General features: G+C 30.8%; 16 protein-coding genes across 24 annotated transcripts; 9 read left to right on the top strand and 7 right to left on the bottom strand.

Annotated features, from left to right (window-relative positions):
• The first annotated feature begins 16,113 nt into the window (after nt 1–16,113).
• LOC114167081 (signal transducer, putative (DUF3550/UPF0682)) lies at nt 16,114–26,958 on the top strand. Of its 2 annotated transcripts, none has more exons than XM_028052013.2 (11): nt 16,114–16,416; nt 19,452–19,839; nt 20,246–20,452; nt 20,602–20,823; nt 21,613–21,679; nt 21,795–21,857; nt 23,344–23,435; nt 25,173–25,349; nt 25,468–25,604; nt 26,269–26,539; nt 26,684–26,958. In XM_028052013.2, exons 1-10 carry the CDS (start codon nt 16,265–16,267, stop codon nt 26,501–26,503), a joined length of 1,740 nt encoding a protein of 579 aa, XP_027907814.2. In that variant the 5' UTR covers nt 16,114–16,264; the 3' UTR covers nt 26,504–26,539; nt 26,684–26,958. The 2 variants fall into 2 exon arrangements, 1 of the variants encoding a protein (XP_027907814.2); XR_003600103.2 differs by having other exon boundaries at nt 16,115–16,416; nt 26,269–26,601.
• A 1,379-nt stretch (nt 26,959–28,337) lies between these two features.
• ERS (glutamate tRNA synthetase) lies at nt 28,338–34,866 on the bottom strand. Its single transcript, XM_028052248.2, has 13 exons — nt 34,596–34,866; nt 34,384–34,502; nt 33,193–33,314; nt 32,333–32,512; nt 31,616–31,734; nt 31,483–31,531; nt 30,972–31,073; nt 30,709–30,811; nt 30,517–30,580; nt 29,814–29,928; nt 29,580–29,680; nt 29,210–29,366; nt 28,338–28,827 (listed from the first exon to the last, which is right to left on the bottom strand). Exons 1-13 carry the CDS (start codon nt 34,817–34,819, stop codon nt 28,603–28,605), a joined length of 1,680 nt encoding a protein of 559 aa, XP_027908049.2. The 5' UTR covers nt 34,820–34,866; the 3' UTR covers nt 28,338–28,602.
• A 3,333-nt stretch (nt 34,867–38,199) lies between these two features.
• LOC114166247 (uncharacterized) lies at nt 38,200–41,153 on the bottom strand. Its single transcript, XM_028050958.2, has 5 exons — nt 40,903–41,153; nt 40,769–40,818; nt 39,825–39,930; nt 39,680–39,738; nt 38,200–38,483 (listed from the first exon to the last, which is right to left on the bottom strand). The coding sequence occupies exons 1-5, from the start codon at nt 40,996–40,998 to the stop codon at nt 38,432–38,434; spliced, it is 363 nt and encodes a 120-aa protein (XP_027906759.2). The 5' UTR covers nt 40,999–41,153; the 3' UTR covers nt 38,200–38,431.
• A 4,850-nt stretch (nt 41,154–46,003) lies between these two features.
• On the top strand, nt 46,004–46,840 carry LOC114166942 (uncharacterized). The gene has a single exon (XM_085668135.1). It carries the CDS (start codon nt 46,004–46,006, stop codon nt 46,838–46,840), a length of 837 nt encoding a protein of 278 aa, XP_085524261.1.
• A 326-nt stretch (nt 46,841–47,166) lies between these two features.
• On the top strand, nt 47,167–47,732 carry LOC146881997 (uncharacterized). Its single transcript, XM_085667560.1, has one exon. The coding sequence runs from the start codon at nt 47,220–47,222 to the stop codon at nt 47,730–47,732; it is 513 nt and encodes a 170-aa protein (XP_085523686.1). The 5' UTR covers nt 47,167–47,219.
• Nucleotides 47,733–48,245: 513 nt separating this feature from the next.
• LOC114165111 (Calcium-binding EF hand family protein) lies at nt 48,246–52,318 on the bottom strand. The gene is made up of 4 exons (XM_028049777.2): nt 52,151–52,318; nt 50,737–50,863; nt 50,556–50,628; nt 48,246–49,116 (listed from the first exon to the last, which is right to left on the bottom strand). The coding sequence occupies exons 1-4, from the start codon at nt 52,176–52,178 to the stop codon at nt 48,844–48,846; spliced, it is 501 nt and encodes a 166-aa protein (XP_027905578.1). The 5' UTR covers nt 52,179–52,318; the 3' UTR covers nt 48,246–48,843.
• A 3,857-nt stretch (nt 52,319–56,175) lies between these two features.
• On the bottom strand, nt 56,176–60,588 carry LOC114167513 (uncharacterized). Of its 2 annotated transcripts, XM_028052613.2 has the most exons (4): nt 59,919–60,588; nt 57,974–58,100; nt 57,796–57,868; nt 56,176–56,668 (listed from the first exon to the last, which is right to left on the bottom strand). In XM_028052613.2, exons 1-4 carry the CDS (start codon nt 59,965–59,967, stop codon nt 56,396–56,398), a joined length of 522 nt encoding a protein of 173 aa, XP_027908414.1. In that variant the 5' UTR covers nt 59,968–60,588; the 3' UTR covers nt 56,176–56,395. The 2 variants fall into 2 exon arrangements, with proteins under 2 accessions (XP_027908414.1, XP_027908413.2); XM_028052612.2 differs by having other exon boundaries at nt 57,974–60,588.
• Nucleotides 60,589–61,341: 753 nt separating this feature from the next.
• On the bottom strand, nt 61,342–64,366 carry LOC114166230 (NADPH-dependent oxidoreductase 2-alkenal reductase-like). Its single transcript, XM_028050935.2, has 5 exons — nt 64,076–64,366; nt 63,204–63,381; nt 62,827–62,993; nt 62,040–62,122; nt 61,342–61,945 (listed from the first exon to the last, which is right to left on the bottom strand). Exons 1-5 carry the CDS (start codon nt 64,295–64,297, stop codon nt 61,567–61,569), a joined length of 1,029 nt encoding a protein of 342 aa, XP_027906736.1. The 5' UTR covers nt 64,298–64,366; the 3' UTR covers nt 61,342–61,566.
• A 1,185-nt stretch (nt 64,367–65,551) lies between these two features.
• Nucleotides 65,552–67,822, bottom strand: LOC114167481 (2-alkenal reductase (NADP(+)-dependent)-like). Its single transcript, XM_028052571.2, has 5 exons — nt 67,389–67,822; nt 67,086–67,263; nt 66,725–66,891; nt 66,234–66,316; nt 65,552–66,105 (listed from the first exon to the last, which is right to left on the bottom strand). Exons 1-5 carry the CDS (start codon nt 67,614–67,616, stop codon nt 65,727–65,729), a joined length of 1,035 nt encoding a protein of 344 aa, XP_027908372.1. The 5' UTR covers nt 67,617–67,822; the 3' UTR covers nt 65,552–65,726.
• A 5,151-nt stretch (nt 67,823–72,973) lies between these two features.
• Nucleotides 72,974–75,677, top strand: LOC114165985 (2-alkenal reductase (NADP(+)-dependent)-like). The gene is made up of 5 exons (XM_028050631.2): nt 72,974–73,324; nt 73,705–73,882; nt 74,445–74,611; nt 74,971–75,053; nt 75,182–75,677. Exons 1-5 carry the CDS (start codon nt 73,103–73,105, stop codon nt 75,558–75,560), a joined length of 1,029 nt encoding a protein of 342 aa, XP_027906432.1. The 5' UTR covers nt 72,974–73,102; the 3' UTR covers nt 75,561–75,677.
• Nucleotides 75,678–77,658: 1,981 nt separating this feature from the next.
• LOC114166550 (2-alkenal reductase (NADP(+)-dependent)-like) lies at nt 77,659–79,930 on the bottom strand. Its single transcript, XM_028051298.2, has 5 exons — nt 79,535–79,930; nt 79,195–79,372; nt 78,837–79,003; nt 78,289–78,371; nt 77,659–78,160 (listed from the first exon to the last, which is right to left on the bottom strand). Exons 1-5 carry the CDS (start codon nt 79,760–79,762, stop codon nt 77,782–77,784), a joined length of 1,035 nt encoding a protein of 344 aa, XP_027907099.1. The 5' UTR covers nt 79,763–79,930; the 3' UTR covers nt 77,659–77,781.
• Nucleotides 79,931–87,867: 7,937 nt separating this feature from the next.
• On the top strand, nt 87,868–91,146 carry LOC114166613 (2-alkenal reductase (NADP(+)-dependent)-like). The gene is made up of 5 exons (XM_028051364.2): nt 87,868–88,222; nt 89,489–89,666; nt 89,863–90,029; nt 90,454–90,536; nt 90,631–91,146. The coding sequence occupies exons 1-5, from the start codon at nt 87,926–87,928 to the stop codon at nt 91,007–91,009; spliced, it is 1,104 nt and encodes a 367-aa protein (XP_027907165.1). The 5' UTR covers nt 87,868–87,925; the 3' UTR covers nt 91,010–91,146.
• Nucleotides 91,147–95,765: 4,619 nt separating this feature from the next.
• Nucleotides 95,766–99,483, top strand: LOC114166385 (2-alkenal reductase (NADP(+)-dependent)-like). Its single transcript, XM_028051103.2, has 5 exons — nt 95,766–96,079; nt 97,673–97,850; nt 98,264–98,430; nt 98,730–98,812; nt 98,941–99,483. The coding sequence occupies exons 1-5, from the start codon at nt 95,855–95,857 to the stop codon at nt 99,317–99,319; spliced, it is 1,032 nt and encodes a 343-aa protein (XP_027906904.1). The 5' UTR covers nt 95,766–95,854; the 3' UTR covers nt 99,320–99,483.
• Nucleotides 99,484–101,654: 2,171 nt separating this feature from the next.
• On the top strand, nt 101,655–109,078 carry LOC114167413 (2-alkenal reductase (NADP(+)-dependent)-like). 2 transcript variants are annotated; one of them, XM_028052500.2, is made up of 5 exons: nt 101,655–101,937; nt 107,517–107,693; nt 107,882–108,048; nt 108,365–108,447; nt 108,570–109,078. In XM_028052500.2, the coding sequence occupies exons 1-5, from the start codon at nt 101,709–101,711 to the stop codon at nt 108,946–108,948; spliced, it is 1,035 nt and encodes a 344-aa protein (XP_027908301.1). In that variant the 5' UTR covers nt 101,655–101,708; the 3' UTR covers nt 108,949–109,078. The 2 variants fall into 2 exon arrangements, with proteins under 2 accessions (XP_027908301.1, XP_085523353.1); XM_085667227.1 differs by having other exon boundaries at nt 101,667–101,908; nt 107,494–107,693.
• Nucleotides 109,079–126,096: 17,018 nt separating this feature from the next.
• LOC114166389 (Ribosomal L18p/L5e family protein) lies at nt 126,097–129,529 on the top strand. Of its 6 annotated transcripts, none has more exons than XM_028051108.2 (4): nt 126,097–126,404; nt 128,080–128,236; nt 128,562–128,971; nt 129,317–129,529. In XM_028051108.2, exon 3 carries the CDS (start codon nt 128,572–128,574, stop codon nt 128,959–128,961), a length of 390 nt encoding a protein of 129 aa, XP_027906909.1. In that variant the 5' UTR covers nt 126,097–126,404; nt 128,080–128,236; nt 128,562–128,571; the 3' UTR covers nt 128,962–128,971; nt 129,317–129,529. The 6 variants fall into 6 exon arrangements, with proteins under 6 accessions (XP_027906909.1, XP_027906910.1, XP_085524035.1 ...); XM_028051109.2 differs by having other exon boundaries at nt 126,098–126,404; nt 129,332–129,529; XM_085667909.1 differs by lacking the exon at nt 129,317–129,529 and adding an exon at nt 126,533–126,729 and having other exon boundaries at nt 126,100–126,404; nt 128,562–129,170.
• A 2,735-nt stretch (nt 129,530–132,264) lies between these two features.
• Nucleotides 132,265–136,968, top strand: LOC114167610 (protein NUCLEAR FUSION DEFECTIVE 4-like). Its single transcript, XM_028052716.2, has 3 exons — nt 132,265–132,758; nt 135,384–136,267; nt 136,409–136,968. Exons 1-3 carry the CDS (start codon nt 132,441–132,443, stop codon nt 136,884–136,886), a joined length of 1,680 nt encoding a protein of 559 aa, XP_027908517.1. The 5' UTR covers nt 132,265–132,440; the 3' UTR covers nt 136,887–136,968.
• Nucleotides 136,969–143,658: the final 6,690 nt, after the last annotated feature.

Below are 143,658 nucleotides of genomic sequence, written 5' to 3'. Positions count from 1 at the left end.
GAAGGAAAAAAGCTTAAAGCATATCGATGCTTATTCCTTGAACCAAAAAATAGGAGGATCCTTTGAGTCACAAAAAGGGGCAACATCGAACCAGGAGATCGATTTCGTGGCTGAGGTAGAAACTCTTGTACATATAATTGAGTTACTTGAAATTGAGAGATATATTGCTATCAATAAATGGGAAACATTGGTGCACACAACAATAATCCCTTGTCAACAAAGGAAAGTAAGCTAGTGCCTAAGATGCTATTGGATAGAGTGTTGGTCATTAATATTTTTTGGTCTTAACACCCAGCCAAGCTCCATGAAAGGCATAAACCTTGAAGCATGTCAATGTTTATTCCTTTAACCCAAAAACAAGAGGGTCTTTTGAGTCACAAAAGTGGACAACAATGAACCAAGAGACCATTCTTCGTGGCTAAGGTAGAAGCTCTTATACAGACAGTTGATTTACTTGGAACTAAGAGGTATAATGCTATCAATAAATGGGAAACATTGATGCACACAACAATTTCAACATTAAGGTTTTCTGGAACAGAGTGTTGGTCGTTGATGTTTTTTGGTCTTAACACTCAACAAAACTGCATGGAAGGGATGAAGCTTGAAGCATATCGATGCTTAATCCTTGAACCCAAAAATAGGAGGGTCCTTCAAGTCACAAAAGTGGGCAACATCGAACCAGGAGACCGATTTTTGTGACTGAGGTAGAAGCTCTTGTACACATAATTGAGTTACTTGAAATTGGGAGGTATATTGTTATAATTAAATGGGAAACATTTGTGCAGATAACAACAATCCCTCATCAACAAAGAAAAGGCAGTGTCTCAGATGTTCTTGGACAGAGTGTTGGTCATTGATGTTTTTCTGTCTTAACACTCAGGCAAACTACATGGAATGCATAAAGCTTGAAGCATCTCGATGCTTATTCCTTCAACACAAATACAAGAGGGTCCTTCGAGTCACAAAAGTGGACAATATCGAACCAGGAGACCATTTTTTGTAGCTAAGGTAGAAGCTTTTGTACACATAGTTGATTTACTTGGAATTGAGAGGTATAATGCTATCAATAAATGGAAAACATTGGTGCACACAACAAAAATCTCTCCTCAACAAAGGAAAGGAAAGGCAGTGCTTCAGATGCTCTTGGACAGAGTGTTAGTCGTTGATGCTTTTTTGTCTCAGCACCCAACCAAGCTACGTGGAAGACATAAATCTAGAAGCATCTCAATGCTTATTCCTTGAACCCAAAATTAAGAGGGCACTTCGAGTCACTAAAGTGGACGACATCGAACCAGGAGATCGATTTTCGTTGCTCAGATAGAAGCTCTTGTACACATAATTAAGTTATTTGGAACTTGGAGGTATAATGCTATCAATAAATGGGAAACATTGGTGCACACAACAACAGTCCTTCATCAATAAAAGAAAGGAAAGTCAGTGCCTTAGATGCTCTTGGACAGAGTGTTTGTCGTTGATGTTTTTTGGTCTTAACACCTATAGCCAAGCTGAATGGAAGGCATAAAGCTTGAATTTTACCGACGTATTTTTCTTTCCATAAATGAAATTTGTTTTACCGACGGATTTTTCTGTTAGTAATTAAAATTTGAAAATTCTTCGATAATTCAAATTTATCGACTAAAACATATCTGTCGGTAAAGTTTCGTCAATAATTTCATTTTTTTTAAGTGAAAGTGACAAACAAAATACAATGAAGTATAGAAATATTACTCTCAAGTAATAACATAGCAAATACAAGTTTCTCATGTTTCTGAAACATGGTAAAAAATAAATATAGACAAATGAAATTCTCAAAGGCCAAAAACATACAATTTGTTATGAATTAAAATAGACAAAGTGAGAGAGTAATTCACATAATACAAATGCTTCCTTCATATGAGGAAAAACCAATATTAATGATTATCCATTCAATATTAGAACCAATACACAGGATTCAATAATGGTTGTCTACATGCTCAACAACCCAAACAACTCTATGAATGTCTAATATCAATGTGTGTGTTGAAAAACCTAATTTTCTCATAACACATCTTAACAACAACAAAAAGAGAATATATGAAAGAGATACAGTAGGCACATTAGCAGAGCATAACAGTCAGGACATTTCTTAGGCTTCAACAAAGTTAGGTGAGGTTTCACTTACTCCAGGTGGAATGCAAGTGTATTTAGATCATTAAATAATTATAGAGAAGAAAGTTATTTTTATCAATTAACTAGACAATCTAGGTAGGATAGCATTTAGTACCCTTCAAATTTAAATAGCCCGAAACTGAAATACAATATTCTTGCCTGAAAATTTTGTGCAGCAAGAGGATCATTTGGATTTTTGTCTAGATTCACCTGCCTTGCCTTGCTTGCTCATCGGGTATTTAACAAAAGGTATAAATAACACAATCAAAACACTCGATTTTGTTTTAAGTTTTGGTAATAGAAGACAACCACTAAAGCAATATGAAGTTATATTCAGATTTTCAAAGTAAGATTATTGTTGGATATACAAGTATTTCAACTTCATCATATCTAAGTTTAGCTAGCATTAGTTATTTTCACCAATTAACTAGACAATCTAGGTAGGATGGCATTCACTGCCCTTCAAATACAATTATAGTCTAAATACATAAACTATGCACTTTAATAAAATATAAATATTGAGAATAACATGATTGGACTGATTGAATCCATTTTATGATTGTAATGCTACAACAATTTTGCTTAATTGCAATTTGATGTGCACATGATACACCATCAATGGCAACTCTAAGCAATCTGAGTCAGATCGCAACTCTACGTAGTCTGAGTTTGTACGACAACACCATGAAACCATATGTAGGAACAATCGTTCACGCAATTGAGAACTCTATATTGAAAGGTACGATACTAATAATAATATCAGTTTTCTCATAAATAAATACATTGCAAAACTGGCTTGCTCATTTTATTTATTAAAACAATTAGGGGCTTGCTCATAACAACCATTGTCAAAACAAAAAACATTTAGGTAAGACTAGACTATTAGTGTGTGTGTGTGTGTGTGTGTGATAACTAGTTAAAATATGTATGGTGACATTGAAAATCCTATAGTAACTAATGAGAGGTGATATGTGTACATAACAATACATATTTTAACACTCGTATATATTTCAAGAATGCATATTTTGATAAGGGTCCACATCATCATCATCATCACTGCTTCAAACTAGGAGATCATTCTCCATTAATGACCTAGAAGAACTTGTTTACATAGTTGAGAATCTTGGAACTCGGAGGTACGATATTATCAATTGTTTACATGTGGGATACATTGAAAAATTGGTTTGTTGATAATGTTTATGCCATTTGTAGGTAATATGATGTGAAATTAAAAACTTTTGAGGATGCATACCATTTGTCTTTCGTAGACCTAAAGATATGTTATTTTTTTGTTCCATCTACATAACATTTTTGCTCAATTGACATTTGGTGTGCACAGGATAAATGAGAAACATTGGTGGACACAACAATAATCCCTCATCAACAAAGAAAAGGAAAGTCAGTGCCTCAGATGCTCTTGGATAGAGTGTTGGTCGTTGATGTTTATTGGTCTTAACACCCAGCCAAGCTACATGGAAAGCATAAAGTTTGAAGCATCTCTATGTTTATTCCTTCAACCCAAAAACAAGAGGGTCCTTCGAGTCACAAAAGTGGACAACATCGAACCAGGAGACCAATTTTCGTGGTTGAGGTAAAAGCTCTTGTACACATCATTGAGTTACTTGGAACTTGGAGGTATAATACTATCAATAAATGACAGAATATTAGTGCACACAGCTAGTATTCTAGATGCTCATGGACAAAGTCTTGGTCATTGATGATTTTTAGTCTCAGTACCCAGCTATGCTGCATGAAAGGCATCAAGCTTGAAGAATCTCGATTTTATTCCTTCAACCCCAAACGGTCCATCGAGTCACAAAAGTGAACAACATCGAACTAGGAGACCATTCTTCGTGGCTAAGGTAGAAGTTCTTGTACACACACTTGATTTTCTTGAAACTTAAAGGTATAATGCTATCAAAAAATGGAAAATATTGGTGCACACAATAATAATCCCTCCTCAACAAAGGAAAGGAAAGTCAGTGCTTCATATGCTCTTGGACAGAGTGTAGGTCGTTAATGTTTTTTGGTCTCGCACCTAGCCAATCTACATGGAAGACATAAAGCTTGAAGTATCTCAATACTTATTCCTTGAAGCCAATAATAGTAAGGTCTTTCGAGTCACAAAAATGGGCAATATCAAACTAGAAGACCGATTTTTGTAACTGAAGTAAATGTTCTTGCATTACAAAAAAAATTGAAATTACCGACAGATATATTTTTGTCGATAAATTTGAATTTCCAAAGGATTCTCAAATTTTACTTACCGACGAAAAAATCTGTTAGTAACACATATTTCATTTATTGATGGGAAAATTCGTTGGTAAAATTCGTCTATAATTTAATTTTTTTTATCGACAAATTTACCGATGAATTTTTCCGTCGCTAAAAGAAACGAGAAATTTTCTGCCCAAATTTGAATTATGGACGAATTTTTGCATCGAAAAATGCGTCGATAATTCAAATTTTTTTACCGACAAATTTATCGACAGAAAAATCCATCGATAAAAGAAGCGAGAAATTTCCTGCCCAATTTTGAATTACTAACATATTTTTTTGTCGGTATTTTCATAAGTCAAAATCCATCGGTAAAATCTGTCGATAATTTAATTTTTTTATCGATGAATTTACCGATGAATTTTTCCATCGATAAAAGGAGCCGAAATTTTCCCATCCAAACCTCACCTTATAAGAAGATGAGAAGAAGAAGAAATGAAGAAAAAGAAGTAGAAGAAAAAGAAGAGAAGGAGAAGAAGGAGAAAGAGAAGAAAAGAAGAAAAAGAAGAAGCAAGAAAAGGTGGAGAAGAGGAAGAAGGAGAATAAGAAGAAAAAAGAGGAAGAAGAAGATAACTGCGGTGGTGGTGGCAACCACGGCGATGACGACAACCACAGAAAAAAACGAAAAAGGAAATTGAAAGATAGAGGAAGAAGAAAATGAATAGTGCAACAATTTTACCGACAAATTTTTTGGTAATTACCGACGAATTTTTCAGTCGATAATTACTGATGGATTTTACGACAGATTTTTTAGTTGGTAATTACCGATAAATTTTTCCGTCGGTATTTATCGTCAGAACATGATTTCCGTTGATAAAATTTTATCGACAAGCATTTCACTGACGAATTTTTTACCTTCGATAATCCGTTGGTAATGTTGATTTAGCGACGAATTTTGACTACCAACGAATTTTGACTGTCGATAATATCAGTTTTTCTTGTAATGTTTTTCACATAATTGAGTTACTTGAAACTTGGAGGTATAATGTTATCAATAAATGGAAAACATTGGTCCACACAACAACAATCCCTCCTCAACAAAAGAAAAGAAAGTTAGTGCTTCAGATGTCTCAGGATAGAGTATTGATTGTTGATGATTTTTTGTCTCAAAACCTAGCCAAGCTGCATGAAAGGCATAAAGCTTGAATCATCTCGATGCTTATTTCTTCAACCCAAAAACAAGAAGGTCCTTCGAGTCACAAAAGTTGTCAACATTGAACCTGGAGACCATTCTTCATAGCTAAGGTAGAAGCTCTTATACACAGAATTGATTTACTTGAAACTAAGAGGTGTAATGCTATTAATAAATGGGAAATATTGGTACACACAACAACAATTCCTCCTCAACAAAGGAAAGGAAAGTTAGTGCTTTAAATGGTCTTGAACAGAGTGTTGGTCGTTGATGTTTTTTTGTCTCAGCACCCATGTGGAAGGCATAAAGCTTGAAGCATTTCGATGCTTATTCCTGCAACCCAAAAATAAGAGGGTCCTTTGAGTCACAAAAGTGGATAGCATCGAATCAAGAGACCATTTTTTGTGGTTGAGGTAGAAGCTCTTGTACACGTAATTAAGTTACTTGGAATTGGAAGATATAATGTTATCAATAAATGGGAAACATTGGTACACAAAACAACAATCTCTCCTCAACAAAGGAAAGGAAAGTCGGTGTTTTAGATACTCTTGGACAGAACGTTGGTTGTTGATGGATTTTGGTCTCATCACCCACTCAAACTGTATGGAAGGCATAAAGCTTGAAGCATCTCGATGCTTATTTCTTCAACCTAAAAACAAGAAGGTCCTTCGAGTCACAAAAATGGGTAGCATCGAATTAGGAGACCATTCTTCGTGGATAAGGTAGAAACTCTTGTACACAAAATTAAGTTACTTGAAACTGGGAGGTATAATGTTATCAATAAATTAAAAATATTGGTGCACACAACAACAATGCCTCCTCAACAAAGGAAAAGAAAGCTAGTGCCTCAGATGCTCTTGGATAGAGTGTTGGTCGTTAATGTTTTTTAGTCTCAGAACTTAACCAAACATGGAAGGCATAAATCTTGAAGCATCTTGATGCTTGTTCCTTCAACCCAAAAATTAAAGGGTCATTCAAGTAACAAAAATGGGCAACATCGATCCAGGAGACCAATTTTTGTGGTTGAGGTAGAAGCTCTTGTACACGAAATTGAGTTACTTGGAATTAGGAGGTATAATGCTATCAATAAATGGGAAACATTGGTGCACACAACAACAATCCCTCCTTAACAAAGAAAAGGAAAGCTAGTGTTTTAGATACTCTTGGACAGAACGTTGGTCGTTGATGGTCTTTGGTCTCAACACCCACTCAAGCTGTATGAAAGGCATAAAGCTTGAAGCATCTCGATGCTTATTCCTTCAACTCAAAAATAAGAGGGTTCTTCGAGTCACAAAAGTGGGCAACATCGAACTAGGAGATCATTCTTCGTGGCTAAGGTAGAAACTCTAGTACACACAGTTGAGTTATTTGGAATTGGGAGGTATAATGATATAAATAAATTGGAAACATTGGTGCACACAACAATAATGCCTCTTCAACAAAGGAAAAGAAAGCTAGTGCCTCAGATGCTCTTGGATAAAGTGTTGGTCGTTAATGTTTTTTGGTCTCAGTACCCAACCAAACTACATGGAAGGCATAAAGCTTGAAGCATCTCAATGCTTATTCCTTCAACCTAAAAATGAGAGGGTCCTTCGAGTCATAAAAGTGGGCAACATCGAACCAAGAGACCATTTTTCGTGGCTGAGATAGAAGCTCTTGTACACACAATTGAGTTACTTGGATCTTGGAGGTATAATGCTATCAATAAATGGGAAACATTGGCGCACACAACAACAATCCCTCCTCAACAAAGGAAAGGAAAGCCAATACCATAGATGCTCTTGGACAGAGTGTTAGTTGTTGATGTTTTTTGGTCTCAACACTCAGCCAAGTTGCGTGGAAGGCATAAAGCTTGAAGCATCTCAATTCTTATTCCTTCAACCCAAAAACAAGAAGGTCTTTCGAGTCAAAAAAATGGGCAACATCGAACCAGGAGACCATTCTTCGTGGTTGAGGTAGAAGCTCTTATACACACAGTTGAGTTACTTGGAACTAGGAGGTATAATGCTATCAATAATATAACCTTACCTGTATGTGAATACATTACAAAGCTGACTTTTTGATAATGTTGATACCATCATGCAAGTGGTGTGAGGTTAAGCTACGAGGAAGTAAACTATTATCTTCAATCGTGATCATAATCGTAGTTCATAGTTAAGTATAAATACATAGCAATTTCTAAGACAAATACTTCATTATCATTATCAACAACATTTTACGTGGACAAGGAACTATTTTATCATCTTTCTTTAAAATTATTAGGTGTTGGGTAAACACAAAGTCTTCCTCTCACTATTGAGCTACCTCACTTGCAAAGCGGACATTGTCTATAAATGTGGTTATAAATGATGTTGAATCTGATGAGATATAATATTTTCTAGATACATGCAGAAACATATTCATAAAATACAGTGAATATGATGGGATCATAATACAGATAAAGGTTAGAACATGTTGATGGCCAATCAAGTAATTGTCCAAAGTTCTCCCTAATTGATAAGAACTACATTTTATCACATTCAAGTAACTTTATATATAAAGGTATGGGTCTGACAATCAAGTTAAGACTTCATTAATTCTCGAGAAAGTAAAATATTATTTTAAGTCGTCATCATAATCGCAGTTAGTATTCAAGATTATTTTGCATGGTTAATTATAAATACAAAGCAATTTCTAATACAAATACTTCACTATCATTATTCAGAATTATTTTGTTATGACCTTTATTTGTATCATGATCTCATCATATTCACTGAATCTTTATATCTCACCGGATTCAACATCATTTATAACTACTTCTATAGATGATGCATGCGTTGTAGGTGAGGTAGCTCAAGAGTGAAAGGAAGACTTTGTGTTTATCCTACACCTAATAGTTTTGAGGAAAGATGATAAAATAGTTCTTTGTCCACGTAAAATATTGTTGATAATGATAGTGAAGTACTTGTCATAAAAATTGTTTTATATTTATAATTAACTATGAACTGCAATTATGATCACAACTGAAGATAATAGTTTACTTTCTTGAGGATTAAATGAAGTTTTAACTTGATCTTCTTAACATTTGATTCTTAACCTATGAAAATGCACAAGGATATTTATTAAAATTGAGATTTTTGCTTATTTGGTTCAAACTTAAATAGACTAATATATGAAAGTTAGATGGAGGTGTTATTATGTTTGATACATGTATTGACGACATGAAGGTTATCTGATACTATTTGTTAAGCAGTGGTTTAATGCTGTAATGATTTATGATATAGACATTAAAATAAACATTTTTTCATTTGGATACTTTTTGATTTGGATACTTTTTGATAGCATATATTTTATGTGCTAACTTGGAGTGCTTTAAACTTATGAACATCGTGTTATGTAATCAAACTTTTTTTATTAATAGAACCTTTAGTTATCAGGGCTATTGTGAGTTTGGGTGGACTTTGGGTTGATCATCAATCTTATATCTCATAGACAAAGAATTTTCAACTACCAACACAATATATAAGCCCATATGTATTGGTGTACATAACAAAAACTGTCAAGGGTTCTATAATTGCAAAATCTCATCCAAAATCCCCTAGTTCAATGACACTACAAAAAAAATTGAAATTACCGACAAAATTTTACCGACGGATATATTTTTGTCGATAAATTTGAATTACCGATAAATTTTACCGACGAATTCTTAAATTTTAATTTTCGACAAAAAAATTCGTCGATAATTCAAATTTTTTTACCGAAAAATTTACCGACGAATTTTTTCGTCGGTAAAAGAAGCGGGAAATTTCTCACCCAAATTTGAATTACCAACGAATTTACCTACGAAAAAATCCGTTGGTAAAAGAAGCAAAAAATTTCTCGTCCAAATTTGAATTACCGACGAATTTTTTCGTCGGTAAAAGAAGCGGAAAAATCTCACCTTATAAGAAGAAGAAGAAGAAGAAGAAGAAGAAGAAGAAGAAGAAGAAGAACAAAAAATGACCACGAACAAAAAATGAAAAAAAAAATTAAAAAAGGGAGGAGGAAGAAGATGAACAGTGCAACAAATTTACCGACGGATTTGTTGGTAATTACCGACGAATTTTTTGGTCGATAATTATCAACGGATTTTTCGATCGATAATTATCGACGGATTTTTTCATCGGTAATTATCGGCAGATTTACCAACGAATTTTTTCGTCGATAATTATCGTCATATTTACCGACGAATTTTTTTGTCGATAATTACCGATGGAATATGATTTCTGTCGGTAAAATTTTATCGACAAACATTTTACTGATGGATTTTTTACCATCGATAATCCGTCGATAATATTGATTTAGTGATGGATTTTGACCGTTACCGACGAATTTTTGCCGTCGGTAATATCGATTTTTCTTGTAGTGTGAAGTCGAACAACTTCAAGTCTACACATAGAAATAAGAGTTTAACTAACACAATATCTAAACTCGTGACTAATACATAAAAAGATATCATAATTATGAATAAGGTAATCAATTGGAAGATTATGATGTTATAGATTGTTTATTATATCATAATGTATCATTGCTTCTAGTTTATTTATTTATTTTTTAATGTGTTGTTGCTTTAAATTGTTTATTTATTTATCATGATATTTATTTTCTTTGGCAGATAAATATGCTAGTAGAGCTCTGCTAAACTTCAATGCCAAGAAAATGGTTAATCCTACCCAAATCAGTCATAGAAAATTGCAACATCATAAAATGTTTAAACTTATCACATATAATTCTATCATTAACAGTGAATATTAAGTCATCCACATAAAGATTGGCCATTAGGATTTTACTACCATGTGTTTAGTCAACAATGTGTGTTCATTAGAACACTTTTCAAACTGCTCTTGTGCAAAGTGGGCTTCAATCTTATTATATCAGGCCCATGGTGCTTACTTAAGGCCATATAATGTCTTCTTTAGCAATTAAACCTTCTCTTCTTCTTCCTTTTTCACAAAGTCCTCTGGTTGTTGGACATATATAGATCTTTCTTAAGCTCCCCATGTAGAAAGGCATTCTTCATATCCAGTTGAAACACTTCCTAGTTGTATTGAGCGATTGTGGCCAATATTACTCGAATCGTGTCAAGTTGAGCCACTGGCGCAAAAACTTCAGTAATCCCATGCCATTGTGCATATCCTTTAGCTACAAGTCTTGCTTTGTATTTCTCCACTTGTCCCTTTGCATCAAGTTTTGTCTTAAACACCCATTTAACTCCAATTGGTGTGACTCCATGCGGTAACATAGTAATTTCCCATGTGTAATTCCTTTCTGTTGCCTTTATTTCACTTGACATTGCCTTTGTCCAATGTTTACTCATCACAACTTCTTTAAAGGTGACTATACCACTATTTGCCATCATTAGCATTACATTTGAGCAATCTTCTTCAGAAAGGCCAAATAGTTTTCTAACCATCTTGGTGGTTTCCATGCTCGTGCACCCCTCCTTGGATAAATATCAATGGAATGTCCTTTGCATTGGCCTTTGTCTTATCCTCCCCTCCATTCCTATCAGGTATTTTTTCATCAACTAGAGCAATTTCTCTGGTCGTATCACCTACATTGTCATTGTGTAGTTCTTGTTGTTGTGTCTTTGATTCCAATTGACTCCAATTCCAATTTTCATATTACTCAAACACCATATCTCTACTAATAATGATTGATTTGAAAATTGGATCATACAATTTCAAAGCCTTTGATTTGTCATTGATGCCTAGGAAAATGAAGCTTTGCTTTTGTCATATAGTTTAGTCTTCTTATAATCTAGTACATGTGCATATGCTAGGACCCCAAATTTTTTTAAGAAACTCCACCACACGTTTCTCACCACTCCAAGCCTTCACTAGAGTATTGCTTTCTACTGCTGGAGTTGGACTTCAATTTTGAATATGCACACACCACTTCACAGCATCTTGCCAAAACATTTTGAGAACATGTTTACCATGTAATACGCTCGAACAATATTCATAATAGTTTTGTTCTTTCTCTCAGCCACACCATTTTATTGTGGAATATATGAGGTGGTCAGTTGTATATGTATTCCTTCTGATTGACAAAAATCATCAAATTCCTTTGACAAAAATTCTCTTCCTTTATTTGTTCTTAAATAGGATAGGCATGTACATATCTCCTTCTCAACGCGAGCTTTAAAAATTTTAAACATATTAAGTTCTTTTTGATTTTTCACATAAAAAATACACTCAGGTCTTACGAGTAAAATCATCAATGAAACTCAAAAAGTATCTCTTACCATTGTGTGAGGCTAGCTGGATAAGACCACCAATGTTTGAATGAACCAACTGAAGTTGTCTAGATGCTCTCCATGTGCTTTTTTTGGCAAAGCAATTTCTAGTTTGTTTTTCGGTTAGACACATGACATGTTTTCACGGGAAACTTCAATTTTGGTAGTCCAACAACCATCTCTTTAGAGGCCAACATATTCAATGCTTTGTATTTGAGATGTCCAAACCTGCAATGCCATAAGTAAACTTCCTTTTCTGAGATTGTTTTTGTTTGCAAGCACACTAGTTGTTTTGATTCTTAGGAGGTTGTCATATGGAACATCTTGTTTCCACTCATGTTAGTTTGAATAATCAATCCTCTTGTCCAGTGAAATACTTTTCATGTACCGTTTACAATCAGAATGGTCAAACCCTTATCTTGTAATTGTCCTATGCTAAGTAAATTATTCTTAAGCTTTGAAATATAGTATACGTCAATCAAGACCTGAGAAATGATACTAATTTACATTTTGATACTTCCTTTAGCTACCATTTTCATGTGAATATATTTCCAAGGTTCACAATTCTTCTAAGCTCTTCCTCCAAACTCAAAAACCACAATTTATTTGCCAGTCATGTGGTTACTGCAACAAGGATCTAAATATCATTTATCTTCCACATGCATTAATGAAATCCTACATAGTTTGCCTTCTTGTCCCAATTTGGGCACTCATACTTGAAGTGCCCTAATTTATGACACTTGAAACACTTAATAGTAGATTGTCTACCTCCTCTCCTTTTGCCAAAGTTCCCTCTGAATGCACCACGACCTCTTCCTCTTTGAGGGTGATCTTCATGATTGTTTATGCTAGAAACTTCTTCATGTGTTGTTGTCAACACCTGCTCCTCTTTGTGTATTCCCTACATTCATTGCTCATGCAAAATGAAGACTCCCATACAATTCATCAATAAACAAGATGTTGATATCATTTGATTCTTCTATAGCACATACTACATAATTGAACTTTAGAGCCAACGGGCATAGGATTTTATTCACCACGATGCTTTGCTCCATTATCTCTCCATTTGATCTCATTTTATTCACCACATTCTTACCAAGAAAGCTATCTACCTTTTCTCCATCTTTCATAATGAGTAATTCAAATTCTCTTCATAGTGCCTAGAGTTGTGCACGTTTGAACCTTGTAGAGACCTGATATTTTTGTTTCATAGAGGTCCAAATTGCTTTGGATATGCCTTTTTCATGTATAGTCTCTAGAATTTCTCTATCGATAGATTGAAAGAAGAAATTCTTAACTCTCAAATCTTTAAGTTTAGCCTCCTCAATAGTTTCTTTTGGGCCTCACCACCAGGACTTGTACTAAGTACAAGTGTGGGTATACCATCCTCCACCAAACTCCAAAGCTCCTTATTTCGAAGGAAATTTTCTATTGTCATTGACAAAAAATCGTAATGCCAATCAAACTTAGGGATGGAAGGTTGTACGAATTCAGGGATTATCATCTTGAGTTACTCACGAGAAAATTCCTCTCACTAAAAAACTGATGACACACTTCTCTTACTAGATTACTAGGCCCCTTGCGGATCCCTAATACCAACTGTAAAAATTAGGTGTATAGAGATTCTAGAACGTAAAAGAAGAATTAAAAATGTTTACTCATATTCGTTAGGAAAGAATATGTGGCTACATAAAGCCATAACAACATACTAAAAACTAAAAAAAATATCTCATTTACATGCTTAGATATGATATCTAAAATCATGAAACTAGTTGACTAATTCTCCCTAAATAATAGGATAAAAAACAAAACAAAATAAATGAAAATAAAACAATATAAGATTATGTTTTACCTATTTTTTTTTTCGTAATAAATATAATTTGTCTATCTTAAGTAAAGTGTAGTTTTTATTTATTATGAGTATGGTCTAATCCCATGTTTTATTTTCATTTTCTTTATTAATTTTAATAAAATTAAATGTGATGATACAAAATTAAATAATTAATAAACTTTGAAATATTAATATAATTGAAATGTAAAAAGTTATAATGATGTTAAAAATCGTTTATTTTTATTTAGTGCGATTATAATACATTTGTTTAAAAAAAAGTTCTAAAAAAATCTGCGATCGATAAAAAATTGTTATTTAATTAAATTCGAATTTTTTTATTGATTGATTAATAAGGTCTAAACCGGATGAGTTGATAAACTTATAGATCTGTACTTTATAAAATTATATTTTAAAAAATTTAAAGTAATTATAATTTTTTAATATATATATATATATATATATATTAAACTATTATATTTAATATTTAAAAGTAAATTTAGTAATATAACTTAAATTATAAAAATATGTATTAAAGATATTTATTTTGGTATTTATTTTGTCAAATATTCTTTATCTCAATTTGGTCCTTGTTTTTTTTAAATGATCCAATCTAATCATTGCTGTTAGTTTGACCAAACGACGTTAAAGTCAACACCAAATGTCAATTTGTGGTTTTTTTATTTTTTTTTACACATGCATTTCACTCATTGGTGAACTACTCAAGGACATAGGAGAGCCACCACTCCCCAAAATTTTTTGAAAATTATTTTTTTTATATATATATATATATTTTTTAAATTATAATTATATATTATTTATATTAAGTTTATGTTATGAAAAATTATAATAAAAGATAAAATAAAAAGTTTAATGGAGATATTAATTTATAAAAGACATTACAGTTTTTTGTTCTGGTTATAAGAACTTTTTAGCATGTAAATTATCAAGAAGTGTGTGAGAAAAAATAAATACAAAGAGATAAATAGAGGTTAGGGAATACATAGATTGAGATTGAAGTATAATTCTCAGATGATCTCTCACATATCAAGGTTAGTATCTTATTATGATTTATATATGTTAAATTTATTATTCTTTTTAGAATGTTTCTTCCAGATTAAGTATATTCCAAATTAGTATAAACCCTAATTATGATTTTATGATTTTTTTTATGAAATTTGTATGAACCTTAATTATAATTTTTCCCAAAATTATTATAACCCTTAATTATGAAATTTAAGGATTTTATGTTTTTTGCTACCTATAGTCAATTTTTTAAAAGTTTTAAATTTATACAGTGTTGCTTAAATAATTAAAGTTGTATGAGTTTTGTTATGTTTTGCATTATGATAATTGTAAATTGTGAATATAAATTTTATCTTTCTTTTAAACAGGTAGGAGGTGATAAATTTATATTAGAAAGATTATGATAAAAAGTAAAAGAATTGATTCTTTTTTGGAGAGAGAAAGGTTTGTGATAAAGATGAAAAAAAATGCATGGACATTAACTAAACTTAAGAAATTTCATGAGCATCCAAAATTCAAGACAATGAAAAACAAATCTCTAAAGTTCCTAGAGTTACATATAATGAATTTAAAAATTTATTAAAACGCGATCCGAGAAAAACATCCTTAAATTTGACAATACACAACAAATCAAATTGATGAGGTACGAATGACTTATCAAAATGGTATTCATGGTTTGGTATCATGATATTAATCACGAATGATAGTGATATTTTTTTGAATTCTACTATAATGTGTACTTGTTTTAAGTAGAGGAAATGAAAAAAAAAATAAAAAGTTTTTTTTCTAATTAAAAAGAATTATATGCAACATTTAATTTGGCGTCCCTACATTTTTTGTCTAAGTTCCGCCACAGATTTTACTATTATGTCATGTGTTAACATGATTCAATTTAGTCCTATATATATGTTTTTAGTTTTATTTTAGTCCCAAATTTTGTAAAAGATAAAGAAATATTGTCCTCCTTAAATTGAAACTTAATATACTTCTTATTGTACAAATCTTATGATGATATTCTTACAAAAATTGACATTTTCATTTTTATTAAATATTTGTAAAAATATTTAATAAAAATGTTAATTTTAATAAAAATATTTTTATAAGATTTGTACAATCGAATCAATTAAGTCTTAATTTAAAGATAAATAATATTATTCTATTTTTTACAAAAATTAAAATTAAATTAAAATTAAAAATAAATATAGAAACCAAATTAAATAAGATGGTCATATGACACAAATATGAAGGGACATGTTTAAAAATAACCAAATCGGATTGTAATATTGAATTATTCTTACAAAGTCAAGAACTAAGAGACAAAAAATTAGAAAACCAATTTAAAATTACTCGACAAATAAACTTATCAAGACAAAAAAGTAATTTAACGGATAAAGAAAATAAAGAAAGAAAAGAAAAGTAAAAAGTAAAGAAACGTTGAGAAAAAAGCCAAAAGCTGAATGTGGGAACAATCATCACTGAGCGAAGAAGTTTGTTTGTGTAGTTCTTTCTTTCAGACGTGTGTGTGCGCGCGTTAGCGTTGTCATCACAATCCATCGATTAGTGTGGCAAATCCAAACGGCGTCGTCGTCGGCGGAAGATGTCTACGCAGCAGCAGCAAATGCAGAACAGTGGCGGCGGCGGCAGCGGCAGCATGGGTATCCCAGCGAGCGAGGTTTTCTGGACTCTCGCCGATAAAGCCGACAAAAAGTTCTCCAAAATCAGAGACATTCCTTTTTACCAGCGCAGCAGGTTCCATTCGTTACTACACTCGTTCGTTTGCTACTTTAAGTTCATCTTGAGATTGGTGTGTTTTGATCTAGGACTAGCTTTTGCGTGTTTTTTAGGTTTTAGGTCGAATGCTTTGTTTCTTGCTTTATTATTTATTTGTTTGTAACGGGGAGGTTTTCGGTTTTAAATTTTGCGGTTCTGTCACAATTCTTGAAATTGAGAGAAATTGCCGGCAAATGTTGCCGGTGCAGTTAAATTGGGCCTAGAAAACCTTATTTGGTGGTGTGCCTGAAATTGTGGTTGCGTCTGTTTCTCGAAAACCTTTCACGCATAGAAACAAGAGAAGGAAAGAATTGGGTTAAGTTAATGTGATGAGGAGGAGTTATTTGGTTATTTACTTAAGAAACGAGCCTTGAAGCTAAGGTATTTGAGTAGGACCTGTCGTGCATGCCTTCTTCCGCAGTGGGGAGTAAGGATTTCATTATGATGTTGAGTTCGTTGGGAGTTGACCTTGATATTTGGTATGTTTTAATTTAGGGCTAATTGTTTCATTTTATTTTATTGTTTATTTATTTGTCACATGTAAGGTTTTATATTGTGATTGTGGTTTATTTGTGATTTTTAACCTGGCGGGAAATTGCCTACAAATGTTGCTGATGCAGTTAGAGTGGCCCCAAAAACCTTGATCTTGCTGCCAAAGTCGCGGTTCTAAACTGTATTTTAAAACCGCGGTTGCAATGGGTCCAAAGTCCTTAAAGTTGTAGCCAAAATAACTTTTGCGGAGTGTCTTTTGAAATCTCAATCTGATAGAAACAAGAGAGAGAATGGATGAAAGAATTGGGTAAAGTTAGTGTGGTAAGGAGGTGTTATTTGATGATTTGTAAAGATCTTGGGAATTCCAGATTGACTAGAGATATGGTGAGTGCAAACGGTTGCAAGGTTTTGTAGGTTGAGTTAGACTTGAATCCACTTTATAAGAGAGGTGAACCTTGGGGCTAAGATATGTTAAGATTTATTGCGCACACTGTCTTGGAAGTATGGTTTTCATTGTGAGGATGAGTGATTGGGAGCGAACCTTGAGATTAGTATGTTTTAATTTGCAACACACTTTTGTGGGTGTGATTCTAGTTTTATGGGTGGATTGTTTCATTGTATTATTTGTTTATTTGTCACAAGTAAGGTTTTAAATTCTGGTTGTGGTTTCATTGTGATTCTTATTATTGTGTGAAATTTCCGGTAAATGTTGTTGATGCAGTTGCATTGTGTCCGAACAACCTCTGTGGTAAGGCTAAAATTGTGGTTGCAGACTGTTTTCTAAAACCTCACAACTGATGGGAAACAAGGGAAAGAGAGGGTGAAAGGAAAAATTAATAGTTATTTGATGATATTTTTGAGAGGTAGGCCTTGAAGCTAAGACAAACTAAAGACATTTGAGGATTTATCGTGCATGCTATATTGGAGAGTGAAGATTTCGTTTAGATCATGAGTTCATTGGGAGTTGACATTATCACTTTAATGGTGTGGTTTGTAAATGTAATTGAAAGTAATGTGATTTTTTCTGCACTATGGAATGAAAACCAGAAATAGGTTTTTATGTCGTGTCCCTAGATTGAGGAATAATATTCACAGGACTTAGATATAGTTTCATGAGCGCTTTTGGTGTTGTTCTTTGTTAGTATAGAGAGATAGAAACTATTTCTGCAGAGAATACATAGTAGCTCTGTATATAGAGCAATGTACAAAGTGATGAGATCTGATATAGATCTAACTGAATGACAGACAAGTAACTGACGGAATGACAGTTGGATCATTAAACAGTAACAGAATACAGTTCACTGATTGTATTAGAGATATGATTTGATTGCACTAAATACGTAGATATGATAGATTTAATAGGGAAATATCTTACAAAATATTTTCCATTATTAGATATTGATTTTGTTCATTATTATTGTATGATTGTATCTCTTCTTCAGTATAAATAAGAATACTCGTGTGTACCCAACACACAAAATTCATTGTATTCCTTTTTGGTTTCTCTCTTCTTAACATGGTGCTCGAGCAAGTACTAAAGCAGTACTATCCTCTGTCACCTGTTTTGTCACTAATCCTTTCTTCAAGAAGCAAAATTGTTTAATGAAATGTGTGGAAGTTCTATCCAATTATTGTTCATGAGCCCATTTGGAATTGAGCCTTAAACTTATTGTTTCCTGTACTGAAATTTTGAAAGCAATATTGAAATGTTGTTGACCTCCAAATGCTATATTTTTTGTGTGATTTGGACTCAGGTATGACTGTTGATACATTTATTTTTGACTGAATATGATACTTGTACATAGTTTTATAAGGAGTTCAGTGTACAAACACTTGTGGAAGAATTGGGTTGGGTTTCTCTTTTGTTCTGTATTACTTAACAGTTAGTCCTTACATTGGTGGTCAGAAATAAGAATTTCATGATTTTGGTTAATCAATTGGGAATTAACAATGATATGGTTTATAATTAACTTTTGGCTAATTAAAAATTTTGGTCTCCTTTAATTTCTGCTCGATGATTTTTGTTCCCCTAGTCCTTTTTTTATTATAATTTTGTTTCCGATATTTTAGAAAGCCAGCAATTTTGATATAATCCTTAATTCTGCATACATTTTATTTTTGTTTATTTTGATTCAATTGAACTCTAGTCCTAGCATATGCATTTAAGGTAATCAAGTAATTATTTATTTAATTAAAAATTAAGAAAATGAAATAAACCTATGTAAAACTGAAGATTGCATCAAAGTTGCAGATTTCTAATATACGGGAACTAAAATAAAACATATATATATATATATATATATATATATATATATATATATATATATATATATATATATATATATATATATATATATATATATATGGGCCTAAAATCGTGAATCAGGAAGTAAAGTAGGATTAAAATTGTAATTTAGGCTTAATTTTTATATGTTTAAAGTGCACAAATATATTGAGAGGTTACCTCTGCGTTTTGCTTGATATCTGAAGGCAAAATTTCTAATCATGTGGCTTTGTTGTAGGCATGATACATACTTTTACAAGGTGTTCAAGGTTTACACACAGCTATGGAAGTTTCAGCAAGAGAATCGGCAGAAGCTAGTTGAAGCTGGGCTTAGGAGATGGGAAATTGGTGAGATTGCATCTCGCATTGGGCAACTGTATTTTGGGCAGTACATGCAAACAAGTGATGCAAATTATCTGTCAGAGTCATATATATTCTATGAGGCCATATTGACTCGGGAGTATTTTAAGGAGGGAATGTTTCAGGATGTGAATATTGCAAACAAACAATTGAGGTTTCTTGCTAGATTCATAATGGTGTGTTTGGTTTTGAATCGGAGGGAAATGGTACAGCAATTGGTTAATCAGCTTAAAGTATTAGTTGATGAATGCAAGAGAGCATTCCAGGTTTGTCCGTGTTAATTTTCTCATGTATAGTTCATTGAAATATAATTTCATTCCCATTATATTTGAACCGTTGTATTTAAGCAATCTGATTTTTATTTTATTTTTCGCAAATGAAGTAAAGGTGTTGCATGTTCTGAATAGTTGGGTTCCATCCCGCATGCTAGTGGTTGTTTAGTGCCTGCTACTATGCATTGAATTTGTTCTTTGAATATAGCCTTAGATATCTATTTACATTTATATCATGGAGGTAGATCATTTACTGCATATTTCTTACAGATTAACTATACTAGACTGCTAATGGGAGTGTTCCATGCAAAACATGATGTTGTCCTGTACCCAGAATATGCTTTGATAGATTGATATTTGCAGATGTATTGGAAGTGACCTTCAAACAATTTGGTTACAGGAAAGTGACTTTAAAGAATGGAAGCTGGTGGTTCAAGAAATAGTCAGATTTTTAAAAGCTGACACTGCTTTTATGAATCTCAGGCCCTTAAGATATAGTCTAGTTTTGGATCCTCATCCTGATACCTTGCCACATGTTCCTGCAGCCATTACAAAGCGACATTTGAAACTACGAGATGCTGTATTAAGTAGCTTCCATCAAAATGAGGTTGGTATCCGTGATTCTTTTGGTTCATTTGTAATGAATAACAATTTGTTGAAAATGATAAAATCACAAGGTAGTTTTCTACTGCTACTATAATATTCTGCAAAATTTTATGATCTTTCATGTTGTTTTCAACTATCATTTCTGAACAGGTAAAGTATTCAGAGCTCACGATGGACACTTTTAGGATGCTTCAATGTCTGGAGTGGGAACCTAGTGGCTTATTTTACCAGTCCAGTGGTTCAAAACTTGGTCAGAATGGGGCTACTGGGACTAGTCGCATTAGTTACATCCAAGACATTGCTGACCCTACTTTACCAGCAAATCCACGGAAAGCTGTATTATACCGTCCTGCACTGACACATTTTATAGCTGTAAGTATGAATATAAGCCATTCTTGCCACAAGTTCAGGGGTTTGATATAAAAGATAGAGTAGAGAATACTTTATCAATGTATAACATCTATCGAAGGAGGCAAGGTGCTATTTGGTTGCAGACCATTGTTCCTTGTTGATATAAGGCCATTGGAAACTCTCCATCTTACATGTTACACATTAAACAAATTACATCTTCATTGAGATTTCCCGACTCTGCTTATTAAGTGATTGGTAATAATAGCAAATCTTTATATTCTCTCTGCATATTAAAAGTGCAATTCCCTTGAAACGGTTTTGCAAACTTAGGTCCCAGACAAATTATATGATCTAACTGGACCATGATTTTTCATCCTAAATGCTGGAAGTCCAAAAATGCTTGTAATATTAGTAGCTTATTACTCATAAAACTGCTTTTCTGTTGGACGAATAGTCTAATAGTTGTAAATTACACTTTCATTTGCATTAGAAATTCTTCTTTGTCCTTGATATGGGCTTCCCAAGCTTGTGAAATTGAATAATTGATGAAGTCATCTCATAGCTACACTATTATAGCAGCTAATTGAGGAACTTACTAGGGTCGATGGCTGGAATTATCCTGGGGGGATCAGGGTATCAGATCATCTGTTCTGGGTAAAAATGTGATAGATTTGGACCTCTGCTTCTTTGTAATTATCTGCAAGTAATTTAATAAGGGTTCACATTTAGCATTAGAATGACCACTTCTTACAATATTGTTTATTTTTTTGGATTTCCAGATATGATTTGGGTTTTCCTTTTCATGGTTAGGTTCTTGCCACAATATGTGAGGAGCTTCCTTCTGATGGTATTCTCCTTGTGTATTTGTCAGCTTCAGGTTAGACTGTCAACTATGAATATAAGAATATAAATTTATAGGGTTGTCATACTTCTTATGTCAACTAAATTCCTTTAGGTAAAGATGAACTCTGTCTTTTCAACATCAAATGCAGGATATTGTAGTTCTCCTCAGAATGAATCTGGTTGCATACACCTTGGTTGTCATGGAGAGAGAGGTATAACTTCTGTGTACTTCCATTCTTGTATTGCCTTATATGTATAATGTCAAGGAACAATAAATAACCATCCTTGCACCCTTTGTTACACAAATTTACCTCATGCAATTGAAGGTGGCTTCAGTTGTGGTGTTCATAACATGTTCTAGCCAATAATATGCTCATTCTCATATTCTAGAAGACAATGGGAGTGGGATATCATTACAATGAATGACACTGAGCAATTTCTCTAACGGATAAACCAGTTAAAGGGGAAATGAAATGAAGTCAACTCAGTGCAGAATATAAAGTGATAGAATCAGTAGGCTGTGCATAAGTTGCAGCATTTCCGTTCTTTCCCATTAACTGTTGTTTTTCGCTTGTAATTCCTTCTTTCACAATCTTCTTTCCGTAATCACAAAATATCTTCTTTTTGCTTTGACAAATGTGCAGTGTTTCCATCCTATTCCTCCTAGTATTACTAACAGAGCTTGAGGATGCATTGCTTTAGTTTTTGGTGCTTGACAATGTCCTGTAAGTGAAAAATAATTGGGAACAAGGTTTTTTAAGCAAACCTGAGAACGATTAATTGGTTATGAAATTCTAAAAAGAGAGAACTGTAAAAAAAACTATAGCACCAAATAGAAAATAATATTCATAAAAAGGAGAGATAAAAACATGAAATGAAGAACTGTAAAGACAGAGCATGAACTAGATGAAGAATGTTTGGAAAGAGGAGGGAAAATTACAAAATGGAAGGAACAAGAATGAAAAAACATTGATTTTGTGGTTCACCAAAAAGATCACTGGAAATGGTTTTAGAGCTAAGGTTGCTACCACAGCACTGGAAGCGAAGGAGGCCTTTGGGTTGTTTTGAAATTGGCCAACCATAAGTCCTGATCCTTTTTTTTCAGTAAAATTATATTTCTGACATGGGTGCTACTATCCTCCATGTGATAGCGATCAGTGTGTTGGAAATGCAGAAGACACTATTTCTCTGCAAATTGCAGATTATACACATTACATGGACAGGGTTGAAACCAAGTAGGTAGTGGTTGAATCCATATCAATTGTATTCTTAATAACTAATAGAAATTGTAAATATTCCATGTCTGTGCCTGCCACATTATGGAATGTGTTATTCAAAACTATCAATAGTCCCCTAGCTAACTGCATAAGCTTTTAGCATAATTGGTTCGTGACATATTTTGTACAGATGCTTTCTGTGGGTCCATTTTTAAAACCATATGCATAGAGTGAGAAGTATTCGTGAAAATCAGCTCCTTTCATAAATAGCCTTAAGTCATTATCAATTTTTTCGAAAATAGGTCCAAGCAAATTGATTAGAAGAGATTAATTATGATCTTGGGTATACATTGAAAAAATTCTTGTAATATCTCAATGAGTCTGTAGCCCATAAATTTGCATAAAGATGATAATTCCAGTGTTCATGTCACATGATTTTTTTGTTGGAATTGCAGAATACTTTAACCCAGTCCTTTTTCAGGATCAAACTGCATATATCCTTCTGACTTTCTACCATTTACTAGAAGACCACTTCTTTTAGTCATTGATAATGACAACAGCAACGCGTTTAAGGCAAGCCTCAGATACTCTATATATTTATCGAATCAAATTTGTTTCAAATAAGTTTTTGTATCTAATACTTGTATCTATAGTATTTATATATGCTAACTTTACCTAATAATTAGGGGGAAGGTATAGGTTTTGCATGCAATGGCCGCGGAGGATTCTTGTTAGAATCTATAGGGTTAGAGTTACTGCCTTTGGTACTCATGTTAGAGTTGATAGATAATTTAGAAAAAGGTTTTTGTATTCTGGAAAAATGAATTCTCAGTTACAAACAATGAATGATCAGGTATTTATATAGTTGTACAGACGATGCATCTATAAATACTAACCCCTGTCAGTTACTAACTCAGTTAGTTACATGTACAGCTGTCAAATAACTAATGGAAAACGACAGTTTACTTGGTATTACAAAAGTTATGTACGAACTGCTACAGAGTAATCCTAACCCAAAGATATCTGTAGATAAAATATGCAATGGATATCAAATTGGTATCTTTTAATTATTCAATTGTCGATGACGTGGGTATGATAAGTATCATGGTATTTATCTCTCAAATATTTGTTATTCATTGTTAATGATTTTTATTTTAATATTGTTGTAATCATCAAAGTCAAATTATTGGTGTGGAAAATATTAATAATTAAATAATTGTTTATTTTTTATTTTATAGGTTTATGTTTTTATTTAAACCTATAGAATTAAATTGTTTTTAAAGAGATTAATTTTATTACAATTTATATTTTGTGGTGCAACTTATCTGAATTTTCTTACAAAGACTAATTTTATTTGAACTTATATTTTGTAATGCACTTTTATTTGAACTATATTTAAAATCAATTTTTAATATTTTAATGAATAATTTTAATATCTTATTTAAAATTTTAAAACAATATCGACTATTGTGGCTATTTGTGGGTGTAAATAATCTGTGGGTACCCGGTTGGTAACAATATAATTATTTTTTCAGAAGAAAGCTGGTAACAGGTAGTTATTATATATGAACGCAAATACCTAGTGTCGTCCCTAAATGGTATTCGAAATTATCCTGGGGCTTGGTTTGGCTACTTCGGCCCTTCTGAAACCTTCAGCATGGTCCATAGGAAAGCCAATGGTTCTGTTATTTTTTGTCCTTGTGAATCTCCCGATACTTTATTTGAGAATGGCATTGCCAGCAAACTTAAAAATGAAACGATTTTCCCAAGTGATTATTTACAATTTAGCAATAGTATACTGTTATGATTAGTTTAGGGTTTCTAATAAGGTATGGAACTGCTTGAGTCCCACATTGGTAGCATGGAATTCTAGTGCAGTGTTTCTAATAATAAGGCTTTGGGCTCTCCAGCTATTATAGCTAGGTTTTATCGTGTGGTTCTATCAGGGTTCTAATCACATACCAATTACACAACGAACAAATACAACTTGCGTTTACATGAACAAATAATTGTTTATCTTGCATCCATAATCTTTGGTATAGTGGTCTTGCTATATGCTATACCACTATACTTGCATTTTTAGTGCTGGCAATTTGTGCCGCAACCTGGTATTGACAAGCACATGTATACCTATGTGATTATTTCATTGCTACGATTGATACAATTGGGTATTTCAAGTTAGTTTTAGGAATTGTGTAATGGAAAAATATTCATTAGTCTGGAAGAGGTCATTGATACAATTTTCCTTCTTTGCATGCTGTGATTAGATTACTCTGTGGCATTTTAAAAGTAATTCATCAAAATATGCAGGTCATAGCAGACGCAGAAAAGGGAGAGACAGTTGCAATGCTCCTTTCACCAAGCTGTTCTCCTGCTGTGTCTGACTGCTCACATCATCCAAATGGGAGCCTATTCACCATGTTTCTTACAGCTCCGCTGCAAGCTTTCTGTCTTCTGATTGGACTTTCAGACACTGATATTGATGTGGTCTGTAATTAGTGCCCTCTTCCTTCATGCTAGCAAGTTCCATTTTTAAGAAAAAAGTATTTTTTCATTCGCTGGAAGTGGAAAGTTAATATGCTCAGCAACTTAAATTTGACTATAGGACACATTCAACAAAGCTGAAACGATACTCACAACTTCACTAAATACCTGGGGGCTAGCATTGGCAATATCAGACACACTTAATCCTGTTTGGGGGCAGGTTTTAGGTGATCCCTTCATTAGGAGGCTTATTTTGAGGTAAAACTTGTCTTGATTCCTGCTCTGATATGTATTATTATTATATTATCTGCCATATAGTTCTCTCGCTTCGTTGTTCCAAACTGTACTACCATGCCATATGTGGCACATTGTGACTTTTATTTTCTTGTGTTTCTGTTGGTATTTGTTAATTCTTTTTGTTTTGTTGATGATTTATCACGATTTTGAAGATTTTGGAGACCATTGTTATTAAACACATTCAATACATCATCATCAATGTTGTTAAACATTTGACTTTGATTTAATGTGCTGCATGCTTCATTGAAGAATGTTTTAGGTTCCTTCTATTTTGTGAGAGCACAGTACACTACTCAACAGTTTTTAAATCACTTGAATTACCTTTTCAAATTATCCAAACTCAATCTTGGGCTGCCATATTTTTTGGTTGTAACAATGGATAACTCGAAGTTAGTCTGACTCTGCCCGTGTACGCAAATTCTGTTGTTTGCGCAGGAAGACTTATAAATATTCTCAACTAAAATCATTAGATCTTAACTGATACACAAAGTTTCTGTTGTAAATATCTTGATCGTTGACTTACTTTTACATCATGAGGCTATTAAATCATTTTTATTCACGTGAATTGTGTTTTTAAGTTTGCAACTCTTATGTTCTTATGCCAAGATTGCTTCACTTTGTTCAGATTCATGTTTTGTCATGAAGTGTTGACCCTATATGCACCAGTTTACAAAGAGAACAAATTCCTTCCGACATGTGTCCCTGCTCTTCCGATGCCTGCCATGCCTCCAACTTACTCGTATGAGAGTGTAATTCTGAATATAGCCAGCATGTTTGGTGCAACTAAGCATTTCATCTTCTCAGAGGATGTTTATCAACCTGAAAATTTAGAAGTCGACATGAATCAGTTGACTCTATGAAGATAATTAAAAGCATTATCTCGGAGGCATTAAAATGTATACAGATTGTTTGTATAGCAACTAAAAACATGAATTCTGTCAATATTTTTACTTTTCTGGTAGGTTTCCTAGAATTTAAGTTGTTCAGCCTTTGGTATCAACATGGTTTTTATTATTAACCTAATTTCTTTTGGATCTTAGGTTGTGCCTTTGACAAGAGAATGTCTAACGTGGATTCAAGCTCATGTTCATTACATGGCAAGTTGCATACTCCTGAAGAATGGAATTGAACAAAGGAAGAAAGTTTGATATAGGGATCGGTATTGTTGTGAAGAAACCTTGTATTTTTTTTTTCACTACAACCAATGTCATGATGCTTTAATGTTTTTCTACTCAAATTCTTCGTTAATGTTCTTCTACTCAAATTCTTCTTTAATGTTTTTCTCAATGAATAGAGAATGTTTGCGTTGGTATCACGGCTTTTCCTGTGTCTTAATCAAACAGAAGAATACATTGCTATGAAACAGCTATAGAACCTAGAGAATGCACCATAAATTTTTGTAGCTATAGAAACTACTTACTAAAATATTTAGTAATTTGCATGAGCACCATCCTAATTAATTAGTAAGTTCTCTCAAGTTATATTGTTTTGACTACGCTTGTTAACTCTGCATAATATTAAGCAACAAACAAGTATGAAAACTAATGTATTAACAAGAATCCAATCCTGCTTTCTATCTAGTTGATGTATCATTTTAAATTATCTTATTTTACTTTCGTCTTATAAAAAATGCAAAAGACTAAAAGATTACAAGTCTTGTAATTGTTTATATTATATTTTATTATGAGTGAAATTACTAAAGATTTCTATAGTTGTTGAATGCTAAGTTTTACAGCTCTCTCTTACCAAAGATTTATAATAGTATATGATCAATGACTTATTTTATTAATTATTTTCTAATGCAAGAAATGTTCATCTAAACTATTAACACAAAGTGTTTTAACTTTTGCATATTGTAGTAGTTGGGAATACCTGTCGATGGATTTTTGCTATTTTGTTTTTATGATGTAATTTTAGTTTCTTATTTATATAAAATTTTATTTGACATGAAACATGTAATGTGTTATTTGATCCAAAATTTAGTTTTTTTTTTTTATTTGATTTAGGACATGTACTATTATTATTCAAATTATATCTTAAAAGTAAACATTAATAATACATGATTTTTTTTATAATATATCTCTTTTATTATAAAATATTTAATAATTTTACCACAAAAATAGACCTAAACCAAACTGTAAAATAAAATTAAATCAAACAGATATATACATTTAACTTTAACATTTTACTGAGGTGAATGATATTTGTTTGTTTCTTTTGCCCTAACATGGGAGAGCATATTTTAACAGTTAGATCAATGATTTTAAAATAAATGAAAAATATATTTTTTGTTTATCTTATTTTATTTGGTCTCTTTCTGAATTTGCCTCTTCCTATATCACAACCTCCATACTTACCTCTGAACATCAATCACAAAGCACCACAAAATCCACCACCATGAAACTACAAGTAGCCACAAAACCAGTGAAACCACTTCTAAAATCTCTGCTTATTCAGTTCTTCACAAAACTTGATGGTGGTTTGAGCTAAAAAAGGAAACTTTACCCCCCATAATCATGCATTAAAAGTTACACATTCATTATTGTTGATAATGCATTGCGCAAGATAGAATAATACAAAAAAAGATCTAGTTACAACGTGGGAGATATCAAATGGGTTGTGGGAGAGAAAAGTCAAGACAAACAGTGATGTCATCATACAAAGTGAATAATTTTGAGGCATAATCATAGCAGCTGAGACTAAACATGCATTTGAGCTCCTCAATCATTACTCATAGTTCAAAAAATAAATACATCATTCCAAAATATCCATGTATCCAGGAAATACATCTAGGAACATAGCAACAAACTTCTATATAAAAAAATGAAACTCATTATTAAGCCTGAACAAGATCCCTCGGGAAAACTACAAAAAACAGATTTCTGTACTCAAATTTGCATGAAACAGAAGTGTAAAACAGCATGGCTTTATTTGATAGACCTTGATAGTGAAATCTCAGTTAGACAGAAGCAGCAGTTTCTTTGACAGGTTGATCCTTGGACAATGTTTCCCAGTTGATTTGCCTAAGCATTTTGAATCTTTCATCCAATGTCACAAAGCCAGCTTCAGGAGCCACTACATCACTAGTTCCAGCTTTATAGAGCAATACAACACTTGCCCCCATGTCAGGTCCATGAAGTTTTCCAGTCAACAGAACTCTGAGAGGCATGAAGAGCGATTTTCCCTTTAACATGAAAGTGCAAATGTTTAGTTTGATGAACAAACTCTTTAACATGAAAAGTACAACTGGCTTTAAACACATTTGACCAAAATTAGAGGCTAAAAGAACACTTTTTTTCCAAAATCCTTCATCAATAGATTGCAAGTGGTGTTTAAGACGTTTAAGATAGAGTTATAAGGTGGTTTAGTAGTAAAGCCGGAAGGGGGTGGTTCAATTCTCCCCACTAACACGTGGGAGTTAAAAGGTTGGTTTGATGGATTTGGAAGGAAGGGCGGAAGAGATTGTATTTTCAATTCCCTCCATTAACAAAATACTAACAATTAACATTTGTCAATGAAAAAAAAAGAAAAAGAGAGTGGTGTTTAAGACTGTCCATTCAGCTCACCTTACGCTTAAGCGATTTACCGAAGCCTTTCACCCATGATTTCCAGCCGTCATGGCCGTCTTCAAGTGCTGCCACCAGATCACCACTATCATAGGCTGCCAAGAGGCTAGCAGCAAACTCAGAAAGATTATCTTGCAAGAGAGGTTCTGCATCATCGCTGCCACCAACATGTAGAGAGTTGTAACCATATAAGTAATGCAAATACCACAGCCATTGCATAGTAACACTTATTTATCTACAGATATAATGCACATTTGTATAACCAGCACAACTAGTTGTGACCCTCAGACTTGCAAAGCTAAATCCACAAGTTGTTCATTTTATAAGGTCAATTGAAAAATTCCTCTTAGAAGAATATGAGTATTATCACCTCTGTAAAGTAGAATGCAAAGGATAAGAAAGCAAGTTAGTAAGGGCCTTGTCTGCATCATTTATCAAGTCAATGCCATCCTTAAGTAGTTGAACTGCTTCCTGTTATTCAACCATTGTTGCAAGATGGGACAAAACCATATTAAAGAAAAAATCACTATGCTTCAGAAAATGAAGCTAAGCTGATTGTATTTATAAGGAGTCTGAATCAAGAAAGCATGCAATTAGATCTCACATCAATAAAAGGCCCAGCTGATACTGTGAGTATGCCAGATGTCTTCCAGTACTCTGCAATAAGTTTGGTCAACTCCTCTGACGGACGTCCTCTTAAATGTTGACCATTCATCCACCTAAATTGAAGGCAAAAAGGATATTACAGGGACATTAATTGTAATACTTGTTTACTTTTATCAACAATGCCTGAGAACAGCCACTTATAGAACCTAATATTACAATTTGAATAAATAAACTCATTGTACATACAATCATAAAATGCAACATTTACTTTGAAAGAGAAATGAGAACTTGGATTCTCTGTTGGGATTTTGGAGTTATCCCTTCAAAATACACTGATTTTAATATATCAAAAAAGTTTTTAATATATTTCAAAATATCAAAATCAGTGTATTTTGAATGTACAGCACCAAAATCACAGCAAGGAATTTGGACTTGAGAAGTGTCAGTTATGTAGTAACAATAAAAGAGTGTTGAAGAAAGTGTGTCATAGAATATGCTGCTAGCACTCCTCATCCTAGACTTGATGAACGAAAAGCAATAATTTTCCATTCAGAACAAAACCTGCCTGTATTTAGTAATGGTAAGAAATTTAGTAATTGAAAGAAATTTGACCCATTTGAGCTCAAAATGCAGGAGATAGGCTAGCTGTGGAAATAATACACCGATTATGCTTACAAAGTAGGCAGAAAACAAGAAATTACCTTAACTTCGTTGAGTCAAAGATAGCACCACTTTTATTAACACGTTCAATAGTGAATTTTTCAACTGTTTACACAAGAAATACGTTATTATGAAAATTGCCAAGCAAATTTCCTGTTCAGAAAACAAAATAGTACAAGATATGAAATATTATGATAGTATTCTCAAAAAGTAGAGTAACAAAAATCACTAACCAAGTTGACCAAGTGTATAAAACTCATTTTCAGTCCCATCTCCCCAGCCTAATAATGCTAGGTAATTCACCATTGCTTCCGGTAGGTATCCCATCTCCCGGAACTGTGAATGAGCAGTTATTAGAGTTTGAAATTACATAGTAAAATTATGAAGGAAACTTTCTGGGAACTTACATAGTAAAATTATGAAGGAAAGAGAATCAAGTGAGACCTCATAAATCACAACACAATTTCAAGATGGATAAATGATAAATCAACCTCACCTGACCCACTGATGTTGCTCCATGTCGTTTTGATAATTTGCTCCGATCAGGAGCTAAAATCAAGGAAACATGTGCAAACAAAGGCATGGGAAATCCTAGTGCCTGTAAACAAATTCATGTGCAGATGTCAAACAAACCTGAATTAGTAACCTAGATTAATGCATGACTTAGGAAAAAATATTAAAAATAAGAATTACAAATGAATGAGGAAAATTAAGTAAATTCTCGACGAATTGTTTAAGCCCACATTGACATCCCAATTGATAATATATGAATCACTTAAAAAATACAAGTTAAATTTTATCAGTGATACCATGCATTCTGATCTACACATGTTCTGACGATAGGCCAAATAATACCAAGTTCAATCAATATTTTAAGTAAATTCAAATTTAATTTTGGTGTTGGCTTGAATTGAGAAACAAACAATTATAGACACATTGAATTTTAAGGAAAAACTGAGGTTGTAAAAGGGGATATATATATATATACTACATGGTTTGTATTTTACCTTATATATTAATGCCTGCCTTAGAGTGTTTGGTAAATGCTCCTCTGCCCTGAATTCAAAATATTTAACAGAATAAATCAGCTAAAAACAAAATCTTAAAAATTCTGATTAACTAAGAAATTATAGTCACTACCTGATAACATGGGAAATTGCCATGGTAGCATCATCTACCGTTACACAGAAGTTATAAACAGGCTGGCCATTACTCCTCATTATCACAAAATCTCCAAGTGTATCCAAGTTCCAACTAACCTTCAAGATACTACCAAAGGTAAGTTAATAGCCAGTAAATGTTATTTTGAAAGAAATCTCATGCATCATTTTCCATATTTTTTTAAATGACTTGCACAACTCAAATGTGTGAAAAAAAAAACACAAAGGCGAAAATACACTTTCTCTGACAATTAGCCAATTTTAATTTATTCCCAATGACAAAACATTTTCCAATTTCATCCCTAACTTCACTGAAATGCATACAGTCCTTAGATATCCCCTGTAAAGTGATCACATGGCATAATCAGGTTATGCCTGTAAGTGATCTATGAATCATGTCACAACTGAAAAAATATAACCCTCTAGGCTAAAGGCTTTTATGTCAATAAAATTAAGAATCTAACAGAATCTTTTATGCACAAATATCAAAATTGGTAAATTTTTCTGGAACAAAAAAAATTTAAACCAGAGAAAAAAAATGCTAAATTATAGGGGATCACTGATACAAAATTATAGGATAAGATAAAATACTTCAAAGATATCAGTTGATTCTTGTATATTCAAAGAAATGAAGGAATTTATTTTTATCGCTCACGAGAAAATGAAGAAAAATCTGAAAATTATGGAAAGAACTCACTTCGCCTCGAATTAGGTCATTAATTTTTAAACTTCCTTTAGGGACTCGAAACCGGTATGTATAAGGAGTCCCTTTTGCCAGCTCTTCTTCAACTTCCTCATCTCTTGCGCTGGCCCATTTACCTGTGTAGACTGGTGGCAGATTCTTTAGTTTAGCATCCTCCTTCATCTTCTCCAGTTCCTGTTAAATAAACAAAAGGCAAAAATAAGAGGTAACCTTAGCATTTATGATCAAAGATATAAAAGCACCAAAACTAGTTCGGTAAAAATGACCAAATTCCAATGGCCCAACCTCATAATCTTGTACTTCATTTTAAGTGGTATACATCCCAAAATAAGAAACCTTTCTGAAAGCAGCTCTCAATAAACTGACCAAAAATTGAAGCTGAGGAAGCTTTTATGTCAGGTCAAATCTTTAAAAAAAGGATTTCGTGCAATGAAGGGAAAATAGTCTAATGGGACAAAATTTGAAGCACATGGGCAAAAATGGCACAGGAAAATGCTTATTTCCTATCTTAAGTGTGTGCTTCATATTAGCTTATTTCAGGAAAATGTTTTTTTTTTTTTGCAGCTTCATAAGTTTCCATTTTGGGGAGCTATTTCTCATAATTTTGGAACATTTCTTCAAGCTTTAAAAAGACAATTCTACAGAAAAAAGCTAATAAATTGTTTGGAAAAATTTACACAATAATCATTATTTTAAACAATTTTTAATTTAAAAATACTCCCTCTTTCATAATACACAGACACAACCATAGTGAACTACTAAAACCCTCCCAAATACATGCAAACATGCTAAATCATCAAAGGTTACAAGAGTCCAGAGCATTACATTCACATTAAGCAAGTTCCAAAACATACCTCATTAGAACAGAAGCAGCGATAAACATGACCAGATTGGTGTAGGTTCTGTGCATATTGTTTGTATAAAGAATTCCTCTCAGACTGCCTGTAAGGACCATAATCCCCTCCAACACCAGGCCCTAGCAAATTCACCATAACACACAAATATACACGCTTAACCATCAACAAATATATCACCAAAGCAAAACCATTACAACTGCTCAAGGAAAAGGATTAATGAACACCCTAATGTTATTCAGTAATGATGCCCTGAACACCATATCATTCAAACACGGCATTTCTCTCTATCTCTCTCTTCCTATCACATCAACTTACCCACCATACTTAAATTTCTCTTTCTTCTCTCTGTCTCTCCGTGTCAAATGTCAAATAGGTTTAAGGAGACCGCAAATCATCTTTGATGTAGGTATAGTAGATTATGTGACAAGAAGAACGACATAAAAAGGGTGTCAAATATCCTTGGTCTACAAGGTAAAAGATTAGTGGATGCCCAATGTTTTGTGACACCAAGAGGGAAAAAAAAGTCATAGAAAAGAGAGAAATATAGATATAATGAATTTCCTGAATCATCATCAACACTTGTTGTTTCTCTCTAACTCTTTCTTCTTATAATATAATAAACCTGTCAGACCTACTCCTCTCTTTTTCTCCTTCTAGGTGTTAAATAGAGTGTTGTTATCCATATATAATTGATGATGATATAAAGAGATAGACAAATAAGGGGTGCCAAATGGAACAAATCACTCTTCAATGCACAATCACCAACTAACCTTCCTCCCAATCAAGTCCAAGCCGTTATGCTTATCATTTCACTAGACATCCTGTTATTTATTCACATACTAATTAATTATAGTGTTGCAAATTTAGCAGCAAGATAGACTTTTTACCAAAATAATGCACCCCAAAGTCAGAAGGCTCCACATTGTTCACACACTAAGCCTTACATATGCAAAAGAGATTGTTTCTAGATTTGAACTCACAACAAACAAGTCACCAAGATCACACCTTTACCGTTGCCCCAGGGCTTACCCTCAAGAAAAGCTTTTTATACTTCAACTATATATCTACGATGTCATTCAGTGATTCAATTGTCTTGTCTATTTTAAATCTCCATTTCCTTAAAAGTGTATGTAATACAGAGGTAATCAAATATCATAATCATTGTTGAATGCACACTCACTCGCTCACCTTCATCCCAATCAAGTCCAAGCCAAGAGAGATCTTTGAGCATGGCCTCCTCAGACTCCCTTGTGGACCTCTCCAAGTCAGTGTCCTCAATTCTGAGCACAAATTTCCCACCTTTGGACCTGAAACCGCAACCCCAACACACCACAGAGCATAAAACTCAAAACCAACGAAGACCCACTATTTAAATTGAATTTTTATGATGAAAAATGGACCTGGCGAACAAGTAGTTGAAGAGGGCCGTTCGAGCACCGCCGACATGGAGGTTTCCGGTTGGAGACGGAGCGAAACGGACGCGAACGGGTGGCTGCTCAGAGAGAGCAGAGACTGAGAAACGGCGTCGTTTGAAGAATAGGAAGGTGCGAGGAGCGTGAGAACGGTGGAAAATGGGAGGAGCAACGAGCTTGGACCATGGCGTGCCACCACTCAACAACGCCATTCCTGTCTTTTTTTTTTTTTTTCTGTGTTGTGTTTCACACTGGATAATGGTTTTGCTTCTTATTTATGTTTTTGTTGTTTGAGAGAGAGGAAAATAAAATAAAAATTGATAACAATCTATAACAATTAATAAACATAATATCTATAATTTATAACTATTAATAGAAGTAGATTTTTTTTTACTAACGACTTCGTAATAGATCCATTTTTACTATCGAATTTAATTTTACTAACGAAAACATACGAGAGACATGTTTGCATTTTCTTAATTTGAGTTAAAGTTAATAAAAAATATATAATTAATTTTTAAAATAATTATTAAATATTAAATAAAAAAAATAAAATATAAAAATAAAAAGATTATTAAAATAATAGTTAAAAAGAATAATTAAAAATAAAACTGAAAGATATAGATACAAATGAGAATATTTTTTTATATATTACTAATGAAAATACGATGTTATTGTATGTGTTTGTATTTTTTAATTTTTATAAAAATTTAAATTAAAATTAATTAAAAATAATATTTAATTAATTTTTAAAATATTTATTAAATATAAAATTAGAAAAATAAAATATGTACGAAAATTGTTTTACAATAATTATTAAAAACAAAAAAATTTAAAATAATAATTAAAGATAAATTATTGAAAAAATAATTAATTTTTAAAATAATTAAATATGTAAACACAAAAAAAAGTAATATTTTGTATATTATTATAGATTACAGTAAACTATTTTTAAAATAATAAATTTTTAAAAATTATAAATAAAAAATTATATTAAATATGCAGCGTATATACCTTATGAATAAAAAATAATTCATGATGCCACTAATTATTAAAGATTATATAGATAAAATAATTTACTAATTTCCATTTGTCATTTAATATGTGCCCTTAATTATGATTGGTCCTTTTCTTGAGGAGAATATCTTAGCAGTAACCGCATAATATCTCAGTTTCCTAATTTTATTATCGGATTTGCTTTCGATCTTTCTTTTCTTAAAGTAAAAATAGGGTCAGTATTATTCTTAATTAAGAAGGAAGAATTTTTTCATATATTTTATTCATGTGCAAAATAAAAATTATGTAAAATGATATTAGATATTAAAACTATATTTAATTTAAAAATATTATTTTAACTCCAATAACTCCATTTTAAAGTTATAGTTTTTACACTTCAAATAAAACTATCATTGGTGTCAAAATTCTCCTTCAAATAATTGATGCTACTAATTATCAAAAGTTTAAAGTTCAAACATTTTCTCCAACATCACATACTATACATACTTTTTCCTTTATTTGTTTTATGCTGAAACAACTCTGCAGATTTTATTTATCTATAGATTTTGTTTTTGTTACAAGAGGGTCTAATAATAAGTTAAGAACCTTAGTTACAATAAATCACTACAATATTTAAGGTAAAATTGCAATTATCTTATTTATTCTTCTTCTTCTTCTTTTCTTCACGTTTCTAATCACACACATTTCATCTAGTTTTCAGATAAATATACATATTTTTAATAAATGATAATCGTTTTTCATATTTTTAATAAAAATTGTATCGTCTTCCCTATGTTATTAATAGAGTAAGAATTATATGTTTTATTTATATTAAACTCATATGAAAACATAATAATAAGTTAATATTGTGTTGTTTGTTTGAGGGTTGTTGTGTAAAATAAGACAGAAAGTAGGTGTTTTGAACTTTATTACATGTGTGTAAAGTAGGGTCAAGACAACTCACATAGAATGTCTTATAAGGAAAACAAATTTCTTGTTCTTTTATCTATAAAATAAAAAAAAGTCTCCAAAAAGAAGAATTAGTTTATGTCTTCCAGTTGAAGTATACCTTTAAAAGAAGCAAAGCAACATACTTTCCAAGGACAGAACATATTTGAATACTCTAATGTGCAAACTCTCTTATTAAATTAAATAATTGTCTTTTCATGTACACTAAACAATTCGTATAAGTTCTTGAAATGCAGACTTAATTAATATACAAATGTACGAAATTTTAAGAGTCGAGTCATATTACAGTATGAATTAATAGGAGTCATATAATTACAACGTAAAATATTGTAAAATATTATAAGTGTTAAATTTTTTAAAAATTATAAAATTATAAAAAATATAAGATATATGATAGATATAAAAAACATATTACAAAGACAAACTTGTTATTTTATTCTTATATTTTCTTTCTCTAACTATTTATACACTATCTCTCTCTATATATATACATATATATATATATATATATATAATGTAATAAAATATAAAATTAAACGATTTTACATAATTTTTTCTTAAAATAAAATTATAAAATTATAAAATTATTGATTGGAGATTTTTTTTTTCAAATGCAGATTTAATTGAGCTGCAAGTACGGACTTAAACCGGATGCTTACAGTACCTAAAATTGCATATGCAAATGATCGGCTATTACTTTCTACACCCTCACAATTACTAACTACACCTCCTCAACTCCTCCACTCTCCATAGGAAGAAGAAGATAAAGAGAGGAAGAATGATGCAGGGGAAGAAGATAGAAAATGCAGAAGAAAAAAAAAAAAAAAAAAAAAAAACTGATTTTGAAAAACTCTTTCTAGAACACATTTCATGTACGGGTGAAAAAAACTCATTCTGAAGGACATTCATTATATGCGTTCTGAAAAGTTTGTTTTGAAAATCCTATTTTGGAAAGCTTATTCTAGAATGCATTTCGAAAGTTCTGTTTTGAAAATCTTATTCTTGAAATTCCGAAATATTGGTTCCAAAAAGTTTCCAGAACATATAATCCAGAAGTCACTTTTCCGAAGGTAAATGTTGATTTAGAAAATTCTGTGGGTAGACAAAAAAACTGTGGGGTGCAGGAAGCAAGAGTCTAAAAGATGTTAAAAATGATATATTGATAAATGGTATCAAAAGGAGAAACCAACAACAATATAATCTTATTTGTATACCAAGGGAATCCAAATGGACAACCAGATTCACACAGAACAACAATGTTTGGAGCTTAAAGATTCATTCATACCTTGACACTATCTTGTTTACACTTTGTTAATAATTATATTCAAACTATACCAACATGATTTCAATCTGATTAACAATACAATGTTTTTATGCTCAATAGAAAAAAAACATTTTGATCATGATCACTAAGTTCAGAGGGTAATTTTGTTTATTTATTTGTAATGTTGGTTTCAAAGATCAAATAAAAGTTGTTTTTTTAGAAAAAAAAAACGGAATTGGCACTTAAGGAGGATCTTCAAAACATCAACTTTGGGAGGTTAATATTTCTAGCAATACTCAAACCCTTCAGAGTAATTGCTCAAAATGCATTAAGGATGAGAGCATCAGAGAAAGTAGAAACATATCAAGAAAAGCCAATAAGATAACCAGATTGTGCCGTTGATTGAGCAATGGTCATTGGTGAATTAAAAGCTGAGAAGGTACACAAGATGAAGAAACTAATAAACTAACCTCAATAGTTTTGAAGGGTTAAAAACTATGACACTCACTTTTGGACATTTTCTCCAATCTAAATTTAGCAAGGAGTATAAAAATTCACCAAAGCTTCAACCTTCAGTTCAGAATTTTCGTGATGATTAATTGCTAAAGGAACCCTTCACACCCTCAAGGCTCTCCCCCAAGGACGATCTGCAATGTAAACAAAAAACAATGCTTAGACCAAAAACTTCATTCACACATGCCATGTAGCTATCTCAACATATCAAGGTTCAATGATAACAAATTCTTAACATGTACAAAGTAAAATTGATTAAAAGGGTAAACTTGAATCAAACATGTTTTCTTATTTAACTTCAAAATCAAACCAATAGCTCTGAGGCATATTCATCTTGTGCGTAGAACTAGACATTAATGGGTGGTCAGATAATGGTCGGATAGTAGTTGGAACAATAGACCCAACAAACATCAACTTTCACTAGGATAGGCTCCAACTCATGTCTCTAATACTATGTTAAGAACTGGACTTTAATCCTAATTCAACCTCACAAAACCGACTTGTAAGATAAGGTTTGCACCCACTTATATATTATGAAATGTCTTATCTCTAGTTAATGTGAAACTTCCAACAACATCAACCCAAGATAAACTCTCAACAAGTGCTAATAGAAAATGAAAAATGAATCAAACTTCTTTTTAAGTTAGAATCAACTTATGCAATATAATATTTTTGAAAGCTCAACTATTTATCTTCTCCAAGAGTTGAAGAGCATAAGTGGATTTTAACTTGTGGGGAAAATTTTATTTATTTTACCTCCCATTTTCTTCTCTTGTAAGTGTTTATGAAAAAGTTTATCCAAATTGGGACTATTATTTTGCTTATTTTACCTTTCTCATCAATGTCCATTACCAATCTGGCCTGTCCTAGCAACTATAAATAATTCCCTGTGGCTACATCCTCTCTGCACAAACATATCAGGGTCCTTCAATTTATACTAACCCTCCAAAATCAGATAAAACTTCAAAGCAACAATATGTGACATTCCTAAGAAACAATAATCTTGTGAGATCCATTTTTCACTATTCCTATTTTCAATAATCAATGTATCAACACATGAATCCCAACCAAACAATAAAACTAAAGTTAACTAATAAAAACTGATTGATGATCCAACTTATTTACTTCCCTAGGCTCTATGTTGATTGCTTGGCTTAATCATACAAGCAAATTATGTGTCCTATTTATGGTTTTGGGAATTCAATGATTTGTCACAATAATGGAAAAAGAGTCACAACTAAATGTAAAATCAAAGTCCATGCACTGCAAAACTTCAACCCTTCCAATATCATAAAAATTCTAAGCATCGAGTTGCAGAAACTATACATACTTATGCAGGCAGTATTTGTACTCTTGACTGCGAATGAAGTCTTTTTCTCCCTCTTCAAGCTACAAGAAAAAATTTCAATTCAATTGAAAAAGGTATCTGATCTAAACTCTATTGAAAAAAGCATCACACTAAGAGATTGCCTCACCGGGTCACTCTCATAGATGAGCTCATAACAAGCAGGTGAAAGGCATCGCAGAGCACAATTCTCCCTTTCTATAGCTGATGATTTGCAAGACCAACCCCACAAACCACTAACCACAGAAAAGAAATAATCATAAATGTGAATCAATAGTTTCCAAAACATCACACATACTCTACAAACCCCATTAAATTTGTCAGAAAAAAAGGAAGCCAGCTAAGAACACCAACCAATATGTACAAAGAATAGCACTGAACTTGAAGCAGAAATGGTTCAATTAAAATGCTAAAAGAAATGAGTCAACAAGGATGAATCTGTACCAACAAGAGTTGCTGAATATCACAAAAATTTTACAAACCAATTAAATATTCCAGAAATAAGAACCAGACCAGAAGCAGAAAAACCAAGGGCATTTAGCTATATATCTCAGCATAACTCTGAACACGCTTTCAATTCTAATGGTACAAAGGTTAATAACAAATTTAGCAAATATACAACTTAGTCCTGAAAATATGTTACCTACTATGGTCCTCCAACCACCAAAGTGTCTTCTATTGAAATTAATCCCCAAAATTCTCAGTTTGCTATCAAATTCAGTCTTACCCAAATCGCTGGGAAATTTACTCTTCCCAGATTCTCAAATTTCTATCAAAGTCACTCTACATAAAGTCTCAACTTTTCACAAATTCTCAATTTACTCTTAACAAATTCCTACCCAAATTTTCAAATTGACATCAAATTTACCGGCACAAGTTATGAACTTGCTCTCAATTTCAAAGTCACTACCGAAATTCTCAACTAGCTAACAAGATAATCCCTTTGGATACGGATTTTGCATAGACAAAAAATTTGGGAACAATACAACACGTATAACATCATCAAACATAAAAAAATGTAATTCACTCTAAAAGACATGTTCTACAACCCAATTTCTTAGATATTTTAAGAACCTGTCAATATCAGCATAGCACTGAATCTTGTTCTTCCTGACTTCAGTATCCTGCCAGATACCCAGATATTAAAATCAATTGAGAAACGAAAAGGGTAACTGAAAACACAAAAAGAAAGAGGGATAGAGGCTTACGGAGATTGCGCGAGAAGACTTGGCAATGAGTGTTGGGAAAAAGAGTGAGGATATTAAGAGAAGAAAAAAGAAGAAATTTGGTTTTGCAATCAGCATTCTGAAAGTGATTGTTATGTGAAAATCAAAGAACAATCAAAAATTCCAAACAACTTTTGATGAAAAGAAGCAAAGCTAAATCAATCAAGCAGTGACAGTGGCTAAATGCCTTATTCCACAAAACAGGTTTCACAGTGACAAGATCTTTGCAGTACAGTGTTTTACCCATTATTTAGGATCATTTATAATTATTGATAAAGAAAAAATTTTAATATTTTTTTTTTAGAATATAAACAAAAATAATTTTTGTTACCACTTTTTAATTTATACATTCTTATAAATACATGTTGTTATGTATAAATACTTGCCTTCAAATATCATGCAATCATAACATTATAAAAGTTAATAAAAATGTTTATTTTTAATTATTTTTTATATTAGCTTTTTATAGCTTTGATATAAATTTGAATGATACTTTTTTATTTTAATAACTACTATAATATCTAGTTTTCTAATTTTTTATTATCATAATAAATAAATACACAACAGTATAGATATGTATTTCCTGTAGTTATTATAAAGAAGTGGTACTACTATAATCTATTACTTCACTTCCTTTTTAGATATTAGTGCAGATTAATACTATATTAGTCGTATTTATGATAAAATGGATAAATTAAATGTGTCAAAACATAATTTTTTACTAACGAAGGTGTGATAAGTATATATATCTATTATGATATTTTCTCTTCTTTCTTTTTTTATATAGAATTACTTAAAATTGATAACAACTTTAATTTCTTATGCTTTAATTTTACATCAATAAAATGATTAGATTTAATATAAAGAAATGCATTATAAATATTGTCATCATCAATAATACTGAGTACCTATTTCAACATAAAAAAAAATGAGTGTATACCCAAAAAAATTTCAAATTGAAGATATGTGTTGCTAAATTTTTAAAACTAAATTATTAATGCTGTTTTATTTACAAATATGTGTTAATATTCTTACTTTAATAATGTTTTACTATTTTAGAACAATGATTGTCGGCTTATATTTTAATTTTCTTTTATTTTTTCAATTAAAATATTAATGAAACAATCCATGATCTCTATCATTTACTCTCATTTTTTTCATATGTTGCAACGATCTAATAAATAGTTAATAGTAATAGTAATTTTAAAAGATGATACTTGATTATTTTACTATAAATACAATTTGTATTAATTGAGTTTTATCATATAAATATCACCAACTCTTCTTTAAATCTTTTATCCGACTTCTCTCGATATTTTTAACTTCATCTTTCATCTTTTTGAAAATTAGAGATTATAGTGAAAATCATGAGAGTGAGTTTACACATTCATTGAATCAAGTTCAAAATAGAAGTTTCCTTTTTGTCTATTGAGTCAATTTAGTATTTTGAGTTGCATGTAACCCTTTGGTACGTGCATATGACTCAAAATTGTTTAAAGTAAATCTTTGTTTATATATGATCATGGTAGTCAAAAACGTGATCCAGACCGTAAGATCATACTATGCTTTCACCTATCCGATCTCATTTCACTTAAAACTCGCGATCTTCCCGGATCGTGTAAGATTGTCGTTGTAAATTGTGAATCGTATGGGAGCGGCGATTCTCGCGAGATAGTCCCTCAAAGTCGCGACGATATTTCTCTCGTTGTCTTGCATCGCAATCCATTCCAACAGTGAGAGAGAATAAGGAGATAGGTTAAGCAATGACGGAGACACCTCTATCAATGTCAACTCTCGAGACGACAACGACTCTTGCAGGCATAGTGGCGGCTGCCTCTCTATCACTTCGTGAGGGAGGATGGAAATGGAGTTGTTTTAAAACCCTAAATCTTTAACCTAGTTTTTTAAGTATATTAAAGTCGAATTGTAAAGCACATTTAGTAAATAGCCATGATAGTAAAACCTATTGCATGGTAAAGTAACTCCTTTAAAATAAAGAGGGTAAAGACTATTAAATAAAAGAGTGTAAAGACTCTTGATAGTAAAAGTAACTCTTACAAAAAAAAGAGAGTGATTCCCTATCTTCCACAAGAGAGAAAAAACGGGATAGTGTGATTAAAAAAAATAAAAGTAAAAGTGGGACACTAAAAAGATAAAGTTATCACTGTTACGACAAAGAAATAATAACTCCCTCCATTTTGTCAAAATTAAAACTAGTCCCTCTTTTCTATAAATCGAGAAGACCACCACTACACAATTACTCCTACTCACCGAAACAACCACTCCCTCTCTTCTCTGTTTACACCTAATGATGAATTTTTTATTTAATATATTATAAGGTTTAGTTATGAATTTTAAGTGACAATAAAATTTGTAGGATCTTACGATCGTTCTACGATCTTCCGATTTACGATTTATATTATCCTTTCCAATCTTGATTAGGATCTCGATTTTGACTACCATATATATGATTATTAGGGTATGTTCAAATATTTTATCTAAATTCCTATAACGGTTAAAAGTTAAAGTTTTCATGCACACTTTTGTTTTGGTTGTATGAATTGATACGTCGAGTATTCATGAATTGGTACAATGGATTGATATATGATATGCATGTAAATTATGATTGTTGAACTACTTAGAATGTGTAATTTTATTCAATTTGGTTTATCTAAGGCGTTTTGAATTTGTAGTATGTTATTTTTTAATTAAGAAACATGTGAAAGTTATTAGATGAACCAAATAGGTGATGTGATACATATGAAGAGTTTCTGGTTTTATGCAAACTTGTTGGGTAAACAAGTTGTTTGCTGATGAAAATGAGTTTAACCAAATCTAGTGAGCTCAAATGGGCTCACTTGCTAGCTGAGAAAGGACTTGTTAGACAAGCTTGGTGGAATCAGCTCCCAATGGTCCTAGTCGTTGAGCGAGTGAACCTGTCACTAGACAAAAGATACTATGAAAAATTTAGTGAGTCCAAGGTTGACTTGATCTTTGGGTGAGCCTATACCTCGTTGACTCGTTAGACAAGCTTGGTGGAATCAGCACCCAATGGTCCTAGTCGTTGAGCGAGTGAACCTATCACTAGACAAAAGATACTATGAAAAATTTAGTGAGTCCAAGGTTGACTTGATCTTTAGGTGAGCCTATACCTCGTTGAGCGAGAAAAGGATTCACACTGAGCAAGTTTAAGTTTGAATGAAGACCAAACTCAGCGGTGTGAAGGGGTGGGGGGTGGGGTTAGAGTCGGTCATTTTATGCCATAATCTACTAGAATGAGGTTGAGAAGAGCCAATGTCATTTTATGCCATAAATCTATTGGATTTATCATAATTGTGCTTTATATGTGGGTATGATGTATAAATATGATTATTTCGAGGAGATTTTCCATATTGTATAGCATGGTAGTTAGAATCGTACGAATCATACGATTCGTATCGTGATACGGTTCAAAATTTTGGTCCAACGAAACGTATCAGTAGATGAATCGTTTTTTGACTTGAATCGTGTTCTGAATCGGATGAATCGTGTAGGAATCGTATGATTCCCGATTCAGTTTCGTTTCAGCCAATTCTGACACGCTTACACTTCCCCAAAATATTTCTCAAAATACACATCTCACGACACACTACCTACACGCTGGTCAGACCTGCTACTCACACCGGATGAGCTTCACGCAACATGCAATACACATCGAAAATGAAAAAACCCAAACTGAAGAGTCACATTTGGAAGGATATTTGGTTATAAATTAAGAGGGGAAAGAAATATGAGATGCATAAGAAGCTAGAGAAGAAGCATAAAGTGAAAGAGAAAAGAAGAAGTATAAAAAACCTGACTACCCGTGAAGAATAAAGCACCGCGTGAAGAAGAAAGCCTGAAAGCATTTTGAACAAGTTTGCTTTCTGCTAAAATTTTTTCTACTCAAATGTTTTTCGCGCAAATGTTTTTTGCCCAAATGTTTTTTGCCGCTGGCTTTTTCATATATTGCTTTTTATGAAGTTTCTAGATTTTTAATTTTAATAATATTTAATTTAATGTACATCAAATCAACCTTTTATTTCACTTTTTCGGAAACCTTCACACGTGATCTCTTGCTTTACGTTTTTATTTTTTTGTTTAAATTCCATCTTTTTAGCATAAAGATTTTTTGTTTAAATTCCATCTTTTTAGCATAAAGATCAGAATCTACGTTTCTTTTTCAAATAAAATATGTTTTATACTTTAAAATAATTTAGCATAATTTACGTTTCTTTTTCATCGTTTACTAAAACATAATTAATCTTTAAAATAAAGTATACGTTTTATACTTTATATTTTGATAGTTCCTTTTATATTTTTTTTTATTCTGAATGTTAATTTAAATTTTTTTATTCTTAATGTTAATTTAAAATTTTTTATTCTGAATGTTAATTTATATTTTTTTTATTATGAATGTTAATTTATATTTTTTTAAGAAGAAATATTAGTTTGAATTTATTCTTATTTGTAGAATTAGAAAGAGTATGTCTCAAACAAAGAGAAAGAAAGAAACAGATATTACATGGAATCATTGTGAGAGTGTTCCTCCTCATAGACTTTTAGTAAGTGCAAATATTGTTCACATACTTGTTGGGGTGGTGTAGCAAGAATGAAACATCATCTTGCTGGAACAAAGGAGAATGTCATTGCTTGTACATCTGTTCTTGATGATGTTAGAGAAATGTTTTTGAAGTTATTAGAAGATAAAGAAAAAATAAAAGAAGCAAATCGGGTAGATTGTTTTGAAGAAACAAATATTCAATGTAGTAAGAAGGGGAAACAAGGAGTTGCAAAACAGACAACTATAAATGAAATGTTTAAAGATAGAGAGTTGGTGATTCAAGATATTTGCAACTGCATATATGGGAATGCTTTGCCATTTAATTTGGTAAGAAGCTCCTTATTTACCCAAATGTTGAAATCTGTTGGGGAATATGGAAAGGGTTTAAAGCCTCCAACTTATCATGAAGTTAGAGTATCTTATCTGAAAAAAGCGGTTGACAATATCCAAGCTAGTTTGGAGAAATATAAGGTTGAATGGGAAAAATGGTGATGTACTTTGATGTGTGATGGTTGGACAGATGGAAAAGGGAGGTCTCTTACCAACTGTTTAGTTAATAGTCCAAGCGGAACATTGTTCTTAAAATCTATTGATACCAGTAATGTGATCAAGAATGCTAAACAAATGTTTGAATTGTTAAATTCTGAAGAAATTGGGGAGGATAATGTCGTGCAAGATGTGACAGATGGTGCTTCTAATTTTGTGGCAGCAGGAAAGATGTTAGAAGAGAAGAGAACTAAACTATTTTGGTCTCCGTGTGCAGCTCATTGTCTTGACTTAATTCTTGAAGACATTGGTGAACTTCCAGTATTTTACAATATAATTGCAAATGCAAAAAAAGTCACAACTTTCATTTATAGACACACATGGGTCCTAAATTTATATAGAAAATATTCTAAAGGAAAAGAATTAACTCGACCAGCAGTCACAAGATTTGCAACTGCTTTTCTAACCCTTCAGTGTATAGCACAACAGAAAAATGCTCTTCGAGGTATGTTTGTTTCAGAAGCATGGACAACTAGTAAACATGCTAGTAAGACTGAAGGTAAACAAGTAGTGAGCATTGTTTTATCTGATGTTAGATTTTGGAAATCTATCCAATATTGCCTGAAGTGTGTCACTCCACTTGTAAAAATACTAAGGCTTGTGGATGGAGACTCAAAACCTGCAATCCCATATATTTATGAAGCTATGGATAGAGCTAAAGAGCAAATAGCTGCAAATTTCAAGAATGAAGAATCTCGTTATAAAAAGGTGTGGAAAATAATTGATACTCGTTGGAATTTGCAGTTACATAGACCTCTTCATGCTGCTGCTTACTACCTTAATCCTAAGTAACTAACACTATACTTTCTTAGATTACAATTTCATAACTATAACACTATACTTCTTTTTTATATTAGATTTCATTATGACAAAAACTTCAATCCGGATGAAGAGGTTTCATATGGTTTGTATGAGACCATAGAAAAAATGATCCCTAATAGAAGGATTAGATTTCAACTTGATCAACAACTTGATAGATTTAAGAAAGCCCAAGGATTATTTGGAAGAAGAATGGCAATTGACACTAGGGATAAGAAGCAACCTGGTATAATTTTTTTTTTCAAGATTTTGTTAAAAGCATAATTTCACAATTATAAATGTTAGTTTTGACATTGCAGCTCTTTGGTGGGAAAGTTATGGTGTTGAAGGTAAAGAGTTGCAAAATCTAGCAATGAGAATTTTAAGTCTCACTTGTAGTGCTACTGGTTGTGAAAGAAACTGGAGCATATTTGATCAAGTCCATACCAAAAGAAGAAACCGCTTGGAACAACAAAGATTAAATGCTCTTGTCTTTGTTAAATATAATCTTCAACTTGAAATGAGACAAAAGGTTAGAGAAGAGAAAGGAGATACTTATGATCCTATATGTTTATCTGATATTGAATCAGATGATGAGTGGATTACTGAAAAAGAGGATCCTTGTCTACCAAACGATGTTTCATGGATGGATATACATGAATCTTTTACTCTTGAAGAGGGAGCTCCAAGCAAGAAAAGGAAGAGGGGTCCAAGAAACTTAAACATAAAGGGAAAATCTACTACACCAGCAAATGATAATGGAATTGAAGGGATGGTTGAAGAAGTTGAGGAAGAGGATGAAGAAGATGAAGATGAGTTGCCACAAAATGTTATATTAGATGAAGAAGATGATCTAAGTGACATTGATCTTGGAGATGATGAATGAAAGAATAAAATTAAGATGTAACATTTAAATTAGAGATCTTGATTTAATTATAATATATGATATTTTTAATGTTTTTTATTTATCATGTATCTTACGATTCAAAGTAAGATTCGATTCACGATTCAAAAAAATTCACAAAAAAATTCACGATACGAATCTCGATTCGATAACCATGTTGTATAATGTTAGTGTATGTATTTGAGTAGGGATTCTAATGCGAGATCATCCTAACTCTGCTAAACACTCAGACTCATAAAATTTGGTGTATATCAATTATTAGATCATTAGTACGATGCTGATAATCAAATTGTTGTAATAAGAGATAAATTGTAATTCCTTACTTCAACTTAAAAGAAGTAAAATTTATATACCATATGGTATGATTTGTTTGTACAATGCATAAGATAGCCTTCACCCAAATGAGGTCCTATGAGCTTTCCTTTCAAACATATTTTTCGATCAAATAAACCTCATTATAGAAACCAAGATATTAGAGATGAGTCAATGTAAAAATGAAAGAAAATGGTTATATAATTGTATACAATTTTATAGAACAAAGTTTATTTACATGCATATTACATAACCTTCCACAGAAGAATTCAAGAGTTGGTCTATTGTCCAAAATGTGAAACTTAATCATTGATTTAATAAAAAGTTAATTATGTTTTTGTTCCTAAACTATGACATGGTTTTGATTTTCATCCTATGACAAACTTTGATATTGTTAGGTCCTCATATTTAAGACATGCATGAGTGTAGTCTTCCTCGCCCAACGGGTTAATTGTTTTCTGGCATGACAAACTGCAAATCACATGATAGTAGGAAAACTTGTGGATTGCATCCAACTAGTTTTTCGTTTGTCACATCCAAAGACAATCAACGCCGTTGGACGAAAATAACTGCATCCGTGCCTTTCTTAAGTATAACGACCTAACAGGATCAAAGTTTGAGATAGAAACGAATATGAAATCTGCCTTATAGTTTACAAACAAAAACATACTTAACCTTTTTATCAACTGCCATTTTATATCTAACATGGAAACAGTGTCAATCCTATGTGCACAATCCAGAGAATTCAACCATTCTGTGTGAAAGACTTGATGAGCAATGGCTAAAGTGAAGAACTTTGAGCCTTTTTCTGGAACCACACAGCTGCAATGGTTACAAGGGAAGCATAAACTGAATTTGGTATCTTCTTCACCACTTTCCCAACACATGGAACACCCTCAGTGGCTTTCTTTGTTGCCACTGCAACTGTTGGTGCTACAACCAAAGTGACAATAAGTTTTTGGCTAACAACAGTGAATGTATCAGCTGTCATTTGCAGAATGAAATCAAAAAATTCTTCACGGTCAATATCCCCATCAAGGTTGATATCACATTTCTGCAAATTGTTATATGAATCACACTTAGTTTCAACAAACTAATAAAAAATTAAATGTAGCTGAAGTATAATGATAAATTCTGTTGGTCTGAACCAAGTTTTACTTGTACATTTAGCTTGTTTATAAGAGTTGAATTTTAACAAAGTCTGACAGAGGACCTTATTACATTATTAAAATGTATGAACTTCTTCGGGATTGAAAACTCACTTATTCACTGAACACCATAGCTCAAAGTTAGTACACAACTCAAAACCACACCACAAACCATGGGCTTTGAACCAAAGTAGTCCCTGATATTTAGGCTATGTTTGAGTTGATGTAAGAAGATAGAATGGAATATAATGTTATGTTAAGTTGTTTGAATTGGTAAGATGAGTATGAAAAGGAAATTAGTGCAACCTACTCCATCCTAGTTCATTATTGACCTTAACTTCTCTTTCTCCCCCAATATGAGAGAAATGAGAATATTTTTCATTATATCATAACATTCCATTATGTTCCATAAAATCATTCTACTCCATTCCATTCCATTCCAATCCATCTCTTCCCTCATCCAAGTGAGACATGATGATAGAATAGTCTTTGTTACCAACTGTCCATCATTGCCTCACAAAACCTCTGCAAATTCAGAAACATGGAGTTTCTTCACAAACACAAACCAATGCACTTATGCTAGTTTAATACTAAATTAAGAGGAGAATTATTATTTTTCACATAGTTTGAGATACTGCAATTCTGTTAATTGTTGTATTGCAACCACAAATGTTTAACAATGGCAATTTTACTGAGTAACAATGTCTACAGACTGCAGTATTTCCTCCTTCCAAGTTACATGACACACCTACAAGTACAAATTTCCGAATTCACTTAGATCAAACCAACCAGTTAAAATACAATCAATACGAGCACTGGTGAAAACAGGGATGCCTCCTTTCATCTTCACTCTTCAAACATCAAGTTTCTAGTGGTTCTAAATATTATATAACTTTACAGCAATGGGAACCAGAATGTTGAAGTCCTTCTCAAATTGTATACTCAGAACCATTACTTGACTTTCACTTTGAGATATGTTGTAATACAATAATCATTTATATATCTTGACTTGAAACATGCTTTAATAATGACGGTTTTCATTTGCTATTTTGAATTCCTCTCATTATCACTTTCACTTTCACCAAGCATGCACTAAACCATAAATACATCTGACATGGTTATCTCTCAAATTAACCAAACTCTAACAAACAATTTATCTGATGAAGCAGGATTACTACTTGTCTTTAAGCTCTCCTTTGTTATCATAATGGAAAACCTGAATTAGTACATAACATGCTTATAACAAAAAGCGCCATAGTTTAGATTGGTTTCAACTGTGTAAAACTTTTACATATATAAATAAATAGAGTACCTAGTTTGATCTCATTATGTCACAATAAAGTACCTCTTTGAGTTCTATGACTCTGGCTTTTGATGGAGGGTCAAAATGGGGACCAGGTATATACTTGTTGATGTCACTATAACATAGAAACAGGTCTCTTTTAGAATAAATAATCAATTTTATTCAGTAGTTGAAAATAAAGGCCACCAAAATGTCAAAAACAATAATGAAGCAGCCTTCTTACTTGTACACGAGTAAAACAGCAATATACAGATCTTCAAAACTCAACTTATCACTTTCCTTTTGATTCTGTACTTTTTCAAAAACTCGATCTGTTATCCTTCTTATTTGCCTTTTCCTCCACTCCTTACCTGTGTAAAATGCGTAGCTATTAAACATTAGCAATTGATCACCATAACTTGACCACACAATTGTGTTCTATTTTTAATATGCTGTATCTTACATATGCAAGAATGTTAAGTCCAGTTAATGAAGGCATAAAAACTGCATTACCATTAAATCCAGTTACCATTTGTTCATGAAGAGTGAACTAGGAAAGTTTTCAACCATCAAAGAGTGGTTTTATAGAAATACCAATGATGCTGAACAGAATCATTAATAATTTAGGGGTTTGTGATAACATTTAAAAGTTTGAGAGATTCAGTAAGTAATATCAAGTTCATTTCTTCAGCCTGAATTTAGGCTACTTGAATATTAATATCTTTGGTCTAGCTGTTAAAAACCACTTTGTAAAAATCAAGTGTTCAATTCTTGAATGGAGACCCTAAAATTACAGCAACTTTTCTTGCTCTCATACTTTCTCATCCTTTTTTTTTTCCCTTATTTCCCTTCTATCATTTTTCTCCTGTTTTCTCCTTAACAGGTTTGTTTCTATCCTACATCTCAAGCTGGGTCACATAATCAAATCCAAATATTTATATAGTCTTCCCTCATTCTTGGCTTTATTTTCCTCTAATCATACACGTCTAAACTTCACAGATTGTTGTCATCAAATCACAGCCTTTGTTGCACACACGGAACAGATGATGTCACTGGCCACAACTTATCCCAAAATGGCTTAACTTTAGACTTCAAAAGCAAAGCATCAAACACCTCCAAAGCATGATTCAACAAATAAACAGCCCCTTCAATGGGATTTACATAACTTCACAATTTAAAATCTTAATTTCCAGCAGAAACCAAAACATAAGGGTTTTGAACAGCTTGAACACCTATCTTGTTACTACTTTACCAGATTTATCACATTCAAATTTAATCCACACCCCACTTGAAAAGCACAATCATTTCTTTCAAAAATACCATATTTGGTACAGCACGAAACCCCAACTTCCCCAATTTCATACTTTCCATGGCACAACATGGCAACAAATTCAATCACAGTGAAGCCTACTCAGGATATAAGTGGGTTATATATGTATAAAAAACAAATATATTTTTCAAGTTTCAAGCTTTTGATTATTACTATTAATTAATATTTTGGTCCACTGTCTAAACGACCCTTAATTGTAGGCACAAAAGGGAAATTTCGAAAACTGAGAAAAACAAGAGGAAGAGAACAAATGAAAAAGATGCAGGAACTGAAAATCAGAAAATGGAAGGAAGAAAGAAGAAGAAATGAGAAGGGAAATAAGGAATACCATCTAACTTGTCAAAGACTTGTCCCATGCTGTGATACCAAAAACAAGTCTCTCAGATTTGAAGCTGTTTGTATATGTGGTTGTGGTGATAGATTTAAGGCACAGTAATATACTATGAAATCAAACTTACGTTAATACTTTGAAGGAATCTAAAACCAGACATGTCATCATTTTGTTTTTGTTTTCTTCTTAAATAGGAAAAAAACACCTTTTTTCATCTATCGTCTATTCTTTTTAGATCTTTCTAAAATTCTTTTTGAAAATTTGTATTTTGATTTATAATAATTTTTTAGTAGATAAATTTGATTGTTCTCTTGGAATATTATACGAAGAGTATTAATTTTGATTGAAATAAAAAAAGTTACACTTGTCATGATAAATTAAAAAGTGAAAAATTTAATATAATGACATCAAAATTTTAAGACTTCTTTTTTGTAAAGTTATATATAGGTGATAGATATCACAAAATGAAAGCGACGTTGATAGATTCTCTTCTCATATTCATCGTTTACTTTGATTTAGTTCAATAATTAATGAATATTTTATTTGTTATTATTAAATTAGAAAATAGTAAACTATATATATATATATATATATATATATATCACAAATCACTTTATCATAAAAGTAAGTTAAGCGTATAATAATGTTGATGTGCGAAAAACAAATTAAATTATCTATAAACATATCCACCAAAGAATTTTCTATAAAAGAAGAGGTAAAGTATTAAATTTATAATACTAATTTTTTTATAATAATAAGTTTTTATATATTTTTATTCATGATAAAAATTTATATATTTACAAATCTATAAAATCGATGACATGTCTTTTAATTACTATTTTTTTTTCTGTTACAAATAAAGGTTTATATTTATTTTGTTAAATTCATTATTCCAACAAATTTTAATCACATATTTCAATAAATAAGAAACTCAAATAGAGAATCCATACTTTTAGAATTTAGTTTGATATAGTTTTTTCATAGTATCAATAACTAAAAATGATTTTAAATATAACTTTCAAAGTATATAAATAAATTTTACGTTATTTGTTTTATAAAATTGAGTTACCCTAAAAACTTTAATTCTTATATGAGTGAAAAGTAATTTTTATCTTACAAAAGGATTTAGTTAAACTTAAGTTTCAATTTTAAGATTACATCATATTATTCAAAAAAAGAAAAAAATTCTGGCCTGATTAACCATTTAAAAATATTTAAGTTTTAGAGTTTATTTGTTTCAACAGACAGATCTAAAACAGAATATGTAGTGAGCATAGAAAGCACATTTAACAAAAAGAAAAAATAAAAAAAAAAAACATAAAAACCAATACAAATTTATTACTGTATACTTTCTTCCCATAAGAGAAAAGATTTATCGTTAAGTTTGAGAAAATGTTTTAAAAGACCTCAACATAATTTATTATATGATATATAATAATTTATTTTAACTTAATAAACTATTCTGTTTATAATAATAATAATAATAATATAAATAATAAATAATATAATATAATAATATAAATAATAAGTTATATAATATAATAATATAAATAATAAATTATATAATATAATAATATAAATTTGGTGGTCAAGTGTACGGATTATACAACGGTGGAGTTCTATACTAATTTTTTATTTAAAATAAAATGTCATTCACAAATGCTTCGTAACATTTTTTCAATGCTATGAAAAAAATTAATTTATTTTATTAATTTTTGTAATTTATTTCTTTAAAGTGTAGTATTAAATAAAAATTTTAAAAATAATTATAACTCATACAAATACTAATTTATACTACTTATTATTTAAAGGGTAAAATGGTAATCTCATTTTTATATATATTAAAACATTTTTTTATCTATCATATCAATTTAATCATTCACAAACTCTCAGAAATTTTACTTTCAAATTCATTCAGAATCACCTCTAAATTCCTTAAAAAAACAAAACACATTTCACTCTCGAATTCATTCAAATCCATTTTCATCCATCTATCTAAGTGAACAAAGCCCGTAGAAAAGTGTATTAAAAATATCATATCAACTAATAAAAATATGAACATAGAAGGCAATAATATCTAATAATTAATTTAAATCCCAATTTAAGTGTAGTATGTACTTATTCTTTTCATTTTTAGTAAATTTTTTTATATAACATTTTGGACAATGAAATAAAGTGATTTAAATAGAATTTTTGAATAAAATAAAATAAAATTTTATTAAGGGTTTGTATTATAAACCATAATGTCATAATTTTGAATATTATAAAACTTATTTATAAAAAGTTGCCACTTCACAAATTATACTAGCCTAAGAAGAGTGTTAAAGATATACAAATATCTGTTAACTGTTTACTTACTAACTCGAACAATTCAGAGAATTACATTATTTTCTTTGAATCTGGTTTTGTATTTAATGAAATTTGTCTCCTATGATGTATATTCTCCATCTCCAATACGAACAAATGTTTAAAATATGATTTGATTGTGCTAAAGATATAATTTGAATATTACATTTAAATAAATAGATACAATATGACATCTTATCAAATATTTCTTATTATTAGATATTAATTTTGTTTTTTATTATTGTATCCCTTTATTATAAATAAGAATATTAATGTGACACAACACACAACTATAAGTATTTTTCTCAATGCTTCTTATTTCGCACAAAAAAATGTCATAATCAAGCAATATGAACAAAAAGTGACTTAATCTCTTTTCATTCCTAAAATAAGTTTCCTTTTATTGATTTACTTCATGAGTAAACTGAAAATGTCATAACTCTATTTTCCCACATAAAGTGAGTTATAGTAAAATCTAAGTGGGTTTGATCCACTATAACATTAAAATGAAATTTCAATGAAAAATAAATTAAAGAATAAAAAGTAAAGCACAACCAACATTTATAAAATTTTTATTTTAATTGATTAATTCATTTATGAATTCATTAGAAAAATAACACTTTCTTATCCTGAACTACACTATAATTATCTGTTTTAGATCAATAGGTTTATATCATCAGTTTTGCATGCGTTTTTTTATAAGATATATTGTGTACAATATTTACGTAAATAGTTTTATTTAATTATAAACATAGTATACAGAATGATTAAAAAAATATTAATATATAAATTTACTAATAATTCATGCTTATAATTATAATAAGGGTTTAAATTTAATATAATTAATTTTAAGTAGATTGTGTCAACATTTTAAACCGTAGAATAGTCAAAGTTAAGAGTAAATTAATTTTTTTTTACGTATATAAATATTTTTAAGTAACTGTTTGTTTGGAATTTCATTCTTAAAGAATATTTTTTGCTCTAAAAAAATTGCCCATGAATTAATCCTTATTCATAAGATTTTTGTGAGAATTTTGGTTATATAAACTTTTTTTTCTTTTGTAATTCGTTTTACATGGACTCTTCAATCCTATGTGAAGAGGCCCTATGGGCTGACTAATTGAGAGGTATAACAAACATTGAGAGGTGTGAAAAGCAAGACAATACAATTTGAGAATATGAGAATCTACATCACTTTCTTGCAAAGCAAATTCCAAATAATTGAGTGTAAAATGGGCATTGTATAAAGGAAAATTAGAATTAGGTAAAGTATCCTTAATAGGAATTTTCATGAGCATCACATGCCAATAAATCTTGTCTCTCATTCAAGAATTGGACACCTATGATCTTCCTTCATTGATAGATATGTTAAAAGAATAGTAAAATTAAGTTATAAAAAATCTGAGTTTAAATTTCACATTAAATAAAGATTAAAAAATTAAGTATTTATTAGATAAAAAAACTCACAAATTTATTACTTTAAAAGTTTTAGGTTAAATGTAACGTTATTATCTTATGTCGATTTGATTCAGGTTATATGATTGTTAAATCTTCTTGGTAATTTTTTTCGAAAGATTCATCACAGCTAACCTATATAATATGTAAATAAGGTATAAATTTTACCTTATGAATTAGTTTTATAATGTTGACATAAATTCATAAGATGAAGTTATGAGTAAAGTAAAGAAAATGGTTTTGAATCTCATTAAAGAGTTCATTTACATGTATAACATATCCTTTGACATAAAAATCAATATTTGGACTTTTGTCCAAAATGCCAAAAGGAATCATTGTTTTTTTTCTTCTGAAGTGCCACTTCATAAACACTGAATCATTTGTGTAGAAGAATGAAGAGAATTGCATGTGAAACACACATGTGATGTTAGCAATGAATGACTAGAGTGCAGAATTGTGATTGGTCTCTTGGAACCACACAGTTAGAATTGTTAAAAGAGCAGCATAAACTACTTTGGGCAACCTCTGCACCAGTTTCCCAAAACCTGGTACTTGTTCAGTAGCTTTTTTTGTTGTTGCTGCAACTGTTGGTGCAACAACCAATGTGGCCACAAGCTTTTTACGAACAACATTGAATGTTTCAGGTGCCATTTGCTGGATGAAACCGAAAAACTCATCACGATTAATTTGCCCATCCTTGTTGTCATCACAGTTCTGCATATTATTTCATCAAAAATTTGATGTAGTTATACAATGTTGGTCTAAAACTGAAGAAAGTTCATGAAGAGAAATATGATTCTTTGAAAAATGAAAACTCTCATGATTAAAATGTTCCATGGTGATTCTGATTGAAAAAAGCATGATAAAGCCTTGTATATAAATTACAACAACTAGCTTGTCGAAAGTACAGTAAAGTTCTAATGGAAAATACAATATGTTAGGAAGCTACTAAACTCCAGACATATCGGACACCAACACATTTTGGATATCGGTGAAGTGTCCAATTCAAAAGACATTATTTGTTTCTTAGATATCTTAAACACGACTCCAACACAATTTTTATAAAGACAAATACAATGATGTTATGAATATATAAACTTTCGGGTTAAATATATTTTTAGTATCTAAATTTTGACGCGAAATTGAAAGTCACTTTTGTTCCAAATTTTGATAAATTTTGGTCTCCAAACATTAAAAATGAATAAATATAATTCTCTAACTCAATTGCGTTAATTTTTTTTAACGTATTAAATGCGTTTTAGGATGCCATTTGAACTGTTTTCAACTCAAATATCAATCTAGAACATTGATTAACAAGCCAAAAACAAATAACGCTGTTAGGTTGAAAGTATTATATCGATTCATTTTTAAGTTTGAAGACCAAAAATATATCGAAGTTTGGGATAAATACGAATTCAAATTTTGCATCCAGGGACTATAAACGTATTTAACCCTAAACTTTCAATACCTTTTGAACCAAAATGCTTAGATACATTCTCCTCCCCTCAGAATGTGAATATAAACACTCTTGTAATTGTTGATTTCACCAAATACACACTTAAAACACATCTGACAAAACTATCTGTCAAGTGAACCCACAACTCTACCATAGACAAGTTAATAGATGAAGCAGGGTTGCTTCTCTTATTCAATCCCTCCATTGTTATTAAGTTGAAACAAATGAATTGCTAACCGATGATTAAAAAGATAAATGAATATGACAGTGTATTACAAGGTTACAACAGAAAGCACCATAGTATAGATTTATTTCCAGTGTAAAATTTGCATATTTATAAGTAAATAGAATATCATTTTAATCCCATTATGAAAAAATGAAGTACCTTAATGGCTTGTCTGACTCTGTCTTTTGAAGGAGGATCACAATGGGAACCAGGAATATACTTGTTGATACCACTACAATGTAAAAGCATCTCATTTTAGAAGAACTATTCGAAATTTATTCAGCATTTCATAAACATATTATCAACGCCACCAAAATATTAAACACAGGATTCTTACTTGTACACAAGTAAAATAGCAATGTAGAGATCTGCAAAACTCAAATTATCAGGTTGCACTTCATTCTGGATTTGGTCAAAAACTTGGTCTGTTATCTTTCTAATTTGCCTTTTCCTCCACTCCTTGCCTGTGTACACACAAGCACTACAACTGTCAGGTTTTATAGAGGGGGTTTCACTGGGGAGAACAACACCAATGAGATTTGAGCCTAACCACATAAGACATTGACACCACTCTCAACCCAAAACCTTAAGACAATGGGTTTATGGGTCTTGATTCTTATATAGTGCTCTACTTTCTCATTTCTGGTCAATGTGGGACTTAAACTCACACTTGGATTCCTAACAACAACTTGATCACTCAACTGTATGCTATGTTCTATGATGCATAGATACGGCACGTATATCAGATAGGATGTGTATCAGATATATTATAATCATTGTCAACATAAACGTATTAGTTCTTTATAAATTAGATGTTTCATTGATGAGTATTGGTAAAGTAGTCAAATCGGATACAAATATCTAACAAAAGTTGAAGTATCAGTGCATCATAGACTATGTTTAATGTGTTGTATCTTACAGTTTCACGTGCAAGAATGTCATGTGCAGTTAATTAAGGCACATAAACTGAATACCAACAAAGAAATCCAGTTACCTCACTTACAGGAAGAATGAAATATTTAAGAATGTTTTCAACCATAAAGGAAGTGAGTGGGTTTAATGAAGTACCAATTATGCTTAACTTTAGTATTGATAATTTAAGGGTTAGCCTTAACAGATAAAAATTTGAAGTAATCAAACTCAAAGGGATCTGCTTCTCAACATATTTTAGAAGATAAACCAAGTAATCACAATCATAATTGAGAAAATTAACCTTCCAAAGCGAACCAAATGATACATATGCTGGAATTTTAACTGTTTATTTCTCAAAGACTGAGGAGCCAAATTCAACTCCATGCTTAAATCACAGGGTTTGCTGTATAAATGGAAGTGATGGGGTAAATGAAGAAACTGCCACCATTTATCTCAAGAGCAAAACATCAAACACATACAAAACATGGTTCAATAAAGAAACAAACCCTTTAAAAGGATTTACACAACTTCCCAATTTAAAAGCAAACTCAGAGCTCATTCTCCATCAGTAACAACAGATACAAAATTGAAGATTCCTCTAATTATTACTTTGAGCACATTCAATTTTAATCGGCGCTCTACTTGAAACCACAATTGCAACACCAAACTCCAATTTCCCCAAATTTCATACTTTTCAAGCACAAACTGGTAAATCCAATGTGTATAAAATGAGAATAATTCTTATTGTGAGACTTGAAAACCATAAATATAGAGCATTGAATCATGTTTGAACAATCAAGATTAAAAGAAAGATGCATCCAATTTTCATACCATTAAATGACTTAATATTGATAATTCACATATGGTTATATGACCCAGATCTATGCATTCCTTTCTCTCTCTCTCTCTCTATATATATATATATATATACATATATACTTTTCATGACATTGATTATCATTGACATGGTCATCATCATACTTTCTAAAGGGAATTAGATCCACTAGAGCATAAAATTAACCAGTAATTCATGAAGATATGCAACTGTGCATAAAAAGAACATATTTTAAAGGGTACAGATCTTTGCAGTTAAAAGTTAATTGTTTAGAATCTTGATCTGAAGTAGGGAAGAAATGAAACAAGTGGAGGGATGAAAAGGGTTCAGGAAGTGAAAATCAGAAAATGGAAGCAACAGAGTAGAAGGTCACAAGAAATGGATAATTGAAAAGGAAAGTGTAAGCAATGGATCCAGGTTTTATTCAGGTCTAAAACAAAACAAAATGCATGAAATCTTAACATGAATGCTTGCAGATATGTATGTATTATTGAGAAACATAGCACAGAGGATGTTGGTAAGCAATAACACGTACCTAGTAACTTCAAGAAGATTTGTCCCAGCCGTGATATGATACCAAACATTTCTTTGTTTTCTCAGAATGTGCTACCTTGGTTTTGGTAGCTTCCAACAAAAGTTATTCTAGTTTTCAGGAAAACACTAATACCAAACATCTCAACCAAGCTTGCTCTCTCTTTCAAGCTTTTATCTTAACAATGGAGAATTGGAAGTTAGGAGTTCAAGAGTGAGACCATGTACTCCATCATAGGTTATTCTTTCATTGATACACTTTTCTTATGTTGACCTTTGGCACAAGTTTTGTGTAACATGTTTGTGTTCTTTATTTAAATTGATGCACAGTTGTGCAGAATTTATCTATGTTTCTTTAACAGTACATTTGATGTTTTTTATTACTTTGTGAAAATAAAGAAAGAAAATTTTAAAAAATACATTATTCACTTTTTTTGTTCCCTGAACCAGCTGTGTTCTATCTAAAGTAATTCTGGTTAGTTCGGAATACCTTTAGAATAATACAACTTTTATACTTATTTTTTATTTCTTTATATAAAATTGGAATGTCTATTTATTAAAAAATAAAAAAGGTAAATGGAATGCTAAAGATAAAAAATATTTCATTAAAAATTAGAAAAAAAGTGATAAAAAAATAAAAAATGATGTAAATTATTTTAGTAGAGCTATTTACCTTTTTTGCTTGAATGATAAAAGTGTGTGTGTGTGTGTATATATATATATATATATATATATATATATATATATATATATATTTTCCTCCTTCTATGTCTATGTAAAGATTTATGCATTTACTATGATTACCAAAAATAATAATTATACATGATTTTTAAAATTATCAGGATGCAATCTTTATTCATAATGAATTATTGCAGAAAAACAGTTGAGAATTCAATTACTACTGTTTGCAGTCACAAGAATTTTTCAACAGTAGTTGAAGTAACATGGTTTGATGGAATGAGGAAAAAAAGAAGTCCAAGATTATATTCAATTTCTCACAAAGAAACAAGAAGAAAGAAAAAAGAAGCAGAAAACATATAAGAGAAGAAAAACAAGAAATCTTATTATTGATAATAGAAAATGTATATAGAATTGATACAACAGCCAAATATATAAAGAGAGACAGAGAGAAATAAAAAAACAGAAATGAGACTATCAGATCGTCTGATGATCAAGGGATCTGATAATTTTCATGATCTAAAAATATTCTAAGGGTTGCTAAGAATAATCAACATGAATGATTCTTAATCAGCATCATACTGAAATAAACATTATGCAAATAATATCTCCATCATTGCAAATTCTACTTTTTCAACTTATTGTAAATTTTTATTGCTAAAATTAATTATAAATGAGTTTTATATTGTGAAAATTTGATATTGTGAAGTCTCAACTAACAACCTGGAGAATTATATTAATTGAGAAAATTACATTTCAACACACATTTACTAACCGCTATCATAGATACTACAATTCAAAAGTGACTGTAAAAGTCATACAAAGAGGCTTAATATTCAACAAAACTTAAGAAAAACTCAGATACGAAGAGGCTTAATATTCAACAGAGCTTAACAAAAACTCAGATACAAAGAGGCTTAGTATTCATCAAAACTTAAGAAAAAGTCAGCAATGTCCAACAAAAACATCTTCATTCATTCACGAGCAACAACAACCACTTGTTTACCAACATTCCGACCGGTGTAGAGGCCAACCAAGGCTGCAGGGCCATTCTCAAGACCCTCAGCAATGTCTTCCACATACAAAACCTTCCCTTCTCTAATATGAGGTAGCACAAACTCCAAGAATTTGGAATAAAGGTGATAGAATTTGCCAACAGTAAAACCTTCCATTCGAATTTGCTTAAATATGAGATTTGCCAAATTTGTTACACCTTCAGGCTGTGTGAGATTATACTGTGAGATCATTCCACAAACAGGTATGCGACCATGGAGTCTCATGTTAAGGAGTACTGCATCAAGTGTCTTGCCTCCAACATTCTCAAAGTAAATATCAATGCCTTCTGGAAAGTATCTGATGTGTACATTGATATGCAGCAATCATTAACATTTATTGTATGGCCAGATTCACTCAAAATTTCTCTATCACAAATCTGTTAAATCCTAACCTTTTCAAAGTTGCATTGAGGTCTGACTCTTCTTTGTAGTTAAAAGCTCCATCAAATCCAAATTTATTCTTCAAAAGATCCACCTGGTTGTAAAATACAGTTCAAATAAGAGGAGAACTGTATATTTTAGTCGGCGAGCAATAAAAATACTAAAAGGTTTTCATTTCAGATCCTCTTAATCAGACTACTATTGCTGGTGTATGCCATAATTCTCTTAAAAATGTTAAAGACTTCTTTTTGGAATAAAGCAGATTGTATACATAACATGATAATTTTGTAAGCAAACTTCAGCAAAGAACCAACATCGATGCAGTTTTATTGAAGTATAGAAAACATTATAATATAAATGCAACTTCAGATATTTGAAAAAGGTTGTTATGAAAAGAAAAATCTTCAACATATGCTACGTATACATCTTGGAAAATGCCAAAACTATGTAACATGTCCGTAAGTTTTTACTGACAAGTAAGTCACAGTTAACAGACTATTATCTAATCTTGGAAATAGGCACAACCCCATAAAAGGTATATATATCTCAAACATAAAACTAGATGTTTATGGGTGGACCGATATCAGTAATATGTGACATGATAGGCCTAATAAACAACATATCACATTAGGATAGACTTTTAAATGACTAAAATACTATATTAAGAATTAAACTTTAAACCTAATTCAACTTTACAAAACCAATTTGTAAAGTGAGATTTGTACCTATTTATATACTGTAAATCTTCCTTGTCTCTACAGATATAGACATATAAAATAGAAATAACTAGATGAATACCTTCTCTTTGCTTCCAGCACTTCCAACAACATAGCAACCAGTCAATTTAGCAAACTGACCAACAAGTTGACCAACAGCACCAGAAGCAGCTGAAACAAAAACATTCTCTCCTTTCTTGGGAGATCCTAATTCAAAGAAACCTGCATAAGCAGTCATTCCTGGCATACCTGAGTTCAAAGAAGAAACAAAAATGTGAGAAGCCAATACAACGTGCATCCATAAGCTTGCATGCTTGCTATGATTCATCTTGAAGAAGCATAATATATTTTAAGAAAATCAAACAAAAACAGTAAAACGAACACATAAATTGAGGCTTGCAAATCAAAGTGACATAAGAATGAACATAAATTGTGTTTATTGAATATGTATATACATACCAAGAATGCCAGTGTAATATGAAAGAGGGACATCGGTGTGCTCAATTTTGAAATGTATTTGAGTTGCAGGCACTAAGCTGAATTCTTCCCATTTCGTAATTCCCCAAACTAAATCATCTTTCTTGTAATCTGGGTGTCCAGATTCTAGAACTTTTGACACTCCATATCCTGTTAATGGCTGCATTTACACAACTGTTAGCGCCATCACAAATTCCCGACCAAAAAATGTATTTTTTAAAGCTACAGATTTTGAAAAAGTTAATAAAAGACAACAATATCTACAAAGGAAGTTAAATTTAGATTCTAACTGTTACAACCTCAAATCTATTAAAATAATATGTCAGTGTCAACCACCCCATCCAATCTATTGTCGGCTTTACAGTCCAAAACTCCCCTCAGAGGTTACAGAAAAAAGAAGAAGGCGTATTTAGATTGCTCTTTGCTCGACTCCTATGTAATATAAAACTGTTGGGTGTATCGAAACTCCAACTAAAAATATTATTTCATTTCTCCATTGTTTTTTTCTTTGTTAAAATATTTATCAAGAAGTTTATTTAATCAAGCTTTGTTTCTTACACCAGAACCATTGGTCCTTTTCCCTGAACTACTATTTCGGTCTTACACCAAAACCTATACATTTATATTCTCGCTGAACTATTCTTTCAAAACCGAAATAATCCTTACTTACATTTTCAGTCAATCAAATCAGATACATTACAAAATCTCTCAAAGTTCGAATTGAGTTAGTTATATTCTCTACCATGATTTCATCAAATGTCAACACTGACATGAAAAACTAGACATTATATTCCAATAAAACATAGCAGTATGAATTATTTATCACGAAATTAAGCCAAACAAAAAAAACTTACAGAGCCAGGTGTGTAGCTCCCAAATCCTTCATGGCTTATCTTGCTCATGAGGACTCTCATGTAAGGGTCACAAGAAAGGTAGAGATTTTTGAGAAGCACATCATTGGAACCTTCTGGAACCTTCAATGTTATTCTTCCTTCAACAGTGTTCATGTCGGATTCCTTGGGAAAACCAACCACATAGTCCCTCAGAACCACTTGCTTGTTCCTCACTTCTGCCATCGAAATTCGTACAATAGAATGTGAATTGTTTGAGATTCTTCCCTAAAGCGAGGATATTTATAGAGAGAATTGTAGAGTGTGAGAAGGGAAAATCGATGAAATGGGTAACGTGTGGTCATTGCTCACGTAACGTTGTTAGTGAATATCGACGTCGAATGTTGCTCCGCGCAAAAAGTTTGGTTACTTGTTTCACATTGTGTCGACATTCAAACTTGAATATATTAATTAAGCCTTCATTTCGATTTAGAAAAAAAAAAATTATTCAAATTAGTTTCAGTTTTAGAAAATTTTGAATACAATTTGATCAGTTTGATCTGCGATTAAATATACATTAAAATATATTTAAGAAACAAAAATATGTAAATTTGATTATTTTAATTCTTATTATATCTTTATTTGTTTGTTATAAGAATTAATTTTGGTCTGTAGAAAATGGTTTTACAGTAATTAATTTAATTTATGTATATAACATAAAAAGTAATTATAGATGTACATAATTGTATATACTAACTTGATACTATTTAGATTTTAATTCTAATTTATCTAAAATATTGAATGAATTTAGTCAAAATATTGGGATGTTTCAGAAAATATTTTAAATTTAAATATGATGGTAACCAACATTTATATTAATTCAATAAAAACATTATACCAATTTGTGAAAATGAAGAATAAATATACTCCAAATTCATATTTTTGTTTTTTTTAACACGAAACAGTTGTTAAATTAATTTCATATAGAAAAAAAAAATGTTATTTTTGCGATAAAAAGGGTAATAGGTCATAACTCTGACATTTGGCCGGTCACACTTTGAATGTGAAAGCTCTAACATGTGTCATCAAACACTTGTGGCCTACTTTAAATAAGAATCTTGTCCATTTTGCAAACATGTGCTTTCTTGGATGTCGGAATACTAGATCATTGGAGTGTTCATTTATCTAGTTTATATTAAAAAAAAATTAAAAATACATTACATGTATTTAATATAATTTAACAAATTTAATAATTTTTTATTATAATGAAGTATTAATGTATGAAATAATAAATAAAGATTAAGATAGTGTAATTTTATAGTTTAAATTTGAAAACATTATTATATTTACATAACTAATATCCAAAACAAAATATATATATATATATATATATATATATATTAAAAAATTAAAAAAATATTGATTGGAATACCATAAAAACAAGATTCAATATCCAACTGAAAATTTAAAATCCAGAACAAAACTTAGATAATACAGTGTTGGAAGTCTTACATCGACTAAACAATATACGTAAGATGACTAGACAATTTCATAATATATATAAGTGGGATGTAAACTTTATCTTACAAACTAATTTTGTGAGATTAAGTTAAAAGTCAACTTCCTAACATGGTATCTGAACTAAAAAAAATACAATGTTTCTATCGATACGATTTTACTCGTGACCAACATCAACCACTTGTTTACCAACATTGCGACCATTGAAGAGGCCAACCAAGGCTGCAGGGGCATTCTCAAGACCCTCAACAATGTCTTCCACATACACAACCTTCCCTTCTCTGATCAGAGGCAGGACAAACTCCAAGAATTTGGGAAATAAATGGCAGAAATCAGCTACAATAAAACCTTCCATTTTAACCCTCTTGAATATGAGATATGCCAAGTTTGTTACACCTTCTGGTTGAGCAAGATTGTACTGTGAGACCATTCCACAAACAGGTATCCGACCATGGAGTCTCATATTTGGGAGTACTGCATCAAGTGTCTTCCCCCCAACATTCTCAAAGTATATGTCAATGCCTTCTCTAAAGTACCTGATTTCTAAATTCATCACTCACTGCTATTGTTTCTGTTATCTGCTACACTAACTTCTAACATTTTCTTTAAGCAAATAGACAACATAAACTCAAATTTCTGTATAAGGACAATGTTGCATACTAACCTTTTCAAAGCTGCATTGAGATCTGACTCCTCTTTGTAGTTAAAAGCTTCATCAAACCCTAACTTATTCTTCAACAGATCCACCTGGTTGCAAGACACATGCATATAAGTGAAAGGAGAACTAATTTCTGCTCTTCCTATTCAAAATTTCATAAGAACCACAAGCAAACACTATCAATGCTTTCTAAACTTTATCATCAAGGAAGTTGTTCAAGCAATCTCATAGAAAGGTTTTGGTTGTTGTTGCAACCAGGCTAATTCAAGAAAGTGGTATTTTAGTATTAGAAATCCAAGTATGAGTCTAAGTCTCATATTGGCTAGAAATTAAAAAAGTAGAGCACAAGGATAAAGACCCATAAATCCATTGTCTTAAGGTTTTGGGTTTAGAGTGATATCGATGTGTTATGTGGTTGGACTCACGTCTCATTATTGTTTGTTCTCCCTAGTGAAACCCTCTCTATAAACCTAACATTTAGAACAGTAGAATAATACCTTCTCTTTGCTTCCAGCACTTCCAACAACATAGCAACCACTCAACTTGGCAAATTGGCCTACAAGGTGACCAACAGCACCAGATGCAGCTGAAACATAAACATTTTCTCCTTTTTTGGGAGAACCTAACTCAAAGAAACCAGTATAAGCAGTTATTCCTGGCATACCTGGGATCAGAAAAATAAAATGTGAATGTGTCTAAAGACACAACAAAACCATAGAAAACCGTGCAAGAACATCAATAAGCTTGCATGCAAGATTGCTGAGTTTCATTCAATTTTATGAATGGAGTTCATACAAACATCACCTGCATCATTCACTAGGAACGAAAACAAATTGAAACTGTTGAGATCATACATACCAAGAATTCCAATGTAGTAGGAAAGTGGCACATCAGTGTGCTCTATTTTGAAACATATTTGGGATGAGGGGATCAAACTGTACTCTTCCCATTTAGTCATTGCATAAACTAAATCACCTTTCTCATAATCTGGATTTCCTGATTCCACCACTTGAGACACTCCATGTCCTGTCAATGGCTGCAATTACTCAACACTTACTACCACTTACATCTATATATGACTAATTACTCTTAAAAGATTATTTCTAGAAGATCTCTTTGTTAAAATTTGTTATGAAATAGTTCACAAAGTGAGAGAATTACAGAGTGAGGTGTGTAGGTGACAACTCCTAGAGAAGGGTTCTCTTCCTTGGTCATGAGGAGTCTCATGTAGGGATCACATGAGAGGTAGAGATTTTTGACAAGCATATCAGAGGAACCTTGTGGAACATTCAATGTTATGGCTCCTTCGACAATGTTCATGTCTGATTCTTTGGGAAAACCAACCACATAGTTCTTCAGAACCACTTGCTTGTTCCTCACTTCTGCCATCTCAAATGTTTATGATGTTTGTGTCGTTTGAATGTACTGTGTTGTGTGTAGGGAATGGATGATAAGGGATGAAATGGGAGAGTGAAAGTGCAACTGGGTCATGACCTTATCACCAATGAGGATGCATGATGCAGAAAGCTGCAAGCTTCAGACATTTCTAGCTGTTTCTGAAACTTTTGTCTGTTTTGCATCAAGATTATTGCCAACTTCAAACTCTCTTAGATTATATATATTGGAACCAAACACGCACTTAATCTCATGAGATTATTAAAAGTATCATAAAGCCAATATTATCATAGAAATTATAAGAGGTAAAGTGTTGACAAATTAGGAAACATACCTCAAAGTATCATGGAAGAAGTAACCTAAATATAGACTAAATATACAATGTACTTGAAGATTCTTGGTCCTACCAAGATCTTTCTATATTTAAAATTAAAATATTGTTTAATTTCTTTTTTCACTTTTGGACCATATGTGACTATATATATATATATATATATATATATATATATATATATATATATATATATATATATATATATATATATATATATATATCCCCTTTTTACAAAACATTTTAATTAAATGTGAAAATTACAACTTTTGAGTATTATCTTAGAACATGAAGTGCTCAATAACAACACAGAGAACATGAAGAAAACCTTGAAGAATACAGTAGATCTTAATAATTATTAAATACTCGTGTTATGTTTATTCTTTTATATACGTTTTTATTAATTTTATTTATATATCTTTGCTTTTTTTTTTCTTGCCACATAAGGATATTTACTATATAAATTGTTCCTAGAATATGCATTAGGTCTTTTTTATTTTCTTACACTTTCGGGTCCTTCATTTTCATTTGAGTACATACCATAATACAATGCACAAATAGTATCTGTATGGTGTGAAATGGAAAAGACATATTTATAATATATATATATATATATATATATATATATATATATATATATATATATAGATATACAGTGTGAATCACTAACAAAAAAACATATAACGTCATTCCTATAATGTTTTTCCAAAAAAATCCACATTAAAAAAAATCGGTGGAATTTTTGTAAACTATGGAACTTTTTGAATGTCTATTCATTTCAGATAAGACGTAATTTAATGTTTGCCCCTCTAAACTTCGACGTTATTTAAAAAATGACGTGTGATCGTTCATCCCTCGATGTCACTTAATGTCGGATCACAAACCCCCCAACGTTAATTAACATCGGCACAATCACCTCTGACGTTAATTTTTAGTTATCTCTACGCGAAACGCAGAAATCCTACACTGTTTCCTCGTGCCACCACTGTTTCGCGATCGTTCCCCGCTAGAGACCATCATTCCAACCTCCTTCAAGTGAGTTTCGAACGTTTTTCACCACCAAACTTGTTAGAATTTAATTGTGGATTGATTTTAGACGTTTTGAATTGAATATTTTGTGTTTTCATCCCCATTTGCAGAATTTTGAGATTCGTCCCCATTTGGCCAGCAGCGTGCAGAGACCCTAGCCTCCCTTTTCAAGTTCATCTTTCAATTTGGTACAAGATGTTAGTTTTTCATTTCTTTCATTTTCTTGTTATCTCTTGTTCACTGTATGTATATAATTGGTTGTAGTTTTTTATTTGCCATTATAGTTTTAATCTTAGACTATTTTTTTTGTTATTTTTTTTTGCCTATTTCTTTTTTTATTTGAAATTTTATAATAATATTTGTAAAATTAGGAAATAAAATGATATTTATTGTTAGATGTTGCGTGTTTAAATAATTCTAATTATTTTTTATTTTTGATTATTATTGTTGCATTAATTTTTATTTTATATATGTAGATTTATTATACTTTTAGTATACACTGAGCGAAACTTAGTTCCCGTTTGAGATTTAGTGCAAATGATTAAATTTTTAATCATTTGTATTAAATCTTGAATTGTCCGATTGGACAGTTTGAAAAAATTATTTTTCATAATTTGTTACAATGTGTACATTGAGGTTTATGCATAAATTTCATAAAATTTCGATTGAGGCTACTTTGTGTTGTTCTTTGGATGCATACTTGATTGTGATAATGATTAATCACTTTCATTTCATGTACTTCAGAGACCAATGCGAAATGCTGTTAAATTTTTGTGAAATTTATGATGTTTGACTTCTTTGTATACGTGTTAGCAAATTATGAAAAATAATTTTTTCGAATGGATAAGACATCACCTTGTGAGAGTTAAAAGATTGAGATTGATGAAGTTTTTTACGAACATAGTGTGAATCGAAGCTGGATGAATATGAGAAGGGGGTTTATGACTTTTTGCAATATGTTCAAGAACACGCAATCTCAAGTAACGAGACATATTTTTGTCTTTGTGTTCGTTATCTTAATCAAATATGTCACGACTTGGGCACAATGCGTGATCATCTATTCATCTTTGGTATAATGAGGAGTTATACACTTTGGACTTAGCATGGAGAAGTATTAAACAAGCCTATGACGTCATGAGAAACAGATTATGTAGACGACTGAATGAATGATCATTTAGAAGAAATGGTACGTGATGTATGGGAGAAGAATTTTGGAAAATCTCATTTATATGATTCTCTTAAGTCCGATTCAGAGGAAGAGTTGTACCCATGATGCACTAACTTTACGCGATTGTCAATAACTTTGAAATTATTTAGTTTAAAAGCAATGAATGGATGGGCAGATACAAGTTTCACAGAACTGTTGGAGTTGTTAAAGGAGATGCTTCCATAAAATAACATGTTGTCTATCCGTAATTACGAGGCGAAGAAAATTTTATGTCCAATGGATTTGGAATATCAAAAGATATATGCATGCCCAAATGATTGTGTTTTATACAAAGACGAGTTTGCTTCATTGAAGGTGTGTCCAACATGTGATTTATCGCGAAAGAAAATTGATGGAAATAGTGGTGATGAAGACAAAGATGGTCCACCTACTAAGGTGATGTGGTACCTTCCTATAATACATAGATTCAAACCACTATTTTCCATTAAAGAAGATGCAAAGAACCTGAAATGACACGTTGGTAGAAGAAAGTGTGATAATCTTCTTCGACACCCAATTGATTCTCCACAATGGAAGAAGATTGATGAACATTTCTAGAATTTGGTGCAGAACCAAGAAACTTAAGACTTGAACTGGCTATAGATGGTATGAATCCTTATGGAAACTTAAGTAGCAAACATAGTTCATGGCCAGTTTTGCTGATGATTTACAATTTATCTCCTTTGTTGTGCATGAAGAGGAAGTATATAATGTTGTCTATGATGATATCGGGTCCTAGACAACTTGGAAATGACATTGTTTTGTACCTAAAGTCGTTGATCGATGATTTGAAATTGTTATGGAAAGAAGGTGTCGATGTGTATGATTCATATTCTCAAGCATAAATGACATTCATTTTGCACCATAAATGATTCTTCAACATATGGAAACTTGAGCGGTTACAGTGTTAAAGGTCATTTTGCATGTCCCATTTGTGAAGAAAACACGAGTTATATTCAATTGAAGCACGGTCAGAAAATTGTGTATACAAGACATCGAAAGTACCTTCCTCGAAATCATCCTTATCGTAGAATGAAAAAAACATTTAATGGAAGTCTTGAGGATGAAGTTGTAGCGAGACCCCGCAATTGTGAAGAAATATACAACAAAGTGAAAAACATTGAATTGTGTTTGGAAAACAACCAAAGAAAAAGACCACAAAGAAAAACATTTGGAAGAAACGATCAGTCTTCTTTAATCTTCCATTTTGGTGTATACTTGAGGTACGACATTGTATAGACGTGATGCATGTTGAAAAAAATGTATGTAACAACGACATCGGAACTTTATTAAATGTAAAAGGAAAGATTAAAGATGGAGTAAAAGTACGACAAGATTTGACTGAAATTGACATCCGTTCTGAGTTATATTGCACCTACCTGCCTCCAGCTTGTCAAAGGAGAAACAATTTTTTTTTCAGTGTTTAAAAAGTGTGAAGGTCGCAAAAGGTTATTCTTCAAATACCTTTATAATTTAGTTTAAAAAAATATTTTATAACAATACAGAAACACAATATATTTAACTTAAATATGAAGAAAAAACAGTATACAACTGAAATATAAAGGATGACTATAATGTGAACATTAAAAAGAAGATAAGAAATGAAATTAAGAAAAGTAGAAAAGATGTAGAAAAAAGTAGAAATGGAAAATAATCAAAACTATTACATTAAAGGTTAAAATACTCCCTTCGTCGAAAAATCTCAAATAGGTCCTAAGATTTTTTTTAGTTTCAATTAGGTCCATATTTTTTAAAATGTGTAACAATTAGGCCCATTCCGTTAGGATAGAGTTAACAGCGTTAAAGATGTGCCACGTGTTAGCTCCACATTTTTTTGAATTTTTTATTTTTTTTGAATTTTTTTTGAATTTTTTTTGAATTTTTTTTGAATTTTTTTTTAAATTTTTTAATTTTTTTTAAAATTATTCATGCCACGTGTCACATCAATATTGTGTCACGTGTCAAGTCAGTAAGGTGACACGTGTCAAGTTATTGTTTGAATCTCAATTTGGTCCATATATTTGTTATTTTAATTATATTTCAGTCCATTTTTTTTTTAATTTTCAATTTCATCATTTCCAAATTGAGATCAAATTTAACTTTTATATAAATTTTATAATGATATTTTTATTAAACATTTTAATAATATTAAGTTTATTTTATATTTTGTTTTAAAATTTTAAAATATTTATTTTAACTTGTTACAAAATTGTTTTAAATAATTTATATACAAATGTTAGAGTTGGTTTAAAATTAACAATTTTATAAATTTAAATATAAAATTTTAAAAAATTTTTGTAAAAAGTTAAAATAAATATATTTAAAAAATTTTAAAAAAATGGACTGAAATGTAATAAAAATAACAAATATATGGACCAAATTGAGATTCAGACAATGATTTGACACGTGTCACCTTATTGACTTGACACGTGGCACAATACTGACGTGACACGTGGCATGAATAATTTTCAAAAAAAAAATTCAAAAAATTAAAAAAAAATTAAAAAGAAAATTAAAAAAAATTAAAAAAATTTTAAAAAAATTCCAAAAAATTCAAAAAAATGTGGAACTGACACGTGGCACATCTTTAACACTGTTAACTCTATACTAACGGAATGGGCCTAATTGTTACACATTTTCAAAAATATGGACCTAATTGAGACTAAAAAAAATCTTAGGACCTATTTGAGATTTTCCAACAAAAACATAGACAAAATGAGTATTTTAACCTACATTAAACAATCATTACTTGAATTATTCTCAAAATAAGTGGTGTGAAAGCTTGTACCTTTATGCACCAGGCATTCCTCATCAGTGATAAGACCATGACCCAGTTTCCCTTTCTTCTCCCATTTGATTCCTTATCCTCCATTCTCTATTCACAACACAACACAAACATCATAAACCTTTGATATGGCAGAAGTGAGGAACAAGCAAGTGGTTCTGAAGAACTATGTGGTTGGTTTTCCCAAAGAATCAGACATGGACATTGTCGAAGGAACCATAACATTGAAGATTCCAGAAGGTTCTTCTGATGTGCTCCTAAAAAATCTCTACCTCTCATGTGATCCCTACATGCGATTCCTCATGGCCAAAAACACTTATGTCGGATTTGGCAACTACACGCTTAACTCTGTAACTCACTCTTCTTCACCACACAAACTTTACTCTTATCTTTACTATTATCATCTTCAATTCATAACTTCAGTTTCTCAATTATATCTCCCTGTGCTTTTAATTCTTAAAACTAAACCAAACTTCAAAGAAATCTCTCGCATACTTTATAATTATCTTTTTGTTCTCCGAGATTTAATTGATAGTAAAAGCATGTTTAGGGAACAAAATGCTAGAAAAAATGTTTCTTTTTTATTTTTATTTTAAGAACTTAAATAAAACTAAAAAAGAATAGTTTTTGCTTAAGCTAAAAGTTGCTGAATAAAGAGAGTTTCTAGAGATAAACTTTAAGAGTAATTGTTCATATGTAAATGTAGGTGGTAACTGTTGAGTGATTGCAGCCATTGGCAGGAAATGGTGTGTCTCAAGTGGTGGAATCTGGGCATCCAGATTATAAGGAAGGTGATTTAGTGTGGGGCTTTACCAACTGGGAAGAGTATAGCTTGTTATCTTCTGCTCAAATACGTTTCAAAATTGAGCACACTGATGTACCACTTTCCTACTACACTGGAATTCTTGGTATGTATCTTCTCAACAGTTTCAATTTGTTTTCATTCTTAGTGAATGAATGCACTTGATGTCACTATGATCTGCATGCATAGCATGAAGTTTTTGTGTGATAATTACTCATTTCTTTGTAGAAAATATCATTTACATAATGGCTTAACCTGATTATCTCACCATCATAGAGAGAGACTCACGAAGGGCTTTCATGGAGTTTATTTGGATTTATCCTATCATGTAGGTTCTTTCAATAAGCTTTCCCATGATCTTAATGGATGTACTCTTGAATAAGTACTTTTTAAATCAGTTCTTAATTAAACTGTTTACATAAAAGCATTAAAAATTGGAGTTGGTAAACATCTCTGTGATAAACATCTTTTCTTTCATATTTTCATATATTATTGGAGCTGCTATGGCAAGGTCTTAATATAACTCTGTTGAGCCTTTTGACCCATCTTATGTTCTTCTCTGGATGAATCTCAGCAATCTTTTATGCAAGCTTATAGATGTTCTTGCACGGTTTTCTATGGTTTTGTTGTGTCTTTTGACCCATAACATTTTATTGTTCTGATCACAGGTATGCCAGGAATGACTGCTTATGCTGGTTTCTTTGAATTAGGTTCTCCCAAAAAAGGAGAAAAGGTTTTTGTTTCAGCTGCATCTGGTGCTGTTGGTCAACTTGTTGGCCAATTTGCCAAGTTGAATGGTTGTTATGTTGTTGGAAGTGCTGGAAGCAAAGAGAAGGTATTTGTTTGTTGTTGTTTAGTATTTGGATTCAAATGAATAATCAGCTTCAACTTAGAATATTTATTCTACTGTTTAAAATGCCACTCTTTTGAATCAGCCTAGTTGCAACGACAACCAAAAACTTTTTATATGGTGGCTTGAATTAGCCTGATTATAAAATACTTTGGACTTTTTTTCTTTCAATTATAATCCTTTACCAGTGTAAACTTTTGAGGCATGTGTCATACTCTTACGATTTTCCAAGATTGTTGCTGGAATTAAAACAGATGAAATTTGTTTTGTTCAATGCAGGGGATAGATATTATTTGTGAATAAGGCTAGAAATTCCTGCACTAAAATGAATGTCTTGTAACCAGGTGGATCTGTTGAAGAATAAATTAGGATTTGATGAAGCTTTTAACTACAAGGAGGAGCCAGACCTCAATGCAGCTTTGAAAAGGTTAGTATGCAACATTGTCCTTATACAGAAATTTGAGTTTATATTGTTTATTTGCATAAACAAAATGTTACTAGTTAGTGTAGTTGATAACACAAGCAATAGTAGTGATTAGTGAATTTGGAAATCAGGTACTTTCCAGAAGGCATTGACATATATTTTGAGAATGTTGGAGGAAAGACACTTGATGCAGTACTCCCAAATATGAGACTCCATGGTCGAATACCTGTTTGTGGAATGATCTCACAGTACAATCTTACTCAATCAGAAGGTGTAACAAATTTGGCACATCTCATATTTAAGAGGATTAAAATGGAAGGTTTTATTGTAACTGATTTCTACCATTTATATCCCAAATTCTTGGAGTTTGTGGTGCCTCTGATTAGAGAAGGGAAGGTTGTGTATGTGGAAGACATTGTTGAGGGCCTTGAGAATGGCCCTGCAGCCATGGTTGGTCTCTTCACTGGTCGCAATGTCGGAAAACAAGTGATTAGTGTTGTTTGTGAGTAAAATTGTATGAATACATTCTTATTCTCTAAGCTTTACTTCTGAATTTTCAATTTTCACTTGGATATTGAATCTTGTTTTAATGGTCTATGCAATCAACTTCAATTCTGCTTAGAGTAATTACTGTTTGATGCTAATTTTGTTTTGAAACTATTGGCAAAAGGACACCTAATCTTAAGAAGACATTATTAAGTATTTATCATTTTTCAAGGTCTTGCTTCAATGTTAGCATAATTTGTCTTTATATCATTCTTTTCTATCACCGATGTTCCTTTAGTACATAGTAGTGACCAATGATGTGAAACTCAAGGATCAAAAAATGGATAAAAAATTGTAACTCACCTCGTAAAAGTTACGAGTATATTATATTCATAAATAAGTGAATCATTAAAAATAATACAGATGATAAAACTCAATACCTAACATAATTAAAAATAGGTTCATAATTCATAAAATGGCCATGCATAAAACAACTAATAAATTCGTAAATGTTCAATACAAACAATCTAAGGAAATCCTTCATATTAAATGCTAGATAACCATTGTCCTCTTCCACATGACCTTCATCATTATCAACAATGGGAGAAACCTCCAAATCATCCATAGGTGCAATAACACCACCTCTACCAGCATCTTCATCTTCTCCAACTTCAACTAAGATGTCTCTTTATTAAATTCTGTTATGGAATAGTTTACAAATTCACAAAGGATTAAACCATAAATGCAGGAAATGGTAGAAGGTACACAGAGGAAGAGGAAGATCAGTAAACACATATAAGTTAACATGGTTTGATTGAAGTAAAAAAAGAACTCCAACCTACGTCCACAGAAGAATTCACTGTAGCAGAGACACATCTCAAAAGTTTCACTGTTAGCAAACTCTTACTCAAACAGTACAACTTAAACATTAGGTTCTAAGGAAGAATTCACTGGAGCAGAGACACAACTCGAAAGTTTCTCTGTTATACAATTATAACTAACATGCATGATACACGATTATACTCATTTGGAATTTATGTGAATAGTAGTTCTTATAGCAAACTGAGTAGACACTAGACTAACAAACTGCATGATTAGACTCTACAAGATTAGTCATCTAGTTATATTTTCCACCATCTCCTTCCATGCATCGACACTGCTCACAGACTATGTTGCCTAGATACACATACGGATATAGACACAGATATGATACGGACACAGACACAGAAATACGACTAAATTAAAAAATTATAGGACAATGAAAATGGTATATATATATATATATATATATATATATATATATATATATATATATATATATATATATATATATATATATATATTAGTCAAAGACTATGTTGCCCAGATACAGATACGGATATAGACACGGATATGATACAGACACAATCACAGAGATACGATTAAATTGAAACAAATATAGGACACGAGACATAGTATATATATATTAATTTGAAACCGTCAACTAAAATAAAAATGAATCTAATATCCAAAAAACGAAGAGTAGTTATTGTATAAGATTTGTTCCTTATTTGTAGTCATTAACATTCTATTGGAGCCATATCAACAAAATCATGTCAAAGACAAAAAAAAATGTCTTTCAAATTGGGCATAGTGTATCATACGATTATCATAGGAGTACGAGTGTTGGTGTGCAATACGTATTGGACATGAAACACTGTTTATGAAGCGTGTCCGAGCTTCAAAGCTCACAGACAATAAATCCTGGAAACCAGGTAATACTACAAATTCTCAACACAAGGTTATTTGATTATTTTTCCTCTTTTTTAGTTATTGAATGAAAGGGTTTCTACAACCCACTAACTGAATGAAAAAGAGTTAAAACCCTAATCTAACAAAACGGTTATAACATTATCACAAATGAAGAATGCATGATGCAGAAAGCGGCACATACCTCAATAGACGTTATAAAAATAGTCGTCTACTAATATGTTTTACTGCATATTATCATAGAATCGTCCAAGACATACAAACCTTTAAGTAAGATTTTACTGAAGTAATTATTCACATAATACTTACTAGTGTCAACTAGTTAATATTTGGTACCTTGTCAATCGTTTCAAAAGAAAATTAACATCATGCATTAATAACTCTAAAGAGAATGGATGATGATTGCAACACTTTAAAAACAAGCTTTAATATCAAGCACAAAATTGAAAATTCAGCCGTAATACTTAGATGGTACAGTGTTTCGATTGATATAATTTTACTCATGAGCAACAACAACCACTTGTTTACCAACATTGCCACCAGTATAGAGGCCAACCAAGGCTGCAGGGGCATTCTCAAGACCCTCAACAATGTCTTCCACATACACAACCTTCCCTTCTCTGATCAGAGGCAGGGCAAACTCCAAGAATTTGGGAAATAAATGGCAGAAATCATTTACATTAAAACCTTCCATTTTAACCCTCTTGAATATGAGATGTGCCAAATTTGTTACACCTTCTGGTTGAGTAAGATTGTATTGTGAGATCATTCCACAAACAGGTATCCGACCATGGAGTCTCATATTTGGGAGTACTGTATCAAGTGTCTTTCCCCCAACATTCTCAAAGTATATGTCAATGCCTTCTCTAAAGTACCTGATTTCCAAATTCACCACTCATTACTATTGCTTCTGTTATCAGCTACTGTAACTTGTAACATTTTCTTTATGGAAACAAACAATATAAACTCAAATTTCTCTGTAAGGACAATGTTGCATACTAACCTTTTCAAAGCTGCATTGAGATCTGGCTCCTCCTTGTAGTTAAAGGCTTCATCAAATCCTAATTTATTCTTCAGCAGATCCACCTGGTTACAAGACATTCATTTTAGTGCATGAATTTCTAACCTTATTCATAATACTGCTTTACAACAATGCTTCCTGTCAAAAAAGTTTCACCATCAATGCTTTCTGAAATAGATCTCTTCATGAATTTCTTTTACTGATGAAAACAAAACACCCTTTTGAACTATATACTATATTTTTAGAGTGAAAATCCTAATACTCAGCATAAGTAATAATAACTTGCATTGACTGAAACAAATTGCATGTACTGCAATTTCTGCAACAATCTAGAAAGACCAGAAAAATCTGCAACATGCCTCAAGGATTACATGAACTGCCAAAGAATTTATAATTGAAAGAAAAGGATTTGGTTATTGTGGTTGAAATTAGGCTAATTGAAAGTAATCGTGTGTTGAACAATACAATGAATATCCTAAATGTTTTGATGCTTATATAGGAACATCTAACAAAAACAGTTGTACACATACCTTCTCTTTGCTTCCCGCACTTCCAACAACATAACAACCACTCAACTTGGCAAATTGGCCAACAAGTTGACCAACAGCACCAGCGGCAGCTGAAACAAAAACATTGTCACCTTTTTTGGGAGAACTTACATCAAAGAAACCACCATAAGCAGTCAATCCTGGCATACCTGTGATCAGAAAATAAAATGTTATGGGTCAAAAGGCACAGCTAAATTATAGAAAGCCATGCAAGAACATCAATAAGTTTGCATGCAAGATTGCTGAGATTCATTCAATTTTATGAATGAAGATCATACTGACATCACCTCATTATTCACTAAGAATGAAAGTAAATTGAAACTGTTGAGAAGATACATACCAAGAATTCCAGTGTAGTAGGAAAGTGGAACATCAGTGTGCACAATTTTGAAAAGTATTTGGGATGAGGGGATCAAACTGTACTCTTCCCATTTAGTCATTCCATAAACTAAATCACCTTTCTCATAATCTGGATCTCTAGATTCCACCACTTCAGACACACCATTTCCTGTCAGTGGCTGCAATTAGTCAACTGTTACCAACTACATCAATATATCATTAATTACTCTTAAAGTTTATTTCTAGAAGCTTTATTTGTTAAATTTTGTTCTGTTTCTTTATTTAGTTGACAATAGTAAGAAAAAAGTGAACATTGCATGGTGAAAGAGTGAGAGAGTTACAGAGTGAAGCGTGTAGGTGACAACTCCGAGAGAAAGGTCCTCCTCCTTGGTCATGAGGAGTCTCATGTAGGGATCACATGAGAGGTAGAGATTTTTGAGGAGCACATCAGAGGAATCTTCTGGAACCTTCAATGTTATGGTTCCTTCGACAATGTCCATGTCTGATTCTTTGGGAAAACCAACCACATAGTTCTTCAGAACCACTTGTTTGTTCCTCACTTCTGCCATCTCAAAGGTTTATGATTTTTGAGTGGTTTGAATTTGTTGTGTTGTGAATAAGGAATGGATGATAAGGGATAAAATGGGAGAGTGAAAGCGCAACGGGGTCATGACTTCACCAATAATGCAGAAAGATGCAAGCTTTTGATATTTCTGACTGTTTTCCATCAATATTATTCCCAACTTCAAACTCATATTGGATTATATATATTGGAAATAAAAGGTTAGAAATGATAAGAGGTAAAGTGTTGACAAAATAGGAAGCATAAATCAAATTCATGGAAGATGTAATCTAAATATAGAATGTACCTGAAGATTCTTGGCCCTACTAAGATCTTTCTATATTTAAAATTTGAACTTTTTTTTCTGTAAGTTCATTTCACTTTTGGACCATATGTGAATACATATATATATATATATATATATATATATATATCCCCTCTTTTACAAAAACATTTTAATTAAATGAGAAAGTGACAACTTTTGAGTATTATCTTAGATAATTTTTCAATATATTTATCTTGATTCTACTCTCTTCTTTATCTTTTCTATTTTCTTTATTTTGATTTCTTATCTTGTTTTTTATGTGTTAATGTTGACATCAATTATTGATATATGGTTTTTTATATTCATTATTTCCACTTACTTTAAAAAAAATTATACAAAAACCCATATACATAGGCATTATCTCAAAAGTTGAGTTGTAAATACATCATAAGAAAAAAGAAAAGAACGATTGCTCTAAGAACACACAAAACATGAAGAAAACCTTAAAGAATACAATAGGTATTAATAATTATTAAATACTTATGTTATATTTATTCTTTTATATACGTTTTTATTAATTTTATTTATATATCTTTGCTTCTTCTTTTTCTTGCCACATAGGGATTTTTACTATGTAAGTATAGAATACATATGTATGTAATAAAACATATTTTAAAAAAATATATGCAAAATTAACATAAACCAAGTTGCGTAAAATGAGTGGATATCATCATCATTGTTACATTTCACTTTCATGCAGGTGCTTTCTATAGTATATATATGAAGCAACCATTGGCTTGTCATAAGTTTGTCTTTTCCTTTATACCAAACCAGTGTCCATTCTTGCATCCCTTAACCATTAGGAGACACATGCATCTTTTTCCTTTCTACAATACAAACAATTTTCCTTTCTTGGATACAAACTATGCTTTCATTTCCTCGTACGTAAATCCAAAACCTTTTTTTTTTCTTAGGTTTTGTTTCCTAAGTATAGATATCCTTTGTAAACTGTATGTAACATGCACTCCTCGAGCCTTTGTCACTTAAGTACATACCATAACATAATCATTAACACAAAAATTGATTACCACATGACTCAATTTACACCTAATATTGAAGGCAATATACGTGAAAAATACTTGGTAGTTAGAGGTGTTAATTTGGCCAATGACTCATGGGCAAGTCCCTTTTAGGGAGTGAGAGAGTAAAAAAAGTCTCAACCCCAAAAATCCCCTTTCAAGTGAGTTAGGGTCATGACTAAGGTGGGTTTGGCCCATCTAGAAACAATACTTTGAGTGAGTCAAATATCAAGTCGAGCTATCTCGAGCCTGTCCGAATGAAAGATAAAGATCGATCGGTCAGCTCAAGCTAAAGGCAGAGAGGAGCCAACCGTGGAGATAGCCTTGCCCGAGCAAAAGGTCAAGACGGCCCTGCCTGGACCAACTGGCCTAGATGTTCAGCCAGAGCCAACGACCTAGATGGGCTGACTTGCGTCGATGACCGAGATAAGCCGACTTGGACCAACTAAGATGGGCCGACTTGGATAAACGAATCTGACGGGCCAAGCTGAGCCAATGGTTGAGACGAGCTAGCGCAAGCCCACATCCAAGATTGGCTTGCCCGGATCGACAACTAAGACAACAGGGTTATGCCGACCAATAGCCCAAACGGGCAGGCCCGTACTCATGGTTGAGATAGGCTAGGCCGATCCCACGACCATGATGAGTTTGGGCACTCTAACGGTCGAGAAAAACAGGGTTGGTCCAACAGTTGAGACGTGTTAGTCGGGCTGACGATTGAGACAAGTTAGGTCAGGCTAACGGGCTAGACGGGCCAAGCCGACAGACAAGACAAGCTTGACCAAGCCGACGATTGAAAAGAGTGGGGCAAGCCCAGGCCAATGGCAGAAACAGGCAAGACGGGCCAACTAGTGTTGGCCTAGGCTAACGGTAAAGACGGGCTGACCTAAGCCAACAACCAAGAAGGGTTGGACTGGGACGATGACCCAGACGGGACGATTGGGATAGGCTGGGCCGATGGGTGAGACTTGTCGGGTCACAGTGGCTTGGGCCGATGGTAGAGACGGGTCAGACAAGGCCAAAAATCGAGATAGGTCAGGCCTGGTCGACGGTCGAGACAAGTTGGGTTGATGGTCGAGACGAGCGTATGGTCGAGATGAGCAAACCCTTGTCGACGGTCGAGACAAGCTAACTGAGCGATCAGGCAATTGATCTCGGGTTGATGGTAGAGACGAGTCGGCTTGGATCAACAATAGAGACGAGCTTAGCTTGGACCAACGATAGAGACATGTTGGCTCGGACCTACGACCTAACCAACCCGGACCGACCGATGTCGAGACGGACCGACCGATGTCGACGGGCGAGATGACTCTACTTGGGTCGATGGCCTAGGCTGGTCAGGTCTAGTCGATGACCGAGATGGGGCATTGTGGGTCGACAACTTAAATGACCCAACCTAGGCAGACAATTGAGATGGCGTGATTGGTCCCACAACTTAGACGAGCCAACCTAGGTCGATTGTCCATGTGGGTGGGCCAAGGCTATTTAAATGGTCAATATTTACGTATGATATGTAAACTCCAGACATAAAAACCCTTTTCTGTATGTGGTACTTATAAGTCAGACGTAAATTTATTTTAAAAAATTCAGGAGTGAAAAGGTCTTCTCACATTCTTCTCTGTGTGACCTTCATTTCCACTAATGAAATCTCCTCCACGACCTTCACCATTATCAACAATGAGAGGAACCTCCAAATCATCCATAGATGCACTAACACCACCTCTTTGAGCATTTTAATCTTCTCTAACTTCAGTTGAGATGTCTTCATCTAAAGCATCCAAACTTGAATTTACTTTTTCTAACATCCTTTTTCTTGTATTTTTATTATTCCAATACAAAAAATAATTTTCTTATGATAGTTATAATTCTTGTAGGAATTTGTGCATTCACAAGAGCTCTTTACCAACTTCTATAACAATAATATACTTTGTTAAGACAAAGCAATATACTTTTGTAGTTTGGATTGTCATGACATTCCTCTCCCTATTATCACAAAACTATAAGTACTTCTTGAAACTTATATCACCAATCATGTATACATCTATGTAATAATTCAACAACAACTTACCACTTTTAAGCTTTGAGATACTTAAGTATCGATTTTACAGCTTGTCAATGTTCTTTTCTAGGCTTAGCAAGCAAATGATTAACGACAACATGAGCAATGTGGGCTCTTGTACACATCATATATTACATTAAACTAATGATTGCAAATAACTATAGAATCATCTACATTTATTTCTCTTTCTCACTTGTAGAACATTAATTTAAGCTCAATTTAAAGTGACTTACAAGTGTAGTACTAAAAGGCTTATTTTTTTCCATTCTTTTTGTCATGAATAACTTTCATGCCAATTCTTTGTTTTGCGGAGACTCAAATTATTCATTGCAAATGACTCGTTTAACTTCTTTAGAGACATTGAATCTTACTCGTGTCATGACCAATAATTAATATGTTATCACCATAGAATAAGAAAATCATAATTTTTTCATAAAAAATTTTCTTCACAAAAATACAATGATTAGAAAAAGTTTTGTCATACTCATAATCCAACATGAAAATAAAATTTTATATGCTTAATTACTGATGATTTAGTTTCCTAATTTGTTGGTTTGGTTCATTTTGGTTCCCTTATTATTTTTTTGGTTAATTTGGTCTTCTAATTTTTTCAAAAAGATTCAATTTGGTCATTTTCGTTAAATTGACATTAACACGGTGTCCATACATGTCACATGTCATTTTATGAACTTTATTTATTGTACTTTTTAATTTTTTAATTTTATTAAAAAAATAAATTGTGTCACGTCATGATTGTGTCAAATGTCAATTCAAGACTTTTTTTATTTTTTATTTAAAAAAACAAAATTGTTATATGTCAAGCTAACTATTATCATTCTAAAAGTAGTTCATCTATTTCAAATTTTGATTCAATTTAGTCATTCTATATTTTAAAATGATTCAATTTTATTCTATTCTAAATCAATAATTAAGTTAATTACAATGTGACCGCGAAGAAAGCTTATTTTCATTTCACTAATTCAAAAGTGCGAGGTTCCGTACGTTTAAGTGGTTCACACTTTATATTTAGGAACGTAAATTGTTTGGTTAGTCTTCAATGACATGAGTAAACAATGAATAACTACAATATCACCTCTTATGCCAAATCATAAAGAAATGTATATTAAGTTTAGGATTTAGGATTTTACTAAATATTTTTATATCAAATAGATAAATTAACAAGTAAATGTTTATTAGGATTAATTTGTGCTTACAATAAAATGTAAATAACAAAACAATTAAAGATGCACCAATCACCATTTTGTACATAGTAAGTTTTAGCTTTAAAATTTATTTTTTCTTAATATTAATGATATTCTCTACACTTCATATGTGAGATACCTTTGCTCTAAATTAATCCAATTGCTTTCTTCTTCTTCTCCCTTCTTTCATGTCTCTACAAAGACATTAAAAACTGTTTTAATAAAAGTTGTTATATGTCTATTTTCTCAAGATCAATGTTGTTCCGATTCCAATCAAGTTTATTCGGCAGTCATCGTTTTCGAAGTATTGTCCGTTTTGGAACGTTTGAGCTCCGTGACGACGGTTTTGTCCTTAAAAGACGTCTCAGAGGGTGGAGGGATGTAGGAATATTTAAACTTCGCTTGACCTCGACTCTTAAGCGATGTGAGACTTATTGAGTGTACCAGAACAAATGCCAATTTATAAATAGTTTCTTCTCTTAATTATCAATTTATTGTAAAAGAAATAATCATGATAAAATTTATCATATATTTTTTATATATTTATTTAGACTAATATAGATTTTTATTATTATTAATTTTGGCTTATTGACCTTTCGTACAAGTAATTATAAGCATTAAGTAGATATAATGCTGTTCATCTTGTAGAGTATGGAATAATTAATATGATAAGTTTTTTTTTTTCTACAAATAGCTTGCTACATTGGTTTGTTATAAATAGATGATAGAGTTTTCAAAAAGATAAAATTACATCATCATTTATCTCATATCTTTCACCAAGTGAACACATTATTTATTAAAAAGAAATACAAAATCAATTTATATTACCAATTTTTCAAGATTTGTAAATAATCTTTAGGTCAGTTTTTATACAACTTAATTAATTGATTTCATTATTAAAATATATTTCTTATTATTTTATATGAAAAACGGTAAAACTGAACAAATTTATTGAAGGGTTGATTTCTTCTTCTTCTTCTTCTAATAAATGCTCAAGCGATAAATAAAGAGCAGAAATATTTACGGAATTTACATATAAAATTGCAAATAATTTTATTTCAAACAATAAAAATAAGAAAATGCAATGAAAAAAATTTAAGAAAAAAATAATGTTTTAAATGATAAAGACTTGGATAATTCATGGATGATAGACCGAGTATATAATTTTCTTGTAAAAAATGTAATTATTTGTTAAAAAATTGTTTACATTAGTTGTTGTCAACCATAGATGTTCTGAATTTTCTAACTAGCTTCGATGAATATTTTATGTGTTTTGGTGGATATATTTATCACTCAATAATTTTTAATTCATTCAAATATAACTATCATTAATGAGAGTAAATAGTGATTTTAGTCTTTTTGTTATATTAGTATATGAAGTTTGGAAGAAAAAAAATTCATATAAGGTCTTTGATATTTTTAGTTTAATTAATATATGTTCCTAAAGTTAACCTATTTTTAATACTATACTCCTTTCTTAATTGTAAGTCATTAATATTTTTTATTTTAATCCCAAATTTTTTAGAGTTTAAACTTAGTTCCTAAGGCACTTATTTAAATTTTCCTTATTTTCAAGGATTAATGCGATAAATTTAAGGGTTTAATTCATTTAATAAGAGTTACACGTGTTCACTAGAAAACAAAGTTTCTTATTAGAAACCTAACTTATTTAAACCGAATAAAGCATGGTTGAATATCATATCTAACTAAATAAATAAATAAATAAGCATTAAATCATTTTATAATGATAAAACATATTAAAAAGTTTTTTTTTATTTTCTTATTTAATGTTGACCACTTAATTTTTCATTAATATTACTTCCATATTAATTTTTCGTTAATATTACTTTCATTAAGAGTAAAACTTTTTTTCTCATACTGTTTAGGATAATCAAATTTAAGCACAAAAATTAAATAACAATTTGAATTTTGATGATGGAGTATACCTTCAATTCAAATATGTATCCAATAATATTAAAAAATAACTCTCTTAATCATTTAATTTTTTTTTTTAATTTAGCATCATCGAACAAATTATAATTACGTAATTTTTAAATAAATTATTTTAATATTCATATTTATTTTATTTTTCATATCAATTTCAGTTTAACAACATCTTTAAGAAGTACTTTAAAATATTACAATAAATCTAAAAAAATATACTATATATATAATATACTAAAAAAAATTTTAAAAATTATATATATGTTAAATTACTCTTTTAATCCTTCTATTTGTTAAGAAATGTCAAATTGGTCTTCAAGTTTTTTTTGTCTCAATTTGGTCTTAGTTTTTTTTAAAATGATTCAATTTGGTCATTGCTGTCAATTTTGACCAAACTGTGCTAAATTCAATGTCACATGTTAATTTGTGATTTTTTTGATTTTTTTTTAAATATTTTGTACACATGTTACTTTATAGTTATACTACGTGTCAAGATTATTCAATTTGGTTCCTATTTTTTTTAGTTTCAATTTAGTCTCATTCTTTGTAAAAATGAACAATATTGTCCCTCTTTAAATTGAGACTCAATTTAATTTTTGGATAAATTTTATAGTTATATTCTTACTAAAATTAACATTTTTATTAAATATTTATAGAAATACTTTTAAATTAGTTGTATACGAAACTTGAAACTTTGGTTTAATTCCTAAAGTTATGTGTGACAAGTTATTTGATTTTTAATCTTCAATAAATTTGTAGTCTATGATAAACTTGATATCTTTATATATGATTACAAAAATGATTAATTATTGAAATTAGGTTTGAAGTTTAACTTTGTTTAATAATAAAACTAAACACAAAAAGTTTGTTTAAAATAATTTTATAAAAATATTAATTTTAGTAAGAATATAACTATAAGTAAGATGTATTTAAAAAGTAAATTGAATCTCAATTTAAAGAGAGTAAATATTGTTCATTTTTACAAAAAAATGGGATTAAATTGAAATTAAAAATAAATATAAGGACAAAATTGAATATTTTGACACGTGACACGACTTTGAAGTAACATGTATAAAAAAAATTCAAAAAAATCATAAATTGACATGTGACATTAACTTTAACACCATTTAATTAAACTGACGGTAATGACCAGATTGAATCATATTTAAAAAAAATAGGACCAAATTGAGACAAAAAAAACTTGAGACCAATTTGACACTGTTTAACAAATAGAATGACAAAAAAAAATAATTTAACCTAATTTATATGTGGAAAATAATCACGGACAAGTCCCCTCACTCAACCAAACCTCCCCCACACAACTAAACCTCTCCCCACACAACTAGTTAATTAAAATATTTTTTATTAATGATATTTTGACAATTTTCTCTTACAAACTAAGATGACATCTTTTAAATAATTTTAGAATATAAAAAAATAAAAAAATAGAAATGATCCAAAAAAATATCACCTCAAATTATAACAAAAAATTATTAAGAAATCATTTTTCTATTCTAATTATATATGAAGAAAAAAAAACGTGGTGAGAAACCTTTATATCCTATCAGAAAAAAATAGCATTTCACATTCCCCATTTTCTCCCTGATAATTTCCTCCATAAATGGTTCTAAATAATGGAAGTAAAAGCCAAGATCCCATAACCAACACACTCACAGAGCTTCTAAGAATTTCAATGGCAGAAGTGAGGAACAAGAAAGTGGTTCTGAGAGACTATGTGGTCGGTTTTCCTAAGGATTCCGACATGAAAACTGTTGAAGGAAGCATCAGATTGAAGGTTCCAGAAGGTTCCAATGATGTTCTTCTCAAAAATCTGTACCTCTCTTGTGACCCTTACATGAGAATCCTGATGAACAAGGTTGAAAGCATAGATATGCATCATCACTACACTCCTTCTTCTGTGAGTTTTCAAATTTTTTGTTTCTGCATTTTCATAGCATTCTTCTATAAATGGTTAGTTTAAACCTTAGGTTTCTCACATGTTGTCGATACACTTTACATGTAATATATATATATATATATATATATATATATATATATATATATATATATATATATGATCCATTATGTCGGTAGGTTAAAAGGATTAATATATCATAATTTAAAATAAAAAAAAACAAAATAATTTTTATGCATTTAATATAATATGGTATTCAAAAATTAAAATTTCTTGATTAAGAATTGAAATTTTATATAATACATAATAAAAATGTCATCTTAATTTATTCTTCAGTCTTTTAAATTTTAACTTTTTCAGATTTTAACTTATTTTTAATATGATGCATAATGAATTAAAATTAAATTTTAGTATTTTTTTTATAATTAGTTTTTATTTTTATTTTTTTCTTTTTCAGATGGATGAGTGATCAATTTAATGAATTGGGTTAGAAATGGATTAAATCCAATTCTTTTAATCCATTAAAATATATTTTTATTTTTAATCCATTAAAATTGAATTTGATTTGTAACTTAGTATTAATTACGATATTTTCTTTTCAATAAACACACATAGTAATTATTAAATATCAAATAAAAATACATATTCAATTATATTACTTATTAATAAAAGTTAAAAAAATGAATAAAATTAAAACTTTTGTACTAAAATTATAATTTTACTTTTTATTATTTTAAAAATGAAATATATTAATATTCATTGTGTTGAAAAATTTGTTATTATATTTTATATGTAAAATGTATGACAAATAAAAATATTAACTTATTTAAATTTTGAAAGATTATATCTATATTTGTTGTACAAAATTATTATTTTTTAATTTTAAAAATTATATTTACTTATAACTATGTATAGAAAGAGTTTATTTTTCGTATAAATTTTACTCTTAGTAACTATTATTTTAAGTTAAAATAATTACGTTTTTATTTTCACTCTTCAAATGATTAATTACTAATTTATATTTAAATATTTTTTAAATCAAAATAGTTATTTTGTCATTTTATTTTTTTAAATCATTATTTATTTAATTTTGGTGGTATTTTAAAAAAAAAAAAACATGCAGTATGTATAGTTATAGTGTATATGTGAAATATATGTTTTCAATAGTAAATATATAAAGAGAAAACCTAAAACATGAATAACAGAGGTAGTATTAAGTTAAAATAAATGTGGCTGGTACCTATATGTAATGAACAATTGATATTGCAGCCATTGATAGGATATGGTGTGTCTAAAGTGATGGAATCTGGACATTCAGATTATAAGAAAGGTGATTTGGTTTGGGGAATTACCAAATGGGAAGAGTATAGCTTTATCTCCCCATCTCAAATATCTTTCAAAATTCTCCACACTCATGTCCCACTTTCCTACTACACTGGAATTCTTGGTATGTACATTCTCAACAATTTCAATTTTTTTTCATACTTTCATATTAGTGAATGATGATGCAGGTGATGTCAGTATGACCTTCATTCATAAAATTGAATGCATCTCAGCAATCATGCATGCAAGCTTATTGATGTTCTTGCATGGTTTTCTATAATTTTGCTGTGTCTTTTGACCATTTTATTTTCTGATCACAGGTATGCCAGGAATGACTGCTTATGTTGGTTTCTTTAAATTATGTTCTCCCAGAAAAGGAGAAAATGTTTATGTTTCAGCTGCATCTGGTGCTGTTGGTCAACTTGTTGGCCAATTTGCCAAGTTGAGTGGTTGTTATGTTGTTGGAAGTGCTGGAAGCAGAGATAAGGTGTTTGTGCATTTGTTTCTGTGAGATGTTCTTATATAAATGATTATTAGCTTCGAAACATTTAGGATATTCATTGTGTTGTTCAACAATTATCTTGAATTAGCCTAATTACAACAACAACAACCAAAGCCTTTTCCTCCAATTATAAATCCTCTGGCAGTGCAACATGTTGCAGACTTTTCTGTTTTTTCTAGATTGTTGGAGAAATTGAAGTACATGAAGTTTGTTTCGGTCAATGCAGGATGTTATCGTTTATACTGAGTATTATAAATTTCACTCTGAATATATTTTATACTTCAAAAAAGGTGTTTTTGTTTGCATCAGTAAAACAAACTCATGAATGAAGAGAATAGCTTCAGAAAGCATTGTTGTAATGAACAAGGCTAGAAATTCATGCACTAAAATGAATATGGCTTGCAACCAGGTGGATCTGCTGAAGAACAAATTAGGATTTGATGAGGCTTTTAACTACAAAGAAGAGTCTGACCTCAATGCAACTTTGAAAAGGTTAGGATTTAACAGATTTGTGATAGAGAAATTTTGAGTGAATATGTCCATGCAATAAATGTTAATGATTGCTGCATATCAATGTACACATCAGATACTTTCCAGAAGGCATTGATATTTACTTTGAGAATGTTGGGGGAAAGACACTTGATGCAGTACTCCCAAATATGAGACTCCATGGTCGGATACCTGTTTGTGGAATGGTTTCACAGTACAATCTTTCTCAACCAGAAGGTGTAACAAATTTGGCACATCTCATATTTAAGAGGATTAAAATGGAAGGTTTTCTTGTAACTGATTTCTACCATTTATATCCCAAATTCTTGGAGTTTGTGCTGCCTCTGATTAAAGAAGGGAAGGTTGTGTATGTGGAAGACATTGTTGAGGGTCTTGAGAATGCCCCTGCAGCCTTGGTTGGCCTCTACACTGGTCGGAATGTTGGTAAACAAGTGGTTGTTGTTGCTGATGAGTAAAATTATGTAAATAGAAACACTTACCATTTAAGGTTTCCTTCTGAATTTTCAATTTTCTGTAGTACATTGAACCTAGTGTTATGTTGTATTTTGTGATTAATAAAACCTTTAGTTTATGAATCTTTGTTACTTCGAAACTGTTGTTGTAGGTTTTCAGATATATCAAACCTCCCGGTGTTTCATATCTAATTTCTCATAATGTTAAAACAATATTTGGTTAATCAATATTACATCTTGTTATTACACATTTGTCTTTTGGTTTTCAGTTTTTGGATTCGTGATTTTTTCTTTTTGTGAAGAACTTACTTGAATTTATTGGTGGGACATTATAATACTTGAATCAAATTCACACTTACATAGAAGCATGACACTATTGTAAATGTTGACCAGAACACGAAGTTTATGGGTAACACTATGTTTCACATTGCCTAAAAACATGAAATCGGAAGTTTTAGAATCTATTTTAGATTGATAACCTTTCCCCAACTAAGTGAGAGTTTTATCGGTCTTCTTAAGTATCCTATTTTGTGAAAAAGATGTTGTAACAAAAAAGTCTTCTTAAATATTATCAAAAGTATCGCGGGTTACACAATTTCTTCATGGCGGAAGTTAAGTGGACTAAGTCACAATCCAAGTGCGAGATTCCTTGGGAGACAATTGCTGAGGAGGGATTGTTGCATGTGACATCAATTGTCCCGTGGCAGAGACCAAATTGACTGAGTCATAATTGAATGTGGTGCTTAGGGTTGTTAGGCTTTCAAGTAGAAAGAGTTGTGCCCTAACTAATGGTTACAACTTTTGGTCTAGTGGTAAGAACTTGATCCCAACAAAAGACACTAAACTAATAATCATAAGATTCATCATTTCTTTTTAAATTATATTTTCCCCTCTACAACTCCATTATATTCAAATGAATATGGTGGGATTACTTCATGAAAAATACTTTCTTTAGCACAATAATAATTAAACAAAACATTTATATTAAGTACATTTTGTTGTATCTAGAATAATCAATGAAGGTTACAAAGGAATTTGTACCACCTCTAGACACTACTAGAAATTTATGATTTAGTTACAAAATTTGTTGCAAAAAAAATTACATAAAAATTTATTAAGGATTTATTTGTTATGTGATTTTTTTTTCTTATAAATTTTGATTTCCAGGAAGTTTCACATAAAAAATTTATACTTGTAAATTTTCTTACAATTTAAAATTCATGTTGAATACATTTTAAAATTTGACCGGAAAATATTAGAAAAAACACAAATTTCTTGCATATTTGTACTTATTTTTTTTTTAGGAACTTGATGCAAAAATTATATTTTTTCTTAGAAAATTTCCTACAAATTTATATTTGCACGAAATTAACATAATTATTTAAAATTTTGTAGGAAATTTTTCTCAACTTTCTTATATTTATAGAAAATTTGAAATTATTCGTCATCTTCCTCTTGCTCTTATTGTTGTGTTTTCACGCTCTGCTTCTGTGCTTTTGTCCCACCGCGTTGTTCTTGTCAAGTTGCTCTCGTTCACTCTTGCTCACTCTTGCGTTCTCGTTGTCGGTACGATTCAACTAGGATTTAGTTTTCAATTGATAAAATGTTATATTAAAAAAATCATTTATGAACAAATCAAGCATTCTAACTCTATGTTGTGTGTGGTCTTCGTTTACAAAATCTCACCACGTACCTCTCTAACGACTACAAGTGTGGCTAGGGATGACAACGGATCGGGTCCTGCATGGATAGTACCTACAAGCAACCTGACCTGCAAAAAAAAATTCGCACACTACCCGCCTGTTTACCCGCTGGGTATCTGCTTAAAAAATACTCGCGGATATTTTTAAAACTCGCGGGTCCCGTGGATACCCGATACCCGCAAATATTTTAAAAAATATATATTTTATAAATTTTTTAATATAAAATTATAAAAATAAAATATAAATTAAATTATAATTATAATTATAATTAAATTTGACATAATAAAATATACTGTTAATTTTAATTTTAATTAAATTTAACTTAATAAAATATAAATTAAATTTTAATTTTAATTTTTTGCGGGTAACGGGTACCCGCAGGTACGGATAGTATGATACCCGTACCCGACCCGTTTATAAGCGGATATTAAAATACTCGTTACTCGCTACCAGCGAGTAGTAACTATCTGCCGCAGATTTTATCCGCAGATACCCGCGAGCGCGAATATTTTTGTCATCCCTAAGTGTGGCGATTGGCTTTAGTCCGACAAGAACGACTCACATTTTTTACTTTGTTTGTCATGCAAGTTATAATTAATAATCACTGTCATTTAGAAACATGAAGAGTTTACATGCCTAAATCTAACATGTCAAATATCATAATAATCAACAATATAAGCAGAAGACCGAGATACAATAATAATTTAAAAAAGAGACATTTGTTTATGTCCATGCTTTAATTGTTGTTTGTAATCAATTTAGGACTGTAGAAATTTGTCTATAAGAAGTTTTGAAATGAATTCATCAGATTGGGAAATGTTCTCTGCTTTAATATCTTCAAGCAACTTGTGGTATTTGTTTATTTTTATCTTGAAGTTCTTATATGACGATTGGTATTATCATATTTTATTTTTTGTTTATTTTTATCTTTTATTGTTATTTTATTATTATCTTTTTAGATATTTTAGGTTTTATTTAATAACATTGGAAAACATAAGTATTTGGTTTACATATTTAATATTTACAAATAAGTGGAAGTATCAAAGAAATTAAGAAGAATATCAACAAAATTTGATCGTCAAAGTTATCAGCAAGAGTAAATATTTATAAAGTTGGTTACTCCAGTACAAGATCAAGTACAAAGTTGTAATTACATAAATGTTATGATAAGATGTAAAATATATTGGAGATGCGAATGAATTTCATGGCAAACCAAATAATTAGAAAAAAATAAAAAATTGAATATATATATATATATATATATATATATATATATGATTACTTAATTAATTGTGAATATTTTAATAATTTAAATGATGACGGAGATATGGCGGGAACATGTATTATGGTGGGGATATATACATCCCCATGACCATTCTCATACTCAATTAAAAAAGTCGAAGATTTCCCATACTAATACTCATATCCAGTCAATACAAAAATTTCTCATCAAAACAAAAACGCGTTCGAACAATACCTACATAAACGGGTTCGTTTGCCATCTAGGTAGGATTCATATTTGTTACGGATAATTTGGTCCCTTTGTTTGACTTGTGAGATGGTAGACTTTTCGAGAAACTCCCACACAGATAAAGTTGCATTATTATTGTGCACATAACAAATATTATTTTATTGAAAAGAAATACAAAATCAATTTATATGAAGAAATACAAAATTATATTTTTTCATAGGTTGGTTTTTATACAACTTAATTAGTCGATTTAATTATTAACAGACATTTTCATTATTTTATTACAAGAATTGTGTTTATATGAAAAACGACAAAACTGAACAAACTTATAACTAAAGGGGTTGAATTTCTTCTTCTTAAATAAGTGCTTACGTAAGAAATAAAGAACATATACATTTACCGATTTTACATGTCAAATAGAAACTGATTTTATTTCAAGCAATAAAAATACGAAAATGTAATGGAAAATTTTTAAGAAAAAAAATGCAAACCGATAAAACTTGGATATATATATATATATATATATATATATATATATATATATATATATATATATAATGTAACTATTAAAAGAATAGTTTATAGTAATAACTGTCAAGCATAGATGTACAAACTTTTTTCATTTTTTATCCTAACTTTTTTTTCTTGAAATTTAATACACTTATTTAAATTTTCTTTATTTTCAGGGATAAATACTACAATTTTAAGGTTTAACTCGTTTAACAGAAGTTACACGTGTTAGGTAGAAGAAAGAGTTTCACATTCTAGAAAGGTTATTTGTCGTACAAGAACTTTTGTTTTAAAACTGGAAAAGCTTAACGTGTTACATCACATTTTTTGTAAACAATAAAAGAAATTTTAAGATTTAGATTTTCCAAATTAATAAGATATTTTAAAGTGAATGAAAAATGAGAATCACAAAGTTTTTTCAACATTTTTTAGCACCACAAAGTTTGTTCCACTTGTATGGCTACCAAAATTTTGTTTGAATTTTCTCGGTGGGAAATAATTGAAGACGAGTACCATTTGTGTATGATGAGTTATTTTCTTACTTTTCTAATATATTTTTTATTTTAATTAAATTAAATTTAAATATTGAGTTAATATTTATATTTTTTTTGTTCAGTATGATTTCAATATGTATTAAAAGAAGGAGTAAACATAATTATTTTTATTAGATTAATAATAACATAACTGAGTAGAGTAATGTATTTTTGTTTCTATAGAAAATGTTTATGTCATTCGATAAGTTATCATTTCTAATAATATTAACATAGACAGAACATACTGATTTTTTTAATAAATATTAAATCCAAAAAATTAGAAAAAAAAACATTGAACGCGATAAATTCGAAGCAAATGAGGTGTTAAGTCTTAAATTTATAAACAAATAATTATTATTTTCATTATTTTATTTTTAAATCCTTTTCATAACACTGTTAATTAAATAACAAAAATTGTGTCACGAGAAAAAGATATTTTTAATAAAAAAATAAAATAAAAAGTTGTGATAACTCACGTGTTGATCCTAACAGAAAAGAAGCGTTTGATTTCCCCATTTTCTCCCCAATCATTTTTCTCTATAACTGCTCCTAACAATGGAAGCAAGAGCGAAGAGCGAAGACTCCATAACCAACGCGGTCACAGAACTTATCACTGTGCCTGCGAATTTCAATGGCGGAAGTGAGGAACAAGCGAGTGGTTCTAAGAAACTACGTGGCTGGTTTTCCGAAGGAATCAGACATGAAGCTTGTGGAAGGAAGGATCAAATTGAAGGTTCCAGAAGGTTCCGACAAGGTGCTTGTGAAGAACCTCTACCTCTCTTGCGACCCTGTCATGAGAGTCATGATGATCAATATTGAAGCCATTGATGTGTATCATCACTACACACCTGATGCTGTGAGTTATCAAACTTTTTTCCAGTTTTTTTCTACATTTTCACACTGTGTTCTACTTCTGAAAAATGTTATGATTAAAAATTAGAAGTTTATGTACTACGTAAATGCATTCAAAATGTTACCTGCATTTCAATAATCTTGAACAAGTTTTTCATCTTTTAATTTCGAGCTTTCATAAAATAATTATACTAATGACCGAGTTACTTTCCTGAAATTGAATTAAATTTATATTTCATTACAGAGTATTAGTATTACTGAAAGTTTATCTTAATCAAGTGTCGATTTATAGATGAAACCAAATTATAATTATAATGTATAAATAAACTTCAACTTATTATGTTAAATCCACGTCCTAGTAAAATAAAATGTTACCTCGCGGTTGTTGTGAGATAACTTCAATCTTTGATACAGAGCATAATTAGTTGAAGAATTAAAATTACATTTTGTTGGTTAGGTAGTTTTTTTTTTTTTTTAAATTGTGGTCTAATTTTTTTATTCGTTGTAAAAGAATATGTATTTGTAACCTGGTTTGAACACTTTCTTTGGTATGAGTTGACTCAAATATTTTGGTTTGATGGTTTCATTTAGTTCACGTCAATATTAAATATCTAAAAATTTATATATGTATATAATTTATTTAGATTTCAATAAACTAATTTATTTAGGTTTATGAAGTTAAGGTTATTTTTTAGGGATTAATTTTAACTAAATTTATAATTTATTTTATTTATTTTTTAAATAGATTAATTTTATTTGTATTAATATTTTAGAATATTAATTTCATTTGAATTTATACTTTAAGATTAACAACTATTTTAGTCTATATTTGAAAAATTAATTTTTTAGATAATTTTGCTTGAAATTAATTTTTTAAGCACCACCGAAAGTTGAAAAGAAAGTTATGGATAAATTTTTAGAGGTAATCCAATATACAATGAGAAGAAAATCTTAGACATGAATATAGTTACTGTTTATATCCTTTTAGACATGTAATGAAATCATTTTGTAAAATTATTTCCCAATGTTTTTTTTTTATTTTTATTTCTAATTCATGTAAAAACAAATTTCAACTTATTAATTAATTTCTTTTTTACTTTAGTTTTTTACAATTTTTCTTTCCTTTCAAATTGTTTATGGAAGCTACTCCAAATACACTCTACTCATACTTTCGGTTTATATATGTAAGTAAATTTAGTTTTTATTTATATATCTAAAAGATACTTTTAGTCTATGTATATTATTTCTAATCTCTTTTCAATTTTATAAATTTATACCTTAGAGGGTAAAAATTATATTTATAAATACTAAAAAAAATTATTTAGAAGAACAAACAAATATTGAAATGATATATCTAGAAACTAAATGGATATTTTTTAAGTACAGAGAAAGCTTAAATCATCGATAGCAGATAGCTATTTAAGTTAAAATATATTATATTAATATTTTTTTTAAAACTAACATTTTTTAAAATTTAAAAATCAATGATTATCAATTTATTTTGAAAGTAAAATGGAGGAATAGGAACGACAAATCTAGCAAGAATCCAAATTCAAATAAATGTGGTTGGTAACTTATGTAATGAACAATATTGCAGCCATTGAAAGGTTATGGCGTGTATAAAGTGTTGGAATCTGGACATCCAGATTATAAGAAAGGTGATTTGGCTTGGGGATTTACCAAATGGGAAGAGTATAGCTTTATCTCCCCATCTCAAATATGTTTCAAAATTGAGCACACTGATGTCCCCCTTTCCTACTACACTGGAATTCTTGGTATGTATATTCTCAACAATTTCAATTTGTTTTCTCATATTAGTGAATGATGCACATTAAAAATTGGAAGGTTATCAAGCCACTTCTTCCTAAAATGCTTTTGCTTGCAGTTTCTATGTTCAGTCAAGGTTATCTGTTGAAATTAATCCTTTATTCATTACTTCTGTATATCTGTTACAGCCACATCTCTCTGTTGCGACAAACATATTTCCTTTTATATTTTTACCTAAGAAGTGGTACACATCTAAATAATGGTCTTGTCATGTAGCTATGTCAGATACAGATTCATGTTGGATTCTGCATGCACATTCTGATTCACCTGAAGGAATCTTAGCAAGTTTGCATGCAAGCTTGTGAAATGGCTAGAATTTTGTCGTGCCTTTTGACCCATTATCTTTATTTTCTGGTCACAGGTATGCCAGGAATGACAGCATATGCTGGTTTCTTAGAATTAGGTTCTCCCAAAAAAGGAGAAAATGTTTTTGTTTCGGCTGCCGCTGGTGCTGTTGGTCAACTTGTTGGCCAATTTGCCAAGTTGAGCGATTGTTATGTTGTTGGAAGTGCTGGAAGCAAAGAGAAGGTATTTGTCCAATTATTAATTAGCTTCAAAAAATATTCATTGTATCTTTTAAGAGACAATTATTTTCAATTAGCCTAATTACAACAACACCACCAAAACCTTTTCTTTCAATTATAAATTATAAATTTTGACTCTGAAAATATATTTTATACTTCAAAAAGGTGTTTTCTTTTTTCTCAGTAAAAAAATTCACGAAGAGAATTGTTTCAGAAAGCATTCATGATGGTGAAACCTTTTTAATTGGAAACACTGTTCAAGGCTAGAAATATTAATTCATGCACTAAAATGAATGCAACCAGGTGGATCTTCTGAAGAATAAATTAGGATTTGATGAAGCTTTTAACTACAAAGAGGAGCCAGACCTCGATGCAGCTTTGAAAAGGTTAGTTTGCAACATTGTCCTTATAGAAAAATGTGAGTTTATATTGTTTGTTTCCATAAAGAAAATGTTACAAGTTAGTGTAGTCGATAACAGAAGCAATAGTAGTGAGTTGTGAATTTGGAAATCAGGTACTTTCCAGAAGGCATTGACATATACTTTGAGAATGTTGGGGGAAAGACACTTGATGCAGTACTCCCGAATATGAGACTCCATGGTAGAATACCTGTTTGTGGAATGATCTCACAGTACAATCTTGCTCAACCAGAAGGTGTAACAAATTTGGCACATCTCATATTCAAGAGGATTAAAATGGAAGGTTTTATTGTAAATGATTTCTACCATTCATATTACAAGTTCTTGGAGTTTGTTTTGCCTCCGATTAGAGAAGGGAAAGTTGTGTATGTGGAAGACATTGCTGAGGGTCTTGAGAGTGGCCCTGCAGCGTTGGTTGGCCTCTTTAGTGGTCGCAATGTTGGCAAACAAGTTGTGGTTGTGGCTCGTGAATAGAAACTTTGTAGCATCTAAACTTTAGTTCTGATTTTTTTATTTTCTGTTGGCCAATGAACCTAGTTTTTATACTGTATTGTATCTTGTCATCTTCCCTTTTTGGTCATAGTAATTGATTACTGCACGAGTGGCATTCTGTGAATAATAAATCTCTAGTTTATGCAGCTTTACTATTTCTATTATGTTTTATATTTACAACTATATTTTGCTGATAAAAAGCTATATATTTACAGATAAGTTGAACCTTATGGCTTTCTAATAATGTTAAAAATGTTTAAGTAATATATGGTTAATTATAATTAGTGTATATAAGTTTGCATGGTCATATTATTATAATAACAATAATAATTATAATTAGTGTATATAAATAAGTATATAAAACTGATACTTCTGTGATAATTATTTTGTGAATGTTTAACTAATAGATTAAGAGAGAAAAAAAGTATTAAAATAAAAAATCAAGAAGGTGAACTGGTTGAATAAAATACTTAATTAAAAGTTTTCTTCTTAAAAGTTTGATGAAGAGGTTAATGATAAGAAATACTAAGATTGTGATAACTCACGTGCTGATCCTAATTAGAAATGGACAAAAACAATGGACAAAAACAATCCAATTTTCATGATCCAATTCATTTTTTCTCTGGTCCAATCTATTTAATATTCATTTTATTAAAAATCTAATCCATTTAAAATTCACTTTAGTGGATCTAGATTTCAATCTGATCTATATTTTATATATTTTATGGATTTGATATCCATTCTCTAAATCTAGATTTTCAAAATAACTAATCCAAAATATTCAATCCAAATTTTGAATTTACATTTTTGGTTAGGTTAGGCTAAAGGTCGAGACGGACTAGCCCAAATTTAGTCGTATTTGATTGAGTTGGCTGACCCTATACGAAATTTGGCAGAATTCGGTTGAATTCAATCAAGTCGGTCCCGATCGAAATTTGGCCCAGCTAGTCCTGGACAAAATTTGGAAGTATTCGGTAGAGTTGACCCAAACCTAAATTTGATTGCATTGGGCTTAGTCGACTCAGATAAAATTTGAATGTATTCGGCCGAGACGACTGTGACTAAAACTTGGCCAAATTCAGCCTATTTGGCTCTGGTCAAAATTTGGTCGAATTCAATCGAGTTGGACTTGATTGAGATTTGGCGGAGTCGGTCCTTGCCCAAATTTGGCCGTATTCGGCTGAGACGGCCTAGGATTAAATTTGGTCGTATTCAAATTAGTCAGTCACGATTGAAATTTGGTCGTATTCAATCGAGTCGGTCACGAACAAATTTCGGCCAAATTCAGTCGAGTCGACTCCGGCCAAAATTTGGTCGTGTTGGCCTCTACCGAAATTTGGTCGAGTTGGTCCTGGTCCAAATTTGGTCATATTCGGCAGAGTCAATCGCGACCAAAATTTGGTCGTATTCAGGCGAGTCGATCCTGACCTAAATTTGGCCGAATTCAGTCGAGTCGGCCATGACCAAAATTTGGTCAAGTCGACCCTAGCCCAAATTTAGTCGTATTCGGTCGAGTAAGTCTTGAACGAAATTTGATTGTATTAAGCTGAGTCGGTCGTGATGAAAAATTGGCCATATTCAACCGAGTCGGTCTTGATCGACAAATTTAGTAGTCAAACCTGACCGAAATTTGACTGATCAGGCCCTGGCCCAAATGTGGTCATATTTGGCCAAGTCGGCTCTGGGAAAAATTTGATCGTATTAGGCAAAATCGGCCCTAGCCGAAATTCGACCGAATCCAGTCAAGTCGATCTTGACTGAAATTTTGTCGAGTTGGCCCTAGTCCAAATTTGGTCACATCGTCCTCGACCGAAATTTGTTCGAATTTGGCCGAGTCGACCCCAACCAAAATTTGGTCGAGTCGACTCCAGCCAAAATTTGGTCGAATTTGACCAAGTCGAACTCGACCAAAATTCGATCGACCCAAACCGAAAGTCAGTCAAGTCTGTCCCATGTTAAAATTTGACATCTTTGACCCCGACAAAAAATCTGCGAAATTCTATGATGTCGACCCTATGAACACAAATTTTAAAAAATTTAATTTAAATTTATTTTATAAAAAATAAATTTTGGATTTTGAACTTAATCCAAATATTTGAATATGAATTTAAACTTAATCAAAATATTTAAATTTAAATTTAAAAAAAAATCCAATTTACTTCTTTAGAAAAAATAGATTTAGATAAAAAAATGTGATTCAATTATTTGGATCCAAAATACGTACATTGGATCATTAAAAGTATCGTTTGATTTTCCCATTTTCTCCCCAATCATTTCCCTCTATATATAAGTGCTTCTAATAATGGAAGCAAGAGCGAAGACTCCATAACCAACGCACTCACAAAGCTTGTCCCTGTGCCTGCGAATTTCAATGGCGGAAGTGAGGAACAAGCGAGTGGTTCTAAGAGACTACGTGGCTGGTTTTCCGAAGGAATCAGACATGAAGCTTGTGGAAGGAAGGATCAAATTGAAGGTTCCAGAAGGTTCCGATAACGTGCTTGTGAAGAACCTCTACCTCTCTTGCGACCCTATCATAAGAGTCCTCATGATCAAGATTGAAGTCGTCGATGAGTATCATCACTACACACCTGATGCTGTGGGTTATCAAACTTTTTTCCAGCACTGAACTTTTCTTCTACCTTTTAACAGTGTTCTACTTCTGAAAGCGTTACAATTAATAATTAAAAGTTTATGTAATACGTAAATGCATTCAAAATGTTACCTGCATTTCAATAATTTCGAGTTTTTTTTTATATAATAATGATTGAGTTCATGTTTTCAGATGGAATTAGATCTAAATTTCAATGTTTCTTCACATTTCAATCTTCTTAAAAAGTTTTTCATCGTTTAGTGTTTGTGAGATAATTTCAAGCTTTCACATGGAACATAATTAGTTGAAGAATTAAAATTATGATTTAACATTTTGTTGGCCAGGTAGTTTGTGTTTTCTTTTTAAAATTGTAAGTTCTAAATTTTATATTCATTGTAAAAGATTTTGTATGTGTAACCTGGTCTGAATATATGTGTAGATAATTTGATTAGATTTTAATATACTAATTTTTACAATTTTTATATATATTTTTTAAAAATTAAGTGAGCAAAGATTAGATGTAAGATTTGATTTTATTGATTTATGATTTTTGTTTAGTTTCATGGAAATAGAGTTATCTTTGAGGGATTCATTTTATCTACATTTATAATTTATTTGTATTAATATTTTAGAATATAATTGTGTTTGAATTTATACTTTTAAGATTAACATCTATTTTGGTCTATATTTGAAGAAGTAATATTTAGATAATTGTGTTTGAAATTAACTTTTTTAAGCACCACCGAAAGGTATTAAAAAATTATGGATAATTTTTAAAAGGTAATCCAAAGTATAATGAGAAAGAAATCTTAGATCGGAATGTTTATATATCTTTTCATTATTACTAGAATTTTCATATTTCATGATATATTTTCTTAAAATTTGTTATACAAATTAAAAAAAGAATTTTTTTTTTCATGATTTTTTTATAAATTTGAATTAATAAGTAATTTTTTTTAGTAATTATTTTCTATAAAATTTATAAATATTTTTTTATAAAATCTTGTGTAGAAAGTATCTTGTGCAAAAGAAATTGGTAGTGTTATGAAATAAAGCGAATAAGAGAGAAGATAATAGAGAAGAAACAACATAGAATAGAGAATGAGAGAATAGGGAGCAACTCATCTGTGTATTATTATTGATAGGAAGAGTCCTATTTATAGATACAATATGTAATTCATAAAGGAAACAAATCAACTTACTTAATACAAATATTTACCATAAAGAGTAATGAATCATATGAGTAAATATATCAAATCAATGGACAATCATTAATTCATAACATAACACTCTCCCTTGAGTGTACATTGATAAAGAATGTGTCTCGTTAAAACCTTACAAGAAAAAAACCTTTGGGATAAAAAAAAACCTAGTGAAGGAAAAAGAGTACAACATTCTGTATTCTTTAATACAATATTATTCATCACATATTCTATTTCTCCCCCTCATGTAAACTTACATCATTAAGGAGACAAAATCCGAATTTGTGAGTCATTTGCTCAAAAGTTCTTCTTGGCAAAAACTTTCCAAATAGACTTGTCATATTTTCAAATGAATGAATTTTTGGATGTCTATATCATCCTTTCAATTGAACAATACACTATTATGTTCATATATGGTTGTTGATTCCATCTTTGTTGGGATAGTCACAAGTTTCTTGCACATGTTGCATTATAGGCCTTAACCAAACATATTCGCAACTTTTCTCGTAATTTTGTATGATTAGACGATATTGCTACTATCGTTTGTTTCATATACCATCATGAAACCATTGTGCTACCACATGTGAACAAACATCTTGTTTCTGATCAACCATTGTGACATTGTAAGAATATGTAAAATAACATGCATATCCATAACCCATTGGTCTGAATCTGAATCATTTGGATGGAATAAGCTCATATTCATAGTACCCTTAAAGTAACGAAGTATATGTTTTACTCCAAACCATTTCCTTCTTGTAGTTGAAGAACTATATCTTGCTTAACAAATTTATAGCAAATGCAATATTAGATCGAGTATAATTCGCAAGATACATTAGTGTTTCTATGACACTAAGATATGGTGCTTCTAGACCAAGAAGATCTTCATCATTTTCTTGAGGTTTAAGAAGAGTCTTTATCAACATCTAACGACATCACAACTATTGGAGTGCATAATGGACATGACTTGTCCATTTAGAACATTTTAAGCACCTTAATCATATAAGCCTCTTGATGTATAAAAATACTTTTATTTAAATACTCAATTTCTAATTTCAAACAAGACTTTGCCTTTCAAAGATCATTCATCTCAAATTCTTTCAATTGCCTTGTGAGCTCATTAGTAGTTTCAACAATGTTTATGTCATCTACATAAACAATAATTATGAAAAATTGATTTTCTAATATTTTCATATAAATACAAGGACAAAAATGATCATTTCCATATCCTTATTTTAATAAGAACTCAATAAGATGGTTATACCACACACATCCTTGCTTTAATCAATAAAAGAGCATGTTCAATTTTATTGAATAACCTTCTTTAGAATTTGTCTTGTTGGGCAAATAAAATCCTTCAGGGATTTTCATATAAATATGATTCTCAAAAGAACCGTACGAATAGGTTGTAACATCATTCATTAGATGTAAATGCAAACCTTGTTGTGCAACTAGGATAATCGAGCATTGCAATGTTGTTGCATCCAATACTAGTGAACATGTTTTTTCACTAATCAATACAAGGTTTTGTGAATAACCTTGAGCAACCAATTATGCTTTGTATCTAACAATTTCATCATTTTTAATTTGATTTTTGTGCAAAAATCCATATGTACCCAACAAGTTTCACAACTTCAGGTTGCGAACTATATGTCCAAAAACCTTTCGTTCAGTAAGCAAATACAATTATGCTTCTTTGCATATTTTCATTTTGGCCAATCTTTTCTTCGCTGACAATCTTCAATGATCATTGCTTATTGATCCTCATTGTCATTCATAACATTCATCGCTATGTTATAAGTAAAAGTTTCGTCAATGTTAACTTTATTTTGGTTCCATATTCTATGATTCATGACATAATTTATTGAGATCTCATCATTTCAACCATTTCAGGTACTTGAGGTTCTTCTGGAACCGAACCATTAATTATGTCAAATGAATCTTTTGGGATTTCAACTTTTCGATTAGGTCATTTTGCATATTAATTCACTTTCTCATTCAAGAGTTTTTATCTTTGGAACCAATAGGTCTACCACGCTTCAAACGTGTCCACATAAGTTTTTCAACCTTTTTTTTTCGCATCATAATAACTGATCATGTCAAATAAGTCAATCATTTTGATTTGTAAATTTCTGGTTTACCATGACATGCATTTCAATTGTACTAATAAACTTGTAGTACAAACTATAAGAGAATGTTGATAATTTCTCCAATACACTTTCTTTTTCAACTCAATCATAGAGATATAAAGATATTTCATATCTTTTTCATTGTTTGTCTCAATATAATATCCATTTAGACAAATATCACTGAAACTTAATAAGTTTCTATTCAACTTCTTGGTAGAAGTATAATAGCTCTTCTAGAGTCTTCAAATATATTTGTAGTACTATAAATAATACTAACATTGATGTCTCACATTATCAAACAAGAGAAAAATTTATTACTCTTGAGAATTGTATAAGTTGTTGCACAATCAATAAGACACATATCTTTTAGTACTAGTGCAAACATTTGTTTTTCATATAAACGTAAATATCAGTATGAGATTTTTTTTTAACACTCTCATAATCAATGAGGTGATCAATGCTTCCATTTGCTTTAGCAAAGAAAATAACAATATCAAGATGAGTAGCATCCATATGGCCATAATCAGAATCACCATCTTCATAAGCAAATTGTGTTTCTATGTTCTTCTCATTATTTGTAAGATGTTTTGGTGTACAATAAGTACAACTCAAATGGTCTTTACCACCGTAATGATAATATATACTTTCATCTTTTTGTCAATATTTTCACATCTTCCTTTTCCTTTTTTTCACATTATTGTGCCACTTGTGGTGACAAAATGTGTCTTTGAAATTTTCTTTATAACCATGTCCAAAATCAAGATCATGATCACGATCATGAAAATATAAATCAAATGTTGCTGCATTCACTTCTGGGAATGAAGCAGAACCAATTTGGACAGGTTTCATGATTTTCTTGAGGTCAAAAGCTCATTGCTTTGTTCAGCCATACAAAGGCATGAAATAAATTCATAATATTGATTGTTGCATTCACTTCTGGGAATGGAGCATATTAGGCGGATCTCATGATTTTTCATCAAAAACTTTATTGCTTTGTCCAGTCAGCCATACATAGGCATGAAATAAATTCACAATATTTGTGAAATCTCTTTTCACAATATTTTTGTCATGTTGCTTAGATGCTTTATTTCTTTATTTAATGGTATCCCATTATCCATTGCATCTAAATATATTTCAACATTTAAAATCCAATATAAGGAATTCTTCCTTGTAATATCAAGGGTCACAAATCCAAATTTTGAAACATTTCGTGTGTTTAGAACTAGCACATAAAATAATTATATTAATAATAATAATAATAATAATAATAATAATAATCACCGTCAAAATAAAAATAAAAATAATAAGACGAAGATGAAAATTGATAAAATTAAATAATTCTTATCACAAGAGGAAGAAAATAAGGTAAAATTATAATTTGAGAAAGGATTAGGAAGAGCCTGGATTGAGACACGCAGAGCACTGTCGTTATAGAGAAAAAGCTTCCACTAGTCCTCGATTGGTTGAAGCATCGTGCTGATAACGTGTTATGAAATAAAGCGAATAACAGAGAAGATAATAGAGAAGAAACAACATAGAATAGAGAATGAGAGAATAGGGAGCAACTCATCTGTGTATTATTATTGATAGGAAGAATCATATTTATAGATACAATGTGTAATCCATGAAGGAAACAAATCAACTTAGTTAATACAAATATTTACCATAAAGAGTAATGAATCATATGAGTAAATATATCAAATCAATGGACAATCATTAATTCATAACAGGTAGCAAATTCTTACAAATCATTATTTTTAACAAAATTTACAAGTATTTTTTAAAATAAATTAAAAAAAAATTAAGAAGATATATATTTTTTTAGTAATGTTTTAAACCTGTAATGAAATCATTTGTACAATTATTTCCAAATGTTTTTGTTTTTATTTTTATTTTTTTATTTCTAATTCTTGTAAAAACAAACTTTAACTTATTAATTAATTCTTTTTTTACTTATTTATTTTACAATATTTTTTTCCTTTCAAAATGTTTATGGAGAAGCTACTCCAAATACACTCTACTTATATTTTTGGTTTATATATGTAAGTAAATTTAGTTTTTATTTATATATTTAAAAGATAATTTTAGTCTTTGTATATTATTTCTAATCTCTTTTCAATTTTATGAATTTATATCTTAGAAGATAAAAATTATATTTATAAATACTAAAAAAAATACTTATAAGAACTAAACAAATACTGAAATGATGTATCCAGAAACTAAATGGATATACAGAAAACCTAAAACATGTATTGCAGGCTTGACAGGATATGGTGTGTCTAAAGTGGTGGAATCTGGACATCCAGATTATAAGAAAGATGATTTGGTTTGGGGAATTACCAAATGGGAAGAGTATAGCTTTATCTCTCCATCTCAAATATGTTTCAAAATTCACCACACTCATGTCCCACTTTCCTTCTACACTGGAATTCTTGGTATGTACACTCTCAACAATTTCAATTTCTTTTCATATTAGTGAATGATGATGCAGGTGATGTCAGTATGATCTTCATTCATAAAATTGAATGAATCTCAGCAATCTTGCATGCAAGCTTATTGATGTTCTTCTATGGTTTTCTATAATTTTGCTGTGTCTTTTGACCATTTTGTTTTCTGATCACAGGTATGCCAGGATTGTCTGCTTATGCTGGTTTCTTTGAATTAGGTTCTCCCAAAAAAGGAGAAAATGTTTATGTTTCAGCTGCATCTGGTGTTGTTGGTCAACTTGTTGGCCAATTTGCCAAGTTGAGTGGTTGTTATGTTGTTGGAAGTGCTGGAAGCAGAGATAAGGTGTTTGTACATTTGTTTCTGTGAGATGTTCTTATATAAATGATTATTAGCTTCAAAACATTTAGGATATTCATTGTATTGTTCAACACACAATTAGCCTAATTACAACAACAACAGCCAAAGCCTTTTCTTTCAATTATAAATTTTCACTCTGAAAATATTTTTTATACTTGAAAAAGGTGTTTTGTTTTCATCAGTAAAAGAAATTCATGAAGAGAATTGTTTCAGAAATCATTGATAGAGAAACTCTTTTTGTAAAGAAGTATTATGAATAAGACTAGAAATTCATGCACTAAAATGAATGTCTTGTAACTAGGTGGATCTGCTAAAGAATAAGTTAGGATTTGACGAAGCTTTTAACTACAAGGAGGAGCCAGACCTCAATGCAGCTTTGAAAAGGTTAGTATGTAACATTGTCCTTATAAAGAAATTTGAGTTTATATTGTTTATTTGCATGAAGAAAATGTTTACAGTTGCTGATAACAGAAGCAATAGTAGTGAGTTGTGAATTTGGAAATCAGGTACTTTGCAGAAGGCATTGACATATACTTTGAGAATGTTGGGGGAAAGACACTTGACGCAGTACTCCCGAATATGAGACTCCATGGTCGGATACCTGTTTGTGGAATGATCTCACAATACAATCTTACTCAACCAGAAGGTGTAACAAATTTGGCACATCTCATATTCAAGAGGGTTAAAATGGAAGGTTTTATTGTAAATGATTTCTACCATTCATATTCGAAGTTCTTGGAGTTTGTTTTGCCTCTGATTAGAGAAGGGAAGGTTGTGTATGTGGAAGACATTGCTGAGGGTCTTGAGAATGGCCCTGCAGCATTGGTTGGCCTCTTTAGTGGTTGCAATGTCGGAAAGCAAGTGGTGGTTGTGGCTCGTGAATAGAAACTTTGTAGCATCTAAACTTCAGTTCTGAATTTTTTTTATTTTATGTTGGTGAATGAACCTAGTTTTTATGCTGTATTGTATCATCTTCCCTTTTTGGTCATAGTAATTTATTACTGCATGAGTGATATTCTGAAGTCCTAATTCTTTATTAGATTTTTGGATGTTTGTAACATCGCATTTAATAGTTTTCACGCTACTAAATAAAATATTACATCATGATCAAACAAAGCAGATAGCATGAATAAACTGTTATAAAGTGTTGATACAGTCATTCAAAATAACCATATAAATCCCTGATGGCAAGTATAGTTATACAAGAAAAGGTTAATTTATACGTCTCAAAACTCCATAGCACCTAACCCAAAAACTACCACTGGATATCCAAGCAAAGGATCAACTCTTGTCCAGGAGAGGGGTGTCATCATCTGGATTCTTCTCTGCTCACACCAAAAGGAGGCGATCATTGCAAAAGAAAGACATACAAGGGAAACAACATAAACAAGAAAGGGTAAGCTAACTGAAATAAGAGAAACCATGCAGTTCACATTAGAGATATCATCACAAACATAGCTCAATTATATAACTCTAGACTCGATATCCGGATTGTGTAAGCGACGTTGGATCTCTTGGCGACGTGCACCTGTGACGGTCCCCAAACTCTACAGAGTTTGGGCGCAAGGGGTTATCACCCGATCACTCCCAAGATAAGTCTCATTCGCGTCTAAGACTTGATCAAGTCCAAAGACTAGGACCTTCTGCTACTCCTCACGACATAATCCATTCTGCTCTGTCTGAGCGTGAATAATTATTGGAGTTTCAAGATACCAACCAATACAGATTCCTCACATCCTTACACACACTAACAAACTCATCTGAATTTCCCTTGAAATTCTATTTCAACCACAACTTCTCTTAATTCATATTCCTCCAATTTCACCACACAGAATATTAACACAACATTCCAAGCATATAAGAGACTAATTGCACAAAATCACATTTAAACATATAACTTCATCCCTTAAATCATAACATCAAACACCCCACTGCAGTGGTTCTCGCTCAAGCTAGATGATCTAGCTCAGGCAAGAGGCCATCTTGTAACATCCCTTTTTTTTTAATAAACTATATTATTTATTTTAAATAAAACAATTAGAAAATCTTCTATTTTTACTAATGTTTCATATTTTATTATGATGTAGTTTAAACATTAAAAATATTATTAAATAGGTGTGTGAAAAAAAAATATATGGAGAATTTTCTAAAAGAGAAAAAAAAATAATAATATAGAAAAGAAAAAAAAATAATAAAAAAAAAAGAGATGAGAAGATAAGAAGAAAAGATAAGAAAAAAAAAAGAAGAAGATAAGATGAAAAAAAAAAAAAAAAAGGACCTAAGAGATAAACATTAATTAATGTAGGTAATGATGACTTGAGAAAGATAAGCATGTATATGCTTATATATATGTATGAGATGAGAAGTTACGGGAGAGAGAAAGAAAAGGAGAAAAAGTGAGAAAGTGAGAAAGAGAGAAAGAAAGAAAGAAAGAAAGAAGAGAGAGAAAGAAAGAAGGAAGGAGAGAGAGAAAGAGAAAGAGAAATAAGAGAGATAAAGAGAAAACAGGGAAAAGAGTAAAGATTCAAAGAGATCCTAGTCTTCTACAACTATTATTAGTGTGCTCTTCAATCAATAAGTTAGGGGGGAGTGAGGTTAAGCTTTTATATATTAATCTTGATAAGCTCATGGGTTTTATATTAATTTTTTTATTTATTTTGACTCATATATTATTCTTTTTACTTCCATTTAACTTATTTTCATTTATTATCCTCTTATATTTATTTTATTTAATCTCTAATTATATACTGATCCTGTTTATTTATTTATTTTATTTAATCTCTAAATATGTATTGATCCTGTTTATTTATTTTATTTAATCTTTAGTTACGCAGTGATCCTATTTATTTATTTTATTTTATTTATCTCCAGTTACGCACTGGTCCTATTTATTTATTTTATTTATCTCTAGTTACGTACTGATCCTATTTATTTATTTTATTTTATTTATCTCCAGTTACTCACTGATCCTATTTATTTATTTTATTTTATTTATCTCCAGTTACGCACTGGTCCTATTTATTTATTTTATTTTATTTATCTCCAGTTACTCACTGGTCCTGTTTATTTATTTTATTTTATTTTATTTATCTCCAGTTACGCACTGGTCCTGTTTATTTAGTTTATTTTATTTATCTTCAGTTACGCACTGGTCCTATTTATTTATTTTATTTAATTTAATTTATCTCCAGTTATGCACTGGTCCTGTTTATTTATTTTATTTAATCTCTAATTATGTACTGCTCCTGTTTAATTTATATTTTTGTTTATTTATAACGTTCTTACCCTTATCTAATTATTTATTTAAAGTTCTTGCTTTGATTCTTATTTTATCATTATTTTTACAATTAAAAATAAATAAATGTGAAGTGAAAGTATATATTATTTTATTTAGTGAGCTTGGATATAAGAAAATTGTATGTACATTTTATCGTTGTTTTATATTCCTTGTATAGTTTATACGATGACATGAATTGATAGTCATCACATTTAATGACCTTTGAAAATATCCAAGAGTATGTCGGTTAAGTAAGAGTTAAGTATGGTTTCAATAAGTTGAGATTAAACCAGTGTCAAAGTGTTCGTATTTGGGAAGTCACAGTTTGGTACACTGCGGGATGAAAGGCAGGGACCATGGTGGGGTCTAAGGAAGTTTTACCAAGTAGGTGAATATCTGGATAGTTCAGAATAGCGCCCTGGACTAGGATATTCATAGGCCAAACTTGGGACTATCCGATACCTGCTCGGCATCGCCAAGGTTAGGTAGTGAGTATATATCTCTTTTGTGAGCCGATGAATGGCTAATATTCTCGAGAAAGAAATAATTATGATTGTACCAATGTTTTATGAGAAATACTCAACTACCTAATCACTTCCCAACGTAACTTTTGATGTTCAGATTGGATCATCAAAAGTGAAATATGGATCCATATGTCTGGTAAAACAAGATCAAGTTTTGTGGTTGTAGGTCCAAATCTAGGCCCCCGGTGTCTGCATTGTTTGTTGAGTTTATTAAGATTGATATTTAAGGCTTATAAAGACCTCACTCCTTTCATATTTTTTCTTTCATATGTACCTGTTGCATGAGCAGAAGAGGAACCTGCTCAGTGAGAGTTGTTCGGGATATTATTGGTGGATCCTCTGAAGATTGACTCATGGATAATTTCTATTAATATCTTTAGGAGATGTTAAAAATATAGAAAATCTTCTATTCTGATGTAGGACTCTTAATATTTAACAAATATATATTTTTGTAATATTTCATGAACAATTACATAGATGCAAACTACATATATGAATATGAAGTTATGTTATTATTAATGTTCTCTCAAGGATAATCGTATAAAAAAAATTGATTCCATATCTTTTTATCAGATAATAATTATTTAATATAATAGTCGGGGTGTCACATTTAGTGGTATCAGAGCGGTTCCTTCTGTCAAGACCTTGGGTATGGTGTCTTCCATGTTTGTAGTCTCTACTAGTAAGTAAAGGTGTAAGTTGTTTGTTCTTACATTTTTCTTGTAAAAGAGAAATGCAAGATAAGTAGACTAATAAAAGTAAGTAATAACAACAATTAATACTTATAGTAAGGATAAGTTTTAACAATAGTTAAAAAAAAAAAATCTAAAGAAAACTAAGGAAATTGTTCATTCTTTCAGGAAAAGATGGATAACGGACCAAACATTACCAATGAGTTATTGGAAAGAATGACAATTGTCCTGGAAAATATGAGCCAAAAACAAAATGTTGAACCCATGGAAAATCAAGGATTAGAAACTTTTCGCAGGAATAATCCACAAAAATTTAAAGGGGGATTTAATCCTGAAGGTGCTCAATCATGGATAGCAGAAATTGAGAAAATTTTCATCGCAATGACGTGTGCAGATGCAAATAGAGTCACATTTGCTACGTTTATGCTCGTTGAAGAAGCTGAAAACTGGTGGAGATTTACAAAACAACAATTGGAGGATGAAGGGAGACAAATTACTTGGGAAGTCTTCAAACAAAAGTTTCTGAAAAAATATTTTCCAGAGGATCTTCGAAGGAGGAAGGAGGTTGAATTCCTTAATCTTCGGCAGGGAGTCATGTCTGTAGGAGAATATGCAGCAAAGTTTGACGAGTTGTCAAAGTTTTGTCCTTACTTTCATGATAGAGTTGATGAACGTTCCCGTTGTTCCAAGTTTGAAAGTGGACTGAGACCTGATATTAAACAAGCAGTTGGTTATTTAGAGATTTCTTCCTTTCCCACTCTTGTAAACCGTTGTAGGATTTATGAGGATGATACTAAGGCAAGACAAACTCAATGGAGGCAAGGAGGGCCTTTGAGGCACAAAAGAAATGATTTTAATAATAAGAAACCCTACCAACGTCCATCTCATACTTCGTGGAATTCTTCAGGACAAAGACATTTCTCTGCTGCCAATAATTCAGGCATAACCAACCTTATCAAATGTTTCCACTGTGGAGGATCTCATCTGTCAAGAAACTGCACCATAAGGACTGTAACTTGCTTCAATTGTGGGAAATTGGGTCATTATCGTAATGAATGCAAAGAGTTAATTAAGGAGCAAGGAAGTGGGGGAAGCAACAACAAAGGAAATAATCAACTTGGAAGACCAAAGACAACCGGGAGAGTCTTCACGATGAATGGTACTGAAGCTGTTCAATCTGAAGATCTAATCCAAGGTAAAGGCATCATAAATGGTCACCTCGTTAATGTACTATATGATTCAGGTGCTACTCATTCTTTCATATCACATGAGTGTGTCAAACATTTAAAGTTACCTATCTCTTTATTACCATATGATTTAACTGTATCTAGACCTACCAATGTTCCAGTCACGACTTCACTTGCATGTACAAATTGCAATATTTCTATAGGGAATAAAAAATTTTCTGTAAATCTTATATGTCTACCCTTGTCTCATTTGGATATTGTTCTTGGAATGGACTGGTTATCTTCCAACCATGTTCTCCTAAACTGTCACGATAAGACTTTAATTTTTGAATCACACATAGGTGAAGTTTTTGACTCAAAAGAATTAAAAGAGAGTACTACCAACCACAATGAAATCCCAAAAGGATCTCAAGTATACATGATCTTAACTTCTTTAAAAGTCAAGGAAATTCCAGACATTAATAAGTTTCCTGTTGTTTGTGAGTATCTTGATGTTTTCCCTGAGGATGTCCCTGGGTTACCTCCACAAAGAGAAATAGAATTCACTATAGACTTGGTACCAGGATCAAGACCTGTGTCTATAGCCCCTTATAGGATGTCACCTCTAGAGTTAGCAGAGTTGAAAAAACAAATAGAAGAGTTATTGGATAAACAATTCATCAGACCTAGTGTTTCTCCCTAGGATGCACCAGTATTGTTAGTTAAGAAAAAGGATGGCACTATGAGGTTGTGTGTGGATTATCGTCAGCTTAACAAAATCACCATTAAGAACAAATACCCTCTACCAAGGATTGATGATTTGATGGATCAATTGAGAGGTGCTGTGGTATATTCCAAAATTGACTTAAAATCTGGCTATCATCAGATTCGAGTCAAGACGGAAGATATTCAAAAGACAGCTTTTAGGACAAGATACGGTCATTATGAGTACTTGGTAATGCCTTTTGGTGTGACCAATGCTCCTGCCATTTTTATGGATTATATGAACCGTATTTTTCATGAATTTTTGGATAAATTTGTGGTTGTTTTCATTGACGACATTTTAATTTATTCCAAAAATCATGAAGAACATGAGAGGCATTTGAGGATTGTGTTACAAATTCTAAGAGAGAGACAATTGTATGGAAAATGGTCAAAGTGTGAATTCTGGTTGAAAGAAGTTCAATTTTTGGGACATGTGATATCACAAAATGGCATTGCAGTTGACCCCTCAAAGGTTCAAGCGGTATTGCTTTGGGAACAACCAAAGAATATCACAGAAATACGTAGTTTCTTAGGATTGGCAGGCTACTATAGAAAATTCATTGAAGGATTTTCTAAATTAGCATTGCCTTTGACTAAGTTAACACGTAAGGGACAACCTTTCGAATGGAATGAAGCATGTGAGTTTAGTTTTCAGGAGTTGAAGAAAAAATTAACATCTGCACCTGTTTTAATCCTTCCTGACCCTACAAAAAATTTTGAGGTATATTGTGATGCATGTGGACAAGGATTAGGATGTGTGTTGATGCAAGAAAGAAAAGTTGCAGCTTATGCTTCACGACAACTCAAGCAACATGAGCTTAATTATCCTACACACGATTTGGAATTAGCTGCAGTGGTGTTTGCATTAAAAATATGGAGACATTACTTGTATGGAGCAAGGTTTGAAGTTTTCAGTGACCATAAAAGTTTAAAGTACCTTTTTGATCAAAAAGAACTAAACATGAGACAACGTAGATGGATGGAATTTCTTAAGGATTATGACTTTGAACTGCAATATCACCCTGGGAAAGCAAATGTTGTTGCTGATGCTTTGAGTCGAAAGTCTATACATGCATCTATGATGATGGTGAAAGAATTGGATCTGATAGAATCATTCAGAGACTTGAACTTAGCTGTAAAACTTAGACCCAATAGCATATGCTTAGGAATGTTAAAAATATCAAGTGAATTCTTAGAAGAAATAAAGAGAGCTCAAGAAAGAGATCAATTTTTGCAAGAAAAGTTGATAGCAAAAGTTGAAGGAAAGGAATCTGAATTCCACAAGGATTCAAATGGAATCATCAAATTTAGAAATAGAATTTGCATACCCACAAAAGAAGAGTTGAGAAAGTTGATAATGGAGGAAGCTCATAAGAGTAGCTTAAGTATTCATCCGGGTACTACTAAGATGTATCAAGACTTGAAGAAAATGTTTTGGTGGTCTGGGATGAAGAAAGAAGTGGTGGAGTTTGTTGCACGTTGTCTAGTGTGTCAGAAAACAAAAGTTGAACATAGAAAGCCTTATGGGGAACTACAGTCCTTAGATGTCCCAGAATGGAAATGGGAAAGCATATCCATGGATTTTGTGACAGGTTTACCAAAGACTGTGTCTGGTCATGATGCAATTTGGGTCATTGTAGATAGATTAACAAAATCTGCTCACTTTCTACCTATTAATATTAGATTTTCTTTAGAAAAGTTAGCTCATTTGTACATAAAAGAAATTATCAAGCTGCATGGAGTACCTTCTAGTATAATTTCTGATAGAGACCCTCGTTTCACATCTAGATTTTGGGATAGCTTACAAAAATCCTTGGGAACAAAAGTTAGGCTTAGTTCAGCCTATCACCCTCAAACTGATGGACAATCAGAAAGGACCATTCAATCTTTAGAAGACTTGTTGAGAGCCTGTGTTTTAGAACAAACTGAAAGTTGGGAGAAATTTCTACCACTTATAGAGTTCACTTATAACAACAGTTTCCACTCGAGCATAGGAATGGCCCCATATGAGGCTCTATATGGGAGAAGATGTAGAACCCCGTTGTGTTGGTATGAGAATGGAAATTCCTTAGTTTTGGGTCCAGAGGTAGTTCAACAAGCCACTGAGAAGATTAAAATGATCAGGGAAAAGATGAAAACTTCTCAAGATAGGCAGAAAAGTTATCATGACAAACGAAGAAAACCCCTTGAGTTTGAAGAAGGAGATCATGTTTTCTTGAAAGTTACACCTGTAACTGGGGTTGGTAGAGCTCTCAAATCTAGAAAACTTACACCCAAATTCATAGGTCCTTATCAAATTCTTAAAAGAATTGGTTCTGTCGCATACCAAATTGCTTTACCTCCAAACCTTTCAAAACTTCATAATGTTTTTCATGTGTCTCAACTTCGTAAATATATTCATGACCATTTTCATGTGATAGAACCTGATGTAGTACAAATACGAGAAAACCTTACTTATGATGTGCTTCCTGTAAGGATTGGAGATCGAAGGATTAAACAACTTCGGGGAAAGGACATACCTTTGGTAAAGGTATTGTGGAGTCAACAAGATGAAGGTGATGCAACTTGGGAATTAGAAAGTAATATGAGAGAGATGTATCCCCATCTTTTTACAATCACGTGAATTTCGGGGACGAAATTCCTAAAAGGAGGGGAGAAATGTAACATCCCTTTTTTTTTAATAAACTATATTATTTATTTTAAATAAAACAATTAGAAAATCTTCTATTTTTACTAATGTTTCATATTTTATTATGATGTAGTTTAAACATTAAAAATATTATTAAATAGGTGTGTGTAAAAAAAATATATGGAGAATTTTCTAAAAGAGAAAAAAAAAATAATATAGAAAAGAAAAAAAAATAATAAAAAAAAAAAGAGATGAGAAGATAAGAAGAAAAGATAAGAAAAAAAAAAGAAGAAGATAAGATGAAAAAAAAAAAAAGGACCTAAGAGATAAACATTAATTAATGTAGGTAATGATGACTTGAGAAAGATAAGCATGTATATGCTTATATATATGTATGAGATGAGAAGTTACGGGAGAGAGAAAGAAAATGAGAAAAAGTGAGAAAGTGAGAAAGAGAGAAAGAAAGAAAGAAAGAAAGAAGAGAGAGAAAGAAAGAAGAAAGGAGAGAGAGAAAGAGAAAGAGAAATAAGAGAGATAAAGAGAAAACAGGGAAAAGAGTAAAGATTCAAAGAGATCCTAGTCTTCTACAACTATTATTAGTGTGCTCTTCAATCAATAAGGTAGGGGGAAGTGAGGTTAAGCTTTTATATATTAATCTTGATAAGCTCATGGGTTTTATATTAATTTTTTTATTTATTTTGACTCATATATTATTCTTTTTACTTTCATTTAACTTATTTTCATTTATTATCCTCTTATATTTATTTTATTTAATCTCTAATTATATACTGATCCTGTTTATTTATTTATTTTATTTAATCTCTAAATATGTATTGATCCTGTTTATTTATTTTATTTAATCTTTAGTTACGCAGTGATCCTATTTATTTATTTTATTTTATTTATCTCCAGTTACGCACTGGTCCTATTTATTTATTTTATTTATCTCTAGTTACGTACTGATCCTATTTATTTATTTTATTTTATTTATCTCCAGTTACTCACTGATCCTATTTATTTATTTTATTTTATTTATCTCCAGTTACGCACTGGTCCTATTTATTTATTTTATTTTATTTATCTCCAGTTACTCACTGGTCCTGTTTATTTATTTTATTTTATTTTATTTATCTCCAGTTACGCACTGGTCCTGTTTATTTAGTTTATTTTATTTATCTTCAGTTACGCACTGGTCCTATTTATTTATTTTATTTAATTTAATTTATCTCCAGTTATGCACTGGTCCTGTTTATTTATTTTATTTAATCTCTAATTATGTACTGCTCCTGTTTAATTTATATTTTTGTTTATTTATAACGTTCTTACCCTTATCTAATTATTTATTTAAAGTTCTTGCTTTGATTCTTATTTTATCATTATTTTTACAATTAAAAATAAATAAATGTGAAGTGAAAGTATATATTATTTTATTTAGTGAGCTTGGATATAAGAAAATTGTATGTACATTTTATCGTTGTTTTATATTCCTTGTATAGTTTATACGATGACATGAATTGATAGTCATCACATTTAATGACCTTTGAAAATATCCAAGAGTATGTCGGTTAAGTAAGAGTTAAGTATGGTTTCAATAAGTTGAGATTAAACCAGTGTCAAAGTGTTCGTATTTGGGAAGTCACAGTTTGGTACACTGCGGGATGAAAGGCAGGGACCATGGTGGGGTCTAAGGAAGTTTTACCAAGTAGGTGAATATCTGGATAGTTCAGAATAGCGCCCTGGACTAGGATATTCATAGGCCAAACTTGGGACTATCCGATACCTGCTCGGCATCGCCAAGGTTAGGTAGTGAGTATATATCTCTTTTGTGAGCCGATGAATGGCTAATATTCTCGAGAAAGAAATAATTATGATTGTACCAATGTTTTATGAGAAATACTCAACTACCTAATCACTTCCCAACGTAACTTTTGATGTTCAGATTGGATCATCAAAAGTGAAATATGGATCCATATGTCTGGTAAAACAAGATCAAGTTTTGTGGTTGTAGGTCTAAATCTAGGCCCCCGGTGTCTGCATTGTTTGTTGAGTTTATTAAGATTGATATTTAAGGCTTATAAAGACCTCACTCCTTTCATATTTTTTCTTTCATATGTACCTGTTGCATGAGCAGAAGAGGAACCTGCTCAGTGAGAGTTGTTCGGGATATTATTGGTGGATCCTCTGAAGATTGACTCATGGATAATTTCTATTAATATCTTTAGGAGATGTTAAAAATATAGAAAATCTTCTATTCTGATGTAGGACTCTTAATATTTAACAAATATATATTTTTGTAATATTTCATGAACAATTACATAGATGCAAACTACATATATGAATATGAAGTTATGTTATTATTAATGTTCTCTCAAGGATAATCGTATAAAAAAAATTGATTCCATATCTTTTTATCAGATAATAATTATTTAATATAATAGTCGGGGTGTCACACATCTCGCTTAGGCGAGTCAATCTTGCCTGAGCGAGGCTCTAACAGTGGCAAAAATAAAAATCTTGGCGAACTCTCGCTCAGGCTAAGCTAGTTCGCTTAGACGAGAGTGTCTTTCACTCAATCAACCTCAACTCGCCTAGACGAGGCTTTGTGCAGGAACAAGGGTGGGTTTTCTAGTGTTTTCGCTCAGGCGAGAGCCACTCGCTTGGGCGAAAATACCAGATTCCCAATCTGTTCTCGCATGCATTTACCTAGAATTCATGGAAAAAATCAATTAAGCAATCAAACATGCATTTCAAAGATCAATTTAACACACAATGCTTCGATCAAACTCATCAAACATGGTTCACAGACTGAAATTAGAAGAAAGACAGTTAGCTTCCCTTATCTTTGCAATTACCACTAGCAAGGACTCTTTCAAAAAGGGAGCACCTCAATTTCACAACCTAAGGAATTGAAATGCATAAACTCAGAGTGAGGAAAGGACCCTAATTCGATTTGGTAAGAATGGAGCTCCAAAAATTCCAAAATTTGAAGAAAATTGAGGAAACCGAATTGACTTACTTGGAGGAGAAGAAGACTCAGCTAGGGGAAGGATTTTTGTTCTAGTTCTGGGTTCAATTGCTGTAACAAAAATGGAGGATGGGTCAGAATGGAAGTTCAAGCTTTCTATTTTAGAGAGAAGGCAGTGAAAACAAATAGGGAAAATTGTAGAGTAAGGGTGGAGTGTGTTGTTCTGTGACACTGGTGGCAGAGAGAAAGAGAGTATAAAGGAAGGGATAATGGGGTTCTCACGGTGTTTGTATTAGTATTTTAAATATTTTTTTTAATATATTTTATAGAGATACGATAAAGGAATAATACAGAAAAAATATCAGAAAATTCAAAACCGAAATTATAATTAATAAATCTCTAGTTTATGCGATTTGCTATAATTTGTTTTATATTTACAACTATATTTTTGCTAAGAGATAACTACATACAAATATGTTGAACCTTATTGTGTTATAATAATGTTAAATATGTTAAAACAATATTTGGTCAATCAAAAATTTATCATGTAAGTACATATAATAATAATAATAATAATAATAATAATAATAATAATAATAATAATGTATGCATGTAAGAATATAAAACCGATATATCTGTGATAATTATTTCTTAATGATTAACTAATAGATTAAGAAGAAAAAAAAGTATTAAAATAAAAATCAAAGAGTAGTTGAGTTGGTTTAATAAAATACCTAACTAAAATATTTCTTCTTAAAAGTTTGATGAAGAGGTTAAAGATAAGTAAGGAAAATGGTTATAAGATTATAATGAAACAAGAAAAACTAAGATAATATAGTTAAGTTAAAAAGAAAAATACATACAAGTTTTTATACTAATTTATCACACCTAATTTAACATAAGTTACTTAAGCTGAATTATTCTACGTGGTCTTGATTTATTGAGTTACGACGACTATGGTTACTAAGTACCTAATTGGATTATGGATAATACTTGTGTTCTTTTTAAAAAACTTGTAAAAAAGCTTTTCTTTTCTAATATGGATTTGGAGAATTTGATTTGGTCAAAATGAGGTATTTTGTACGATTTTCTATCATCTAGTATTCGACTTTTTTGTCTCAATCTCTAAAGAAATCTTTGTTGGAATGTTTGTATGGTCATCTGTCATTTAATATCTCCAATAAATGTTTTAGATACTTGTATGGTTGTTCGTATGATTTCTTGTTTAGATGTTTTGTCGCAACCGGAATCGCGACGGGAACAGCTGTCGCAACCGGAATCGCGACGGGAAGGCTAATCGAAAAAGAAAACGGGTTTAAAAAGATTTGGAGTCGCCACCATAATTATTCTGGAAAACTATGGAAAACCATAAAGATAAGACAAGTCTGCGAAAAACCATATTTTGGATTCGGGAGTCGGTTACGCGTAGGGAAGGTCTTATCACCCTACCGCGCCCGCCCGAGGGCGGTACCTTTAATTAAAAATGCAAAGTTGATGTGGTTTTCAAAATATTAATTTTCCCCAAAAATAATAAGACAAAAATATTAAAAAGAAACAAAAATATATTTTTTAATTTTTTAGGCCCGACAAAGATTGACTTTGGTCCTACTTATTCTCATTAAAGATGAGAAATCAGGGTTACGTAGTTCTTTAAAGATATTTAAAAAAAACAATTGAGAAAATGATTTGATTTTTTAGAGGTGAACCTGACAAGGACTGACCTTGCTCCTACGTATCTCACAGGGGAGAATCAAGGATCACGTAGTTCTTAAAAAGACTTTTGTTTGAAAATGTTGATGTTTTTATATTTTGAAAATTTTATATTTTTTTGTATTTTTTGAATTACTTAAAAATACGTGTCACACGACGCGGGCGGTCGGACAGACACTAAAAGGGAAAGAAAACTATTTTTGGTATTTTTGAAGATGAGTGTCACGCGATGCGAGCGACCGGACAGACACAATAAAGTGGAAGAGAATATTTTTCATTTTTTTGGATTTTTTCTATTTTTTGTAATTTTTTTGTAATTTTTAATAATTTTCAAATATTTGTTTTTGTTTAGAAATATTAAAAAATAAAAAAAACGAAAATCAATAATAATAATGAAAAAGTAAATAAATAAATAAAAAAAAACAAATTAATTAAGAAGGATGAAAGTGGAAAACAAAACATGGGGTACATGAGTAATTAGTGAGAGGTACATGAAGTAAATGAGGTGTCTTTATTAAAAGTGGTGGTGTGGCGAGTAAAATATAAAACAAGTCCAAAATAAGAGTAAAAAGTGTGTGTAGGGGTGCGGGATTAGTAATTGTGGAGGTGCGCAAGGAAGTGAAATGATGCAGGGACATCCCAACAAGCAAAAGACAAGGCGGGGGTGCAAAATCGTAAAAAATAGAGGTGCACGAAGTAAAACAAAAATCCGTCCAACAAGCAAAGAAGACAAATGGATTTGGAGTGTGAATAATAGGACCAGGAGTGCAAAGAGCACGGTTGGCCCCATTTAAAGCAACAAAAGGGGAGGGTGTAATTAGTGGCATGGGGGTGCACGGAGTAAAGGAGAGAAACATGACATGGCATATAGAGGTGGATGAGGTAAAAGTAGGGGTGTATATGGTAATGGAGGGGTGCGAAGGATAAAAATGGAGGTGCAGCGAGCAGAAGTGGAATTATTTGAAATAAGAAACTGAAAACCCTAATCAGCCTCCGCAGCTCCTTCTTCTTCTCGACGCCACCATCGCAGCTCCAGGCCTGGGACGCGCCTGCTTCTCCTTCAACGCCGACGACGTCACCGGCCACCGTCGCGAGCCTTGCCGGCGACGACACCATCGTTCGATTCACCTTGCGTGAGGCACTCCGTCCACAACGTCTTTTCTCCCTGCGAAATCTGGATCGAGGCACAGCAGCCATATCGTCGTCGCCGCTTGCCCTCGCAGGCGACGCCTGGAGCCGACGACACTGCTCTTCTTTCTTCTCTTGCGCGAGACCCTTTCTTCTTCATCTGTTGCGAAAAACGTCGGAACCCGTGGCCAAGATTTTTCTCCGCTCCAGCTCCGACCCGCCGGCGTTGCCGCCGGCGATATCTTCCCTTCCTCCTGTGGTTTCTCTGTTTCTGATTGGAGGTATGTGACCGGGAAAACGCGAGAGTTTGGCGTACTGTGTGAGATTGGTTGGTTCGTGGTAAAGGGTTGGGTTGCGGCGTGAAGAAGAGGATTGAGAGAATGTGAATATGTTGTTCTAAGCAGCGTGTGGGTTCTGGTTGTGTTTCTGTCCTCTCTGGTTTTTGTGCAGGTGAAGGAAGAAGATGAAGAACGAAAAGTTAACTGATGGTGGAGATGGAGTATGTAATATTGGGGAACTGGTGAATGGATGATAACCGTGAATGCAAGTGTGAATGAAGTGTGGTTTTTTGTTCTAGAAAGGAGAATGGAGTATTGTGTGTTTGTTGTGGTAATCGGTAATGGAGGAAAAAGTGAGTCGGAAGGGTGTGACGGCAGTGAGAGAGCTTGGTGATGGAAGAGTGTCATGGTGTTTCATTTTCAACCGTTAACAACAGTTTCCACATACAAGCATATTTGAATCATGAACCATAACAATGAAATACAGCCATCGTTACATGCAACTAATCATCATGCTCAATATTGAAGGTACAATGCTTACTTCTCAGACATTCCTGCTGGTGGCGGTCCTGGATCTGCTCGTTCAAGTCTGTGGTCCCTCTTGCCCGAGCTGTTTCCACTCTTTTTTTCTCTTCCCCCTGTTTCCTTTTTCTTCTTCACCTTATTATCTCCCCCTCTGTTAGGAAGCTCCCCCTTTTTCTTTCATACCCTCTATTTTTGAAATAACCAAAAACCTCAGTCGTTCCCTCCCAACCACCCTACGTTGCTATCTGCATGCCATTGGCTGATGTCGCAGTGATCAGTTGCCATCTAAACACTTCCTTTTTCATGTCAAGACCCAAAATCAGGGAAAAGTGTGCAAGTTGACAATCTTTCTTTGGACGAGAGTGGGTGGGTCAGCAAGAGTGCAGCAGGTGTGGCAGCTTCAGCCTAGTTGACTTCAACATTCATCATTTCATTTTTTTTTTATATTATTATTATTTTTTCTTTTTTTAAAAGAAAGATAAAACGAAAATAATAATAAAAAAGAAATAAAATAGGATAAGATGAAAATTCAAAATAAGATAAAATAAATGTAAAGAAAAACAAGATAATAATAATAATAATAATAATAATAATAATAAATAAATAAATAAATAAATGTGTATATATATATAAGAAATACAAATAATAATAAGATAAAATTAAGATTAAAGTAAAAAAAAAAATTGTTCATACTCAAATCAAGGTTCACCTTTTTTGTATTTTTAATTATTTTTTAAATTAAAATTTTTATTTCTTACCCGGACGAAATTAGGTGTTGACATGTTTGTATGGTCGTCTGTCATATAACATCCCTATAATAAACGTCCGAGTACTTATGTGATCATCCACGTTGTTCTAGTACTCGATATCTTTTCTTCTATTACAATTTATAAAAAATATAACATTTTCATAAATTAAAAATATCAAACACTCATTCATTTAAGTCCAATTCTCACTAGCATTCCCTTTTATTAAGCCCAGCCCTCACTAGTACAATTTCTCAAAAGTTTTTGAAAGAATTAGTACCCCCGATTGTAGCATGAGTAGAGATACGTAGAAGCGAGAAATTATCCTTGTGGGACAACTCAAAACCAAAAAAAAATATTTATGTTTCTTTTCTATATTATTTCTTATTATTTTGTTTTGAAGAAAATTAAACATATTGAAAATCAAATCATTTTTGTATATCTAGGTAAAAGTACTATCTTTGAGCGAGCGGGTTCGATAGGGTGTTATTATCTCCCTATCGCGTAACGAACTCCCATATTCAAAATTTTGTTTTTGTAAACTTATCTTGTAAGTGTAATTTTTCATAGATTTTTACATTGTTTTTGGCTTGTAATATTTTTCCCATTTGCATTTTGAGTCTTTGGACCTAAATAAGTTTTATCTTTGGACCTAAATGACATATGTTCCCAAATCGATTTATGTTTTGCCAAAAGGTCATAAAGATCTATGGCTATATATATATATATATATATATATATATATATATATATATATATATATATATATATATATATATATATATATATATATATATTCTGCTTCCATTGCACTTCTTTTTCACCATATTTGTTTAATTGCTAGTTAGTTTTTTGATAATTTGAAGAGATTGGATGAATTTTTTATACTTCTTTCTGATTATTAAGGTTAAAAAGTAAGATGTATTAATTCCATGAATTAACAAATAAGAAAAGACGACTTGTTCAAAAAAAAATGTCTGGGAACCTTAATTATATTGCAATTAAGCTTACTAGTCTATGATTCTAGCTCTTATAATACAAGATATTAAAAACACTCAGATACTTATAACCACGTCACAATAGTGTATGACAAAAATTCCTCAAAAGAATTAGTTAGATTATTTCTTAAATGTAATAGATGATTCTCCAAAAAGCTCAAATAATTAAAATATTTTGTAGATATTAAAAAATGGCAGTGTTAAAACAAAACCATAAAATGCATTTCATGGTTAGTGTCAACATTAATTTTGTCGGAATAAATAAAATTGATTTGCAAAAATTTTAAAAAAATAGATAATAAATAATAACGTTGAAAATGTTTCTTTTCACAATTTTGTTTTAATCATATCTTTTCTTTTTAATTTCTACATCATTCACATTTTCTTTCTACTCTTTAATTTTATTTTAATTTTTTTAAATACATACTTTTTGCTTTTATTTTCATCCTTTGCTTTCTTTTATTTTATTGTTTTTATTTTACTTTATATTCTTTTTATTTTATTTTATTTTATTTTATTTTATTTTTAATTTTTCATCTTATCTTATTTTATTTTCGTTTTTTTTTTGTTTTTTTTTTTGTGAATATTGTATTAAAAAAATTAATTAAAATGAAAGAAAAAGGTGAAAATTGAAGTGAACTGGCTGTTCCAGAGACCCTTCCCCTCTCATGCAGAAAAACATTGATCTTCATAGTTACTCTGCACCCATAGGTGGCTGGAAGGTAAACTGCCTCATGCTTTTGATGATGGGCAAAAATTCAAACATAGAATACATAAAATGGGAAACTAGCATGATAATAAGGAGAAGGGAGTCATTTGAAGTCCAAAATACAGTTGATAACACACAACAAAAGGCAACAGAGATCGGGTGCAGCAAAGGAACCCATCCAGGCTGAAAAAGGAAGAAGGTGATTGGTGCGTTGGGTTTCATCATCAAGGTAAGTCTCCCTAGCTTCTTAACTTTTGATGCTGGTATTTAGGAATTCAGCATTGTTCATCCAATACGCAAATTCATTGACACAAACCCAAACAATCCTCACCTCCATCACCATCCAATCTACAACAGAACACAATACAGATCAAAACAGAGAGGAAAGAAAACGAGAGGGGCGACGATTCGGGGAGTTGGCTTCTCGCCGGCGATGCTTCCGCTGGTGACTGGCGTCGACGGCGGCGTGTCTCGCCGGCCGTGGGACTTGCGGCAGCGGCAATGGAGAAGGGGCTGCCCTAGGTGAAGAGAAGAGAGGTTTTAACTTAATTAGGGTTAGTGAAAAATTGGGTCTCACCCTGTTCGGTTTTCTGGCGCACCCCTAATGTTAATTTTCTACACAGATGGTTATTCATTTCGTGCACTTCCATTCATGACAATCCTGCACCCTGTCTTGTTTTCGTTTCTTGGGCTTTTGCTGTATTATTTACTTCCTCTTCGTCGTGCACCTCATTAAATTCTGCACCCTGTTTTCACTTCATACACCCCTATATTCTGATAACTCTGCACCCTTATGTGCGTTGTTTGTTTGGGCCTGTTTTATTAGTATGCTACGTGTAGCTGGATGTTTACTCGCCTTGCACTTCTTGTATTATATTATATCCGTTTGTGTTTACTCATTCTTCACTGTTTACGTTTACACCTCTCATGTCTTTACTGATTGCACCTGTTCTTTTCGGTTCACATCCTCCATCTATTTTTACGTATTTTTAGATTTTTAATCATTGCACCCCACTGTTTACGGCTTGCACCCTCCCATGCATCTTGTTTCTCTTTTTTACCTAATTTTTATTTATTTATTTATTTATATAATCTCACATTCATTTTATACACATTATTTTCTTGAAAACCCAAAAATATTTAAAAATCATAAAAATTCACAAAAATAGAAAAATTAGGAAAAGTAAATTTTATAAATTTAGATCTTAGAGAATAAAAATTAAATTTATAAATACTAATAAACCAATTTAATATATATATATATATATATATATATATATATATATATATATATATAAAGATAAAACATTAAAAAAATATTCGTAAGAACTAAAAAAAATTATTGAAATGATGTACTTAGAAACTAAATGAATAACTTTAAAGTATAGAAAGAATAAAAAAACTAAAACATCAATAGCAGAGGTAGTATAAGAAAGGTGATTTAGTTTGGGGGAAATCTCTCAAATATGCTTCAAAATTGATGTGTATTCAACACCTCATTTCAGTATGATATGCATGCATAGCATGAAGTTTTTATGTGATAATTACTCCCTTCTTTGGACTTATGTGATAATCACCATCATAGAAGAGACCCATCAGAAGGCTTAGTTCAGTAACTTTTACAAATGATCTTGCAATAAGCTTATTTCAGAGTTTAATGAGTTTTTAATTAAACTGTTTACATAAAAGCATTCAAATTGGAGGAGGTTATTCATATACTTTGGTAGTAATAGCATTTCTTAGTCTTTTTTCATGACAGCACATCAACTGTTTGATGAAATGTTTCACTCAATTGAACTCAATTGTACCTCGTCTCTATAACATGCATGGGACTGGCGGTTAGAATTTGAATAAATGCTTAGAAACCACTAATTTTTTTACTGTTTGTGTTGTGTATGTTGTAGATCAAAGGTGAAGTCCCTATCTTTTTGTACTGCACTTGAACTCCACGTTGAAGCTGATAATGAAGTCTAAGGAAGCTCAATACAACAACGTTTAGTTTGAACTGCATTTGTCAGAAGCTTGGACATACAACGGATACCTACCAACAACCAACAAGAGGTACTGTGTATGGTACTATAGATTTTTGTTAATCAAAATATTTGATTTTATAATTTAAGATGTATAGATCATTAAATCACCCATCGTATTGGAGAAAACCTGTTATTAAAGCAGAGTCCTGCACTTGGTAGGCATTTGTTAGGGTATAGTAACTCACCTTTCCAAGATGCTCATGAATTCTAGTATCTTAATGGCTCTGAGTTGATGTGCGCTCTGAGTTGTAAAAAGTGCCTAATGATACTAATTTCATGGATTAGCAAGCCAATGGTTTTTATATTTAACATGGGAAACTGATTTTCATGCTTGGTTTTCCATCCTCTATCAGACAACTGAAAATGCCGGTTATGAAGCGATATGTTCTGAGATTGTTCATATCATTGAAGTATATCACTGCAAACGTGGTAGACAGAAGCAACGGTCGAATTGTAGCAACATCATCCACTGCAGAACACAGCATTAAAGAGTCACTTGAGTGTGGCAGGTCCTGCAATGCTAAAGCAGCAACTGTTGTTGGAGAGGTATTGGCCAGGAGGCTCAAAGTTGAGGGCCTCGATGAAGGAGAAGGAAGAGGGATTCATGCAAACATAGGTAAAGAAGTAGGGAAGAAAGGATTTAAGAACCAAACCAAGGTTTGGGCTGTTATGAATGCTCTCAAGAACAATGGAGTCAAACTCATCCTCGATGATGAAAACGATGACAAAAATTCTTGGCCTAGTTCATCATAAAGATATCATGGTGAGTATTCTTCTAATAACTTTATGCAACAAAAAACACATGGAAGTATTATTCAGTCTTGTTTCTTAGAAGCATCTGTGTGTCTGAATTCAATTGGAAATCCTTAATTTAGCTATTGAAAAATGTTAGCAACATTCTTTAAGGATACTCTTATTATTGGCTAAAATTTATTGAAAATCACAAAATTGTGTTGCTCCTACTTTATTTATTGAGTTTTATCTAAGATTGTGTGATTTTTTTATAGATTTTAAACGATAGTAAGAGTATGTTACAACAAGCACTTTTCTTTACTTCTTTTTAGTTCATTTCTGATAGAAAATCAGATTAACTTATCAGTTATACCAGATGCTATCGTTTCAGGTACAATCTACTGAAATATGTAATTGGATTATCATTTCTTGCATTTCACATCTATTTGGTAACTATTTCTTCCTCCATAGTTTCTTCCTGCACCTCCATAAGGTACGAGAAATGTCAAAATTACCTATTATCTTATTCAAAATTACATATTACATTTCAGATTAAATAATTCAAAATACATGTTTTATTTGTATTGCAGAATGCATGATCTGAAATACAAAATTTGTCTTTTTTACCTTCTCGTTTTGTGATGAACTCTCCTAGTTTTTTCTTTTACATTTTTCTGACGATAATAAATGTACCATCATCTCATTGATTACGAGATCAAATAATAGGATATTTGAATAAAAATAAAAAATATTTTCAGTATTAACAAATAAGGTTGTATTTGGGTACTGAAAACACGTGAATTATCATAGCCAACCAAATAATGGAAGACTTGCATTGTGGACCTTTGTTTCTGTCCACCATTCAAAACTCAGTGGACTCCTTTCATTGCACTTTATCTTATTTTAAAATCTTCTGCTCCTTAACAACGTGGAGGACCTCCAAATAATTTACCTTTCGTATTCTTGTGATCATATTTTTTTACAAAATAAGATATTTTTTCTTAAATCTGAACTTTTATGTTTTGTTTGGATTGAGAAATCAATTTAAAGAAATGAAAAAACAAAATAAAGAAAGAGAAAGAAAAAAGGGAAAATACTATTATTTTTATTAGAAAGAAGAGTAAGAAGCGAAAGAAAATATTGTGAAAGATTGAGTTATTTAATTTTTATAATAATTTTAAATTACTTATTTTTATTGAATATTGTATGAAATAGTTTTATTGTCCATATTTTAAAAATTAATTTAGATTTAGTATTTGTCTATGAAGCTCAGAAAACTCATAGATGCCCGATGCGTACAATATTTGTATAATGGGAAATGATACTTTGAGAGAGTTTTATTTTGACAAACTTTAACAAACAACTATTTTTTGGTAAAAAAAATTCTAAAACTTTATTACTTTATTTTTGTAACCCTCATAAAAAGTAAAATATTATTTTATTTAGTAACTTTATCAACTTTATCAGGAATTTATAGGTTAAATATGTTTGTGTTCCATTAATTTTTGGTAAAAATTGAAATTAGTCTCTCATAAAAATTTTGACTCAATTTAGTTTTTCAAACTTTAAAAATGTTCGGACTTGTTAACAAATTGTATTAAATTTATTTGACATTTCAAACGTGTTTCAAGACAGTTTCTTAGCTGGAGCAAAAATGTGTCAAGAAGGATAAACAATCAAATGTTCTTATGAAACTTTTAAAATGTTAAATAAACTTATAAAAAATTGGTTAAAAAACTAAATCCAAATATTTCTAAATTAACTCAAAATTTATTTATCAATAAATCAATTTTGTTATATAATACATATCGACAAAGTGTCCTCGCCGTGACCTTCTCTTGAATTCTCAAAACTTCTTTCGTTCCATCCCCGCTGGAGCAAAGAACCGATTTCACCGGAGTGAAATTCCGTACTTATCCCAGCTCTCAAGGTTATCTTTATCATAATTTTTACATAACTCTAACACAATACTAATAAGAATAAATACAATTTATTCTCTAAAAATTCATAAACTTGTATCGCATAAATTTTTATTATAATTATAGAAATAAAAAATAAATTTTATACGATTATTATTTCCACTTATTAGATTCATTTTTTATTAGGTAATAATACTTTTAGATTGTTATATTGGATTTACCATATCTGTAGATAATTTTAAAGATATAAATATTGATTTTTAAATTAAATAATTCATAAACAGTATAGATTAGTGTACCTTAATCTTTCGTTTTGAAAATTACAAGTGTCAGTATTTCTGTCATGTCCCGTACCCAGTGTCAATGCTACATAAATATTTACAATTTTTTTTATAATTGTTACCCACGGGTTAAATTAAATTATTATTCCCATCATGAATACAAGAAAATATTTACAAATTATAATAATATCAGCGCATATAATAATGTAAAGAATTATACTAAATAATAAAAAAAATGAAATGAAATGAGAAACTTTTTAAAATTATTATATTAAGTTAAAAAGTAAAATAATATATTTAAATTGATGTTACTATAATAATTAAGTGGATGAATATAGTACAACAAAATAACAGACAAAATATAGTTAAATCACTATAATAGAAACCAAAAATACATATAAGATCACATCTCTTATTTAAAAGGGTCAATATATATATATATATATATATATATATATATATATATATATATATAATTCTAAGCGAAAAACAATTAATAATAAATATATTAGAACTATCAAAATGATTGAAACTGGCGAACCAATTTGGTCCATACGAATTGAGTTGGGTTGAAAATTTTGTACAAATTTTAATATGGATTAATTTTTAATCTAGTCAACCTAAATATTGGTTCAATCAAATTAAATCTGTGGTGAATCGTGTTGACAAGCTAATCTGCAAATAAAATGTTACACAAATATTTTTATTATATTGGACTTTACATTTGAGTCGGATTTAATTGTTTTTTTAAGCTAACACATTAATATTTTTGTAATTTTAATTTATAATTAAAATTAATATATTTTTGGATTGCATTTGAATTTTATTTAAATTTATTTAAATTTTAATTAAAATTACAATTTAGTTTTATTTAAATTAAAAAAAATAAAAATTTTTAATTAAATAAATTATTATGCTAACCGTTTAACTTACTGATCCTAACAAAGTCGGATTTACATTTTATTGACTCACAAATAAATAAATCAAATCAAATTAACTCAATAAATAAACAAGCCATTGTGCGTCGAGTAATATTTAGACGAAATTATCTATTTTTACATCTCTAGAATATATATAAAAGAACCACTTTACAATAATTTGTATAATAATCCAAAAAAGAAGGAAGATAGAGACCAACACCAACCATTCTCTCTGAAAGCAGCAAAGTCCAAAGAGAAGATGAAAAGAAAAGCATTTTCCTCTGATTTTTTGTTGGTGTTGGTTGAAGAAAAGTTGGTTGAAAGAAGAAGAAGTAGCAGAAACGAATAACGAATTGCAGCGATTGATGAACGGTGAATGAATGAATCCGATGGTGGGGGAATCAAGAAAGTGGGTGGTTCTTGGCGCATCAATATGGTTGCAGGCATTCACCGGCACGAACTTCGATTTCTCGTCCTACTCTCCAGATTTGAAATCTGTTCTTGACATAACTCAGCTTCAGCTCAACTATCTCTCTGTGGCTTCGGACATGGGAAAGGCCTTTGGATGGTGTTCGGGTCTCTCTCTCCTCCATTTTCCTTTCTGGCTTGTTCTCTTCCTCGCTGCTTTCATGGGAGCTTTTGGCTATGGCTTCCAATGGCTTCTCATTCATCGTTTCATCACTTTGCCTTATTCTCTGGTTAGTCATTTTATTCGGAATTCGGATTTTTTTTAATTAATTTCTCCACTGTATCTTTAAAATATATCGATTTTCATTAATTTTAAAATTTTAAAATATATTAAAATTAATTTTAAAATATCAAAACAGTTTGTTTTCAATATTTAGCAGAAGACATTAAAAAAAATTCAACAGGAAAATTGGACTCTTTTCTTTAGTATATACACTTATTTTCATTTCTTTGCATTTTAATTTCGTACATTCATAATTTAGAGTTGTGAATCTGAATTTTACGGAATTAAAAAAGGTTAAATATTTAAAAGAAAATTATTGAATAATATCATTTTGAAACATTAAATAAATTTTATTAAAATTTAGTTAAAAAAATTAAATTTACTTATTTTTTTTAAAATTGATAACTGAATTTAACTAAAATTTTGAAGAGAAACTGTTTAGTGGTAAAAATATATTTAATTTAATTAAAAATAAGAAAATTAAATATTTTAAAATAAAATAAAATAAAAATGTATTGTTTTAAAATATTAAATTAAAAGTCGTATCTTTCCGATCCTGACATCTATCGCTATACCACAAATAATTTTTATAAAAAATTCGAATTTAAATTGTCGGCCAAATTTTTATGCTGTTTCTTACTTTCAAAAATACATTGGTTTACCCTGATTTTTAAAATATATCAAAAGCTCCTCTAAAATATCATTTCTCACTTACATTTATTAATAATTTTAATAAAAATTCCAAGTTTTTTTAATAATGTTTCTTACCTTCAAAAATATATTGGTTTATCTTAATTTTTAAAAATATATTAAAAAGTCCTTTAAAATATTAAAAGTAATGTATTTTAAATACATAATAGAGAGAGAAAGTAAAAAAAAAAAAAAACCTTACCAAACAAGCTCGATTAAGAAGTTTTCAATCTTTCATGAATTTAGTAAAGTGGGTGGATTACTCATCGTTAGTTGGTTAATAATTTAGAACAAAGGTTAGCATTTGTCTTATGTACTTTTATTTTAGTTTGGAGAAGTTTTTTCATCAATAAAAGAAAGATAAGTATTAGTTAAAACTAATTTGTAAAACTGATTTTTGTTGTCATTTTTTTTTTAATTTTGGTTATTCATTTATGAGTTTATTTTAGTTTGTAAGAAGTTAATTATATTTTTCTTTCTATTTTATTTTTGTCGTTTAGAGATGTATACGAGAAGTTTCATCAAAACTTATAGTAAACATTTATAAGATATTGGTTTTTATTTAATACTTTTAATTGCTTATTTTTTAATTTTTTAAAGTATAATATCTTTTTACTTTTATTTAAAAATAAACAGTTTGATCCTTTTTTAAGTAACAAGTATTTTAAAAATTAGATATTCATGGAAGGAGAAGAAACTAAAATGCTAAAAAACTTAAGTTAGACTCCAATTCTCACCCAACTCACCCAACTTATTCTTATATTTCCCTTCACTTTTTTTTCTTAATTTATAGCAATCAAATAACTTATTTTATAGCAATAAAATTAGTGTAGTGGTTCACCTAATCCATTAACTTTTAGGATTAGGATTCTGTATTGTTTAAAAACTCTACCAAATCACAATAGCAATAAATAAAAACATATAAAAAAAAGTCTCATTTCCTTGTAAAATAAACTATACTAAAAAGTTAATAATCAACTATTTTAATCTATGATTTGTCATCTTTATATCACATAAGGCACTACTCATAATCAAGTAAAGTCACAATTTACAACCACTTTATCAACTTCACCTAAGTCTTAACACTTTATTTTCTAATACTCTAAGATGCAACTAAAATAAAATTGTGCCTGAATTTAGTTTTATAATAAAAAAAAATGCCCTTTTTCTCAACTAACTAGATTGTTGGTGGAGTTGATCTTATAGTTGCAAATTGGATAGGATTATATTAAGACTAGTATTTTTTTTTTAATATATGTTATTTTTTTCTGTATTTACTAGTTAAGAATATAATTTGTAATCATATATTTAATGAACAAAATTATTTATCAATTATATCCAATAATTTTCTCCAATTCCTCTTTAGAGTAAGTGGGGTTATCTTATTTAAATCATGAAGCATTCTTGTGAAGTTTTTCCACCATTTTGTTGTTAGTTCACCTACCCTTTCCCATCAAGATGGGGTAGGGGTATGAAGATTTAAGTATAAGTCAAGTCAAAATCATAATAAAGATTATCCAATGATAATCACATAATTAGTTGATAATCACTTAATTATTTATCAAAATATCATTAGATGACTCATGATACTATTATTATAAAAGAGTTGTATATAAAAAAAAAAAAAATTGTTAATACATTATTTCCCTATTTTGTGTTCTATATTGCAATTTTTTTTTATATTTAATGCATGAATTTGCCTAACTCCCTAAATTTTAAATATATCTCATATTTTCATTGGTTATTCTAACTCCATGTTTCTTGAATGGCAAAATTAGGTAGCTTAGAATATTTGTGAAACAACTTCAAAGGATTTAATTTACTGTATAAACTAGGTGCAATATCTCCATAAACTATTCCACAAATCAACTAATATTATATCTCTTCAAACTATTCAAATTTGATTGCTACTAACAAAAAAACATTTCTACACATTCAACAGGTTTTCTTTCTCTGTCTACTTGCTGGTTGCAGCATCTGCTGGTTCAACACAATCTGCTATGTCCTATGCATCAGACATTTTCCCACAAATCGTTCACTTGCATTGTCCTTAAGTGTTAGTTTCAATGGTGTGAGTGCAGCTTTGTACACTCTCATTGCCAATGCAATAAACTCAAATGATGACACTCTCTACCTATTACTCAATGCAATAGTTCCAATGCTGGTGTCTCTTCTAGTACTCATCCCAATTCTCCATCAACCACAACCTCAACCACATTCTATTGACACCATTAAGCACGATTCATCAATTTTTCTCTGCCTCAACATCCTTGCCCTTGTCACAGGCCTCTACCTCATCTTCCTGTACTCCTTCTCTTATACAGTTTCCATTGCTCGTGTAATCCTTGTAGGTGCCATTTTTCTCCTTCTGCTGCTCATTTTTGTTCCTTCTGTTGTGTATTCTATGAAATCTTCTTCCCTTGCTCGCTTTGCTCTCCCCACAAGCTTTTCCTTCTACTACTCAGTATTCACTCGCGCTGACCCAGATGACAATGAGCTGTATCAAGAGCTCATTAGCATCGAGGACAGCGCGAGGAGTAAAAGTGCACTGAGCACAAGAGAGAAGAAAAGTGTGTGGGAGAGAGAGCAGCTTACAATGTTGGGGGAAGAGCATTCAATTAAGTTGCTGGTGCATAGATGGGACTTTTGGTTGTACTACATTGCATATTTCTGTGGAGGAACAATTGGTTTGGCTTACAGCAACAACTTGGGACAAATTTCCCAATCACTAGGACACTATTCTCATACTTCTTCTCTTGTCACACTCTACTCCACATGTTCCTTCTTTGGTCGCCTTCTTGCAGCCGCACCTGACTTCTTAAACAGGTACTTTTAATGGTCTTTGTAGGCAGTGATAAAGTTAACTAGAATTTTTATAGAATTGAACTAGACTCATGCAGAAAACTGTATTGAGGTTCACTTTGATTCCCTTCTCACATTTTGGTATTCAAATATGACAATATACAGGAGAATGCATTTTGCAAGAACAGGATGGTTTGCAGCAGCCTTGGTGCCAACACCAATTGCATTCATTTTGTTGGCCATATCTGGCAGTGGAGCAGCACTGCACATAGGCACTGCCCTGATAGGGTTGAGTTCAGGCTTTGTGTTTTCTGCAGCAGTTTCTATCACCTCAGAGCTATTTGGTCCAAACAGTGTTGGAGTGAACCACAACATCCTCATCACCAACATTCCTTTAGGTTCATGTCTCTATGGCCTTCTTGCAGCTTTGGTTTATGATTCCAATGCAGAGAACTCAACCCATGATATTTGGCTGCAAGAAATTTCCATGTGCATGGGGAGAAAGTGCTACCTGCAAACCTTCATTTGGTGGAGCTGCATTTCAATGGTGGGGTTGCTTTCAAGCTTCTTGTTCTTCTTAAGGACTAAACAAGCTTATGATAATTTTGAAAAGAATGATAACAAAAACAACATAGCTACATGATAAGAAAAACTCTTGTATGTAAAGAAGATTGTATCATTATTTTTCAGGTGTTGATCAATTATAAATAACCTAGAGTTATATATATGAGAGATCTCACTTTCACTGATGATGAAGAGAAATTAATAATATATAAGATGGATGCAAAATTTTACTTTATAAAGTTTTGTAAAGTTAAATTAAAGATAAACTCACTCGTTATTAAAACGTTGCTTTAGATAAAGATTATTGATTTTGTAATGAATCGATAAGTTTTATTGCATAATAAAAATTTAATTGTGCTTTTAGTCCAGAAGTTTAGGATAATTTTTATTTTGGTCCTAAAATTTTAAAAATCCATTAAAATGATAAAGAAAAGCTATTTTAAATGTATGTCGTATTTAGTTTTGTACTAAAATTGTAAATTTTCTAAAATCATGGAACTAGAATCAAAGAAAACATAATTTCATATTACAATTGATTCAAATTAATTTAACTTGAAATGTAATGGTAGATGTTATTTGAAAGAAAATATTATTTCAAGACTAATTATGCATAAGTAAAAAAGCCTCTCTTTTCTTTTCTTTTTTTACTTTTATCAGTTTTATATATATGATTTGTTACATTTTTTTTTTCATTTCATTTTACATAGTAAGTACTAAAAGAACATCACTCAATCATTTGCTTGTTAGTGTTGAAGCTTTTCATTTTATTGCTATTCGAGTTTTCAAAAGGCACTTTAAATATTCAATTCTTATCCAAATACTCTCTTTTTTAACATACTAGGCTTATAAATGATTAAAATAAATGTATTACAATAATAAAGAAAAATTGAATGTAGGTTAGTTAAATGTAACACTGGTAGACTGACCTCTGCATATGTGCATACGTATGAGTTGTATTTTTTTATTTTGTATATTAAAATAATAAAGTAGTAAAAATATTATATAATAAAATATCATGAAAATTAAATTAAATTATTATAATTGTTATTATTAAAATAATGTAGTAGTAAATTTAATTGATATGATAATAATTTTAGTTTTAAATATAATAAATAAAATTCATATTACAATATCATGCAATTAATTGATTTTACGAAATAATTATAATAGTCTTTGATTCGTTGCATAATTTGTTTTGTTTTTTTTCTATTTTTTACTTCAAATCTTTTTAGAATAATAATATAATCTTTTTATATTTATTTAACCTTTAAAAATATTAATATAAATTATAAATTTTTAAAGAATTAAAAATCTATTTAACAAAAGTATTCAGTATAATAACGTTTTTTATAATTAAAAAAAACACTTCTAATAATAACACCAATATGAATCGTAATAATAATAAAAATAATAATGATACCATTAATAACAAACTAATGATAATAATATTATTATTTATGCCATAAATATTAATGTCAATGATAATACTAAGGCTAATATTAACGATAATGATCTACAATTATATATAAAGATATACACCAACAACGAACAAAACAAATATAAAGGACAAATAATTGAAATATGATTTTGTAGTAAATAAAATTAAGAGGTGTGCTAACTATAATAATAATAATAATAATAATAATAATAATAATAATAATACCATTATAGTAATATCTCGTAGTGACAATAATAATAATAATGATAATAATAATAATAATAACAACTACCTATATAAATACATATATACAGAGATACGCACTTCTTGTGCACTTTTTTATTTTTACAATTTTATCCTCTTAATTATTATTTGCTAAATTTAAATAATTCTTCATAATAAAAAATTATTTACCCGTTTTATCATTTTATTAATTTTAGTAACTATTTTTTTAATTCAAATAATTACACATATACAGGAATAAAATGAATAACAAAACAAATAAGAAGTGCAAGTAATTAAGATATAATCCCATAGTAAATAAAATTAAAATGTGTGTCTAACTATAATAATAATAATAATACCACTGTAATAAGCGTAGTTATAATAATAATAATAATAATAATAATAATAATAATAATACAACTACACATATAAAAAGATAAACATCTTTAGTTCCTTTTTTGTATTTCAATTTTATTCTCTTAATTACTATATTTTAAATTTAAATAATTATTCATAATAAAAAAATATTTTTAGTTTTACTATTTTACTAAATTTAGTAACTATTTTTTTAATTAAAATAATTGTTCAAATGTAAAGATAAATGAACAACAAAACAAATAAGAAGGACAAAATTGAAACATGATCGTACATAACAAAAGTAAAATGTGACCATAATAATAAAAACAATAATAATAATAACTATTATAATACTTATAGTTCTTAATAATTATAATAATAATAATTTAATAATAGAAATAATTATAGTTAATAATAATGATGATAATAATATTTATAGTTGATAGTAATAATGATCATAATAATTATAGTTGATAATAATAATGATAATAATAATTATAGTTGATAATAATAATGATAATAATAATTATAGTTAATAATAATAATTATTATTATTGTAATTATAGTTAGAGTTAGAGATGACAACGGTCGGCTATGGATAGTAATACTTACAACCCAACTAGCAAAGCAAAAAAAAAAAATTCACTCATTACCTTTCTGTTTATTCGTTGGGTAATCGCTTAAAAAATATTTACAAATTTTTTTAAAACTCGTGAATACCCACATACCTGCGAATATTTAAAATATATATATATATATATATATATATATATTACAAATTTATTAAAACAAATTATAAAAAAGTAAAATTAAATATAAATTAAATTAAATTTTAATTTTAATTAAATTTAAGCTAATAAAAAATATTTTTAATTTTAATTTTAATTAAATTTAACTTAATCAAATAAAAATAAAATTTTAATTTTAATTTTTTGCGAATAACAGGTACCGCATGTACAGTAGTATGATACCCACACCCGACCCATTTATAAGTGGGTATTAAAATACCCGCTACCTTCTACTCGTAGGTATTAACTATCCATAGCAGATTTTATCCGCAGATACCCGCGAGCGCGTATATTTTTGTGATCCTTAGTTAGAGTTGATAATAATAATAATAATTATAGTTATAATTGATAATAATAATAATAATAATAATACAAGAATAAAATAATAAATATCACAAAAATTATGTTATATTGTTGTATATGTTATTATTAAAGTAATGAAGTACTAAATCTAAGTGATATGATAATAATTATAGTTTTAAATATAATAAATAAAGTTGATATCACAATATGATACAGTTAATTTATTTTCCGAAATAATTGTAATAGCATGTGACCGTGCGTGCACAATTTCTTTTAATTTTTATTTCAAATCTTTTTAGAATAATAATATAATTGTCTTTATATTTTTTAACCATCAAAAATACTAATAATAATTTTAATATAAATTATAAAATTTTTAAAAGGTTAAAATATATTTAGTAAAAGTATTTAGTATAATAACATTTTTATAATTAAAAGAAAAATACCTCTAATAATAACACCACGGTGAATAGTAATAATAATAAAAAATAATAATAATGATACCAATAATAACAAACTAATGATAATAATAATAATATTTATGTTGTAAATATTAATGTCAATGTTAATACTAAGGTTAATGTTAACAATAATAATCTATAATTATATATAAAGATAACAACAAAACACATAAAAAGGACAAGTAATTGAAATATGATCTCGCAGTAAATAAAATTAAGATGTGTGTCTAACTATAATAATAATAATAATAATAATAACATTATTATAATAATAATACAAAAACTACATATATATATATATATATATATATATATATATATATATATATATATATAAAGAGATACACATCGTTTTGTGTCCTCTTTTATTTTTACAATTTTATCCTCTTAATCATTATTTTTTAAATTTAAATAATTCTTTATAATAAAAAATTATTTGTAAGTTTTATTATTTTACTAATTTTAGTAAATATTTTTTTCATTTAAATAATTACACAAATATAGAGATAAAATGAACAACATAATAAATAAAGAGCATAAGTAATTGAGATATAATGTCATAGTAAACAAAAGTAAAATGTAGGCCCGCATTACCACCCTTAGTAAAATGTGTGTCTAATTTTAATAATAATAATGATAATAATAATACCACTATAATAATATCACGAAGTGATGAAAATAATAATAATAATAATAATAATAATAATAATAATAATAATAATAATAATAATAATACAACTACTTATATAAAGAGATAAACATCTTTAGTGTCCTTTGTTATTTTTTCATTTTTATTCTCTTAATTAGTAAATTTTAAATTTAAATAATTATTTATAATAAAAAAAATAATATTTTAGTTTTATTATTTTACTAATTTTAGTAACTATTATTTTGAATTAAAATAATTGTTTAATTGTAAAGATAAATGAACAACCAAACAAATAAAAAGAGCAAGTAATTAAAACATAATAAATATGTATCTAACCAAATAATAAAAATAATAATAATAATTATTATAATAATTATAGTTCTTATTAGTAATAATAGTAATAGTAATATAATATTAAAAATAATTATAGTTAATAATAATGATAATAATACTTATAATTGATAGTAATATTGATTATAATAATTATAGTTGATAATAATAATGATGATAATAATAATTATTATTATTATAGTCATAATTGATAATAATAATAATAATATAAAAATTAAATAATTATAGTTTATAATATTAATTATAATAATAATTGTGACATCCCATTTAATATAGAATAAATATACTAAATAAAAGTCACATAATTATAGTAAAAGTAGAGCACCAAACATAAAGTACAAAGGACTTTACAGTCATCTAAATATACCAAAAAGAAAAGCAAAGGCATTACACAATGCCATGAACAAGAACATTGAGTGCAACAGTTTTACAAAAAGACTGCTCTTAGAGCAAGAAATTTCAAAGGCATCAATGCCTTAAGGCTGCTCATAAGAGCCACAACTAACTTTTCCAAACTAGACTGCAACGTCACCTCCATCAGATCTATCTTCAGGAATTCTCCTATTTGCTTACACCAATAAGGTGATCATCGCAAAAGAGAAAACAAAGCAAAGAACAGACACAAAGGAAAGGGTAAACTAGTGTAAAAATAATTTCAACATGGCATTTAGTAAGCCATATTAAACAATTCTCCAAATAGGCAACACAATAGGCATTCAACATGTGATAGCAAACAAACAGGACATTATGACTCAATTATTCGAATACATATAATAAGATCGGATTCACTGGATGCTTGCACTTGTGGTGGCCTCTACTGCTTTGCAGAGTCATTGCCAATGGGTTTCACCCTGCCACACACAAGGTTAGCCTTCAATCATCTAGGGCCATTATCCTGCCAAAGACTAGGGTCTCTCGCTACTCTCACCACTTGAATCAGTCTGCTCTACGTGAGACTAACTAATTCTTTAGAGTATCGGGATACAATCCTTACTTGAATCCTTATCTAATTATATACACTACAACACCACCATGAAATCTCAACCAACTAGCCATGATTCATGATTTAATTCATACCAAGCTTATCAATTCTAGTTCATAAAATCTCATAAGACATGCAGAGCCCTATACTTCATGCATTTCCAAGATATACAACCCATCATAGATGAAACAAGGGAGTAAAAATCAAATTTGCACCATTCTCGCTTAGGCTAGAAGTCTTCGCCCAAGCGACATAGATTCTCTCGCTTAAGCTAGGCATCCTTGCCTGAGCGAGAACTACGACAACGACACAGTGAATGTTCTGCGAGTTCTCGCCTAAGTGGGCCTGGGCGAGATCGCTCGTCGGCCAAAACTAAGGTCCCTCGCCTGAGCGACAACTCGAGCAGAGAACACAACATGTTTCCACGAGTTCTCGCTTAGGCGAGACCTTCTTGGCTGAGCGAGATGATTTATCGCTCAAAATGAAAGCTCTCCGCCTAAGCAAGAGCTCGAGCAAAAACCAGGGCGAGCTTTTGCTATTCTCGCCTAGGCGAGAAAGCTCGCTTGGGCTAAAATACCAATTCTTGCCACTGTTCACACATGCAGCAACCAAATATTAAATACCAAACAACATTTCAAGGTTTTCCAAGCAACTACAATAGCACACAAGCCATATAAACATGAAGCAAAGCTAAAACAAGCAGAATATAGTAAAAACATGTGAACCCTAGCTTCCCTTACCTGCTTAGATGCTAGCAAACGCAAACAAGCACTTAACTTATGAGTACCACAGCGCCAATAATCAAACAATGAGTTGGAAGCAAAACGAGCTTAGCTAGCTCGTAGAAGAACGTGATTGAAACCCTAGCAGAGCTTCTGCTTCAGAAAAGAGAGGGAGAATAGGAACAATTTCTGAAAATGAGACCAAAATGAGAGTGAGGTGTTGAGTGTGGGGTTCTGGGGCTCCCTTATGGGCTGACTTTGGGCCCCTTATGAGGGTCAGGCCCAAAACTCTATTAGAGCTGGAAAAAAAGTGGGGCTTACAATCTCTCCAACAACAAAAAATTTTGACCTCGAAAATCAAGACATTGACAAGAATGATGGTCCTTCCCTTGAGTTCCTTAACTTGGCGATCTTCTAACCCAATTGGTTGTACCTTCACTGTGAGATCCCCTCTGACTTGCACATCCTAAGCCTCCAACACATGAGATGGGTCAAACACATACTTTCTCAACTGAGAAACGTGGAAAACTGGATGGAAATTAGCCAACTGAGGAGGTAAAACAATATCATAAGCC

This window comes from Vigna unguiculata, chromosome 10 (assembly GCF_037176805.1).
Source record: "Vigna unguiculata cultivar grain cowpea cultivar isolate G323 ecotype 2 chromosome 10, ASM3717680v1, whole genome shotgun sequence".
NCBI lineage: Eukaryota > Viridiplantae > Streptophyta > Magnoliopsida > Fabales > Fabaceae > Vigna > Vigna unguiculata.
Note: the sequence above shows the minus strand (reverse complement) of the source record. Positions and strands in the feature narration are given on the sequence as shown.

Coding starts and splice junctions, on each gene's coding strand:
- LOC114167413 (XM_028052500.2), top strand. CDS start 101,709: ATGGCGGAAGTGAGGAACAAGCGAGTGGTTCTAAGAGACTACGTGGCT. Junction 108,049..108,364: donor GTGCTGGAAGCAGAGATAAG/GTGTTTGTACAT, acceptor TCTTGTAACTAG/GTGGATCTGCTAAAGAATAA. Junction 108,448..108,569: donor CTCAATGCAGCTTTGAAAAG/GTTAGTATGTAA, acceptor TTTGGAAATCAG/GTACTTTGCAGAAGGCATTG.
- LOC114167610 (XM_028052716.2), top strand. CDS start 132,441: ATGAATCCGATGGTGGGGGAATCAAGAAAGTGGGTGGTTCTTGGCGCA. Junction 132,759..135,383: donor TCACTTTGCCTTATTCTCTG/GTTAGTCATTTT, acceptor CACATTCAACAG/GTTTTCTTTCTCTGTCTACT. Junction 136,268..136,408: donor GCACCTGACTTCTTAAACAG/GTACTTTTAATG, acceptor GACAATATACAG/GAGAATGCATTTTGCAAGAA.
- LOC114167513 (XM_028052612.2), bottom strand. CDS start 58,191: ATGTGGTTAGGCTCAAATCTCATTGGTGTTGTTCTCCCCAGTGAAACC. Junction 57,869..57,973: donor GCTATTTTACTTGTGTACAA/GTAAGAATCCTG, acceptor TTTACATTGTAG/TGGTATCAACAAGTATATTC. Junction 56,669..57,795: donor GAGTCAGACAAGCCATTAAG/GTACTTCATTTT, acceptor AATAATATGCAG/AACTGTGATGACAACAAGGA.
- ERS (XM_028052248.2), bottom strand. CDS start 34,819: ATGGCGTTGTTGAGTGGTGGCACGCCATGGTCCAAGCTCGTTGCTCCT. Junction 32,513..33,192: donor GCTGCTTCTGTTCTAATGAG/GTATGTTTTGGA, acceptor TTTATTTAACAG/GAACTGGAGAAGATGAAGGA. Junction 29,367..29,579: donor TTGCATTCTACTTTACAGAG/GTGATAATACTC, acceptor TGTTGGTGGCAG/CGATGATGCAGAACCTCTCT.
- LOC114166550 (XM_028051298.2), bottom strand. CDS start 79,762: ATGGCAGAAGTGAGGAACAAACAAGTGGTTCTGAAGAACTATGTGGTT. Junction 79,373..79,534: donor TCACCTACACGCTTCACTCT/GTAACTCTCTCA, acceptor GACTAATTGCAG/CCACTGACAGGAAATGGTGT. Junction 79,004..79,194: donor CTACTACACTGGAATTCTTG/GTATGTATCTTC, acceptor TTCTGATCACAG/GTATGCCAGGATTGACTGCT.
- LOC114166389 (XM_028051108.2), top strand. CDS start 128,572: ATGCCGGTTATGAAGCGATATGTTCTGAGATTGTTCATATCATTGAAG.
- LOC114166613 (XM_028051364.2), top strand. CDS start 87,926: ATGGTTCTAAATAATGGAAGTAAAAGCCAAGATCCCATAACCAACACA. Junction 90,030..90,453: donor GTGCTGGAAGCAGAGATAAG/GTGTTTGTGCAT, acceptor GCTTGCAACCAG/GTGGATCTGCTGAAGAACAA. Junction 90,537..90,630: donor CTCAATGCAACTTTGAAAAG/GTTAGGATTTAA, acceptor TGTACACATCAG/ATACTTTCCAGAAGGCATTG.
- LOC114166942 (XM_085668135.1), top strand. CDS start 46,004: ATGTGTGATGGTTGGACAGATGGAAAAGGGAGGTCTCTTACCAACTGT.
- LOC114167081 (XM_028052013.2), top strand. CDS start 16,265: ATGTCTACGCAGCAGCAGCAAATGCAGAACAGTGGCGGCGGCGGCAGC. Junction 20,824..21,612: donor CACTGACACATTTTATAGCT/GTAAGTATGAAT, acceptor TTTCATGGTTAG/GTTCTTGCCACAATATGTGA. Junction 21,858..23,343: donor TGGTTGTCATGGAGAGAGAG/GTATAACTTCTG, acceptor GTCCTTTTTCAG/GATCAAACTGCATATATCCT.
- LOC114165985 (XM_028050631.2), top strand. CDS start 73,103: ATGGCAGAAGTGAGGAACAAGCAAGTGGTTCTGAAGAACTATGTGGTT. Junction 73,325..73,704: donor GCAACTACACGCTTAACTCT/GTAACTCACTCT, acceptor GAGTGATTGCAG/CCATTGGCAGGAAATGGTGT. Junction 73,883..74,444: donor CTACTACACTGGAATTCTTG/GTATGTATCTTC, acceptor TTCTGATCACAG/GTATGCCAGGAATGACTGCT.
- LOC114166385 (XM_028051103.2), top strand. CDS start 95,855: ATGGCGGAAGTGAGGAACAAGCGAGTGGTTCTAAGAAACTACGTGGCT. Junction 96,080..97,672: donor ATCACTACACACCTGATGCT/GTGAGTTATCAA, acceptor ACAATATTGCAG/CCATTGAAAGGTTATGGCGT. Junction 98,431..98,729: donor GTGCTGGAAGCAAAGAGAAG/GTATTTGTCCAA, acceptor GAATGCAACCAG/GTGGATCTTCTGAAGAATAA.
- LOC114166230 (XM_028050935.2), bottom strand. CDS start 64,297: ATGGCAGAAGTGAGGAACAAGCAAGTGGTTCTGAGGGACTATGTGGTT. Junction 62,123..62,826: donor GTGCTGGAAGCAAAGAGAAG/GTATTCATCTAG, acceptor TTTTACAACCAG/GTGGATCTTTTGAAGAATAA. Junction 61,946..62,039: donor CTCAATGCAACTTTGAAAAG/GTTAGGATTTAA, acceptor TGTACACATCAG/ATACTTTCCAGAAGGCATTG.
- LOC114166247 (XM_028050958.2), bottom strand. CDS start 40,998: ATGCTGATTGCAAAACCAAATTTCTTCTTTTTTCTTCTCTTAATATCC. Junction 40,819..40,902: donor AGTCTTCTCGCGCAATCTCC/GTAAGCCTCTAT, acceptor GGTATCTGGCAG/GATACTGAAGTCAGGAAGAA. Junction 39,931..40,768: donor TGCTATGCTGATATTGACAG/GTTCTTAAAATA, acceptor TTCTGTGGTTAG/TGGTTTGTGGGGTTGGTCTT.
- LOC114165111 (XM_028049777.2), bottom strand. CDS start 52,178: ATGGGACAAGTCTTTGACAAGTTAGATG. Junction 50,864..52,150: donor AGTCTTTGACAAGTTAGATG/GTATTCCTTATT, acceptor CATTTTACACAG/GTAAGGAGTGGAGGAAAAGG. Junction 50,629..50,736: donor GCTGTTTTACTCGTGTACAA/GTAAGAAGGCTG, acceptor TCTATGTTATAG/TGACATCAACAAGTATATAC.
- LOC146881997 (XM_085667560.1), top strand. CDS start 47,220: ATGAGAATTTTAAGTCTCACTTGTAGTGCTACTGGTTGTGAAAGAAAC.
- LOC114167481 (XM_028052571.2), bottom strand. CDS start 67,616: ATGGCAGAAGTGAGGAACAAGCAAGTGGTTCTGAAGAACTATGTGGTT. Junction 66,892..67,085: donor CTACTACATTGGAATTCTTG/GTATGTATGATC, acceptor TTCTGATCCCAG/GTATGCCAGGAATAACTGCT. Junction 66,317..66,724: donor GTGCTGGAAGCAAAGAGAAG/GTATTATTCTAC, acceptor TCTTGCAACCAG/GTGGATCTGTTGAAGAATAA.